We start from the raw sequence: 144,179 nt of genomic DNA on the forward strand, positions 1-144,179 counted from the left end.
TAAAAAAACACTCTCATATACTGAAGACATGTTGGTAACTACAGCTACTACCTGTTAATAATGCTACTATAATTAAATTTGGTAAAAGTATGATTAAAAAAAAAAAAAAAAAAAAAAAAATTAACACAATCACACCCCAAAATTTAATTAAAAGGGTTTTTCCTACATCTTTTATTAGTAATTAGAAATGTATTCGTCTGTCACAATAATGTAATAATCTTTTAATTTTTGCATCTTTTGTATTTAAATGTGGTTCATTTGATTAATTAATCAGCACTTCATGTAATTGATCTAATACAAAAGGGTCATTGACAAATAAGGTTTTTAAAAGTGTAAAAAAAAAACATAATGGAGATATAATTAATTTGGAAGTTGTATTAAGTGTTAACAATGAGATTATGTGGGTTTTATAATCGATTAACACTGTTTTTTTGATATTTTTTACAAGACGGACAAAATTTTTAACCAAAAAAGTCATTCGGTTTAACCAAAATTTTGGTTTTACCGAATGACAATTTTGGTTATACCAAATTATATTTTCAATATCATAGCAAAAGCTAGCTAGCAAAAGGACAATCAAGCATTTTATATTTAGTACAAGTTTTTAAAATATTACAATTTATTTAAATATTACATTATTTTCCATGTTTTATAGCGGTTGTACTGAATGACATGATATTTCGGGACATGAATTTTTTCAAATAGTTACACAACCATGTGGTCCTTTGCAGATTTCTGCATGATGTCACATCCTGTCACATGATATTGAACGCATGACTTGAACGCATTATATTGGTTACTCTGAATGACATCAATGAAATTCATTTTTCCGGACATTCTTTCTCATAACAAAGCAATGACTTCTGCACATAATTGTAATACCATTTTGTTGATATATGCAGGGGCGGAGCCAGGGGGTGGCCAGGGGTGGCCGTGGCCACCCTTGGCCTAAGCTTGGCCACCCCTTTGGCCACCCCGCTCACAACTGCTGTTTCTGTCTACTTTTTTGTTGACAAGAATTGAGTTTATTTAAACGCAGAACCGTCTCTTTAAGACCACAAAACGGGAGATTTTTCAGACGCGCACTACGCGTTTTAGCGCCAGGCGCAAGTCAAACGCGCGCGGAAATGATACAGGTGCTGAATGAGCTTCAGCAGAACAACAGTGAACGGCAATATATACTGTAGCTTACGTAAATGTTTCTCAACTGGTGGCTTGCAAGATCGCGCACTTTTCAATCACGCGCAAATACGGCGCGCTGTATATTACTCACTATAAATGAAGCGCAAAAGTAACTACAAGCATGCAACGTCATAGTTCTGTCATCTATTAAGTCATGAAATAACCAAAAAGGCGATTAAAGCTGCGTTAAAACTGTGCATGCATGTATGCAGATCTATTATATATATATATATATATATATATATATATATATATATATATATATATATATATATATATATATATATATATATACAGCTATGAAAAAAATTAAGAGACCACTTAACATTGATTTCTGAACTTGGAGTGGTCTCTTAATTTTTTCCATAGCTGTATATATATATATATATATATATATATATATATATATATATATATATATGCGACTAAAATATTCTGCTATATGTGAAATCACAATATGGCACAAGCTGATATGTATTGTTTTTTTTTTAATGCATAAATAAATGTGAGAACTGTGCATTTGTACTAGAAGATGCTAATTTTGCGTTAATTTATAAAGTACAAACAAAAATGTATCACATTTAAATGCATAATTAATTTTCCATTCTGGCATTTATGTGCTGTTTACTTCTGCTTACGCATCAGCAAATGAGATTTCAAAAGAGAACATTTTTTTTTCTTTGTACTGAGTTTAATTTACGTATGATAGATCTGTTGCAATTATTTATTTTGACAATATAGAAAGTTAAACATTAAGTGTTTACTTTTTTGGTTAATTTTTGAAACAGACAAACTCAGAATTTTTGAACTTCATTGAAATTCAGTGAAGGTTGAATAATCTTTGAACTACAGAATGTAGTTATCTGCATGTCTCAACAATGGATAACAAGCTATTGGGGGTTTTGAGAACCAGAAATGACTGAACAATTCAGCTATAGAGTGAGCCCCTTTATTAATATGCCTGCAAGTGAGGAATGATAAAAAAAAAAAAAAAAAGAAAAGAAAAAAGAAAAAAGAAGGTCAAATGCACTCAGCATTCCATGATCTAATTCACTATCTCAATTACAATTAAGTACAAATTAACTGTATTCAGTTGTGTTGTAGGCACAGTCCAGTACATTATAGTCAAACTAATTTTTATGTTGAAATAATGAATATTTCTGTGCCACCCCAGACTGGTTGCTGGCCACTGCCTGGCCACCCCTATGAAAAAATCCTTGCTCCGCCACTGGATATATGTTGTTATAAAATTATGTCTGAATAAAAAATACATACATTTATTACATTTTAAGATATTTTAATCACTAATGAAATGGCTGTATTGGCCTTTGGACGGTTGAACCAAATGACCTTTTGACTCTTCAAAATCTTTACAATACCTTTATATGTAGCAAAATATAACTAAAACTGTTTGGATTCAATAAAAGAGATCTAGTTGTACAACCTTACTTACTTTGGATGTCATATCTTAGTTTTTTATTATTATTAAAGCTTTTGGACAAAAAAATGACCCAAATACAAAAATCAATTGAAAGCTCTATTAGTTACATTACTCCATTGTCATCCATATAATTATGTAAGGAATTTCAAACATTTTACATAAGAAATTTTTACAAAAGCCAAATTCTATAAATCATCCCACATAATGAGACTCTCTTCTTGCATTATGGAATACCTTACATGTTCCTCGGAATTTCAAAACCGCACGTATTGAGTAAACATTCGGGCAGCTGGAATGGGGTGGTAGACAAAGGGACTGCACATCTCAGCAAGATAAAATACCGTCTCAGAAGACTGTCAAACTCTGCTTAAAAAAGAAATAACACAAATGTTTTTAGCCTCACCTCACCCATATAGCTAACTTCTCTTCTGACTTTTAAGATAGTTGTGTTGTGTACCTGTTTGAATTCAAGTTCTGCATGAACATTTATCTAAGGAGATCTTAAAGCATCTTAAAGACTTTGTCATAGTAATAAGATATCTCACATAGTTTCACACAGAGTTCACATATATAGGGTCACATAAAATGTACTTTTTTAAATTAATAGTTGTACATTTCATAAATTTCCCCTGGTTTCGCTGACAATAAAATTGCCATCTAATATTACACACCCCAGAAAACATCTAAAAGTGCTCATGGAGCCTTTGCAATTCAAAGTGTATGGCTCATACATTTACAAGCCACACAAGTGGATAGAACAAATTATGCATGCAAGTCATTTGTCATTATGGGAGTGTGTTAGATTTGTTTTTGTGGTAGGTTTGTAAAGTATGATGTATATGAGAAGTTGGATTTACATTTATGTAATGAATTTAATGTTTAACAAGGAGTGTAATGTGACATTTCACTCATCTGGAAGTGATCTAATGACTATGTGATACAGAAAACTGCTTTTAGTAGCTCAATAAAGACTTCTGTGTTATTTGATAGTATATAGTTTGTTTATTTATAGAGACAATAATACAAAAATAGACTTCATTGAATAAATTACATAAATAAACTGACTTTTGGATGTAAGCAATTCAAGTTTAAACATTCAAGTATCTGTGAATGACTAATTTTCTTCACAGGAAGAAAACAAGAACAGGTGCAGCATAATTAAATACATATAACAATAGTCAAAACTCGCTATATGTATAAATAATAATACACAGGTAGTCATGAATAGTTTCCATTTAATTGAAGGTATTTGAGGCAGTAATGGGAACTCTACATAGCACTAAAGTCTTTTACATAATGGACCCAGCAGACAGTAGAAGCCGGTTTGTACTTTAGGAAAACAATAACAGCATTTTTTGGCAAGCGTTGAGCTATTGAAACTTGCTGGTATCTGAACAATAAAAACACCCGACTGAAAGTATGCAATAAATACTTCCGCCTTCACTGAAGGGAAAAAAAGAGGAAAAATGGAGGGAAGGAAAAGTCGTAAAAAAGAAAAGAGATAAACATTCCTTACGACTACATCTTTTTTCTTTTCTTTTTTTTTAACATTTAGACACTTTCTTGAGCAGTTGATCATAGAAAGCATCAGACACATTCATTTCCAAATCAAATTTAAATAAATATATAAATAAATAAATATTAAAATTAAGCTCTGATACAGAGAAAAACTATCATAAATAAAGTATATTAAAATAAAACATCAATAAATATAGTCAGTGTCAAGGATAGAGATTATATCTAAAGTCTTTCAGTCTGAGGGTATAACCATAACTTCCTGCAAATCTTACTTGTATTATAAAACTATGTTTGCAGTATTTCAACATTGTTTTCAGATTTCAACTCTCTCATTTGTGAATGTCACCATGTAACTGGTGCAGAAGGTGATCTGTTTTTCTTTTCACCACATAAATCATCCTTGTACATTGGCGAACAGACGTTTCTGCTCCACCTCAACTGAAGAAACTGAGGGTTTGTGCCACAGCATTCAGTTCTGTCTTGAATTCAGAGAATCCACCATGTCTGCCCCCTTCTTCTCTCAAGGAACATCCTCTTCATCCAAGATTGGTTGTTCAAATGCTCACTCGACCGTCGTTTCATCTCTCTCTAACTGATTAAGAGATTCCTGGTTTTGGATTTCTTTTTGGGTGAAGCAGACCGTGAGGCTGTCATGAGGTTGTCTTTAACCACCTTCCTGCAGATGGAAATGACACATTGTTTAGCATCAAAGCAGGATATTTTGTGTTCATTGGAGCAAAAGCATATGCTAATAGTGCTTATGTTGATGGTGAATTTACCTGAGAGTTGACAGTAGATGATCACTGCTTTTGCCCACGTGATTTGACTGGTCACCAAGTTGGGTCACAATCTCCATATCTGGATTTTCTGAACTGCAGATCAAATTTGAGAATAAGGTTACACACAAAATTCACCAGTTAACAACTTAATCATTCAAATTTTGACTAGTAATGCTATTTTATAAAAGATTCTTTGTATTGAAAATAAAATCAAATAAATAAAGTCTGTTTTTTTATTGACTTGCTCTTGCAAACCCAGGGAAGGACAAATCCAAATGTCTCTCCCACATAAATATAGACAAAAACAGACAAGGGCTAATGCTGTCCTTGAACAACCAGAGGACTCTTCTGATAAAATTAAACTTGTCCAAAAATAGTTGTCCTTTGCATGACTCATAACTTCTTTAGTCATTAGATGGTTTCTTTTTCCCTCCCTTATTTCCTTTTATCTCAAAAAGGGATGCATATCAGAGCTTGGTAAAAAAAAAAAAAACACACACACACACAAGCTGCCCTGATCTCTACAGGTCACACACGACCGCCTACGGCATCCGCGACAGACAAAATGACACGTATCGGTCTGATTTCATCTCCAGGGTGAATCTGGAAAGTGCGGAGTCTGAGCTCACCTGGTGTGACAGAAACTGGAACAGGTACGATCAGCGGGATTCGCACATTCACAGCGGCCAGTGGAGCGGCGGCGACGGGAAAGAGGACTTCCCAGACCAAAAGGGGTGATCTTACTGTAGTGAGATGAGAGAGAATTAATTAAAATGCACAAGAAATGTGATAAATTCATGTTTTTCAGTGTCTGCAGGTGATTAAAATGACATGTTATAGACCTAATTTCACATTGGGACCATTTTACCAGTCATGTTTTTGGGTTTTACAATGAAAAGAAAAGCTTTTATAAATTTAAGGTCCCTTTAATACCTTTTGTAAATTATAAAGCACTTAATTCCCTTAATTTACGCTATATATACAAACTCACCTTGGTGTGTTGACCCAGATGATGTCCAAATGGCAGAAATAGATGCACTCGTTGTCCAACCAGTTGCTACAGGAGCAGCGCTTGGTACGAACCCGTTTGAGAGCAGGTGGATTGCTAGATGCTTCAGGCTGTTCAGATAGTGGATATCCAAACCCTAGAAAACACACAGAATCTATGAAGAAAGGTCTTCACACATGGATTCTTGGTAACCTAAAAATGTATCTCTAAATCTACTGATTTTATTGAAGTTTTACATGACTAAATCAACCTGTATACAGTAGGTACACCAACAAATGTACAGATCAGATCTGAAAGCACAAATTCCCTTTTCATAGAGATATTATTCTATATAATAAGACTAATTCCTTTTCATGTAATCTGATGAATACACAAGTACTATAGATGCAGGATAAAAGCACTACTCTATATAGATATGACACTGAGTAATAATCGCTGCACTTATCTGTAAAGATATTAAGACATAATCGTTTTCTTTGTGTGTTAAGGTTTGGCAAATGTCCACCAGTGGGATCACAAAGTACAAGAGAATACAATGTCTTTTAGGACAATTGAATCATTAGATCTGATTAGTGGAGTCTTCTCTCAGAATCTCAGATGAAAATCCCCATTTAAGCTCCATTAAAATCTCATTGCTGTCAAGCTAAAACAACTGAACTGTATAATTAATCTAACCCTTTTGAAACTGAAAGTGCACACACAAGAAGACAGAACACTTTTTTTTCTTAAAAAAGGTAGAAGTATCTTACCTTGCTGCAGCACACATAGTGCAACTGAGATAAAGAGTGCAGTCCACAGTGAGAAAGCCATTATAGTATTTCAAGAGTTTAACACGCCTGTTAAATCCAGTTGAGTGATGATGTACAGTTAGTATCTGCAGTCCACAGTGCTCAAGAGAGAGACCGACAGGTGTTTGTGTTCAACTCAACCTGCCCGCCTTCCATTTATCCTCCCGGACGCTCCGCCCATTCCATCAGCGCGTGGAGCAAACACTGTTACACAACAGTGACTATCCCACTGAGTCCTGAGTCCTTCCTCCTGATTGGTTTTTGGCTTGTGTGATGAGGGGGTGAATAAAAGAAAGGTATGGAACAAGGAGTGATGTCATTAACTCCCCCTGGATAAGTCAGAGTCACAGAAACAGGAAACCTTTTTCCGCAGGGGAGCCCACGTGCTGTCATCATCAGAGGAGATAGCATTTAATGGCATGTTTTGCATGTGTCCAGGGAGACATTCCACATAAGTGCAGAAACCCCTGGAGGAAAAAGCAGGACTGATAGTGCATGTCCAGGATATCCAGTCCGGGACCACAGATTATGGATATGGAATGGTATAATAAGATATTCCATAAGATATTTAGTGAATCACATTAGGGTTATGGGTACAATTCTTAATTCTATAACTTTAATTGTACATATAAACAGTAATATTGTTAAAGTATATTTTAAAATAATTGTTTTCTATATTTTTTAAATGTAATGTATTTAAAACAGTCATTATTCATGATCACCTTTTTTCAAGATCAGGAATTTATGACATTGACAACATCTTAAAAATCACTATAGTATACTAGTAGTATACTACCATATATGGCCCTTCCCTACACTATACCTAGACCTACTTATTGCGGGAACCTATCCCTAAACCTACCCGTCACAGGAACCTATCCCTAAACCTACACATCACAGGAACCGAACCTGTCCCTAAACCTAACTGTCACAAGAACCTATACTAAACCTACCAATCACAGGAACTTATCCCTAAATCTGCCCATCACAGGAACCTATCCATCACAAGAACCTAAACTACCCGTCACAGGAACCTATCCCAAAATCTGTTCGTCACAAGAACCAATCCTTAAACCCATCACAGAAACCTCCCTGTCACAGGAACCTATCCTTAAACTTGTCCATCACAGGAACCTATCCCTAAACCTACCCGTCATAGCAACCTATAACTAAACCTACCTATCACAGAAACCTATACCTTAACCTATACCCATCACAAGAACTTATAACTATACCCAGCACAGGAACCTAACGTAATTCAGTGTATGTATGTATGTGTATATGTAGTATAAGTTACAGCACTAGCCTCGAGTACCTTATTGTTTCTATAAAACGGCTACCACACAATACAAATATTAAAGCCAAAAATAGGCTATGTATCAGTGCATCTTTCATGAAGTAAACTTTCATTAAAGCCTTCCTTCCGCTGGAAAAAATAGTCCCTGACTGTGTGAACAGCAACAGAAGTTACATTATTACACCATTAGATGGCGGCAAAGACTTTCTTTATGAGTGTGTCAGTCCGTAGCGAAGACTTTTACTTTGAAAAGACTGAACTGTTTTGAAAACGGAACAAGACGCAACCTATGGACGCAACTGACAAATGCTTTGACTAGCGCTGTCAGTCACAGGAAAACCCCTTAACTGTTAAAAGGACAGGATAATACATCAGGTATTTAAACAGATTTTTTTTTTTTATTATGAACATAGGCCTGACCTGAAGGAAAATGCTAAATCTGAATGCAGGTAATAAACTCGCTCATTCGATCTTTTTTCTCACAATACTCTTCTACATAATACAGTAAGCTTCAATGAACAATATCAATTGAGAACATAACGTTACAGTTTATGTTGCTAAGAGTGATTGCTAAGGGTGTGTTGTAGTGATACACAAAACCGTTGGGTGTAGCGGTCATAGCTGTGTTTTATCGTGAATATCAACTATCAGAATCAAGGACAGGAACTAAAAAAAATAAATAAATATATATATGAGCAATGGCATTTTTCTTTGTGAATTTGTCTTGCAATTATCTCTTACTGTACACACATTTTATAAATCGTTTAAATGCTCACAACTCCTTATATAATGTGACTTTTTGACACTGACAGTTGACATTTTCCCTAACCTTATATATTTGACCAAATGACATCACATTCAGAAAATATGCAAATTAAACAAGAAACCCCATCAATAGAGGTCACGACAGCATCATTTGTCTGTCATTAATCCTATCTGCACACTCCTTTAACAAATGTCACTGATTCAAATATGCAAAATATTGTGCCCTGGAGGAAGACATTTTATTAAACACTGGAAATGTACTCCGTTTGATAAAGTTGGGGAAACAAATGGAAGGAAACATATTGGCTGCTGTTCCTCTTTTGCTTATATAAAATAATTAATTACTGATAATGGCAGATAGAACCTGAACATGTATTTATTTATTTATAGAGTTAGTTTGTTAGTTATGATAATTAAAATACATGGATATATGTAATGAAAATATAAAACCAATGGATATGCATTGAAAATAGCAAACTGTGACATATTGCATATTTTGTGATGCAATTGAATACATACATCTTTAAGTGTGATTTCTGGGCTAGTTTTAAATTGCATGAGAATATATACAGCAACTGCCCTACAAAACAACATTTTTCCCTCTATAAACTGGACAAATATTAAACAGTCAGGAGTCGCTGCAGGGGGTCAGGAAATGCCAGAGCGATGTCACAATCTACCAAACAATGGCACCTCACAGAATATTTGTCCTGTTGAAATGTGTGGGTCAAGAACATACAACAATAACAAAAGCAAATGTTTAAGTGTCTTATCATAGACAGATTATCAAAAGTTCTGATCATCAGTTTTGAATATTATGACCCATCTTTATCATTAAATATTGCTATTTTCCCAATAAAGTGTATTTCATACATGTGGGATTTATGAACTAAGAGATTGAAGTCATAAGATTAAGATTAATTGTGCTGTAAAGCATTAATAAAACAATTTATCCTTAGATTATTGTGCTTGATAAGTTAATGATTGCTCAATACACTCATACACCTCAGATTTCCATTCTCTATTTTTCTGTCTCAGTATCAACAGTCACAATCTTAACAATGTCGCCTTATCCATTTCCTCTTCCACTTAACGTGGTGGCTCGTTGAAGGAATGTGGTGCTGTGCTCTGACAAACACAAAACAACTGAAAGCGCCTGTGGAATTCCTTCAGAAGCTCTCAGGAATGTACTGCTCTACTGCACTTTGACACCTTATATGCTCCATTAGACTTTCCTGACCAAAACTGGGAACAGAGAGAGAGAACAACAATGATGACATGCAAAATGTGTTAAACAATGCTACAGGATTAATGATGTCATTGTTGAAACTTAGACCCATTTTAAGACATGCAACACAGTGTCAGTAACATATTAAAGGGATAGTTCACCTTTATATGAAAATCCAGTCATCGTTTTCTTCTATGGAATACAAAAGAAGATACTTTTTCTGTTCCCTCCTAAAGTTAACAGACCCCGCTGACTTAAAAAAAAAAAAAAAAAAAAAAAAAAAAAAGACAAAATTTATTATTTTGTGCTCCACAAATGAAAGGTTTGGAATGACCTGAAGGAGTAAATGAAGACAGAATATTCATTTATGGGTGAACTATCCCTTGTGAAAAAGAAGTGCTCTTAATTGTAGCCGATTGATTGTGCGCTTGTAGTGTACTTCAAATCTTAAAAGTAAGTGCACTTTCAGGATGAGCAAAGTTATATTGCTTATGGTCACATTACTAACTCTCTGTGTATGAGTAATAGTTTATCTAATGATTATGCATCAATACCATCAGCCATGACATTAGTTCAAGGTGTTTTGGAACACATGGGCACACCCTCAAAATTGCAAAATTCATCCTTATCACAGGTATAATCACTTTGATTTTTATGCCCCAAGTAACAGAGGTGTTTAAGGAATTCCAAACAATGAAACGGATTCACTTTTATGGAATGTTGGATGAGATTATTCATTATCTTTGACAATATCTATGAAGGGCAATGACGGAGACACATACACACACGTCTATTTCTGTTTCCTGTACATTCCTCCGGTGTGAGCTATGACCTGCATCACGGTCAAGAACGTAAACATTTCATGATCTGCGTCTGGGAATCAAGCACTACATGGGCTTGACTGAAAAACCCTTATTGTCTTATTGAAGCACCTACATATTATAAATAAACATCAGTAAACATATGCCAATGCAGATACCTACCCAAACTTGTAACCAGTGGTTGCTGTGCATCTATCTGTGTGTGTGTGTGTGTGTGTGTGTGTGTGTGTGTGTGCTTTTGTTTATATTACATTGTGGGGACCAAATGTCCCCATGATGTAATATAAACCTGAGTTCACCTACATCGTGGGGACCAGCCAGCGGTCCCCACAATGTAAATGGGTTTATAAATCATATAGAATGAGTTTTTGTGAAAAAGTAAAAGTTTGCACAGTTTCCTGTGAGGGTTAGGTTTAGGGGTAGGGGCAGGGTAGGGGGATAGAATGTACAGTTTGTTCAGTGTAAAATGCATTGAAGTCTATGGAAAGTCCCCACAATTCACAAAAACAAACATGTGTGTGTGTGTGTGTGTGTGTGTGTGTGTGTGTGTGTGTGTGTGTGTGTGTGTGTGTGTGTGTGTGTGTGTGTGTGTGTGTGTGTGTGTGTGTGTGTGTGTGTGTGTGTGTGTGTGTGTGTTTGTAATTTATGAAGACACAAATTTGTTTAATGACATGGTATTACACTGGTATTACGACGTAAACAAGAAATATGAGGACACTTTGTGAGTCCTCATATTTAAAATGGCTTTAAAAACGAAAATGTTTTATTAAAAATGTAAAAATGCAGACAGTTTTCTGTGATGGGTAGGTTTAGGGGTAGGGGTTGTGTAGGGGGATAGAATGTACAGTTTGTACAGTATAAAAACCATTATGTCTATGGAATGCCCTCACTAAGATAGCAAAACAAACCTGTGTCTGTGGTTGGGGGTTGTTCTGTGTATGTTATATACTTTATATAGCATTATTTTTCTAATTAATAATTAATTTGTTAGTTTATCTGGACTGTACTATGCATGTAGAGTCTAAACTAAATTGACATTGTTGACAACACTAGACGTTGACTTTCAGAATGATAACATCTCATTTAAGTTATTTCAGCGCGTTTACAGCGCCATCTAGTGACGAACTGAGAGTAGACACTCCATTTATTACATCAGCATTCTCAGTTCTTCCAAAAATAAAAATTATAAATGTGTGTGAAAAGGGTAAAGACGTGTTATTAATAAAGTAGCCTGATGTTCTAATATAAATACAGAGAGGCTGGGGTAATGGTGAGGCATGATGTCACACTTTATGGGGTAAGTTGTCACTACGAAACCCTTTTCAGCATTTTTAAATACATATTTTTAAATAATATATAAATTCTATAAAACATATGTGACAATAACATTTGACAACTTACCCCAACAAGATATTGATGAAAATATTTTTTTTCCTGCAAACAGTTCAGTCATTTGTCATTGTGTGGTTTTAATTGTGTTCACTTGTTTTACAACAGCTAGTAGTAACTATAAATATGATGATATTGTAATATAAGTTTGTTTGATTTATGATGAGAACATACTGAACATCATTCTCTTCAATCAACTATAGAGCCATTAATCAAACTATGATCACGTGCCAGTAGAGGGTGATATCAAGTTCTATGGTGTCCTCTGAGCACATTCCTAAGGCCACACACTAATATGGCCTTCAAGTGGAGTCAAAAATATTGTTACTTCAAATTAAAATGTCCTGATAATTTACTCACCCCTATGTTATCCAAGATGTTCATGTTTTTTTTTCTTCAGTTGAAAAGAAATTAAGGTTTTTGATGAAACCATTCTAGGATTTTTCTCCATATAGTGGACTTCAATGGAGCCCAAACGGTTGAAGGTAAAAATTATAGTTTCATTGCAGCTTCAAAATGTTCTACACGATCCCAGATGAGGAATAAGGGTCTTATCTAGAGAAACCATCACTCATTTTCTACAAAAAAAAAAAAAAAAAAAATTAAAAATGTTATACTTTTTATTTGAATTCTGGCAGTGTAGACACTGCTAAGTGTATCACTGCCCTCCACAGGTCAAAGTTTGAACTAAACATTATATACTTGCACTAGCATATTGTATATGACAATTTAGTTAAAACTTTAACCAGTGGAGGGCAGTAATACACCTAGCAGTGTCTACACTGTCAGAATTCAAATTCAAAGAAGAGAGCTAGTTCAAGATGAGTATTTATGGTTAAAATGTAAACATTTTTAATTTTCTTTTTTTTAGAAAAAGAGTGTTGGTTTCTCTAGATAAGACCCTTCTTTCTTGTCTGGGATCACTGTTAACTGTAATTTTGACCTTCAACCGTTTGGGCTCCATTGAAGTGCACTATATGGAGAAAAATCCTGGAATGCATTCATCGAAAACCTTAATTTCTTTTCAACTGAAGAAAGAAAGACATGAACATCTTGGATGACATGGGGGTGAGTAAATTATCAGGAAATTTTCACTTGAAAGTGAACTAATCCTTTAAGGTTAAGTGCACATTAAGGTTTTGCTGGTTAGCATGAAGCCTCTGCTGAAAAGTGCTGGTGTTATACAATAACCTATGAACCTACCTTGAACACCAAGCCATGAAACTAGTCATGAAAGTGTACTCTCTTTAATTAACTTTTAACATTTGAAGTACACTACAAGTGTACGTTTTAATACAATTAAGTGCACTTCTTTTTCACAATGGTAGTATTAAAGGTGCCCTAGAGTCAAAAATTGAATTTACCTTGGCATAGTTGAATAACGAGTTCAGTACATGGAAATGACATACAGTGAGTCTCAAACTCCATTGTTTCCTCCTTCTTATGTAAATCTCATTTGTTTAAAAGACCTCAGATAAAACAGACGAATCTCAACATAACACTGACTGTTACGTAACAGTCGGGATAATTAATATGTACGCCTCCAATATTTGAATTTTTATATTAAATTGTATATTAAAATATTGTATATTAAAATATACAATATTGTTAAATTGTATATTAAATTGTCTTTCTAAATGTTTCATTAGCATGTTGCTAATGTACTGTTAAAGTGGTTAAAGTTACCATTTTGTTTCTTACTGTATTCACAGAGACAAGAGAGCCGTTGCTATTTTCATTTTTAAACACTTGCAGTCTGTATAATGCATAAACACAACTTCATTCTTTATAAATCTCTCCAACAGTGTGTAATGTTAGCGATATTGGAGCACTATCAACCCATGGAGCACTATCAAACTCGTTCAGAACCAAATGTAAACATCCAAATAAATACTATACTCACATGATCCGACGGATGCATGCACTATGCATGACGAACATTTTGTAAAGATCCATTTGAGCGTTATATTAGCTGTGGGAACTTTGTTTATGCACTGTATTATAGTCGAGAGCTCGGGGGGCAGGGAGTGCGCAATTTAAAGGGGTCGCAGCCTGAATCGGTGCATAGTTAATGATACTCCAAAATAGGCAGTGAAAAAAAAAATAATAAAAAAAAATCTATGGGGTATTTTGAGCTGAAACTTCACAGACATTTTCAGGGGACACCTTAGACTTATATTACATCTTGTGAAAGAACGTTCTAGGGCACCTTTAATCAAATATATAATTATTGTATATGAAATGATATCAGATTATCCATCAGATTTAATATTTGAACTTAAACTTAAATGTAAAAATGCTATTAATAGCATTAATTATTAGAATCCATACATTAACAATAGCTTTGCATAGTTTAAAATACAATTATGACAGAACACAAAATCATTTTGTGCATAGTTTATCGAATAAATAACCATAACCAAAGCAACAGCAGACTCTCGTAACATCTTTTAATTTAAATTCATGTTACTCTTATATTTCTGATAATACTTTGTCCTGTCTGTAAGATTACACAAGCGATCTCTGTCTATCTGGATACATCACAACGGGAGGAACACCATACTGACATCTTCCCACATCTAATCAACACCACAAGAACAACTGAACCATCAACCAGAGCTGTTCATCTTCAAGGTTTGACCACATTCTAGACTATTTACTGGAAATGCATAAGTGTGTAAATCACTGGCCAAAAATATTCTACCGACCATCACATACAACAAAGAAAAACACATATACACTGCAATGCCATAGAATATAGTATAAATGCATATAAAAACATACATTTGTACAGTAGGATTTCTATTAAGATTTACAGTAGGATATAGATATATTTTAACGTAGTATTCATGATGAGAGGAAAAATGTTTCGTTAAATGGTTTCATGCTGTAACACAATAAAACGTGAAAATGGGAGTTGAATTTTATTGGCAACTTATATAATTTTATTAAATATATGTAATAAAATGTTTTCATTTTATCACACACACACACACACACACATATGTGTGTGTGTGTGTAAAATGTAGACTGCAGACAAGAAAATATACATAGATCAGGAACATATTGTATCTACATAACTAGGTTAAACAAAGCAAAAATTACTCCGGTTATTCAGCAAAGCTTTAGTCCCAGTGACTTGAATCTGAGACATTTTCTGTGGTACACAGAAACTGACAGACCCTTAAAAAGACAGTTCACCCAAAAATTTAAGTTCTGTCATCATTTACTCACCCTCATATCCAAATGTGTATGTTAAGCAAAATGTTCAAGCTACATAAAAACAGCATCAATACCTTAAAGTGATTCATACAAAGCATGCCTGTCTATCCCTATATTACCCTATAAGTATTCTGAAACCATGCCATTGTCATGAACTACATTTTTGAATTTTTACATCTAAAAAAATTTAGAAATATGAGGCCATTTTCTACTCTGTTTTTAGCTATATGATTGGAACGCTCTGTTTAAAGGGCATGTATCCCTTAAAACTTCAATAGAAACGGCCACTGCTGTGATTGGGTAATAACGTGCAACAAACAACAGTATCACTTTACAATAAGGTTCCATTTGTTCACTACATTAAATTGAACTTACAATGAAAAAAGAAAAAAAACAACTTCTAAAGCATTTCTTAATCTTTGTTTATGTTAATTAATATTAAATGGGGTAATGAATTGAGAAATCCTCTTTTCCTTGAGCTTTTGGTAATTAAGAGATCATCGTACTATAAGAATATCCTGTAAGTTTCAGAACAGAAAACTTCCTTGTTAGTCCAATAAAAGCTTTTATTGACACCAGGCCCACTGAACGACTGATCTTGGAACATGCCGCCTCCGCAGAAGAAATCAACGGCTACTTCATCATTGCAACTTTAGCCCCGCCCACTGGAGTGTTAATGAGAAGAGAAGAGAAGAGAAGAGAAGAGAAGAGAAGAGAAGAGAAGAGAAGAGAAGAGAAGAGAAGAGAAGAGAAGAGAAGAGAAGAGAAGAGAGATGTAGGACAAAAATAACATGACCTTTCAAAGGATCCTAATGCTGGGAATATGGTTATTTATTTTCAACAGTGTGAATGTCTCAGTTCAGCTTTATTTATTGTATTCACAATTTCACTGTGGATTCTTTGGTAAATCAATTTCATTTCAGCGCAGGCTTTGCAAACAAAGCTTGACTTTTACGATATGGACTCGACAGTAGACTGTTAGGGCTGCACAATTTGGGGGAAAATATAATTGCGATTTTTCTGATAAAATCAAAGTCCATTTAAAGGCAGGAACACACCAAGCCAACGGCGACGAACAAGTGGCGATGAAAGCAGACTGCGGGGTTGATTCACATCTGTAGCGTCTGGGTCCAAATTTGGCCTGACACACCAAACCGATGGCCAAGTAGCATGTTCGTTCTGCGCCTGCGCAAAATTAAATGCCTTTCTGTACCAGCAGGTGGCAGTAGCTGAATGATCAGAATGTTCAGATGGCCAGACGGACCTACAAGCTCCGACGCCGATTCAACATGTCAACTAGGCTAGAAAAAGTCATCGAGGACCAACTTCAGCTGACAGTGTGGAACACACTGAGAAAACTTAGTCGGCCGACGAACAAAAACTGCCTGACGGTCGACCTTCGGCTGAGTCGTGTCACTCGGCGGCCATCTTTGAAACGCCTCTCGGGCATCTAAGTGCAGCTCCTATCTCTTTGAATGGTGAAACATCAAATTCGCCAAAGCTATTTGCCAAGCTTTCGATTAAATTTCATATTTGAAACCACCAATGAAATCTGACAACAACTGTCTTATAAATTTTGTTTCTAAACACTCGAATCATGACAAACAGAATGCGCATGCGCGGTCTAAAATGCGTCTCTTGTGCTTCATTTCGGATGCGAGCGTCTGACTGTTTCTATAGGAACCGGAGCTTCTAAAGGCTGCTGCAGTGACGTGATGACTTTACCAATCAGCGATTGGCTCTTATTTTTAAGGCGGGACTTATTCCGCCATATTGCGCATTGCACTTTCTCCCATTCATAATAATATGAGTGACACGTCTTGTGTTATTTTATCTTCTTTGATAAAATGCATTTGCAATTTAAAATGCGATTTAAAAAAAAAAAGTTTGTTGAGCTGCACAATTTGGCAAAAATGTTGTGATTATATAGATACTATACTATTATTATTACTCTTACTATTATTATTATTATCACTGTGAAAAACGCAACGCATACATTTATTTAATTAAATTTGCAATTTGATAATCACACTGAGCCAAATCTTGATTTTTAGTTTAATTTTGATTAACTGTGCAGCCTTAACTTCCCTAAGGTTGCAAGACTGAGCATTGTAGACTATCACAATCATGCTTGCTGAGCAAATAATCCTGTTTTATTATTTCTCCTGCCTGCATATCAAACGCGCCAGAAGGTGGTGATAAAGATGTAGGTGTTGATTTGTGCCTATGCAGGCAGTCTTGTGCATTTTGGTGGCACTTTTGCCCCATACCCCTGTTAATTTCCGACGCTTCTGGACAATACCAAATGCGAAACTGAACATTCTGTCTAACATGCTGGTTTGGAATGACATATGTTACGTATACCTAAATGATGACAGAATTTTCATTTTTGGCTGAACTTTTTCTTTAACACTTATTGTCCATGGATGTTCTTGAGCTGTCTACTGGCTGAGCTTTCTTGGGACTTCGAGAATGCTTTCTGTTATTTTTTTGAGATATACTCTTCCAGGTTGTCATGGGAACACTGGGAACCTCCCTCTTTTTTGACACAAGCTCTGACTGAATCACTCCCCGGATTTGCTCCTTGTCTTCATCGGAGGAAGTGTTACTTTTAGAGCTCATCTCCACCGTAGGCTCAGTGAACACTATCAGCTGATTTTTACGATGAGGAATTTCAACTGTAGGACTCCTATCAGCCCCTTTCTCCTTTGTCAGCACAGTGACAGTCATCTGGGCCACACTGTGGTTCAGAGATGCACTTCGGAAGAGCATATTGGAGCGTGGCTGCACCATCTGGATCCCGCCTATAGGAATTGTGAGGGTGAGATTGGGAATCATCACCTGGGGCTGGGAGTGCAGGGGCAGGTGACTTAACACACGCTGGCCTTCCCTCGGCTGCATGTTCCTGGAGAGACGCCCATGTGGCAGAGGCCAAGACTGTGTCATGTTGGTCCTTCTCTGAGGACTGTGTGTTTTCTCCTTGAGGGGAGCCAGAAAGACATTTTTAGTGAAATCACCAAGTGGTCTGTTGGATATTGTAGAGTGACCACTAATTCAGTCATCTTTATTCTAGGCAAAGGACGTTATTTCTAAACAGTGTGGTTAAATCATTTTTTTGCGGCTACAGTCTTGACAGCTAAAGATAGTAGATGGTAAACAGATGAGTATATATTCATCATTTCATGGGGTAGTATCTAAGGTTTTGGCTTTAATTGTATGTAAATAACGGTGGCCTGACTTCTATTTGTAATAAAGGTGCGACACTAAAATAACACACGGTGCGCTTTTAGAATCGGGATATTTGTTTTTGGATGTTTATGTTGGATATATTTGGGTGTCTTGTTTTCAGACGAATTGCTTTTTTGTGCACTAATAAAAAAAATCTTTCTATAAGTGGAGTAAAACAAACTTAGACAAAGAAAGAAGCATCTACATATTTAGCTATCAAGACTAGAAACCCACAATTTACTCACTACTGAAACAAGGATGAATGGTTGTTAAAAGAAAGCATGGCTCATTAAAATTCTATGCAATTTCTGAGAAAATGTAAAAATAAAATCTAATTCAAAATAGTAGTAAATACAATAATAAATTATATGTTAAATATTATAAATGGTTATATATAAATAAATAACACTCAATGAAAAAAAAAAAGATACTTTGGACCAACTTAAAGGATTAGTCCACTTTCAAATAACATTTTCCTGATAATTTACTCCCATGTCATCCAAGATGTTCATGTTTTTCTTTCTTCGGTCGAAAAGAAATTAAGGTTTTTAATGAAAACATTCCAGGATTATTCTCCTTATAGTGGACTTCAATGGCCTCCAAATGGTTGAAGGTCAAAATTACAATTTCAGTGCAGCTTCAAAGGGCTTTAATTTTAACCTTCAACCATTTGGAGGCCATTGAAGTCCACTATAAGGAGAATAATCCTGGAATGTTTTCATCAAAAAACTTCATTTCTTTTCGATCGAAGAAAGAAAGACATGAACATCTTGGATGACATGGGGGTGAGTAAATTATCAGGAAAATTTTATTTGAAAGTGGACTAATCCTTTAAATACTCAACTTTACATTTTGATTTAATATTAATCAAAAATATTTCCTTTACCAAAGACAAAAAACATTTTTTTATTATTATTATTATTATTATTATTATAAAGGCCATACATATCAACATATTTTCTGTAGATAAAATGTTACTTAATGTAGGTCATTTTTTATTCATTTATTTATATTTATTTATTTGACACAAATTTCACCATGAAAGCTAAATTACTATGATATGAAAGTAGAATTTTCACTTAAGATAAAACAATCATTTTGTTAGCCAATGTGTAATTTAGTTTACTTACCATAAATAAAGACAGCTTTGAAAGACCTGAATGTTTATTTGGATGTCTTTTAAAATATGGAAAATTAATAAAACCCACAATGTATTCTGCAGTCAGTAAAGCTAACCAGTTCAGCACATCAACACGAAAATAATACTATTTTTTTATCTTTTATTTTTGTTCTATGGGGACTGTTATTTGCTTTTAGACAAACTGAACAAAACAGGTTTAAATGGGAAACCTTTAATTTCAATCAGACCAATATAAAAATGCACTTTAAATAAATGGCATAAATGGCAAAATAAATGGTTGTTTCACTTTTTTAACACTGGTTTAATCCAGTAAATTTCTCTTTCAGTCTTTTATCGGTATTATGGTTACTTGTTACTATTTACATTCTGTAAGAAAGTGCTACATAAAGACACTCACCGGTTTGGTCTTGAGATGTAATCTGTTGGGTGAGACTTCTGTAGAATCTCTGGGTCTGTCAGCTTGGTACTGAACAGTCACACTGGCCCCAACAGTCAATGCAATTGGACAACTGTGAGGCGAAGGTTGTATGGGGGACAGGGCTCTAATGGGGGACATGCGTCTCTCTGGGAAGGATGAGGCTGGGCAGTTAGAAGGAGACAAAGAGGACAGGCAGGACGATGGAGAGAGACTATGTCTCGGGGAGGGACAGCGTAGAGGGGACATGTCTCGTTGAGGAGACTGCGGTAAAGCAGGGGACATTTGCAGGCCAGGAGACAGGCTGCGGATGGGAGACGAGCATTTCCCTGTGGTGGGTTTGAGGTGTGGAAGGGTTACTATAGACTTTGTGGTCTTTGGAGAGGCAGCTTCTCCATAGTGGCTTGGTTTTCGGGGGCTCATACTGACAGGCGGTTTGGGATTTTGTTCCCAGCCAGGGTTTGAAAGGCCTGAGATGTCACAGGAGCCAGAATTATCTCTAGAGAGAGATGTACTCTTAGACGATGAAGAGGAACATGAAGCTTGCTCGTCACCCTCATCATTATCATCAGCCTCGTCCACATCTGTCTCCTCTGCATCTGAGAACTGGTGCTCCTCCACCAGATCCATCTCAAGGAAACGTTTATCACTGTCACCTACAGCACAAGAGAGTCACTGTATCAGCTTTCATTTGGTATGATTAATTATAAAAAAAAAAAAACCCAAACAATTAAGTAATCATACTTCACCCCATGCCACACTAATCCATGGTATATGCAATTATTTTGAATTTATCAGATTAATCCATGTATGATTTAATTTGCTTTGATCTTTTTTTAAAGCTGCAGTCCGTAAGTGTTGCCTCTTTGTCGCCATCTCGGTTTGAAACCTGCAATTGCAGTTATTTGCGGAATTATTATCTTTACGTGGGTTGTGTATCGGCACGGCTCCTCAGCGCGGATTAATTTGTTTGCTGTCAGTCACCACATCGGTGTGGATACTGTACTTCGAATCACAATGACCAAAATAAGAATTTTCACCGGAAAATGTCATCTGAACAAATAAGTGTCTACCACTTTTGTTCTGACAAACTGAATAAATTGTGCTGCCAACGGTGATTAAATCACTTCAAACCATGCAAGTTATTATTGTTATACTTTGTTCTCAAATTGTTAATGTTAACAATATCAGCATTGCGTGACTATGTGTATTCAATGTGTATTAGTGTTACCTGTAGATTTCAATTTCTGTAGCCACTCCGCAGTCTTTTGCTTTTGACTACGGGTGAATCTCCAGTTGTCTCTGATGATTGTCATTTGGACCTTTCTGGATTTACAATCCACCATCAAAATGTTAAGTTTAATTATTGCAGCTGCTGTGAGAAAAGGCTATAAATGATGCAGCATCCTCCACATGCCATGTAGCCTACTAGCTGGGACTCCTTCTTTATGTAAACAGACGTGATGTAATGACACAAAGATGAGCGGCTGCATGCTCAAATTTCCCGCGGAAACCTACCAGTACCGATTTTATTATAAAACATTATTACAAGCTTACCGTTGTGAATCGGGCTAAGGTAAGGAGATAGTTTTGAACACTGACTGGTTATGTACTTGCTCGAAAATTGAATTTAAATAATTTTTAACCAAAAAAGTTACGGACTGCAGCTTTAAAGGGATAGTTCACCCAAAAATGAAAATTTGATGTTTATCTGGTTACCCCCAGGGCATCCGAGATGTAGGTGACTTTGTTTCTTCAGTAGAAGATAGATTTTTAGTAGTAGATTTTTAACCCCAACCATTGCGATCTGTCAGCCGAATAATGTGTCTAAATGGGAACTCCATCTATAAGAGTAAAAAAAAACAAAAAACATGACAGACAAATCCAAATTAAACCCTGCGGCTCATGACGACACATTGATGTCCTAAGACACAAAATGATCGGTTTGTGCAAGAAACCGAACAGTATTTATATAATTTTTTACCTCTAAAACACCACTATGTCCAACTCCGTTCAGCATCCGGTTAGTGAGGTCAAAAAACGCGCTCTGCTGACAGAACTGATGTCTCACGCTTTGCTTCAATGGGTGCAAGACATCACTTCCGTTGTCAGAGCGCGTTCAGACCTCACTAACCGGACGTGGACGGCAGTTGGACATAGTGGTGTTTTAGAGGTAAAAAATGATATAAATACTGTTCGGTTTCTCACACAAATCAATCGTTTCGTGTCTTAGGACATCAATGTGTCGTCACGAGCGGCAGGGTTTAATTTGGATTTGTCTGTCGTGTTTTTTTTACTCTAATAGGTGGAGTTTCCATTTACACGCATTATTCGGCTGAAAGACCGCGACGGTTGGAGTTAAAAATCATCATTTGTGTTCTACTGAAGTAACAAAGTCACCTACATCTTGGATGCACTGGGGGTAAGCAGATAAACATCAAATTTTCATTTTTGGGTGAACTATCCTTTTAAGTCAAATTGACAGTCAAAGTTTTAATGTTTTCAAACAACAGAACTATAAAAAGAAGTTACTGAGTAACTGATATTTCAGACAGAACATGTCTGAAATTAAATAAAGTATACATATGTCCACGGCTGCTGAAAATTCAGCTTTGCCATAACAGAAATAAATTACATTTTAATACATATAAAAATAGAAAAGTACTGTACGAAATGTACTGTTTTACTGTAATTGTGATAAAATAGGCTAAATGTAGCCTTGTTTTGTTTCTCACCTCCCTCATCTGTCTCAAGCTCACATTGAACTGGTCCTGGAGCAGTTCCCTCTGGACACCTCTTCCCATGAGCCTTTGACTTCATATGTTTGGTTAAATTCCCTGAGGAAAGCAGTATTAGAGCTTCAACATGGGAACGAAAAAGAAAAGAAACTTATTTATATCAAGTGTGTCCTGTGAGAGTACAGGTGTAGACTTAGTTAACCATGTCCAAATAAACAACCTCTGATGTCATTGAACTAGTGATATAATAACATCTATTGTAAACCTCTATGTTTGTTGTGTTGACAATATTTCTAAGACAGGGCAGGGTGCATAATGATGTTCTTGTCCTTATAGAAAATTCATTTAAATTTGCTTCTTGCTACTGCCAGTCAGGGGCAGGTGGAATTAGGGAGAGTGACAATCTTATTCTACAGTACATTTTATTTGACCAAACATTTGCATTTGCCCTTGAGCAGGAAATGATGCCATCTATATTTTTGATGAATTTTCCTCAAAGTGAAAGACTGTAAATTTGAAATGTGTACATCTACTAAAAGTTAATTTTATCTTTTAGGTGTACACTAGCATATATAGTAAATGGGCTCAAAGTTAACATTAATATTATTATTAAATGTATTTTTCATTTTATTTATAATATTAATAAGATATAATATGGACAGACATGAACTTAAAGCCACGAATCTCAATTCATCAGTTGTGGAGCATACCTTTGGTTTTGAAGGCAAAGTTACAGTGCTGGCAGACATAAGGTCGTGCATCCGTGTGTAGTCGTATGTGTTTGCGTAGCATGCTGGGTTTCTTGCAGCGTATTCCACACTCTTCACATACATATCTTCCCCTCCCCCGGCCACGTACATACACGTATTCCTCACTTGACCTGTAGCTGGAAAACACAACATAAAAGCTGAAAGAATATATTGTGTGATCCTTCACTGGGTTTTTCCCATGATCAGGAGTCAACAAACTGACACTTATAAGATGAACAACTAAAGGGAAAGACTATAGATAACCCAAAAAGATCTTTCGTTCCTTTTTTTTTTTTCTTTTTTTTTTCTGGAACAGATGAAAAAATTGGAAAGAAATACTGCAGAATGTCGAGAGTGCTCTTTACCATAATGGGGACTGTGGCTTTCAAACTAAAAGTAACAGAACAAGCACCAGACAAATATCATTAAAAAAGTAGTTATGAGCCAAAAGTAAAACACAAATTTTGAATTACATGCATGTTTAGAATAACTGAAGTTAAAAAAATCAAATCAAATCAAAAAACGTTTTTGCATCACATAACCTGTATGGACTAATTTTGACATTTCTTGTCTCGGAGCTTGACAGTTCTCATTACCAAAAAAAAAAACAAACAAACTCTGGAACCCTTCTGAACCCTTGTAAAAAAAGTACTTCATATTTATTACGGAAATAAAATATTGTAAAATACTATACATACGTATGATCTGAATTTAATGTTTTCACTTAAATGCATGTTAATTGTAATTAAATGGAAATGTATTATAATTCAAACTTATATGTAGTTAGCAAGATTCTAGAGAGCTTTTAAGTAGGACTTAAGTACATGTTTATTTGCAATTTCATAACTATTTCAATTATATTGTTTTTGAAATGGTTAAAAGGTTGTGCTGACTGTATTGTAATGATGAAGACACAATTTTGTACAATATATATAAAGTAATATATACAATATAACAACTTTAAGTTTAATATTGAATAACATGGTACAGTTAAAATTACAATCAAGTACTGTACAGGTGCTTTAGTATTTTAGTCAACACATCAAAATAAGTGTACTTCTTTAAAGCATGACAAAAGATTAACAAAATGATTGAAAATGCCCTTTAAAGTGAAACATTTAAATTTACATGATTAAAAAGCATACTTTTAAGTGTGTTAAATACATAAGTGGGTTAAGAAACTTGTGTTAAGTCATGAAAGAGCACTTAAGTAATTATATATATATGAAGACTTCAGATGCAAAAGCCTCTATGTGCCATATGAAATTTTATTATAAAATGAGCATTTTTATCAAGCTTGTATGTTTATGTTCAGTTATTTCACTTTAATGGCAATGAAAAGGTATTATTAATTGCCATTAAAGTGTATATATATATATATATATATATATATATAATTATATATATATATATATATATATATATATATATATATATATATATATATATATATATATATATATATATAATTATATATATATATATAGTTGCACATTATTTTACTAAGCACATTTCTTTTTCACAAGGGAATACATCTCATTCGGGTTTGGAGAAACATGTGGATGATTAAATGAAGACAAAATTATCAGTGTATGCCTGAACAAACCCTTTAGCTGGCTGAAATGCATCTAACGAAAAGGTGAATCATATCAGACTAGCAATATTTTTAATAAGTTAAACAAACAGAATGGAACATAAAAGCAGCACATGTAGGTTGACATTGACACTGCAAGATCTCAACATCACCTTTAGGTAAATTAAAATACCAGCAAAGCAAAGCCTCTGGGCTGGAATGAGCACATAAAGAGGCCTATACATTGATCTCACAGGTCTGTGTGGGAGATCTGATTTTCAATCTATAGCACCTGCATGGTATGCTTTTAAAGGTGCTCTTAAACAACTTGGTATGCTTGGCACAGACCCTCTTTCAGACACCACGCATGCATATATATCCATACACACCCACTCCGCCTACCCACAGACACACACACGCGGGTAGTCTGGGTGGGTATCCACCCTGTTTGTGTCCAGAAAGTCCCAAAACGGGGCCTCCACTTGACCTCAAACAGAGCACCATTTATAATGTCAAGAACTAGGGCCCCCCTCCCTTCCGACCCCCTTCACCACCACCCCCGGCTCAAACATGGGGACCTTGCAATGCCGCTCTGTGCCCAGAGCCCGGGCTTCTGTGCCAATGCAAACAGCTGAGAGGGGGGGAACCCTGGACCCAACCAGCAGCTCATAACCAATAACATGAGTACAAATCGAGAACTGTGTGCCAGCTTTCTTAAAAATAACAGCCATAACAGAGTTCAATTTTGGGGAGAATAGTTTTTTAGATTTAGGCCGTGCACCTATTTAATTTGTGGATGTGATGCGATACATTTCCAAAGTAACACACTACTGTTCACCACACAGTAAAGACGGAATTAATATGATCCAATAACAAATGTCATTCTACCAGAATGGGTCCAAAAGGCACATTATACAATTAGGATTTATATTTTCTGAAGACAATATGTGACCCTGGACCACAAAACCAGTCATAAGTCGCACGAGTATATTTGTAGCAATAGCCAACAAAACACTGTATGGGTCAAAATTATCGATTTTTCTTTTATGCCAAAAATCATTAGGATATTAGGTAAAGATCATGTTCCATGAAGATATTTTGTAAGTTTCCTTCCGTAAATGTATCAAAAATGTATTTTTGTTAGTGGATATGCATTGCTAAGGACTTCATTTGGACAACTTTAAAGGTGATTTTCTCAATATTTAGATTTGTTTGCACCCTTAGATTCCAGATATTCAAATATTTATATTTATATACAGTACCTATCCTAACAAACCATACACCAATGGAAAGTTTATTTATTCAGCTTTCAGATGAAGATTAAAAAATTGACTATGACTGGTTTTGTGGTCCAGGGTCACATATGAGTGATGCATGGGCATGCAAAAATTGCATTCCTGAGCGGTTTTTAACATGTTGCTACATAAGCTATGTTTCAAATTTTAAAGCATTTTTGGGATATTACATAAAAAACTGCTGGATGGAAACGCCAAGCTGAGCATAAATTCTAAAAATGCACATAAAAAAACGTATGTGCTCGTTTGAGTCAGATACGTTTTTTATCCGATAAGAAAACATGAGCATAAACTAAGATGGAAACACATTTGCCTAATAAATTCCTCGATGCTCTGAATAATTACCTCCCAAAACTTACACGACTACGTTCCCAAAGAGCAGGCATTCACCTCTGAAAGCAAGTGCATTTGTTGCTTTTGGTCTGCACGCTCTATGACACAAGTAATTAATTATATATTAACATTATTATATACAATACAGTGGCTTCTCCTACTTTTCTAAGTGATATTTAGTGCCAGTTTATCAGGAAGAGACAATTTTGTTGTCTTCGACTCACTGGATGGAAACGCTGCTTTATTTGCAAATGTTTTAAGCGATATTGCAATTTTGAGTATACATTCACAACTTCAGAGGGAAACACTCTGGTTGGTTCCTAAAACATTGCAAGGAGGTTGCTCAAGCAGCCAACCCTCAAGTCTTAGGCCATTTTTACACTTAACATGCCTTTTCAATGATCCACAAGTGGTCAGTTGAGACGCATTACCGTTTACACATGGTCTTAACATGCGTTTCTAAATCTCTTGTGACCACTTGTGTTTGGACTTTGTCTAGACCAGTGGTGGGCTCTTTACTTTAAAAAAGTAATTAGTTATAGTTACTAGTTACTTCTCACAAATAGTAATGGAGTTAGTAACTGAGTTACATCATTATAAAAGTAACTAATTACCAGGGAAAGTAACTATTGCGTTACTTTAAACATTTTTTAAATATGTCAAATAACTTGAATGCCCCCAATATTAAATATGTCTAAGAATAAATTATTCTTGATCCGACTCGTGACTCATGATCCGCTCTTCCTCACAACATGAAATTTCTCTGTACTGTAGCCTACTATACGTGTTGGTAGCCATTAAAGAAAATGTAGTTTCATATTTATGTTTAAATAGTCCTATGTTACGTTTTGAATTAATTTACTTGATTATGAAAAGTGAACAGTATGAGTAATATGCATCATAAGATGTGCAATATATCGGGAGACATGGAGTGGGTCAGACACGATTTTGACCACTTCATTAAGTTTTGTTTTATAGAAAGCCTCTCTTTAAAGTGAATTTCGTTTTGTAAAAATTGTATCTTAATTTTAATCAATGTTTCATCAATCAATTGCCTGGATTTAATAAATAAGAAGCAAATATAGCAAACTCCTGGCAGGCGCCGGCGCGATCACCGGCGCGTGAACTGGACCGCGTCATACAGGCTACAAGAACCGAAACTCAGAGGCTGCTTGCCTCGCAGACATGAGAAATATATCTATAGAAAGCTTGAAATATCTAAAAACGAAAAGAAATAGGCTACTCTGATTATGTAGCCAACATTCTCTCTCTAGGCCCGTCCAGTACTTCATCTTTGCAGCCGACACTGATTCAGAAAACATTACTTTATTAATAAACAATTAAAATGTCTCTTTGCTGTTTTGGTCACATTCATAATCCTTACTTTTGCCGGTTCTTTATGGCAAGCTTTATGTATGCGCTTGAGTGCCTATTACATAAACGCTCATTATTATGGTTTATTCTCTCCAGTATTTAAAAAAAAATTAATTAATATAAATGTGATTAGTCAACTAATGGCTTAAATGAATAGCATGTTTTCGATCCAGCATGTCACAAAGGGTATTCTGGTTTGAGCTTGCGCTCAGCTCGCATGCTCATAGTCACACACACAGAGCATCGAACATTATTATCAGTTTAAAATTATATTTGAGTATAACCCCAACACACACCAGAGAAAAAAACTTTGCAGGTCCTATGGCTAAGAGAGAGCCTACTCAGATGAAAACTGCTTCAGTGAGCTCAATTATAGTAACGCGGCATTTTTTTTTTTTCCAGTAACGGTAATGGCGGGAGAAAAAGTAATTTGTTTGATTACTCGTTACTGAAAAAAAATATAACGGCGTTAGTAACGCCGTTTATTTATAACGCCGTTATTCCCATCACTGGTCTAGACCCTCCCTTCTTATTCCCTTCTACATCACTTTTGTGGGATCAAAGTATAAAGCCATTACGCTGCCATTTAAGCAGTGTAAATGAAGCCATTATGCTGCTTGCAAGCAAGCGGATTGGAAGCAAATGGAATCAATTGTTTTGGTGCACTTTCTCAAAACATGTCCTATAACGGTCACATGTTAGGTCAGTGGGCAGTGAGTAGGCAGTTGTTTTGTGGCTGTTCAAACGCATTTAACCACACAAGCATCTACACTCCTAAAACATTCGGGTCTAATACGTTTTTTACTACCTCTATCTCTGGAAGTGGTACTAAACATGCACTAAACATTTCAGACTCTGTTTATATCTGTATTTAACTTTCAAATAATATATTTTTTTTTTTTTTTTTTTTTTTTTTTTTTTGCTGCCAGATTTAAGAAAATTCATGGTTTTATTTAAAAATGGGATTTTTCAGTCTCTTGTATGTCTGTTGCATGGTGTGGGATGAGTTATGCAATAAAGTTTAATAACTAAACCTAAGTATGAGCAATAGTAATAGTGACAACTAATTATTGAGAGGTTAGAAATGGCATCATGTCACATAAACTCATATGTGAAAATTCATGACATATGCATTAAGTGAGGACGAATTGTGCCGAAACCACATAATTACCCTCACCTGAAATGCTGACTCAATCCATTTTTCAAACTTTCACGCAAAATCACTCCCCTCATACATCAACTAAAACCTCAGAGCTTCCATTTTAAGAAGCACAAACCACCTTAACCACCCTTCAGTCTTTTCATTCTGAAGAGACAGAAATTTCTCCTAAACTCTGTTTCAGAGCTCCCCAAAGACCATACTTGAATGGTGAAACCGCACAGCCAAATTATGAGTCAATTTCATGGCTGCTGTGAAGAGTATGCTGTGTGTTAAAAGTGCTATCAATCTTCAGAAGCGCCACAGATGGTTGTTTCTAGGAAGACTTGTGTCTGTAAACTGAAGTCACGACAGACTAAGTTACAGACTACATGACCTTGAAGAATTGCATTTTATCCTTGTAGTATTGTGTCTGACTTCATTTGTAGTTAACATAGGGCTTAAAGACTGATGCATAGTTTTAATTCATAACTCAAGATTTTTTAAATTACTATATAAACCTCCCTCTTTTATTAAAAATAAACACTCACTCTAATGACCGTCTCTTAGATGCCAATAGATGGCCGAGTTGGCAAGTGTTTGTGTGAGGGGTTAAGAGACACATGCAACTCTAGTTTAAATGGGTACAAAGACATGTTTAATGGTCATAACCAGACACTAAACATGCGTTCGCCTGTATGCATATGTTAAAGGGTTAGTTCACCCAAAAATGAAAATTCTGTCATTTGTGACTCGCCCTCATATCGTTCCACACCCGTAAGACCTTCATCCATCTTCAGAACACAAATTTAGATTTATAAAATTCGATGACTCAGTGAGGCCTGCATTGACAGCAAGTTACTTTGCACTTTCAATGCCCAGAAAGGTAATAAAAACATATTTAAAACAGTTCATGTGATAACAGTGGTTCAACGTTAATGTTATGAAGTGACGAGAATACGTTTTGTGCACCAAAAAAAAAACCCAAATAACGACTTTATTCAACAATATCTAGTGAAGGGCGATTTCAAAACACTGCTTCATGAAGCTTCGAAGCTTTACGAATCTTTTGTTTCGAATCAGTGGTTCGGAGCGTGTATCAAACTGTCAAAGTCATTGAAATTTTGAAACCCTTATGACATAACAAAGCCTCGTTTACTGAAATCACTTATTTTCACACTCCAAACCACTGATTCGAAGCAAAAGATTCGTAAAGCTTCGAAGCTTCATGAAGCAGTGTTTTGAAATCGCCCATCACTATATATTGTTGTTTTAAGTCGTTATTTTGTCTTTTTGGCACACAAAAAGTATTCTTATCTCTTCATAACATTAAGGTTGAACTACTGTAGTCACATTAACTGTTTTAAATATGTCTTTAGTACCTTTCTGGGCATTTGGAAGTGTAAATTAACTTGCTGTCAATGGAGGCCTCACTGAGCCATCGGATTTTATCAACAATATCTTTATTTGTGTTCCGAAGATAAACGAAGGTCTTACGGGTGTGGAACGACATGAGGATGAGTAATTAATGACAGAATTTTCATTTTTGGGTGAACTAACCCTTTAAGCGCTCGAATTAAAATGGCCTTTGGGCTTTATACTAGTGGTTTTCAACTGGTCGGTCGATACCCAAAAATTGGTCACAGGTCTGTTTTGACAGGATTGAGAAATGCAAAATGCAAATAATAAAAAATAACTACTATATAATTACTATGTGCATAGTAAAAGAGAAAATAAATAGGCTTATTAATTGGTTGGAAAAAATCCAATCATTGGTTGTTGCATCCAATCAAACTGTGCCCAAATGATACATTAAATATGGGTTCAATTGCAACAAGGCTTAAAATGATTAAAGTGCCGGCCATAAGTATGCTAACATGGGAGACTGTATACACAACCTAATGCATTTTGGGTGAACTCTGACCTGCAAATGCATATGACATGATCAAAATTTATGACATAAATTACCTATTCAGCTGTTCATGTAAATAAATGTGCATTTTCTTGGGCCTATGTAGTTTTCAATAAATATATTTTTTTACTTATATACATCAAACAATTTTGGTACTGTGTTTGGTTGCGAAATATAATTTGGATAATTTGGGTATTAAAGCAAATCCAGCTGAAAACCACTTCCTTAAATCTCCTAGATGGTGGTTTTTCATTCATCTGAAAACACCTCAAAATGTCTACTGCCTCTTGGCCATCTCCATATGCCTTCAGCTCAATGACCAAAATCATTGATGCAGTATGGTGTAAATGGGACTCTGTGGGGTTCCACAGGAAGTGACCGCCAGGCTAGGTAGTTTCCTGGCTCGGGCTGTGTAACAGACGGTCCGTGTTGGCTCTGACAGCCAACCGATCTCCTGCAGCGGGGCAAGAACAACACTGCTCAAAATACTGACAAACTAGTGACAGAAAGCCACCACACATACAGTATGAGCCGGGTGCACAGTGCAGGAACTACAAAGATTCTAGCTTTCAGATGGGTGTGGAGAAGAGGACATTCATAGCTGTTGTATATATGTCAGTATTAAAAACTGTATTTGCATTTTAAAAAAGAAAACAGAGCTTGCAAGGCAGCAAAATAAATGGTATATGTTATTTTTGGTTCTAAAAGAAATGGTATACCAGAGCCGCCCTTGATGTTTTCACGATGCTCACACACATCTGGTTTTCTTACAGCCGTAAACAAGAATCAACACCTAACGTGACAACATCTTTGGAGTGTAAAGACAGATATAGATGGCAAAATAAATGCAAGACAGAAAATGCCAAACAGAAATGTAAGAAAAAAAGACAGATTACAATTCAGTATGAAAATAAATGCAAAATAGAAGATGAGTCACAAATAAGTATGCAAATATTACCATGACATTATCACTCTGGGTTTCATTTTGAATAGCCAAATGCTAATGAGGTAAATCAATTTTTATTAACTTTTTACATTTTACAAGTATAATGCTTACAAAAGTAAAATATACAGCACATAGACAGTACACCTGAGAATAAAAGTATCTGCATAACAAAGTTAAATGAAGGTTTAAGCTGAATTGCTTGCAGAAAATTACGAAGCAACCAAAAATCTATTTCTATACAGCGCTGCCTTGCAAACAATGTAACAAAGATATACTGCAAATATACATTCAGTACACTTTTGCACTTTCTTTTTGTTGCATTTGTACAAGTGTTATGTATTATAATGACTTACCCTCCCTCACAAATCTGTACCCGTGAGCTGTACTTGGAGGTAGATAGTTGATCCTCCTTCTCCTCCTCTGTTTTCTTTTCTACCTCTGTCAACTCAGCTTGCTGGGCTTCTTTCTGTTCTGTGGGATGAGTGGCATGTACCTACACTCGAGAGAGACACGGGCAAGTTCACCAACCCTATTTCGGGTGCCCAGGGAGACAGAGATGGGGGGGAAGTCTCGTTCAACATTTTAAGTTTATTTAAAAATTTACAAGTTTACTTTAATGTTGTCTTGTGAAGATTAAGTTTAATGACTTAAAAGTGTGGGGACTGTGAAGCTAATTGTGAGATTTGTAAGTCACTTACCTTTTGTATTAATTAAACCCTCATATGCCTTTTAAAACACTGAGCAAAAAACATAATCCCCCAATTTAATAATATCAATGTCAGCTAGCATATCAGTTATTATCCCTACTGAAAAATTCAGCTTAAAGTGGTCAGTGTGTTTTGGGAACATGGTAGCTGGTTAACCAACTAATGACCAGCTTGGAGCAGCTAGAAACCAGCTACCATGTTCCAAAACACAGCTTATAAGCTTACAGTTTTTTTTTTCAACTGCTTACACACAAAATCCTTACTTGTCACACAATTTCTGAAACCTGACACTCAAACACCAGAACCACATCTTACCATTTCTGCAAAACGATACACTAATTCTTGGCCTTCGACTCAGTTTTCAATTTCATAAAACACTTTTTGCAAAACACAACACACAATTGTCTATATAACACATGAAATCTAACATGAAGTATCTAAAAGGAAGTATATTGATTTCCTTTTTTAAACACAATATTTGTTTCTGTCCAACTACACATGGTTGATGTATTTCTTTTCTTTTGTACTGTGTAATACTGTATTCACAACCACAAATGCTTACAGTAAAAATAAATAGTTTGGTTTCAATCTTGCTTTCGCGTTTACTGTGAATTTTTCAGCATCTCTCTGCCAATTACTTTCAATCTTGTACAGAAATGTACATAGAAGCTCATGAAAGATGAGCTTTAGGTTTTGAATAACTATCCAAAAATAGAATATTATGGCAAAGGTGTTTGCAACATAAGACAAATGTTTGCTTTTGAGATGTGTTTGTGATATTTTGAATGCAGTGCTTCATTTTGCAAGAGATGTGAGACATTTTGCATTTTGTGTGTGCAATTCTTGGATTTGTGTGTAAAGTTTTGAAAAACAGAGGCAATTTCTTTAAAAGTGTGTAATCAGTTGAAAAAACAAACAAACTGTGAGCTAAATTTCCAAACAGGGCAGAAATAATTGACTTGATAAATGCAAAATTTGATACATTTACCTCAGTCACGTTAGGCTTTTGGGATTCAGGCGTCTCTTGTATCCTGTCCAGAGAGGGTGAAATGGCTGCCATGGTGTAGATGAGTGGTGTTTGTCTCTGCCTGCAGTGCAACAGGGCTAGCATGTCCTTGCTTGTCAGGCCAGGAGGGTATGGATTGCGGGTACTTGTACACCATGAAGAATAGACTGAGTTTTGTTGTTCACTCTGTATGGATGGATTGGGCTTTGTGTAGTTTAGATAGCACCAGCTAAAAGTAAGGTTAGTGTTAAGAGTCAGAAATGGTGGTTCTTTGTGTTCTGTTGGGAAGATGACACTTTGCTCACCCAGTCTTTCATCCTTCTTGCATTTAATCAAAACTTCATCATTTCCCCTTTCATTTTCCTGGTTCTCCTCCTCTTTTACCCGTTTTTGCTGTTGCTCACTTTCTGGGCTGAGCTCTTCACTGCTTGTGGGGGATAGGACGCGTTTAGTTGCTCCAGCACTTACTGATTTGGATCCATCAGATATTGGTTTTTGGTCCATAATTTCAAACTTTGAGGCAACTGCAACTGAACTGACTCCAGAGCAGCAAGGTTCCTGATGCCTTGAGGCAAATGTTTGTGAAACTGTAGTATAAATAGGGCCTGCATGGTGTGGAGGGTGTGAATTTAGACGGACTGGAATTCTCTGGGCTGGTAAAGGTCTCAGTAGTTCTGTGTTTGAAGTAACGTCAAAACCGAGATTCTGATGGTAGTGATAATTAGTGAGGTATGGTTGGTTCACCCTTGTATCAGAATTCACTAAGTCATTCTCCATTGGAATTTCAAGTTTGAGTCCTGTTGACATTGAAGAATAATGAGCTCTGGCAGCACCTGATGGACAAACCAGACTTCCCATTGTTGTGGGCTGTTCAGTATGAATCAATGTGGTCAACTGCAATGCATTCTGCTGGGTATTCTCTGATAAAACATCCTGTGATTGCATGATCTGCTTCTCACTAAATGAGTGTACGGTATTGCTTAAAGACAGAAGATGGGTGGTGGTTGTACTGTAGGAGATGCCTGGGCTATGGCTAGGTGATGTGGTAGTCCTTTGAGTTGGAGAATTGGTCTTGAAGACTTTAGAAGATTGATCTTCCTCCTCAGGTTCCCTCACTGCACTATGCCTCATTAGAAGGCATTTCCGCCTTTCCCTCCATCCTGCAGGGGTCCTATCTGGAGACAAACTGCTGAAGTCAAATGACTTACTGCGAGTTTCCTTAATAAGGTTAACATGTTGAGGAACATGGGGTGCCTGCTCAGATGCAGAGCGCCTCATTTCTCGGTGAGAATTTGTGGGAATTGTCAAAGTATGAGTTGCTCTTGATCTCCTAGTTGGCATCATATCTGCATCAGCTTTGCAAGCCTCTTCAAATGAAGTTGATCGACTGGAGGTGTGAGACACACAACTGTCTTGACTTGGACTGTGAGGCAGGGACATCGATTCAAAGCTTGAGTCCCCTGATGACTGGGCAGCTTCTGCAAGGCGGAGACGTTTCTTTTTAGGTGGTAACTTTTCAATTGGAAGTTGGGCCAAAGTTGGACTTCTTTGGGGCCACTGGAACTCACTGACCTTTTCAGCATCCTTGATTTTAGGGACAGTTGGAGGGGGTGATATTGCCATGGTGTTGGTGTTTGAATCTTCAGTGACCAGAATCTCTGGCACTTGGACATTGTGTTGCCGTACAAGTTTACGGAAGTATGGTTTACTTGTCTGCTCCTTTGATTGAGAGCAAGGAGAACAATGGGATACATCATGAGAGTGAGAGACCTCATCTGGTCCAGGGGTTTTTAAAGTACTATCATGTTTCTCAAATGAACTAGTATGCTGTATGACAGATATTCCTTTCAAAGCACATTCTGAGCCATGTTCTTGACCTAATTCAATTGTCCCTTTAATAGGCTGTTCACAAGACTGTGTATATCCTTTGAGTGATATAAACGAAACCGAAGGAAAGGAAGGATCATCAAGTTCGATACTCTCTTCTTTTCTTCTTTTTCTAAATGCATAAGCACCAGAACGAGTTGTGAATGTTCTTGTGTGTTCTTCCACTTGATAGACTGGAATTTCAGTTTGTTGAGAAATATGAACCGTGCAGTAGTTTTGTTTGTGTGTTTGATATCTCTCCCAGTCATTAAAAGCTATACCACATGCATCACACTCAAGTGACTCTTGTTTCTGGCTGGGATCAGGCACTGTAGGAACTGAGGGATGAGAGGATGAGCTGGAATAGGGTTGTTCGTCTATGGTAATTTCAGCACCAATGGGCAATTCAATGGCAGGCTGTCGTCTTAGCATACCATGACGCCGATTCTGAACTGGTTGCTGGTCATCAAAGGATTGGCTAAGGCGAAGGCTACGAGAAGTTTCAGACACATCACTAACGCTTGGATCTGAGGGCATGGAGTGACTTCTCAGAAGAGGAGCAGTTGATGTTGGGTCAGCTTGTTGCATACTGAGAGAATGGTGCTGAAATTTCTCACAAGGTACACCAAGAGTAATGGAACCACTGCTCTTTGTATTCACATCTATTTCTTTTGGACTGTGAATAAAAGGCTCTTTAGAAGAGGCTGGCTTCAGTTCTGTGCTGCTTCTCCTAGAGAGTGAGAACCTTCTTGGTTTGACACTGTCAATCTTACTGGTGTCTACCACAGCCTCATTGATAGTGATGAGTTTAGTTATGTGGTCAATTACTTGCTTTTTAGGCACAGAGAATGGAATTCTTTTACTTTCTTGCCCGGAAGGATGGGCATGTTGCTGATGAGCAGTCCTTTGTAATTGACCAAGGCGACCAAACTTTCCAAGGATGACCTCTGCATAGCTTTTGGCACTTGTGTTTGGTGGACTATCTTGAGAGACTTCTGTGCTCTCAGATCGAGAGAAATATCCTGACTCTGTGCTACCTTTGCTACTTAGACCAAATGAAGAGGATGTTTCATCAGATGATCCAATGGGTGTACGTCTTCCTCTGCTAAGTCTCATTGCAAGTCTCTTTTTAACTGCATGGGAATCCTCTGTACCTTGTAACTGTCCCTCAGAGCACTTATCTGTGGTATTTTGCTTTTGAATGGATATACTTTGTTTTTCTAAAAAGGAAGATGGTTGGCTTTCTTCATCTGATTCTGTAAGTGGCTCCTCTGAACAACTTATACTTGGTCCCTCCCTGTCTGCAGTCAGACCAGCTTTCACCTTGTGAGTATGTGACTTTCTGTGTTTGTACAGGTTACTTTTAGTCTTGAAGGAGAACCCACAAGGTGCACATGGGTAAGGTCTCTCTCCAGTGTGGGAACGAATGTGTTTCTGAAGCACACTGGGCTTGGCACAAGCACGACCACAGTATGAGCAAATATACTTTCCAGGCTTTTGAGGTTTACGCTCACGTTTTTGCCGAGGTGTACCTTCCAGGGCCTCATCCATGGAACAAGATGGTATAGCTGATACTGCTGAGGATGAAGCTCCAGATGGCATTTCACTAGACTGCCTCATGTTATCATCAAGATATTCAGAACTACCAGATGCCCTCGATGGCTTTCCCTCTTCAACAGTGTCTGTCTCCTGAGCAGTTTTCTTCTGTAATCTGAGACGCTTTCTCTCAATATTAATACGTTTTTGCTGTTGTGCATGATGCTGCTGGGTGACAACCTTGTTCTGTTCATGATACTGTGGGACTGAATGTGGCTGGGGGCTGTCCACTGGAGTCTCATTCTGATTCTCTAAACCTCCAGATTGCTCCCCTGTGGTCAACTGGCTATGCAAGGCCTCCATAAAATGGGATGAAAGCCTGAAGTACTGTTTATTTCAGACTATGAATGACCAATTAATTGAATTTATTCAGAGCATCGCTTAATACTTTGTTTCATTCAACATATGCATGGATTGTGCATATTTGTCACAACTGGGACATTCTGTATACATTATTGCTTGATGTGAGAAGAGCTTCTCCAAATGAATTTTATGAAATACCACTACAACTTTTTTTCAGTTACAGATAATTCTGCCTCTTCTTTTTCTTGTCCTTTCTTGTCCTTGGAAATCCATGTCAGCTATGTTTTTCCATGAGTGCTCTGTCTGGTTCTCAAGTCTCTGTGTTCTGCAGATGCTTTATGTTCTGTCTTGTTCAGATGATGATCCACTTCAGAGATTGAAATTCTGCAAAAAAAAACAGAAGGCAACAGAATTAGTCAGACTGTCAATTCTACATTATAATGGCTGATAAAATATCATACACAACACGCTCTATATTCATGTATGTGGCAATGCTCAAATCCTCTGGTCTGTGGTCCACACAGAGCATGCACACAAAATAAATGTGAGCATTTGAAAGCGGTTGCCTGTCAGTCAGATAGATTGAAGATCTGATATCTAGACATCGAAGTTTGTACTTGGTATTTCCAATACTGCAGAAATACTTTTTTTAGTCGGCTTGGTACCAAAGTACCAAAACTTCAGACATCACTAAATCACTTAATGAACTACATCTAATGGGATCATAGCTAAGCTTCTTCCTGCTTTTAACATACACGTAAATTGGTTAAAAACAAAAAACAAACAAACAAAAAAAAACTGTCTAACTGGACTAAAAGTAACACTAAAGTGTACATGAATGTGCATATAAAAATATATATTTAAAAAAATGTCTAAGTAGTGTCCAACAAAGAGTAAAGACGTTTTTTTGGTATTCTTAACAAAAGCACAATTTAAGACTGAACTCACTGACTCTGACACTGCTTTCACTAGAACACAATAAGGAATTAGGCATCCCACTCACTGACCAGCTGGTATTGGCACCCACGCTTTGCTTTAGGGGGCGGTTAGGTGTGGAATCACAGGAGATCCTGCTGGTATATCAAAATCCCTGCCAACTATACATTCCTGCACAATGCTTGTGTGAATCCAACTCTAAGTGATCACAGACTTCTAGTTACAGTAAAAACAGAACATATTGATGAGTGTATGATTTAAGAATGCTGTATTGTGCATAAATATTGGGAGTGGAGGATCTGATGGGTGACAATCATATTCAATTATCCAAAATAATTGATTAAAGGAAAATTAACTGATAGAATTTAGATACTTAATGAATCTTTGCTTTAACAAAAGGGCTCAGTGATTTGAAGACTTTAAAAATATGAAACAATAAGATCTGAACCTCATATTTAAACAAAGTAAGATAAAACTGACTGGGTTGTATTCACATGTCATTCTGCGGCTCATGGTTTGTTAGGTTTGAAGAGTATATGTAGGTCGGACGGATAGTGTAGGAGGCCTAAAACATGGTGGTTGTCTGGACTTGGATGTGAGTCAAGCAAGCATTCATCTCTCTAGAACCACCTGTTCTGTCCTCCCACTCAAAAACACTGGCGACCTTGAATCACAGACTGCAGTGGCATATCATAATGACTCATTTTAGCTCAAACACAGTTCTATAACTGTTCTACAATTCTGTATTAATGTAAACTACAAATATTGCTTCTACAGAGAGATCTGTCTTCTCTGAGCTATTTTTCCAAACATGTTTTTGATTAAGAGACAAAATTAGAATTTAACTGGAAACACACAAGGAAGTCTTTTGGGGTGAAATCATAAAATCTCTCTAGGTAATCAATTCAAAACATAATGTTCTCCTAGACCACAGACAAAACGTATATGTAAAAGAACTGTGCCAGCAAAAGGGATGACCATGGGCAATGATTGTACTGAAATCATGAGAACATGAAAACATTCAATATGTGACAAAGAGAATCATCCAGCTGCACTGTGTATGGTCACTGGGCACCTGTGAGCATTTTAAAATATTTTATAACAAGGTCAGTGATGAGTCTTACCAAACTACAGTGTAACCCTACCAGACTCAGATGGTTAGAAACTGGAAATAAAGCTTCGTCCACTCTGTTAAAATCACAAACACACAAAACAGAAGCTTTACACTGTACTTAACCAAATCTAAAATATGTTGTTTAATACGTTTAAGAAACCTTGCCAATTTTCCCTTTCGCTCACTAATGGGCACCCATGGTGGTTCCTATAGCAACGGCCCTAAACCATGCAATGGCAGATGGAAGCAAAGCTGGAGGGCTAAATTTATCTCCCAGCATCCTCCCTGACTACAGAGTGAGCGGCTGACAAGCCAAGGTGCCCCCCTTCCCTCCAAAAATCCTCATCTCTCTAGACAGGAGGTGATGGACAAGGAAAAACAACTTCAGAACCAAGTACTTACTTTCGTTGTTTTCTTTAAAAAATTTAACAAAACAAATTTCCAATTCAATCAAGGTGAATGCGAATAAATAAATAAAAATAATTAGGTTTTTTAAAATTAAATACAAATGATCAGCCCAGGATTACCAAAGCGCTATTACCTGCACTATTGTGGCTCATAATAAATAAAGCATTAAAAAACACTCGCATACATAGTCACTATAAATTAAAAAGGTCAAGACAGATAAAAAAGCATACTGGTTAAACATTGACATCCGATTAACAATTGTTCTGTCCGCAGTTATTGCAAGCTCATTATGAAACCTCTCTGTATAACTTCACATTATATAAACATTACTCATGCAGACAGAGATAAACTACACAAAGAATCTATACTCTGCAGTTATTCTGCATCTGTTGATGCACTAAACACCTGTGTCAGGCATTCCAGATAAGCAATCTTTTGCCTTTCCTATGCATCTATTCTTCCCAGTCTCTTCCGTACACCTTACGATTATCACATTAGCAAACCATCAACCCAATCCCAGTGACCTCATCTAAACTGTTCAACGTCCATCTCCCAGGATTTAAATTTCCCCTCCCTCCAGTGAAAAAGCCCTGGGCCACCCCCGGCATCCATCCGCCCCGAGTCTCATTCATACAGCAGCAGCGTAGAGGAGGACACATACGCAGTACAGTCAGTCCATTCATTCTCTCTTTGCTTGCCTTCTGTACTGGCAGCCATTTGAAACACACACACACGCACAGTACACTACAGACAGCACACAGCCTCCCAGACTCAACGTCAGTTGGTACATACTGTACGACCAGACATATATACCTCTCACAATTCAGCATAACACATAATACGAACCATACAGATAGCCGAGAGCCCTTTAAGATAAGCAGCATCAAGATTCTGTAAATGTGAGCTCTGCAGAAATGGATGTGTGTGTAATCTAGTAATCAAGCAGATTAGACTAATTATCATCATTGTTTTTTCTTTTTATGTTTTTATTACCTGGAAGCTGCAGGTCTCCTCTTCAGCCCTGCTAATATGTGAGAGCAGTCAGGCTTTGAGTGAAGTCTGCAAGGCTGAGAGCGAGTGAGTCATAGCAAGAGAGACAGTGAGAGAGAGAGGCTGAATGTATGAATGAGCTGCCGTAGACTAGCGCGGTAACCGTAAGGCAAAGGGGAGGCGAGATTATGCTTCATGTACGGTGGATAGACAATAAAGATATTTTTATGAGTGGGGAGGCACAGATGCTGCTTAGCAATGCCAAAATGTGTCATATATTTTCAGGGACGGAGGGGTTGGGGAGGGTGTCAAAATTGACCATGTTTACTTTTTTTTTAAGACATCACCTGGTCTCGCAATCTGGACTGGCTTCATCCAAGAATGTACTTTCCCACTTTTCGCAATCCAGTCAACACCCAACAGAACATGCACGAAATCAAGTCTCAATCTACATTATTTTATCATTGAACATTTTGTTTTCACTCAGAAATACATTGCATCACACAAGTAAAAAGGATGGCAATTCAGTGTAATGAGCTGAATAGGCATAAAATGGAATGGATTAGCAAAAAGACTTTGACTAATAACACACACTGACTTAATAATTGTGTTGTTCAATTTTAAAGGCTTCCATTGCAAAAAAATACAAAGATTAAAAGGCAAGACTTTCCAATAAACAATCAGATATTTGTTGTCAATTGTTCTCATAGTCTCCCAGTGAAGCATGACATCCAGTTGGGACCCATAATGATGCTTCATCAAGAACATCAAGAAATAATTTCTTAATCAGTATGTTAATCTTGTGTAGTAAAATATCTAAATGTTTACCTTGATTACCTTGTCTCTGTTTTCATGGACTCTTATTTTGATATTCTTTTGTCTTGTTGTGTCTATTTTTAGTTCCTGTGTTTTTAGTTAGTCCTGGGGCACTTTCAAGCTCTAACCGTTGTGCAACGTTTTCCGAGTTGAACGACATGTTTCCTGGAAACGGTGTGCAACGGTGTGAGATACGTTTAATCTTGTTTGGTGGGTGTGTCAAAAATGTCAGCCCAATCAGCAGCAACATGTATATAAACCACACGGTATTAAAGAGACAGCTAGCATAATGGATCCAAGTAAAGTCGTTTACAAATGTGTCCGCTGCAGCTTGGTATACGCATCAATTGAAGATATTAGAAGACATGTTTGTCGTAAGAGTTTTATAGTAAAATATAGCATGTCAACATGATGATGTAGTTGTTTATATTTTTAGCTTAATTGCAAGGCAAGTTTATTTATATACCAAATTTCATACACAATGGTATTAAACACATATTTACACCGATTTTATGAGGCTCCGAAAATTCTTCAAAAAGAACACAAAGTGACAATAATGAAGGAGAAGTATCCAGCCCCCAAATATGTACAGGTTATGTGACTTGTAAGTTTATTCAGAGTAAATGGATAACCTCTACTTTCAGTTCCAAAAAGGGAGGGAACTTTCAGAGTATAAGTAACCATTGCAACTTACTCTCTGTACATAGCCTGCTCAGGGGAGGATATGTTCCAGAGTTAGTTTGTTTCAGAGGCCTATGAATATATAGTTATATATTTTAAGAATGTCTTTATGTGGTCACCATTAATTTTGAGTTACGTACTCCAGGTTAACTTAACTTACTCCAGACCGTAGTTTTGGAACCTGCATACCTCGAGTAAGCAAGGTTTAGGTTAAACAACCGACCCCTGGTTTCACAGACAGGGCTTAAGGTCCTAGCCCTAGATTAAAATGCATGTTTGAGATGTTTTAATAGAAAGTAACTTGCACTCTCATATCTTAAAATGTGTCAGTGCCATTGTTTTGTCTCAAGATGCACAACAGTAATGTTTTTTTTTTTTCTAGAGAATGTTTATAAAAGCTACTTAAATGCCCTAATTGAACTAAGCCCTGTCTGAGAAACTAGGCCCGAGAGTTCAGGGTATATGTGACGGTAAGTTAACCTTGCTTTCTGGAATACCCCCCTGGTCTACAGCAACCCATTAAGCAAGGGTGGTGCTACTTCAGTTGAAGGATGCTGCCTTTAGCCTCAGAAAAAAATAAAAATAATAATAATAATCTAAAAAAATTTTAGAGCTCCTTGGATTCAAGTTGTTTTCATCATCTTTTTCAAAAAATAAATTACAGATTAATAAACTGTACGTAAAGAGAGTAGATTTTCATGACTATGAGTCTTAACACGCTTAAGTACACTTTTAAAAAGTGCACTTTGTTTTAATATTAAATTAAACATTTTACTTTAAAGTACATTTCAAATCATTATGTTAATCTTTTGTCATGCTTTAAAGAAGTACACTTATCTGATGTGTTGGCTAACATACTAAAGCCCATATCATTCTAACTGTAGTTTGTTACTCAATATTACATTTAAAGGTAATAAAATTTTACATATAATAAATTACACATAATAACTTGTATGACATTAATGTATGACATGTATTTAAATACATGACAACTTTCAATAGAAATAACATTAAAGAATATTTAAGTTTACCATACTGTAAATACATTCTTTAATTCATATTGGTGGCTGTAATAATAGCATGATGAAGGAGAATACCACAGAAAATGTTTTATTTACAATTAAACTGGGAAACACGCTTAAACAAAACTAGGAAACAAATTACACTGAACACAGAACCAAGGGAACTAAGGGCTTAAATACACATGAATAGATAATTAACAGAACTAACATAATAGAGACATGTGCATAATCAACAAGCATGGAAACTAAACAGATCAAAGATACGGGAACCAAAGGAAACAGAACAAAATATCTAAATAAGAGTCCACAAAACTGAACATGACCATGACATTAGTTCCCCCTCCCAGAAGGCACATCCTCAGGGGGTTCCAGTGGAGGATGTGGCGCTGGAGAGGGACATGACCTTCTAGGGGCTGGCAGAAGGAAATGCCATGGTGGAGATTATGGTGGCAGAAACCAGGGCGACAAAGACTACGGGAGGAGCCAGGAAGGAGACGAAGGTAGGAGAAACCAGGCGGGAACACAGAGCATATCTATGACGAAGGCCTATGCTGGAGGAGCCAGGGTAGAGTCAGCAGTCCAATCATGCTAGAAACAGAAAACTGTGAGTCAGGAGAGTTGGAGGGTCCCAGGTGGATCCAAGATAGGGAGGAGCCAAGGTGGAGCCAACTGATCAACAAGCTGAGGCAGAATGATGGGCTCAGTGGCCCAGAGGCGGAGACAGGAGATTCACATGCCAAGGTGGAGCTGACAACCAGAAGTCTCAAGGCGGTTCCATGCAGCAGACTGGAGTCAACAGAGGGGGAGACATAAGAGACTTGGAACTGGACATGGGACACCACAAGGAGTATCTTCTTCCACTTCCTTGCATAATAATTATGAAGCCAGACACAGCTCACCTACATTGGCAGGAGTATGGGTGGGGTTCCACTCCATCCCTTCATACTCCACAAGGACACCCACTGGCATAGACTCTCACACTTGGTCAGACTCTATCTTGTGAGTGGGGTCTGGGACGAAAAGGGCCTTTGGCATTTGTTCAGGCTCAGGGTCTTTGGTGGGCTCAGGCAGTATGTCCATGCTGGGCAGTGTGGACCGCTGACTGGGCTCTCTATTCTGGACTGGGGCTGGTGATGTCCTCTTCAGCGGGACAGATATTGAACTTCAGATATTATTCTTCAGTCTTCTGTAACACGTGTTGCTGGCAGTAATTATAGCACGATGAATGAGAATACCACAGTAAACTTTTGTTCACAATTAAACTAGGAAAAATGCTGGAGATCGCAGAGTAATAATAATAACACAACCACACAAACATAAACGAGACTGAACACAGAACCAAGGGAAATAGATAACTAACAGAACTAGAGGCAGGTGAGTAATTAAATCAACAACCATGGGAAAAGAAACTAAACAGATCGTGGAGCCAAAAAAAAAAAAACAGAACAAATAAAACTAAACGTAAAACTGAACATGACCATGAAACATTCAGTTCGCATTACATTCAGTAGTTTATTCTTTTAAAATATATTATTTAAAATGCTCCAGGAGTGGCAATTATTATAGATTATTTTTAGTCATTGCTGTATTTTTGATGAAATTATAGGAGAAGCTGTATTTCCCATGAAGTCTTCAACAGCACTGGCTCAAAGGTAACATAGTATAATGCAAATCTAGTGTCTGTTGGCACACAGAATCTTTTATAAGGATTCCCTCATTCATTCCAGACAGAACTGGACATTTTTGGTTATTTTTGAAATGCTGCTTTGTGTTTTCTTTTTCTAGTGTGAAGAGAGTGAGGTGACACACTTCAAGCACACTTTCCCATTTAGCTTTCAGCTGCTCCCATCAGCCCTGAATCTGCACAAGATGGAAAGAATCAGGCCGCAGGTGGAAAAAAGGGGGTCCAGTTAGAGTGGCTCTGGAGAATGTCCTCTGCTCCAGCTGAAATAGGACCAGGAAATCTGACATCACCACCGTTTTCTGTTTCTTTCCATTCAAATGCTTTGAAGCAATCTGAAGCTCAGTGTGCAGTACTTTGTGCAGTACTGAAGGTAATAAACTGCTGGAAGAGAAAGGGCAAACTTGAAACATATCCCTGCTAAAAAAGACCAGTATATAAACCATAATGAGTTTCCATGCTGGTTCAGGGTGTTTTAGTCCTTTTCTATATGTCTCTTATTATTATTTTTGTATCTCTGAATATTTTGCATATATTTTGATGTTGATTTGAGTAGGTAACAGCTACAATTTTTCATATTGAGAATTTCAATGAATAGGACAAGTGACAAATTAAGTGATATAAATGGACAACACACTTTCATGCGCTTTCACATTTTCATAAGGTTAGAAATTATGACCTCACAAAAGGTAAAAATACCCCCTAATATCATCAGAAAAAGTAAATATCATTTAAAATATTTAGCCTATGTACAGAATACGAACAAGGAACCAATCAGAAAATGATGATTACAATTAGTGTGATACATGTATGATGATGGATGATCTTCTAGAATCAAGTGTTTTCAAAGCCAAAGTGACAAACTCTTGATGGCCGCCCAGCCAGTGGTCTTTGGTGACACATAAATTGCCTCAAGATGATTTCTAGCATTGAAACACTTCCTTCCACACCTGAGGGGCTATCATGTGTTACTCTGCACAGACAACACATCTGTAGTCTCTTACATAAATCGCCAGGCTGCATTCAAGGCCCCTTTTTAGGCGGGCACAGCAGATCCTGCTCTGAGGACACAGAAGCTGTCTTTGAAAGCAGTTTATATTCCAGGACAGAGGGGGCAGATATCTTGTCAAGGCAGGGGTGGAGGCCCATGAAAAGGGTGACTCTATCCACAAGTAGTGGAATTGATATGGCAGGTATTGTCGACCAGAAGTGGACCGGTTTGACTCAGAGGAAACGTTCCACTGTCCTTTCTGGTTCACCCTCACACCTCCAGCTCCTCTAGGGGCTGGATGCCATGGTACAGATGTGGCCTAGGCTGTGTCTGTATGCCTTTCCTATGATAGCTCTTCTCCCAGGGGTACTAGCAAGGGTTCACCTAATGGTATGGTTCTCAGACCTAGTATCTCTCCTCGACGGCATTCCATGAGAGATCCCAGTTCAGAGAGATCTTCCATCTCAAGTGCAGGGGACAATTTACCACCCCAAGCTGGAGATCTGGAAACTTCGGGTCTGGCCCCTGAGGGGTACCAGCTCATAGAATTGTTGAGACAATTCTGAGTTCTAGAGCCCCTTCCACCAGGAAACTGTATGCCCTAAAATGGCGACTCATTGTATCATGGTACGAGCAGCTCAATCTGAACCCAGTCAAGTGCCCTGTTAATTAAGTGCTGTAATTGCTTCAAGAATGGCTTTCAATGAGTTTGACCCCTGCTACACTAAAGGTCTATGTGACCACCATTTCAGCTAGCCACATACCTTTAGAGAGAGCTTCTGTTGGAAGGCATCCTCTGCTGTCTCAGTTCTTGTGCAATGCCAGACGGCTGAGGCCTATCTGCCAGTCGTGAGTTCTCTCCTGGGACCTAGCATTGGTCCTGGGAGCCTTAGCAGAAGCCCCATTTGAGCCCTTGGAGTCAGTCTCTGAAAAAAATTCTGAAACTTAAAGTGGATCTGTTATTAACATTGACTTTACTTAAGAGAGTAGGAAACTTGCAGGCCCTGTCAGTAGCATCTTCCTGCTTAGACTTTGCTATTCCCCAGACCAGACTATATTCCAAAAATTCCTTCAAAGTCTGTACCTGCTATGTATAGTCCATGCTCTGAGGATCTATGGCCCCCATTTAGGCCAGTGGTGTAAATCCTCTCAGCCTCTGGTCTGCTTTGGTGGCTGCAATAAAGGGAACGCAGTAACCAGGCAATCACTGAGATGATCACCCTCTCCTCTGAGGTGCACAGAATGGCTTCACTTTCTATGGGTTCCACTAGGAGTGTTGCATCTTCCAAAGCTCTCGCTAGTAGTGAATTCTTACAAGATGTATGTTCTGTGGCAGGATGGTCCTTTCCATGCAGATTCATCAGGTTTTATAGTCTGGATTCAGATTCAACCCCAGGGTCTCAAGTCCTTGGAAGGATGATCTGGGACTCAGCCTGCGCTCAAAAACTGTCTGTGCAAATACACATGTTGGGCAGGCACGATCCCGAGGCACTATCACTGAGACATTTCGTTTGCCATTTGGGGCAACCACACCAGCAGCAGCACACTATTGGTGGAAAGAAGACATGGGGTACCTCAGGAATCTGTCCTGGGTCCCTTTCTTTTCTGTCCTGGGTCCTAATGCTATTTCATGCATCCTGACTTATTTACACTGTTTACCCTTAAATGCATACCTCGGGTCTTTATCAACCCGGGATGTCATTCACTAACCTCCCCCTCATTCATTTTTTAAAGTTACAAAACAAACTTCTAACTATTCCTCAATCAATTCATTATAAACAATATAACAAGAAAAAAAAATCATAAAATTATAAAAGAATGTCTGTTTTCCCATTCATTTTTTGTAGAAATTGTATAGGGTCGCTAACGACCCGAGGTGTGTATCAGTGTACGTATATTTCTTTTTGTGCACAACAATAATTGAATCTTTGATGACAAAATAAGTGCAATTCACTTATTCCATCATCAAAGATTCAATTATTTGTTGACAGCTTCACCAGATCCAAGTGACAGTGACAGTCATATTTGATGTCACTTGTCACTTGATGGATGTGGTGAAGCTGTCAGCGATATATTGAAAATGATATAGTTTTTTGAGATCATGAATTGGCTCATATTCCCAGCCTCAAACATATTTTCATATAACATATATTCATTAGCTGAATGTACTGGGAAATGAGCTCTGACGAGGACAGTGATGATGGCATAAAACATCTGCTCAAACTGAGCCCTTCCAAGCTCCAAAAAGGTAACAAAATATGCTTTGTTTTATTCTTCTATAATTGTTACTCTAATATCAGAGGAGTTTTATATTATCTCAGGTAGAGATCCATCAGTGTTAGGTAGCGGGTCGCTAAAGACCCGAATATGTAAGAATGATTGGCGAAACATTAATGCATTTAAGAGTTAAAGACTTGCATTCTCATGCTAAGCATAGCCAAAGTTTCAAGACACAGGTTGGACGTATGACAGAGTATTTCTGTGCCAAATACACTCCTTCTGGATTCGGATAAGTTTCGGAAAGTTTTTTTTTCGAGTATGTCCCTGTATTACATAATAAAGGGTGGAATTCCTTGTATGGGCACTTCTCCCTGATAAGCGTGTGCACACATCACCCAGAGCGAAAGCAAGAGCATGCCCATCAACATGCTTCTTTTGGGTTATGGAAGCCGAGAGATTTTTCAACAACATCACCAAAGAATTGTGTTTTTGGTTGTGAGGGATGTGTATTTTGTTTTTCAGCTCCCCAAAGAACCCAGCGTTAGGGGAACAGTGGATGTAGTTTGTTTTTCTGGGGCAGCAATGGAGTTGTGCACAAATGTTTGTTTGTTCCCAGAATTTCGGTGACGAATGTTTTGTAAACAAGTTCCAGTTCAATGATGGATTTGCAGATCGCAGGCAGTGAGTAAAACTGCATCAAATGTCAGGGTTTTGGCAATCGGCACACAAGTGCATATAATGTAAACAACACAAACATTTTTGTTCACTTTTTATTTATAATGATGTCGCAGCTTGAAGACGCGCATGCTCGTGACTCTTTAGCTCTGCCCACGGCAGATATCTTGTCGAGGCAGGGGATTTGGCGGAAACTGTGTATTATGTACCCTTTCAAATTCCCTGATTCCAGTAAATACACCATATGCACTGTTTCCACAAGCATTGGCTGTGAAAATACCATTCACAAATCAGCATCAAACAAACAAACAAACAAAAAACTGTAAACTTTGTAGTTTCTGTCTAATCTGACAATATCAATTATAACTTACAAGTAGCAGGGATAAGGAGCTGTTTGCACAGAACAGAGCCTTTAAAAATACAAAATGTAGAGCAACTGTATCTTTATTAAAGCAGGATCTCAAGACGTGTAATTAAAAATGTGCGCTAATCCACGGGAGGTTGTGAAACGGTTAAATTTACTATTTTCCAGAAACAACAGTATATTTGAAAAGCCATTATGTAAAACCATAGTCCCTGCACATTACTAAAAAAAATATGAGATGTGTTATCATTGCTTTGGAGAGAGCTGGTACACCACAGCAGATAATTATAGACAGAATACATGTACCCTGAGTTATTCAATAGCCCCACACATCCCCTAGATGTCCTTGTCATAGATCACATTCAACCCATCCTCGCCTGTCACGTCACATTAGACTAGATCATCAGACATTAGGTGAGTCTCTGTCTTACCAGTGTACTCTAGGTGGGTCTGTCTGAAAATCCTGTTCTTTGCACCAAAGGAGAAAACTCTGGGCTCAATGTCACCTGCAAAAATAGAAACAATTACTCACATACAGTGTAAACCAGGGGTTTCCAATTTTTAGATGTCACAGACAATATGAATCCTTGTAGGACCCCCAATTTATAAAGGGTTTAAACATTAAAATTTAATAAATGTAATCTATTTTAATCTATATTTTGATTGACATTAATCAATTCTTATTTTAATCATATTTTATATATTAAATCTATTTAATAGATTAGTAACATAATATTTATTTAATCACATTTTTATTAATTAATTTATTTATTTATAACCTATTTTATTATTTACTTACTTATTTATTGTATTATTATTATTATTTTATATTTATTTATTTTACATTTTTAAACAGTTTTTCTCTAGACTTCATGAAACTCCAGTCACTCCCTTGTGGCCTTCAAGGAATCCCAAGACTCCAGTTTGAAATCCCTGGTCTAAACGAAAGGCTAAATACACAATAAATATGATAAAATGTCTATTGATGGAGAGTTTGATAAATTATGTATATCACAATATTTTAAATACATCCACACAGTTCAGGACTGCTTAAACTTTTTAACATATTAGAGCGAAAAGAAACATAAATGAATGAGAAAATGTTAAGAGTGGTTAAGTTTAATAATGACTGTCATCTAACAAAAGAACTGATATTGATATTGTTGCATATTGATTTAACAGCTATTCATCTGCTCATTGCTTACTTGGGAGGAGCAATTCCTTGAGGATCACATCAAAGAGTTTTTCAATTTAGCTTTTCATACTCACTACCCTGACAGTGCACTCATCTCATTCTATTGGACTGGACTCAATAAGGAGGTAAAAGCCAAAATCCCATGATTTCTAAATGATGGTTGAAGCCAGATCAAACACCAGAGGCTATCTTCGTCCTGGAGACCGAGCCCATCTTGGAGATTGACCAGGTGTGAAAGCCAGCACAAGCATCCATCACTGAGGGTGTGTTAGTGGAGTTTGGAGGCATGGAGTGGAGTCCCGCCCATCCTCCTGCCACTGAAGTAAGTATGCTGAGCTTGGTCCCATTGACATATTTGACAAAATTGGAAAATGTCTGCTCCCAGAGTCTCCAATCACTTCTGATCCCATCCAGTCTCCTGTCTCCTTCGTAGCTGCTCCCTTGGCCCCATCACCGCCTGCTCCCTTCAGCCCTTCAACTCCATCAGTGGCTCCGCCCAGCTGCTCAGATCCATCTGAGCTTCCAGGTCTCCAGTGCTGCTCTGCTGTTTTGATCCCCTGGCTTCACCTCAAGCCTTCAAGCCCTGAACTCCACCTCAGCCCTCCGACCCATCGGCTCCACCTTGGCTCCACGCTCACACAGTTACAGGTCCATCATCCTTTGGGCTTCGCCAGACTCCCTCTTTCTTATGGCATCACCTTGGTCCATTGTTGCTCTGGCTTCGCCTTGGACTTCTGGTTGTCCGGCTACACCTCGTCTCTCCACCCCTCTGGCTCCGCAAGGCTCCTCCTTCCCTCCACAATGGTTCTGCCATTGTCCTCACTACTCTTTGATCAATTGGTTATGTTCACCTATTCCTTATCTAGTTCCCTTTGTTTGTATACTGTATATATTAGGGCTGGGACGATACACCTATCTCCGGATTCGATACTATAACGATACTTGGGTGCCAATAGGATATGTATTGCGATTCAATATTGCAATGTATTGCGATTTTGCTTTGTTTTTTTAACACTAGACCATAGGTAAAGTTGATTCATACACTTATAAAGACTGTACATGATGTATTATGAGTCATATTTACAAAAACAATTCATCACATATTTCTGAGTTTTATTTCAGAAGCATCATATGTGATGCGATCTGGGAAAACCCGTCGGATGTCGCGATGGAACATTTTCAGTAAAGTCAAAAAATAGGTTGAATGTCATTTTTTTTTGTCAATTGGTTTTTCATTAAATTATCATTCTATAACATCTTGTCTATCATCTCTGAAAATATCTTGGTAAAATTTGGGTGTCACAGTTATTTAAACCTGTTTTTCTCAGAATTCCAATCCTGAAAATCAGAGCGATCAGCCGACTTCAGATAACCATAACTTTTTGCTATAGACAAGCTATGAAAGAAGGAAAAACAGATTTGGAAAGGGCTCGAATCCAACTTTGATAAAAAAAAAACTGTGATAGGTAAAATTTCACCATGTGATGGGTTTTTGCAGATCACAAATAATTCAATGACTAACACATTTTTAACAGCCATTTGTCGCCACCTAGTGTCAAACAATGTAAACAATACAGTTGTTATTTGAAGTGCCGTTTTCAAAAGGTAATAAATTGATCACTACCGTAGACATCAGTGATTATATTTGAAATATACACTTTTATCCCAGTATTTCTATGATAATTTGAACTATTGTATCAGAGAAATAATGATACTATGAGGTTGAAATAGTAACTGCTCTCTCTGGATCAGCGGCAGTGCCAACACAGATTTGAATTTTGCGCTATGATTTTGTCAAAGGTTTAATAGACAAATTGTTGTCATTTAGGAATAAGATCACGTGGGTGTTTGATTTGAGATCACAGTTTTTTAAAGATGAATCATGCGGCTCTACTGTCTTATACTTTCTCTCTCAGCATTGATATCTGACGCAAAGCGTAGTCTATATGAGTAGTGCAAAGGCTTTTCAGTGCATTCTTTACTATATAATAATCATGAAGTGAGACATTGCTATTAAAGGATACAGCTTTTCTCCCACACATCCCACCAGAACCGTTTTCGGAACAGTTTAAATCTATTTGTGGCAGTCAGTGCATTTTGATGTTGATGTTGGAACAAAAGTGGGTAACTTCTGTCCACCTTGTCTACAAGCAAGGACTAAAATAAAGCAATTTAATTTTAATTAATATCGATTCTGGAATAAAAAAATAAATAAAAATAAAATCATAAACAAAAAAAAAAATGCGATAGGTGAATCGATTTGTTCTCCCAGCCCTAAAACTCCTGTGTTTTTGTCATTCCTTGTCGGTTCTCATCTATGTATAGTGCGGTGTATGCCCGTGTGTTAATTGTAGTGTTGTTCTGAGTGTTTAAGTTTAATAAAGACTGTTATGTATATCTTTATCTTCTTTGTGCACTGCAACCACCGCACATCTAACATAAAGTAACAGCAGCCTAATATACCTGCTGCTGTCTTTGTCATTAATGTTAATCAATCAGCAAAAGACAACTGCTCTTGACTGAATAACTTTTGTATATTTAATTCAGTGAAGACAATGCAGTGTTATTTTTACATTTAATTATTCAGTTTCTTACTTGAACAACTAAAAAACATAAAGCACTGTTTAATTCATTTGTAACTTTTTTTATATTCTATTTGTTCTGTTGTTTGTCATTTGCATCTTTGAGTTTTCATGTATGCTTTACACTTGTTGTCAAAAATTACATACATTGTCTTTTCCAAGATCTTGAGAAACACATATCCAGGTAAATATGTTAGACATCTTTACTGGTAGGTGTACTGTAGTTTATAGCAGCTGAACATTTTAAAGTATACGTGTGTTTGTTTAACAGAGAACGTGTATGTGAATGTGCCATGTATTCACAAAAAATGAGGGTCTTTCATTTCCTTGTAAGCATCCACAGGGGCACCTGTGAGGGGTTAAAAAAAGACCTCGTCTGGGGTGGGAGCCAGTCACACCCCTTGTCCATAAACCCACATACACACATACACTAATACATAAAATATGTACCAACACGCATAAAAACAGCCTTAAACCTGGGGCTATGATGGCTTTCCCAGCTAATGTAACAAGAAAACCAGACTGGACCACTCCTTCAAAAAAAACTGTGATCTGGAAAAAGAAAAAAAAACAGAAGTACACACAGGGACCCCTGCACTTCAAACATATATTTGTAGCCACAACGTATGGTGGGGCTTTTTGAAAAGATGTGTTATTAACTGTTGTAGCGTATGCACACGTATCAGGATAATCAATAAACTTTGGAATGTCCAGAACGCTTTTAGCATGCTGGACTGGGTTGTAAAACCCCCCCAGAGACTGACCAGATCCACATTCCAACACCCCACACACACAGGGACACACAAAAACACACACACAGACAGACACAGAAACACACAATCATACATTTTCAACTGTATTTGTAAACTACCACTATGCTGAAATATATATTTCATATATTTTTAGGGCCTATGCATGTTTCCTAGTGTTTTAAATGAGTGTATTTGTGCTAGTGTGCATTTTAACGATATAATTTTGTCTGTAAACCATAACTTCTCTCCTATGCCTTTCTGACCTATCGAGTTTGGTCTCGCCGTAAAGCTCCGGACACGAGCTATTTACTGAGATATGTCACACCGCTGACAAATGCATTTTTCTATGTGTTTAATGATACTGTGAAGAACACACTCCATTTGGAGATCTGAATTGATAGTCATAACTCATGCAGATTAAGTCGTGAGGCCAAGCAAAGGAAAAGCTTTCCCGCCAACTTTGCACCCATGTTATTGGCTACCCCACCTCAAGGAGGTGTGTCGGCTTATCTGTCATAAAAGCAAAGACGCACAATTCCAGACGCTCTCTCTCCCGTGTTCTCTCCCGATTGTCTCACGAGCATCTCGTGCACGTTTTTCCCGGACCCCTCCGGTGACCACGCGCTGCCACCGCGCTCAGCTTCGGGATCGCCATCTTCCAGCGAAACTCACTCTCGTCCTCAGTTCAAACCTTCCCGCTGAACGGAGGAAGCCAACGAACTGCACCAGCGCTAACCTGAAATTCGACACACGCAACCAATGCAAGTATACTGCCGTTTCTCAATCTTAGATGATGAAACTGATTTCCGTGCTGGCTTAGGACTGGTTGTGAGTTTGCTACTTGCCTTCTCTCTCTTTCCTTCTCTACTTCTATTCTTGTACATAGGTGTGTATTTTCTTGTATATATATTTAGAACCTCTGTATTCGTAGTTTGCATATATTAAAACGTTATTCATGCTCGATTGTTCTGTTTGTTCTTTCAGCGGAAAACCCAAGTCACTTTAACGTTTTTCGATCGCTTTATGCTTTAGTTATTTTCATGGCCAGAGAATAACTCCGTTTATAATATTCTGTGAGGGACTTAGTTTGCTGGACAAACGAGCAGTTTCTCTAAATAATTATTAAACCAGAACTAATCATATATGTAATTGATTATAATTCGTTGTAATTGATTCACAATATATGTTTAATTCCCCATTGGGTCGATATATGAATATAATTATTCATAACCTTATGAATTGTTATATTCATATTTCATCCATAAATTGATTAATAACCGCTACATTTCGTTACACTGTAAAAACAGCACTGTTTACACAGTATGTAACACTGCCAATATTTGTTCAATAGTAATATAGTCTGTCTTGGAAAAGGTGGGCTCAGCATATTATTGTCACTGCTGTCACAGCACAGGATCACACGTTTGGACCTTGGCGGATTAAACCAAGACGGATAAAACCACTGTGTCCAACCAGAAGCATAGGAGAGCTCAAAGAAAATTCATCACATATGAGTCACCTTACTTCCAGTAAAGAGTCTCTGAGCACCCTAACAGTCTCATTCCTGACTTACCACTCGCTATTACTGTTTCTTGTGTTGCTTACTGGAAATGCCCTCATTATTTTACCAAAAGATGCTCAGTATCTTTACAGCATATAAAGGTAAAGTGCAGTGACTTGTAGGATGGAAATCATTAAAATGTTTTTGGAACAAGTTGTAAAACATTTTAAAATGGTAGTTCACTGACTGAGACTAAGGTTTTGAACGAAAAAGGGCAATCACTTTATATCATTAAAAAAAAGTGGGTGAGAATTAGAATGGAGCTTTTCCAACTGATTATAAATACAGATAAATACAGTATACAGAGGGTAGTTCTCATTTCAACCCCATCAAAGTACATTTGGAAATTATACTGTATAATTAATATATAATATATACTAACTAAATATACTAATATATAACTAAATAATATAAATACATCTAAATGATAACAGAGTTAATTCTGGCAATTTTACACAGTTTTGGGTTGCCAAATAAATAAATAAATACATCAAAACATTTCTCGTATGTCATGTGCTTGTGTTCATACTAAAAAATCCAATACGAAAAAGTGAACTTAACCCTTTATGGTATGCATTATGTTCTAACCATGATTTTTTTTATTTATTTTTTTATTACATGAAATAGCTTCAATCATGCAAATCAAAAAAGGGGGGGTACTTAGGGAATGCTGTACCACAATGGAAAATGGTCAAAAAATAGTTTTCTTTTCTATTTAAATGCACTATTTATTTTATTTTTTTTTTTAGAAATTGATATATTTATATACTTAGAACTCATGCAAACCAAAAATAAGTAAACTCCTATCATTTAACCCCTAACATTCCCTATCATTTGGCTAACTCATCCTCACTCCCATCACATGGAAGAGCTAAATCTGCACTCTTCCTGTTGCCCTTTCTGTAAAATATTTCTGTATTTATTTTCTGAAAAGAATAAATAATTTTAAGAAATAATACATAAATACAACTATACTACAATAAACACTTAAAATAAATAAATAACTGCAATCATATTGTTGATGCTATATGGAGACATCGATATTTTCTCAATTTACAGTAAACCTATGTTAGACAAAGTTTTTTTTTAAATTAAAATATCTAATTTACTTATCAAAGATGCTGCAATTTCTGGAGCACTTCAACATGTGTCTTCCGTGTTAGGGTGACAGTGGGAAAGAGAGTTTTGGAGGGACATTCAAATGTCATTTGACTTAAAGGTGCTAAAGAGGATCTTTTCGTCGACTGAGAAACCAAAGACTGTTAGTGAGTTTTTGAAATGAGCGCATGCATAAGAACAACCCCCCTCCTCACAGCTCATTTCGAGGGACCGCCTCCCAAAACTCGTGCACGAGTATTGGAACACGAGTGTTTACCACCGGCATTCGCTGTGTCGTGTTAGTGGATTCATTATGTCGGACTCACCGCAGGTAACTCATAATCTGCAGTTGTTACTCCTGTCTCCTGACAAAAACATTGCATGCGGCGCCTGTGGAGTGTGGAAAGTTACTGGAGCGCGCTGCCGCGCACATCTAGCACAAGGAACGTCATGGCAGTTATTGACAAGCCAGAGGGCCAATCCGCGCACGTCTCTCACAAGGAACGTAATGGCAGTGATTGACAAGCCAGAGGGCCAATCGTTTACGCGATGATCGCGTAAATGATTGGCTGATGTTTTTAAGGCCCTACCTTGTGCACAGATGATGTATATTAATATTGTTCCTTTCAGTGCACCTAATAAATAGTCTTTTATCAGTTAGTAAAGACAGTTTCAAGTAATATTGCAAAAATATATAAAACAAAACATCCTCTTTAGCACCTTTAAAAACCTCACTGAATAAACCTCATTGGTTACTCAGCACATTTGTGCTTCCAGAAGAGGTTTGTTTTCTCGCGTCATTTAGGTTTGGTCCGAAGACAAACTAAAGTCTTACAGGTTTGGAACAACATGAGGGTGAGTATTTAATGCCAGAATTTTCATTTTTGGGTGAACTAACCCTTTAACCGAAAATGCAAAGTGTGGAATGTTGAACACTAAACGCACTCAACTGTTGCAGTTTCCTTACAAAGGGGAGGTGCTATCAAACTCTGATGTTTAATGACAAAATAACCTTCATACACTACACGGTTAAGTGGTGCATACTGCATACATAGTATTAGTATAGTGCGCCATTTGGGACATATTATTTATGAAAAATGACTGAGTTTGACAAGGCAGTAAATGTAAACTTGATAAAATACTAATAAAGTACTTCTGATAAAATATTATTACTGAGAAATGTACTTGTGTTTGTACCTTGTGGTTCAATGTTGTCAACCCATTAAATAGGGTAAACGGTCATAGTATAACAGAGTTGAACAGAAAGAAAAGGAAAAGGAAGGGAAATTCTGCATTTTCTTATAAAATGCATAAAGCATCTTAGGTGTGTTCACACTTGTAGTTCGGTTCTCTTGGTTCTTTTGGTCCGGACCAAAAAAAGAACCCTTTTTCAGGGGTCTCAGTCCATTTGTTTGGCACACACCAGGGTTTGGATGGCAGCGTTCACACTTATTCTAATGAACAGCACTAACAGAGCAATCACAAGCCTGCCAAGTGTGAACACACCCTTAGGAAATAAGCACACAGTGAACGCATGAGGTTTTCATTTCAATCAAAACAACAAAGTTTAGGTAGAACTAGCACTGGCATCTCTGCTCTTGGTTTCTAGTAAGGTAAAATCAAAAACATGCCCTGCACAACATAAGGGAACATACAAACATCCCTATTTTCATATCAAGCAAAAATACACTGAAACCTTCCACACCAATTGGCCTTATTATCTCAAACAACAAAAGTGAACTAAAAGTATAACAAATCTACTGTGATTAATGTGATTTAAAAGTGCAACACATTTGCAATATAGTTTTCAGGACAAAGTGCAGCTCTCTTTGCCAAGCTTTCCAAATCTACATCTATCTTAAAATCACAAGCTTATTGCTTCACACATCATATCAGGCCTGCACACACTTTTAGTACACATAGAGAAATGATGGACATGTGCAGATCACCTACATACAGTGTAGTAGAAGTGTTGTCTTTAGAGAAACTACTGAGTAACTGGTTTGGATGAGATGAAAGCATGATGCAATTCATAAATGTGAAAAAAGTAGGAAACTGTTAATGCGCTAGTTAACCACCACAAGGTAGTCATTTAAAACTGTCTGAACTTGCTTAGTGTATGTTGCTTTAGATGAGCCGTTGAATGGATCAATGCTAATGGTGTCAGGCACAATGCATTAACACTCAGCTAATGTTAAACAGGATGCAAAGCTTTGTGTCATATAGACCCCACCTAAAACTTGACATTCACTGCTTAATGTCCAACCCAGGCACATTGGAAAAATGTGCCTGAGGCAACATTTCATCATTTCAAAATGATATTACATAACTTCTTGTACGTTTTGCAACACTTTCAAAGACAAATGTCCAGTGAGTGGTCCTAAAATGAAAAGTCACCCAAAAATGAAATTACTCACCCTTGTGTCGTTCCATATCCGTAAGACCTTCGACCATCTTCGGAACACAAATTAAGATCTTTTTGATGAAGTCTGAGAGGTTTCTGTCTCTCTAAAGAGATCCAATGCAACTACCACTTCAAAGTCAAGAAAGGTAGGAAAAAGACTTCATTAAAGTAATCCACATTGTTGGTGCCGATGGCCTAGTGGTTAGTGCGCCGACATATGGCGTAAATGCGTTAACGGCGAACCGACTTTGATTCCCGTATCGAGGTCCTTTTGCCAAATCCTGCCCCCCTTTCTCTGCCCAATGCTTTCCTATCTGCTCTCTACTGTCCTCTCCAAATAAAGGCACAACAATCCCATAAATATAACTTAAAAACAAACAAAAAAAGTAATCCACGTGACTCCAGTGGCTTAAACTCAATTTTATGAAGTTATGCGAGTGCTTTGTTTGCGCAAAAAAACATAATTTACCACTTTACTTACAAAAATATTGATCTGCAACACATATGCACAAGTGTTTATGAGAGCTTAACAGGGCATGCGTATTGTGTTCAGACTTGTAGGTCAACTCAACGCACATGCGAGAGTGTTTATGAGAGCATCATGACGCATGCATTTTTGTAAATAAAGTGGTAAATTATGATTTTTTGGGGGTTTTTTTTTTTTTTTTGGTTGCACAAAGCACTCACATCACTTCATAAAATTGTGTTTAAGCCACTGGAGTACATTAATGATGTCTTTCCTACCTTTAGACCTTGGAGTGGTAGTTGTGTTTGATCTCTATGGAGAGACAGAAACCTCTCAGACTTCATCAAAAAGATCTTAATTTGTGTTCCGAAGATGAATGAAGGTCTTATGGATGTGGAACGATATAAGGGTGAGTAATAAATGACAGAATTTTCATTTTTGGGTGAACTAACCCTTTAAGTTTTATCCAAAACAAATAAAAATTAACCTGGCAGCGTTGTATTATGTTTGTTGTTGTACATGTTGCAGCAGTTCAGAAATGAAATGTCCGGAAAGTGGCAATGAAAGGTTAATTCTCATATGAAAATAACGTACCACCTACACTAAACACATCCTAAACCTAAACGGTTGTATTAACAAAACAACAAAACATGAAATAATAATGCATTTTCTGACCTAACCATGCCATTTTAGCTTGCTTCTACAAGCTTTTGCACTTGCGATAAAAGAGCTCAATGCTGTACCAGATGAGCTACCGAGCAAGTTTACTACATCAGAAAAGCCATACATGAGCTGGTTATATTTTATGCAAATGTGAAAATGTATTAGTTTATAAAGCATGCACTATGTTAAAAGTATTTTGAGGTCATAACATAGTATTGTGCAAGGAATAATCGATAATCTGCCCATGTAATTATGATGTGTGTAAAAAGTTGTTAGGGTTTTACTGCCACTAGTGTTAATTTCAGCTGGAACCTGCAGTGAAATGTATGCATATGTACGATTTTGCAAAAACATTTTCCAATGAACCTAGGTTGTTAATGCCACAACTGGTGTTATCAGTTCTAAAATGAAACAAAGCAGCTAAAAAAAACAAAACAATTGATTTTGACTATCCTGGTTTTTGACAGCAAAGAAAATAGTGAGGGAGGGCAGGGTTTTATTATGAAAGGGACCACGGCTCCACCCCATGAGAGCAGCGCAGACAAACAGATCAGTTCTGATAGCAAGGTGATGTCATGCGGAGAGGGACCAGACATATGTTCTCTCATTTCACCCACATTGAATCAAGAGACAGGCTATGGCACACTTCCAAATCCCTCCTGCCCTGAAATCTATAGCATTCATAGTACAAGCGATAGATAGATAGAGCGATTAGGGTGGGTGATGGAGGTTTGATAAGTAGTCATGAATACTGTAATTGTTTGTTTTAATACTGTAATCTTTTTGTTTTAGAAATAGCACACTACTGACAATCTAACAGGCATGAGTTTTTGTTTTTTTTTGATTAACTTATTTTGAAGCAACCATAAGACCATGAAGAAAATTCATTTTGGTATTTATAAATCCAGTGTGCTTTTTTTCTTTTGCATTTCCTTCTGCCTACCGGTCTGTTCTGTCCAAAGCAGAGAGAAATACAGAAGAAAAGGGAAGATAAATATGCTGTGAATGCTTGACGATTACATATTGTCAGGTCAAGCCCCCTGTATAATTGTCAGCATTGTTCCGGGTTTCAAACAGGATGTGCTTCAGCACCGTGGACAGGGGCAAAGCGTGCGGGCCAAGGACACAACATGCACATTAAACCACTCATCTCTAATCACAACATGAAGTCAATGAGCACCAGGCATCCCACTTGAGTTTGAATTAAGTTGAGGGCATTTTGAATGAGATCCTCAGACCCTTATGATTCATCTTGCTTTAATCTTATACACAAAACTTCACCGACCACAACAATGCAGCAATAAGACAGATGGAGGGAGGGATCCAGCAGCAGATTTCCATGTATCTGGCTTACAATCTGGACGAATAATCTGCATTAAATGCCTCTTAACTTAAGGCAAAAGCAAGAAGATAAAGAGATATGCTTAGGGGTAAAAAAAAGTTTGAAATATCCAAGCAGAGGTATACTGTTCACAAACGTCCTGAATAATTAAATTCAATAAGAAGTACAGCTTCAGTTTCTAATGTTCATGTTTTTACTCGCATCTGACCTCGAAAAGAACCAGGGAATATTTCCACATCAAAAAAAAAAAAAAGAAAAAGAAAAAGCTAAGCCGCAGAGCACACCTACCTATTACGTAATCACCATGAACCAATGGTAGTTTGAAAGTGTTTACCAGCCAAAGCAAACTTTTTCTTAGTCTTTGAAATATATGTATCACATGTTAAGACTTAGTTATTGGGTACAATGTTTTAAGAATGATTATTTTTCAATTACCTATCAGAACTACAGTTTCCTTCTCCTATATACCGAATTCTAGCCCATCCATTTTGAAACTCTCAAATCTCTGATTCCAGTTGAGGGGTTAAAGGCTGACAATGCATCTGCTCAGTTGGGCTGGACTCCAGTCTAAGTCCCAGCTCGTTAAAGGGTCCCCCTGACAGATAGCTACTCAAAGTGTCTACATGTGACTAAAACAAGAATATCAATATAAACTGGGATTTTCCATTGACTGTACACTAAAACCTTTAAAATCATAGACAGCCTGTAGTGTTTCCATAATTCAGTGGCTTAGAATTGCTTTGATTTGAGGGGTAGTTGTGGGGAATTTTACTGTACAGAGAAATGAATGCAACTAGGAATGCAAGAGCCAGTACTTCAGTACCAACATGATGCTAAAATCATTGGTAGCATCGGTAGTACTGACACAGCCAAACCTAAAATGTCCTTCTCATGCTTTCAATCTTTGTTCTGCTGTTTATATTAGATCCAATATAATCCAATAATTATTTTGCTTAATAAAATAATGATTTAAAGGAAATGGTGTGCTAGATTCAGCTGTTTTAATTAATTTTTTTAATATTTACACTACAGTTCAATAGTGTTTTTGTTTTGTTTGGTATCAAAATTAGTACCAGGAAGAGTGAAATTTCACTGGTATCAGTGTTGACTGCTGACATTTTGGTATCATACTAACCCTAAATTCAACATATTTGGCCAACTTGGATTTACTGTAATCTCCTCAAGTTTTAAACTTTGGCAGAGTCAATAACAAAGCCAGAGCTTCAGCATGGTGCACACCACTAAATATGAGTCATGTTGTCATCCCTCTCATAACAGCTCAAGCACTAAAGCAGATTTGGCCCTTGCTTGGCTCTTGTCTGGATAGTATGGGTTTAATTCCTTCTGAACTGTGCCTGTATCAGGTATCAAGAAATCAAACTCCGTATTGGCTCTGATGACACACCTTCAGAGTGCCATTTGGGCTCTGGGCCTATCAGTTTCACAATCGAGGCTTTATTCCTCTGGACTATAACGGCTGAGACTTTAAGTATGATTACAGAGGGATTGTCTTAAATAACCTCAAAGAGAAAAGGCACTGTGAGCTAAACCTTATGCTGGCAGAACACATTTAGCAAAGAGGAGAGCTGAGTTACGGGAGTTACGGGAAGGACAGTTAAGCATCAGGTTTGAGTTTAAGGGAATACTTGGGATTATTTGAGGTAGCCATTGAGCAATGTAAGAAGTATCTTTATATTTGGTTACATAACCAGATACCATTCACTTTACACAATATAAGGCTGTCATTACGAAACCAGTCTCCTTTCCACATCGTCCTCTATTACTTTAATGCTGGACATTTAAAGTTTACCAGTCATTTATACACTTCGGCCATGACTCGGCTGGCATATGGCATGTGGATTTGAGCTTAGAACTGCAGGCCAACTGCACAAAAAGGAGCAGCTCAGTGCCGTAGACAGAAAGTAAGCTGTGTGCGGCAAGATCTCGGCCGTTCTTGAGCAACATTGCGCTTATGCACTCTTGGGATGTCTCTTAGAAAAAGAAGTGAGAGATATATATGGGTACAGGCTTTCCTGGGAGCCACTGGGGAGATTCCTTGAGAAGGTATGGCCGATGCAGTGCAACCTGAAAAATCCCCCTTTTCTTCATGAAAAGTCATTCAGACTGCCTTATCAGTATGTCAGCATGCCAGGCCATCTGAAACACAAGGAAAGGTGCCTTTGTGGGCCCTGCAGGGAAGAACTGATTCCATCACACCACATTCCTGGCTAGTGGCTCATATGTTTGTACTGGGTTAATAACTGGGATTTATTGGATGGTCCATGAATGATTATTATTATTTATTTAAATAATTATTATATGCTATTCACTATTCATATATGAATTCCTAATTAATTGGCCAATTAAAGGTGCCCTAGAATTAAAAATTGAATTTATCTTGGCATAGTTAAATAACAAGAGTTCAGTACATGGAAATGACATACAGTGAGTCACAAACTCCATTGTTTCCTCCTTCTTATATAAATCTCATTTGTTTGAAAGACCTCTGAAGAACAGGCGAATCTCAACATAACACTGACTGTTATGTAACTGAATGTTAAAGCTGTTTAAGGCAGGGAGAGTGAGCATTTAAAGGGGCATTTTAATCAGCGCATTTCTAATTATGCCCCAAAATAGGCAGAAAAAAAATCTATGGGGTATTTTGAGCTGAAACCTCACAGACGCATTCAGGGGACACCTTAGACTTATATTACATCTTGTAAAAAAAACGTTTGATGGCACCTTTAAGCCTTTATCTGTAGTGACAATAGCCAATGGCGTGTCTCATACATACAAATTTACTTTAAAGGAACAGTTCGAAAAAAAGAAAAGAAAATTTACTACTCACATCCATGTCACTCTGCACCTGTATGACATTAAGGGTGCCCGAGTGCCCAAAGCCCAGTTCGTTTGACTAGTGTGATCACTCCATACCATGTCTGGGCACGGTTCGTTTAGCTGTCCCTGGCCCGCTTGGAAAAGGAGGGCCAAAGCACAGTTCAGTTGGGCTCGAGCGCAGTATGCATGCAGTGTGATAGCCCTGGGTTTACTTAGTTTTTTACACTTAGGCTAGTGGACACGCACAGTTGAGTGCCTTGGAAAGTATGCTTCTTTTGACTCGTACACATACACAGGTGTTCGTCGCATGCATAGTTTTGGGCACAGTTGCCACCTTGTGGATAAATTAATTACAGCCAAAAAAAAATTAAATGTGCATGTGTGACCTGCCCATACAGGTAAGCACGGTTACAAAAATCCAGCGGTGCGCGTACAGTATGCGCGTACTCTTCTGATTACAAAATCTGCACCACACGCACTGTACGCTGACCCTTGCGTACATGTAAAAAGTGACCTATACTTTGGGCATAACCGTGCTGGAGCATGGAACAGCTACTACTTTTTTGTGCGCTACTGTCATCATTACAACGGCAAACTTCTTTATTACTTGGATGGTACACTTTTCAATTAATGTAATTAATTCGAGTGTATTTGGGATTATAACGGGTCTGGTTCTCACCTTATTGATGAACAAGAACTGTAGTTTGCGAGTAAAGCTAAAAATTCCTCCAATAACGTCAACTGTCAGATCCTCCAATAACGTCAGATCGGAATCACTAATTCAAAACAAAAGATTCATAAAGCTCAGAAGCTTCATGAAGCAGTGTTTTGAAATCGGCCCATATATTGTTGAAAAGTTGTTATATATCGTTGTTTTTTTGGCGCACAAAAAGTATTCTTATCGCTTTATAATATTAAGATAGAACCACTGAAGTCACATGAACTGTTTTAAATATGTTTTTAGTACCGTTATGGATCTTGAGAGGTGCAGTAACATTGCTGGCAATAGAGGCCTCACTGAGCCTTTGGATTTCATCAACAATATCTTAATTTGTGTTCCGAAGATGAACAAAGGTCTTACGGGTGTAGAACAACATGAGGGTGAGTAAGAAATCACATTATTTTCATTTTTGGGTGAACTAACCCTTTAGGTACGAATTTATATGTAATTGTATAATTAATTCTATTGTACTTGAAATATAGTTAAAGTGTACTGCTGGTAAACTAAAATAATACTTTGATGTAATTCCTGTTGAAACTTGTATATCATGTATTTAAATATATTTATAATTACACATTCGTAATGATGAAGTTGATATTTAGTACATTTAAAATATATTAACTTTAAATGTAATATTGAATAAAACAGTAAAAATTATAATAAAGTGGCTTACATTTGGTTTAGTATGTTAGTCAACACATATAACTGTACTTTTTTAAAGCACAATACAAGATTATTAAAACAAATATTTAAAAATGTACTTAACGTAAAACTTTTAATTTGACATTATTTGGAATTTTAAAAAGTGCACTTTATTGTGTTAAGAAACATTAAATATAAACTAAGTATAAACTAAACTTTATATATTAAGTATAAACTCTTTTTAAACAAAGTAAATAAACTCTTTTGAAGTACGCATGTGGCATTTTTCGTTAATATTATATTATCTGCAAGTATTATAATATTATTTAATATATAATAATAAGTTTTATATAGTATTTTATAATAGGCTAGTACATTTTAAATATTTACTTTTAAGATTTGAAATGAACTACAAATGCACATTCAATACAATTAAGCACACTTCTTCTTTCACAAGAGACTAATCCATCTGTGAAGAGTATGCTAAATTTGTTCTAATAAAGGCTACAAAAAATGTAACAACAACGATTATGTGGCATGGTACATCATATTACTTATGTTTAGTTTGTTGTATGCTTTGGTCACATTTTAAATTACAGAAATATTTGTCTGTGTAAACTCATATTACATTATATTATAATGTGTAAATTAAATTGTAAAATGTATCCAATTCCCTTTCAATTACTTACTAGTGAATGGTTTGAGACTACATGTGTTCTTGTGATATCATCAGCCAATCATGCTTTCATGACATAATTTTTCTAGACTGTAGAGTTATTACTCACATGACACTTTATTAAAGCACAACATACATTTTTTTAAATCTGATTTGTGTCTCTGAATATTTAAACATCTCTCAAACACAAAAATACTCCTGTACACTGTAGAGCATGGAAATGTCAACTAAGAGCCCATATTTAACAATTAGGTCAAAACCTCTAGATACAATATGGAGAAATACAGTGTATTTGTCCTGAAATGCTCTCTGCCTGACAGCCCAGACGTCTAGGTTTCTGGGTGATGTGTGGAATATCAGTTTTACAATAGGTAAATTCCAAACCCTTGGTTTCATTTTTCCATAATCTCCCATTTGCTCATATTGTATTTTATAATGCGCCTTTGGCTTTTTCAGGCAGAATATGGCTGGAAATGACAAAAGGTGTACTATAATTAGGCCACATTAACATAAATCACATGAGCTACAAGCTAGCGTCATCCCATCCACAGCGCGAGCGACGCGACAAAACGACAACGCTCCCTTAAAAGCAGCAAAGCGTGGACTATACTATTAGAGAGCTTTCACACAGAACGTTCCATTCAGAACAACTAGACAGAGCGCTGGGTTTTAAAATGTGAAATGTTAACACTACACCTCGTCTAAAACGTCACAAAACGCGACGCAACGGTGAAGGATATCCGTGCGCCTGAGTACAGAGACCACTAGCGATGTGTGAACACCAACACTCCTTTAGCATCGACGCTTTTGACGCGTAGCGATTGTAGGCTACTGTTAGGGCGCTCGCCTCGAATTCTCGTGCAATAAAGAAAAGCAGAAACACTCTAGGCTAATGTAGACTAATGTGTGCTGCACTACTGCGCGTATGTCGATGTAACAAAGGCGACGAACAAACGACGCGATGGACTGCTTGACTGATAGAATATTAGTCATTATGAGGTGACATTTCGCATCTTTCTTGGATCGACAGGCACGCAATGACCCCCGTTTAACCCAATCCCGCATTCTGCGATTATGTAACATTATTGATGATTTCATCGCGCTCTGGACAATGCCGGGAATTCTGTGTGTGCCTTCAATACTCCCAATAGTTCAGTCCGGCGTTGCGTTTTAACAACAAAACGACATGCGCTATATTAATTCTATATATTACATTTGCTATAATCTGTATTTGCCCTTTATTATATATTTAATGCTTCTCAGTACTGGATTTCCCGATGACGCTATAAGCTGCACTTGAAATCATAAACGGTAAGAAAAGAGCGATGATGTCATTTTACTTCAGTTCCGCTATATTAACGTTTACTCCCGCTAACAAAGAGCTTGCATGTTAAAATGGCTATCAACAAGAGGGCAGCTGGGAAACACATGACTGTAATCTTAGCGAAGCCACTGAACATGTTTAGTGACCCCCTTTACAACACTGACAATGCAACATATACCCACCCTGTGCCTTGGCACCTAGAGTGATGTACCCTACCTAATGAGCCCTACACGGCTCATGTGACTTCACTGCAAAGACGTTGGAATATAAATAATTGACGCACTGAACGTTTGCATTTGGCGTCGTTGTAAAATAAAGAATATTTACAGACCGCATGGGGCAGACTTTGGTTCTTGAGATGTAATGTTCTGTTACTGTACCCTGCAGGACAGATGTGTGTACACAATAAAGCAATGTCAGAAAAGACGTTTACCTGACAGCGTGGCCGTTGCTTCTCCATCTATTATTCCACGATGACTCGGTCAACCGATTGCCTTGTAGCATTTAGGTCCAGAGAGCCAGGTCTTTTAGATGTTGGCACATGTCTTTCCTCTCGTCCAGGCTGGCACAAGCAGAACTGCAATCTCGCGCAGAACACGCTGCTTCGATGAGCGCAAGCGCCGCGCGCCACACTATCCCGCACGAGACCATTGAACGGCTCGCGCCACGCCCCCTTCAGTGAGCTGTCAGTGGCAGTGCAGCCGCACGCTTGTTTCGAATACAGTGAGTTTGTTTTTCATGCAGACCTACTGTTGCCCCAAAACGCGTTTGAATACTTAGAGCTCACTTAAAATGTCTGAATGTTAGACTGTTTTCAATTCATTAGATGATAAAATATAAAAGCAAGTCACATACAAACAACTGCTGCTAGAGCTTTAATCAGAACTAACTTCACTTTTCTGAGCCAAATTGACTTTCGGTTAGGGTTAGGTTTTAGTGTCCTGTCAGAGCAACCATAGAACCACATTATTATAATTCAGACAAAAAAAAAAAAAAAAAGTATTTTTATGAGTTCAGGTTTAATTAAGTCCTACTGAAGATAACTTCTGAAGGTTCAAGGATTCTTATTTTCTCTAAAAAGTGGAAAATGTGATTACCATCATTACTGACACATTATATCAAAGGTGTGTGTGTGTGTGCGTGAGTCTTGTGATTTATGAGGACACAAATTTGTATAATGACATGGGTATTACACTGGTATTACGACATAAACATGAAATATGAGGACATTTCATGTGTCCTCAAAATAGCTTTAAAAACATACTAAACAATGTGTTATTAAAAATGTCAATGCAGAATGTATGGGTAGGTTTAGGAGTAGGGGTAGTGTAGGGGGATAGAATGTACAGTTTGTGCAGTAAACACCATTACACCTATGGAATGTCCTTACTTTGATAGCAAAACAAACCTGTGTGTGTGTGTGTGCGTGTGTGTGCATGCACGTGTGTGTTTTTGTGACATATCAGGACACAAATTTGTATAATGACATGGGTATGACGTAGGTGTAATGTAGGGCGATACGGTTTTTGTACAGTATAAAAACCATTATGCCTATGGAATGTCCCCACAATTCACAAAAACAAACGTGTGTGTGTGGTTGTGTGTGTTTTTCTCTCTCTTGCCCTCTATATATACGATATTTGGGCCAAATTAAAGGGTACTGGGTTGGCATCTCAGGTCTAGACCATCAAACATTATTCTGAAATCTCCTACCCTGAAGTCTGTTCTGCAGAGATGGACTAAAAATGAAAACTCAAAACTTACTGCCAGATTCTGGAAGATAGATTCTTCAAACAGCGGTACAAGAGAACGTGGTGCTGGTCCTTTAAGAGTCACTCTCAATATGTCTGTCTACAAAGCCTATTAAAAAAACAGTCTTCAATCATGTATTTTACAACACTTCAGCTTGTGATTCTTATTAAGTCGGGGTCATTTTTTTAGGATTCTAAGTCTCTGAGATCCTGACACCTTGCACTTCAGGAGACTCCAGTTGGGTTGCAGTTTTGGAAAATGGTGGCACTGGAGACTAAAGGGTTCCTGATGGTTTCACACTCAATTCTTCACCTTTATTCTTAATTCTTTTGCAGTTAACATGTGTCTTTTCTTCTCCATCTGTTTTTATCTGACTCTGCTGACCTAATGAGCATTTTTTTGTCCATTGCCCATGCCTTATCTTTGCAATTTCTAATATTGCATCTTTTGCATTTAATAATTTAATAATAATAATTAATAATAAATTAATAATAATTTTTGACTTTTCAGTCTGAATTATTTATTTATTTTATTATTATTATTATTTATTTTATTTATTTTATTTTTTTATTTTTTTTTTTGCTTGTTTTGCCTGTAAAAGAAAACTTGCCTAATAATTATGTAAACCTCAATATAAAGCATGTTTCATTCCCAGCCTTCAGGAACAACTATATATCACTTATAAATTAAATACAAAATTAATAGTAGTTATTAAGATTGATGTGGTTTGGAATTGGTAAAATGTGCCTGGAAAAAAAAATATGATCAGAAAATCAACTTGCATAATAATTATGCACGGAGTTTATGTAACATCCTCATCCTGTAAAATGTAACATTTTCTAAGATTATGTCATGTGTGTTTTCAGAGGCTAATGAAAGACTAATAAAGTAATACATATAGCATCATGTAAGCTCCACTGCACACTATTGTCTCTATCTGGTGCCGCAAACTGCCCCATGTTTCTATTGTTCTCACTTGACAAACCTTCCACACCTCTGCCTAATCTTCATTATTCTTTTATCATTATTCTTTTTTATTCAGCCATTATCAGCCTTTATTCTATCATTACATGGCTTGCCCATCCACATCGCTTTGATCCCAATATACATTAATTCACATAAAAAGTTTGGTCCCACTTTATATTTAGTGGCCTTAACTACTACTTACATCAAAAAATAAGTACAATGTACTTATTGTGTTCATATTGAATTGCAAAACACTTTTTCTGCTATTGAGGTGGGGTACGGGTAAGGTTAAGGAAAGCTTTGGTGGTATGGGTAGGTTTAAGGGTATGGGTAAGGTGTAAGGGATGGGTCAACAGTGTCATTATAAATGTAAGTACAGAAATTAATTAAAGATGTAATTACATGCAGGTGTTTTTAAAATATAAGTACAATGTAAAAACATGTATGTACACAATAAGTGCATTGTATCAAATCATTAATTTAAATGTAAGTACATAGTAGTTAAGGCCACTTAATATAAAGTGGGACCAAAAGTTTTTTTCTAGAAAACAAAACAAAACACTTTCTTATGAACTTACGTGAATTCCTTTGACAAAATATGTCATGATGAAATATAACTGCACCTGTGCAGCAGGTGCATTAGAGCTACAATTTCCATTAAGCTACATAATGTATACAATCAATACTACGCTTTTACTCAAAACTCACTTTAAACCACCACAGCAATAACTTCCAATTGCGATCTAATGTGGGTTTTGGTCATATGTTGTTGAAATATGTTATTTATATCCTTTTATATGCAGCTAATCGCTGCACCTGCTTAGCATTTCCTACACATTCTTCTGAAAATAACCAAAATCTTAATCATGTGTTTATTAGCTTCATGTTTCATGAAACATTTCTCTTGTTGTGAAATGAAACACACAGCGGAAGTGTAACGAGTTCATCATCGGAAGAGCATTTCATACTGACTTTAAAAGAGAGCCAGCCACTAAATGGCATTTCTAAAACATTTTTCATAATGTTTTTTTTTTTTTTTTTTGCCTTTCCCCTTGTGTAGTAACCACACTGTAGGTCCTAAAATGAGCTCCAATGGCCAACACAATGAACACCATTAGGAGCAATTACTGTTGTTATGGAGCAGGTGTAAACGGTTGCTGTTTTTCCAGCTACATAACCATGGCAGCCTCCCTACACACCACACTTGAGTCTCAGCGGCAGGGCAGCTGAACCTTTAATTACCCTGACAGCTAACACACAGATCAAGGCAGTTCAACAGGGTCCCTAGCCAGTGCATCATCCTCTATTTGAGTCAGTCCCTTAAGAGGGAGTTTGATATTGTGAAAAGCCTGTTTTGGGCCTTTAGCTTCCCATGCCGACATCATGGCAGCCACCTTACTCAAGCAGACAGACAGTCCCACTTTAGATTTTGTTGTGGTGTAGTTGCTAGTTATATAACAGAATTAGATTTGCCTACTGCTCCCTGGAGTGTGTGTATGTGTGTGTGTGTGCACTGCTGTGCTGACATAAAACCATCAGGAATAACGACAAGATAGACAGGGATATACCCGCAGTGGGACAGCCGGCGGGTGGAAAGTGAGAGAGAGCACAATTAGTGAGGTCACCGCAAAGTGATGCGTAAAGGGAAAAGGATTCCTTGGTGTAGCGCCCTCAGCCACGTCACACAATCCAGCGGTACACTTTAGGATTTCACTGTTACATCACTGGCAAATGACATTCTTCAAGGATAATGACATATTGCAACTTTGAATAGATGCAAGTTAAAATTATGTTTTAATTCCTTTTTTTCTTTTCTTAATTTTAAATCTAAAATAATAATAATAAAAACACAAGTAACCATATGCCTATATTCAAAGAGGCAATAAATGTCATATGGTATATACAAATATGCATAACAATGACTGTCCAGTATAAATACTCAGTTCGTGACCATGGACCACAAAACCACTCATATGGGTCAAATTTTTGAAACTGAGATTTATACATCATCTGAAAGCTGAATAGATTGCTTTCCATTGATGTAGGGTTTGTTAGGATAGGACGATATTTTTTTGAGATACAAGTATTTGAAAATCTGGAATCTGAGGGGGCAAAAAAATCAAAATATTGAGAAAAATCGCCTTTAAAGTTGTCCAAATGAAGTCCTTAGCAATGCATATCCACTCACAAAAATAAATTTATGATATATTTATGGTAGGAAATTTACAAAATATCTACATGGAACATGATCTTTAATTAATATCCTAATGATTTTTGGCATAAAAGAAAAATCGATAATTTTGACCCATACAATGTTTTGTTGGCTATTGTTACAAATATACCTGTGCGACTTATGACTGGTTTAGTGGTCCAGGGTCACATATATGCAGCAAATGGTAATTCATATATGCAGCAATTCAGTGTCCAAATGAAGAGTTTCGTTGCAAAACGAGATAACTGTAAAAATACAGCTAAGTAGCACATAAAACAAAATAATAACATGATAACATAATAATAAACATGTTTTGACAAAAATCTCGTTTTGCAACAAAACTCTTCAAATACTTCCGACCCACTAATTTTATTGCCAGGTATTTTATTTTAATGTGTTATTGGTTGAGGTTTTATTAATTGGTGCGATAATATTGTAGAGTTTTAACTTGTGGCAAATAAATCTTTTATCTGTGCACTTAAAGATATACAACTTGGTTCTCATTAGCAGGGCCGTGTACCATATTCATAATTTCATTTTAGGTCACACTTTATTTTACAGTGTCCTTGTTACACATTACATGTGTTTACCATTGTATTAACAGTAATACATGCAACTAACCCTAATCCTAAACCCTACTGTGAGTACATTTAATTAATATTACTCAGTACTTAAACATATAAATCACACTGTAATAAGGACACCTTACAGTAAAGTGTAACATACTTTTATATTCTAATTTCTGAATGTGAATTGCAGTAGCAAAAGCTGCAAACAGCAATGAAAGGGCCCTCGCACCGGTGGGCAATTTTCATTTAAGTACATAAATATGGGAGGACTACATCAGTCATTTGTATTTTCCACACTACCAGCTGGTGACGCTATGACTATCTAAATTTTGTCTCAATTGGGTCCCACCTTTCACTAGGCTCCAGCACCACCGCCTCGGGCAGCCTCTCGTGGTCTTCACTCCCGCGCTGCCCGAACTCCACAGCACCGCGATCCCCCTCAGCAGCGAGGGCTCTCCGACAGTATGTCCCTCCTCCCTCCTGGGTTTCAGCACCAATGTAACACTGTTTGTAAGTATGGGAAGAAGGAGGCGGGAACCGGCGAACGTTCAACAAAACTTTAATTCAAAATAAACAAATACAAAACGAAAGTAATGCCGGCAGACCCTCGCGGACGTCTGCCGGCCACACAAACGTAATAAAACATAAAATAAAGCCCAGGCCTGGTCCTCTCTCGTCCTTCACTGTCGTCGTTCCTCCTTTTAAGCTCCTCCGTGAGAGACTCAAGGCCGGTGCGCCTCACAGGTGGAGCTCGTTAACTCTCGCGCCGTTCCCTCACGGCTCTCGCCCGCAATGCTCGCCGCAGTGGTGTTGTTCTGGATAAACCTCTAGGAGGAGTTCATTAAAGTACGTCTGGAAATGGCAAAAACGGCAAAAATTTCCTGTTCCTGTTGGGTTTTCAGATTTTGCTCACAGGGAATTTTTTTTGTAGGTATTGGGCTGTTACATGTCAAATTTCATACTTCTACGTGAAACGTAGTGTCAGGGGCGCTTAATTGAAATAATTTTGCCACACTTAATTCTGAAACCCATATCAGACGTAAATTTTCACCACTTCGGACGCATGCAAAGTTTCATGGGTTTTCGAGCATGTTTAGGCCCTCAAAAATGCAATTCATTTCAGAGAAGAATTCACTAAGCAATTACAATAGGGTTCTAATAAACTGAAATTCAAATATATTTTTGCAAACATGATTTTTAAACAAGTAAAAAATAGTCAAGAATTTTAGTTTTGAAAAAATGTTAAAATGCCTTTTAAGTCTGAAGGTTTATAGGCCTTATGGACAGAGAGAATATCAGTACAATAGATGTAGTCTATAAAATTATTTTACTATTCACTATAAGAATTCACCCTTGAATCTATATGATATTCTGATCTCTAGACATCAGTGATGTTTTGTTCTTTTGATTTTGCCCATTTTATCATTTGCTAGATTAAAATTGCAAGTCTGATTGAAAAGTCATTGCAAAGCTCTCTTCATGATATGAAGTATCATTTATGGCTATAGCACAAACATTCTAGCTCTCTCCATAAGCTGAGTCTCATAGTCCTTATTATTATACAGGTTTGCCAAAGTCCGTAACTAGTTAGTGCCACTTGTTCAATAAAGAACCATTCAATAAACACTTTCTTCAGGTAAGGGAAGCGTACTTTTATAAGAACAACAGTTCCATCTAGAGGAAACAAGTTCCTGTATTACAGTAGCAGGCTAAGAATAACTGGATTGAAGAACCATAACTTCTTTTGTACATTTTTAATAATCAGTTGTATAAGAAAGAATAAAAGTACAAAACAGAAATAAGAACTTTTTGGTCAGGAGGAGTGTCATCATAAAGCTCATAAAATAAAGCTTTAAAACTGTAAATGGATTCAGTTCTTTAGAACATGTATTATCAAAATGCTATGTATAAGGCAATCTTCATTTTCCACTGAATATTCATCTTTGATTTGATCAAACGTAGTGCAATTTGTAACAAAGTTGGACCCAAAACAGATATAAAGGACAATAAAATAAATGTGTGATGTCAGAATATGTGAATTGAAGTATACATAAAAACTATACATAAAGAATTCTAGATCATTTTTTAAAACAGAAAGTGTTATACATAAAAGCACCCTATTTAACCATTACCTAGATCGAAGAATCATCTATGACAGGCTTTGAGGTGTATTGTGGGTACATTTGTAGAGGTTTGGTAAGGGTTTATGATTATGTAACAACAAAAATGTAAATTAAAAGTGTCTTGTGAAAGTTTACAAGTGTGCATAGTTCAAGAGCTCAGATTTTTTATTTTTTTTTTTAACTGTAATTTTCTGTATAAGTGATCTTAACATATAGTACATTGCTTCTTTATAAGGCCACTTGTAGAATCTTATGGGCGTTTAGCTGAAGTCTCGGTCGGCCAGGATTAGAGGAGCCACAAGGGTCCAGAGGTACAGTGCCAGTCCCAGCCAGCTCGAAGAAATCTTCACCCACACAGATGGCATAGTGGTTTTCATGGCTGCATAGTCTGTTTCAGGCCTGAGAAGGAAAGAGAAAAAGTAAAAATGTAAAGGAATAATTATCGCTCAATCCCCATTTTTTTTTTTTTTCATATTAACACTCAAGTCAAAAATACCATGGCAATGTAGAGTGAAACAGTTGGTTTTAAAAAGTAAAAACCCAATTTAATTTCTACAGAGGATTGTTTTGAAAGCCTATGGACAAAAACGAAAGAATAAAATACTGGGCAGTCACAGTTGTGCTGTTATAGGATAATCTAGACACTCACTGATACCAGTTGGTCAAGGTCATCATGATGTAGAGTGAGGCAAGGAAAAGAGAGAAATGGAAGAAGGAGTAGCTGTATGTGACGCCGTCTTCTTCGTTATCCACAGCTCGTCTCACGCCATCCTCAGAGACGCCCTCGCTGGTATCAGTGCTCGCAAGCCTCTGAACCTCCTCTGTCTGCATTAGCTTATTTACCTGGCTGTTGTTTGAGGAACGAATGCTAGAAAAAGAGAGGAAATGTGTAAAATGTGGCATAGTTATACATTTTACCTAAAAAAAAAAAAAAAAAAAAAAAAAAAAATCAAAATAAACCCAACTTAAATTTTAAATATGGCTGGCCGATATACTGAACATTTACAATATACTGAATATGATTTAATGCTGATATACACTGAAATTCAAAAGTTTGGATCTGACATTTATTTAAAAAAAATTTTTTTTAAGAAATTAAGACTTCTATTCAGCAAGGATGCATTAAATTGATCAAAAGTAGTAAAGATAGTAAAGATATTTATACCGTTACAAAAGATTTCTATTTCAAATAAATACTGTTCTTTTCAACTTTCTATTCATTAAAGAATCTTTTAAAAAAAAGTTTCAGTTTCCACAGAAATATTAAGCAGCACATCAGTTTTCAACATTGGTTAAAAAAAAAAAAAAAAGGAATGTTGCTTTTGTACCAACTCAGCTTATTTAAATGATTTCTGAAGGATCATGTGACATCTAAGACTGGAGTAATGGCTGCTGAAAATTCAGGCATAAACTACATTTTAAATTATATTAAAACAGAAAACAGTTACAGTAAATTAAATAATATTTCACAATATTACTGTAATTTTGGCCAAATAAATGCAGCCTTGGTGAGCATAAGCTTCTTTCAAACACATAAAAAATCGTAACGACCCCCAACTTTAAGCAGTAATGTAAAATAAACAAACAGCACGAATATAGCAATGATTTTAATGTGCCTTTTATTTGGTCATTGTGTTTCCTACAAATCCTGTCAGTAGACATGTAATGACCATGAGGGCTTTAAGATGAAGATGTTTTTATTTCATGTTATAATTTATTTGTAATCATTTATAAGCCATTTAAAAGCAAATACATCAGTACAGATATTTATTTGAATATAATAAAAAGATTAAAAATATTGAAATATTTTATATTAGATGTACTGCTCAGCGTTACTGGTATTCATTTAATTAATGGTATTAAATAGACCTTGCTAGCAGTGGTAAGGAAGATGGTTATAAGCTCACCTGGCATACAGTGTGCACAGGAGGAAGATGACCAAACCCACAATGCTCTGTGCATCCCACCACTGTGTATGGATACCGGGGGCACTGGTCGGAGTGGGTGCTGTCGGCCCGCCATTGACTAGACTCAACAGACTAGGGTTGCACTTACGATCTGTGCACAGAGAGAAAAAGAGATGAGTCATACGGGATTATTTATATTCATGAGGAAACAATAGCATACAGTAATACACTCATATTCAGTTATTAGTTCTACACATGCTAACTAGGCTATAACGCAATGATTTAGAGTTAATGATAGAGGGCCAAATAAATTGACATTTATGGGAATTTTTATACTGTGCTCCACAGTAAAAATGCTCCTTTAAAGTTTAATTGCATTAAACCCTATTACATTTGGCCTGGAGGTTGCTGAGGGATGTCATTTTTTCCATTCAAGCAGCTCCATGTGTTTGTGTATGTCTTATTTCCCAGCATTCACTTATGTAAACAAACAACTGGTGTCTGGAATTTTCAGATGTCTTTCCGAGAATTTCTTTGTTCTGGTATAGCTTAATCAAGCATGCAAATTCTTTCTTTGGTAATGGAAACATGTAGTGTGAGACAATTTTCATTGTAAACCAGCCAGTGACTTTTTTTTTTTTTTTTTTTATTATTATTGCTTGAAATTATTTCTTTCATTCAACAAGTAAGCATTTAGTTGATCAAAACCATTTTAATGATATAATAGATTACTATTTCAAATAAATGCAGTTCTCTTGAACTTTAAGAATCAAATAATCCTGAAAAAAATAATGAATTACAGCTGCCACAAACATTAAGCAGAACAACTATTTTTAAGATTGATAATAAGTAATGTTTCTTGAGCAGCAAAGCAGCATATCATAATGATTTCTGAAGGACCATGTGACACTGAAGACAGAAAATCTTTTTGAAATTGTAATAGTATTTCACAATATTAGTCTTTATTGTATTTCTGATCAAACAAATGCAGCTTTGACAACTAAGAGACTTTTCAAAAAACAAAAAAAAATTCTTACCAACCCCAACCTTTTGAATGGAAAGTCTATAAAATGAGTTTCTGCAAACCATCACTGAAATAGGTGTCTCTGAGATGGCCTACTAGACTTTGCTTGTCATTCATTTTGCACATTTTGGAAGGTAATGTTTTAAAGAGAGCAGTGGAAATTGACAGAACAGCAGAAATATATTACGAAAATATACAAAATATATAAGACAGGTCAGTTGTCTGCTTTTCTCTCCCCCACATTGCTTCTTGTTCACTCTATCTGTTTAAAAGTCATGGACTGATTACAATTTCTGGGCCAAAGCCTCCACTAGTCATTCTGATTGCACATTTAAGGTAAGCTTTTATAAACTCACGGTGCACAATACAATCTCTGGACACCAGTATTTTAACAATTCATAAAATATGAATCACTGTCTGGCCATCTGTTATTTCGGAATGGAGATAAAGTTTAGGAACATGATTTTTCAGTAGTTTCACAGCACAGCATAAGTGTATATTAGTATGTTTTTTTTTATTGGTTTAGGCATCTGATGAGAAACCGGAAACATTGACAAGTGACATCAGGCTTAACAAGCGGATAAAACAAACAAACAAAAATTGATAGATGCTGAATGTCACAACTATTTAAACATGATTTACTTTAATTTATGTAACCACCATAGATCGTTGTTCTGTTAAATGTTTATACAAAACCTGATCAATTAAATCTAAATATCTGCATCTGATTTACTCTGATTTCACTTTTTTTTTTATGTAAATCACATCAAATTTATCAGCTTTTTATCGTACATGTAAACACCTGATAGTGTTTTTTTCTGATACTTTATTTCAAAAAGAATGGTCAACATTCAGTAGGAACTAAGTTAATAATTCAGTCCAAACATCTATTAAAGTCAACAAAAGTGAAAGAGCATTAAAGAGGTTACTCTCGGTATGGACATTTGATCTGGTTGTGACACTTACTGGGGTTGTTACTCATAGCAGACCATGTGAGATACATGGTGTAGAGAGAGATGAGAGATGGTTGGAGCAGACCAGAGCTCGGCTGAACTTCCTGTAACACACACAATGCAAAATGTTCACTTTTTGACATACTAATCTAGCAGCACATTTTACTTTGTTTAAAACCCATTCAGACAATGTTTTGTTGCTTGCATGTAAAAACATGTGTCCACTGACGTGGATAGAGCGCAGCAGAGTGTTTTCAATTAATTCCTATAGAAGCCAAGCTTTATGTTCGATCACAGTGGATTGAGAAATTAACAGCGGACTGGAGAAAGTGTTGAGAGTGGTTGAGAGAGGGCGAGAACAACGAAAAGTTGAGAAATACTCTCAACTTGATGCAAAATGCCAGGTGGCAGCAAATATCTTTGAGGTTCAGGAAGTGATGTCTGTTTCAAACATTTAAAAATATGCAGACTGTGCTGGAGTTGATGCTGTATTTAGTACATAAAACACATTTTTTTTTTACACGTTGTATGCTTTGCAGTTGTTATATATAAGTTAAATATTGCAGTTTGGATGCTTTTTTGTGATTAAAATTACACGGTATATTAACTTTGGGCATTCAAAAAAAAAATTGCATCTAGCTATCAGTTATCAAGTGTATGAGTGATCATTATATTGTCTGTGTGTTAGGAAAAACAGGTTTAACGTTTTGAACGTAGTCTTGATGCTGCAGCTGATACGCACCTTTAGAGTGATAAAGAAATAGATAAAAGCAAGAAAAACAAGTGAGCACAAATGGATAAAATGAGCGTGGGAATGACCTGTACTTTTGGAAGAATGGCCACCACAGATACAACGATACAAAAGATGAGGTTGAGGCTGATGAAGACTTTGTGTTCTGTGCAGTCATCTGGCTGTGTGTAGAATACATAGAACAAAACCACAGCAGCAAAGGCACAGATATACTGCACCAATGTGAAAGAGAGCAGGGCTGTGGAAAAAAACACACATATTGTCAATATTTTTTTCTCAATATTCAGACTTCCCGGGTTCACTGAAGCAGAAGTCGTCATAGTTTGGTAAACTTCAATAGTGGTGAACTTAAATTACAACAAATATAATATCTGCATTCTCATTTGCTCCAATTGTAAAAGACATAAATGATGGTAGCATTTATATGACTTTACAAAAGAGATAAATAAAAAGTGAGATTGATTATGCTGGTTAGAATAAAGAGGTCAAATTTCCTGTCATTCCCTCAGCTGTTGTATTAGAAACACTCATGCTGCAGCGTTAACTAATGTTGTATTATTTAATGACAAAATAATATAACACAAAGTATAGTGCTAAAAATCACACTAATTAAAAAAAAAAAGAAAATATAAAATATAAAATCCTAGATTTATGATGTTGATGACTGTTGAAATGTGTCATTGGTCATTAAAAAAGTCCATTGCTTCTCATTGCTTTAGCTGGTTAGGACACAAGCTTAGATTAAATGCTTGTAACTATCATTTCACCTGCTGTCAGGTTTTACCTTTGTCATTTTTAATGCTTAGTCATGCAGAAACAATGTTGCTGAACATACCTGCATACCAGCATTTACTGTTCCCATTCTCTGCGTTCTCCACCCACTTTTGGTTCCAGGTGTGAGCAAAATCCACCAGCAGAATAAGCTGAATCAGAATGAAGATGAAGGACCCAATCACACCAAAGTAGTACCACACTGCAATAGACAAAATTTTGGTTTTACATCCATTCCTTTTAACCAACTGAACTGGCATGACTTTACCAGCCGTTCACAACAACTGAAAGTGACTTATCATTTTATGAAGATTGCACTCACAAAGAGCAATTTTTATTTAAAGAGATATTTTACAGCTAAGCATAACTAGAAGATTTTTTAAAAAGGTAATGAATTGAGAAAATTTTCCTTTTGACAAATAAGAGGTCATTGTACTATAAATACATCCTGTAAGTTTCAGAACTTCCTTGTTAGTCCAAAAAAACAAGTATTGAAACCTAGCTGCCAAAACGACCTGTTTTGGATTTTGTCACGTACTAGTGTGACGAAATACCGCCTCTGCAGAAGATCAAAGCCTATGTAACGACTGGATCGATCAAACACACAATTGTAAAAGTTAATCTTCACAACTCCTGACCCATGCAGACTCCTTGATGTCTGAGTTCCCCACTGAGAACTATCACCATTTGCTCCCCTCATACATTTCAAAGACGCTTGGGAGATAGTGCCTGCTCATGAAAGTACAGGCCACAGAAATCAGAAATGCAGTTCATAGAAATGGAATCCTTTCCACTAATTCATTGACAAATTTACTTAAAGGGGCGCTATGTAAGATTTTTACTTTAATAAAGTATAAAAATACCCCAATATGTTTGCAGATATTTAGGAAACATGCTAAGTTCACCTACTTGTTTCTCAGAAAAACAATGCTACAGCCAGATATTCTTTGAAATGTGTGTTCCATGTCAGAATGTCTGTCTTTGTTTTTGGTCTATGCGAAACCGCGTGCTGCCAGTTTATCCAATAGTATTTCGACATCACAGGTTGCCAGTTGGTGGAAAACACAGCGTATTGCAGTCATGGAAACCAGCAAACAAACTGGGTCAGAGATTCGCAGATTCTACCTGACCTAAAAAGCCTCTGCATCCACCTAAAAATCTCTATGAATGACAGCATATTAAAGCACAGATAAATCAACTCATCAGCTTACAGTGTGTAAGTCTCCTCAGCTTTCATTGTCAATTGCGCTCCCTCTTGTTGAGTGCCAAGCTGGCCACCCGCGTCTTTGAAAGAGGGGGCGGGGCAAACAATATTTTGAATTTGAAGTGCAGTACCTATTTCGACCACTGGGTGTCATTCCTACATAGAGCCCCTTTAATGAACATGCATTTTCCCAATACATTTTGTGTATTATTATTGTCTGTATAATGCTCTTGTATATATTGTATAGTGTTATGCAGGCCTGATGATAGAAATACTAGATAATGTAGCCAAGGTGTGACCTCTGTGGAACTTAAAAACCAACACAAAGTTCCCTCCTAGTTCTTGCTGCTTCTACTGATTGCCGTTCATGTGAGACCTCAACTGGCCCCAAAGCCGGCGCAGCCGCGCTGGCAGTCCTCATTCACTTCAAGCCATGCGCAACTTTCTTGACCACAGAGTCAAATTAACAACACAAGTTCATCGTCATTTCTTCATTCAATGCGGAAGATATTAATAACAACTTCAACACACTTGGACTGGACCATCAAAAATTTCACCCAAGACTGCATATCCGGATGCACTTCAACAGCTAAGGTATTTGCAAGTATCATACATTTGACCACTAAACGGCGATTTAGTATTAAGCCGTGAACCCTTTTGTTAACAAATGTGCTTTATAGTGAAAAACTGATGGTTCTTCCAGCTCGTTAAATGACTCTTTTCATAGCTCCATTCCTCTGTTATGCTATGGTTTAATTCACTCCCACTTTCTCATTTCCTATGTATGTGTGATTTGTGTGTATGCATGTTTAGTTATGTGTTTGTGATTTATTTAAAACTTTTGTGCACATTCTCGCAAGTTGATTCTGATCTGCTTATCAACCAATGTCAATTTAACTGATCACAGCTACATGCTAAGAAAGCATTATATATCTGTGGCCACAGAAAATATCCTTTCTGAAGAGTTGATAGACGATCAATACTGAGTGTTCACTGGCTGAACAGATTAATTGATTGTAATATCAATTCAGCTACATGAAGTTAATCTGATTAACTGATCCAAATATTTAGAATTAATTATAATGAGTTATGATTATTCACATTTCCCTTTTGAGCATATTTTCTATACCTACTTCTACGTCATTGCCTCTTTAGCCCCACCCACCAATTTGCACGTCAATGTAGGATTACTCCAGCAACAAAATTATAGAGATGCCTCTGAGGATTACAAGATGCTTTGAAGTGCCAAGTTGTGGAAAAACACAGTATTTGCATTGCCATTCTTGTGATCTTAACATTAAGAAAGCATGAATGAACTTTATTTTTAACAAAGTTCCAGGTCATGTAAGTAAGACACTGTTCATCTGTTTATTTTGCTTCATTTTTTGGGAGATTTGTTTTTAAATAATGACAAACTCTGGTACATTCGTTCATAATTCCGTTAACACATAATACTGCAAGTTATCCCATCAGCTATAACTGTGGTAACTCCAATTACACCAGGACTTATAGAGGAAAAATAAATGTAATATACATACAGTGTTTAAACTATGTAATAAGATATTTTCAACATCTGAAGTTCCACAAGTTTAATGGCAGGAACGTTGAAAATTATTTTAATGTACAAAACAGTTACCCAATCATAGCAGTGGCTGTTTTCTTTAAAGTCTATCGGCACTCCTATCAAAACGGAGTGTTTGAAATAGAGGATCAAAAAAAGCATAAAAACTTTTAAATTAGGAAGCTTTTTTAAGTAAAAATCTTGATAACATTAAAGTGGACATTATACATTTTTTAAAAAATAATGCAGTTCATGACCCCTTTAAGATTTTTAATCATAAAGATTTATGATTATGATTACTACACTGACTTTTTTGGAGTATGGAAATAAAGGTTATAATATTACAAAAAAATCATTATAAAATTTACTTGTATATGTATGGGATTCTACAAATATTTTAAATGTTCACGTAAACAAAAGTGCAACATTAGATACAAAGGTGGTCATTCACTGTAGTCTGTGACCAGGAAGCATTAGTGTTTACTCTGTAAATGTGATGTGGTCACATGGGTATCTATCAGGCATAAATACTGAATGCTTAGATTCCCATCTGTTTTATATGAGACACTGTTATTCCCCCTGGAAACTATGGAGCGCTGAAAAAACCTAGGTAGCTATGAATATCAATAAAGAGTGATTGATCCTTAATAGAATTACACCGGCCATTTGCCATAACTTGTAATGAGTGGGAAAATGTTTGTGAAAATTACCATAACACAAACAGAAAAAACTTTTTTCATGTAATTAATGTAATTAATTATTTTCATATTTATTAGCTTACATACCCGTGTTGAATGCCCCATCTGGAATGAAGAAAGCTCCCACAGTAAGAGCAACCAAAATCAAGAACTTGAAGAACCAGAAACTGGAGAAAACAGTCACATTGTAATGGGACATTATGCAAGACTTCCTAGACAAAGTAAAACTATTGTGCAAAAAAGGAATTTTCCATATATCAAAGAAACCCAGCTTTCAACAGCAGAGGGCAACACTTGTAAGAAAGATTTTATGAGAATGCCAGCTGGAACAGCAAATAATAAAAATATACCCGTTTTGAATTGCAGCTCGTGGATCCTTGCTGCTTCTCACACGGATCATGATGATGGAGAAGAGGAAGAAGAAACAGGCCATGGCAAAGCACATCCTGTAGACTGACTTGTAGCCAACAATGACCTCACAGTTCACTTTCCCTTCAATTCCGGGTATAGAAGAGCCTCCTTCACAAAAACCAGGAATCTGTTGATAAATTCATACCACAATGTCTGCAGTTTTACACAGGGATCAAAGAACATAATATTTGAAATGCCTTTTTAACATCTTACTAACATACTGTGGGTGTTTATACATTCTCAAAAAAAAAAAAAAAGTTAATGAACAGCACAAATATTTCACATTTAAGATAATGAATAATGTATAACCCACATACTGCCAACAGAATGTCTCAGCTGCCTCTCATAAGCTTGGTGTGTTTTTATAAGGCTACTAAAGTAAAGTAAACTAGTGTTACCATATATATATATATATATATATATATATATATATATATATATATATATATATATATATATATATATATATATATATATGTGTAATATTAGAGATAGATAGATAGATAGATAGATAGATAGATAGATAGATAGATAGATCTATCTCTAATATTATATACATATACATACATACACACACTGCCCTATAAAAGTTTGGAAACACCCCAGCAATAATTTTCATTTTGATTACATAATAATGGCAATATATACATGTCAAAGTCAGACATGCCCCTTTGCCAGCTGTGATGTCTGGTTACTGGTTTAAACTTGGCCCAGGTTTGTAAAAGATTTTTGGGTCAGCACTCCTTAATAGCTTCAACAATTGATTGCCAATTAAGTTTAGAATACAATGAACCAATTAGAACCCAGTTTAGGTCAGAAATTTTAAGTTTTTGTTAACAAATACAAAAATGTGATTTTTATGTATTTGTAAATGATAAAATTAACATTAACAAAGTATTGTTCATTCCTAGTTCATGTTAACAAAAAAGTTAACTAATGTTTACCTTACCTTACCTAAGTGTATAATTATAATTATATATATATATTATATATATATATATTATATATATATATATATAAAATTTTACATCATAGATTTGTGTTTATTTTATTTTATAAAACATACTCAATGTGGTCTTAGATTAAAATGCCCCCAAATTTTAACTTCATGGGGCAAATATTGCCCTTTACTAAAACAATTTCTGACACTGGTCTATATCTTTTCATTGTTTTTAAAGAGTGGAATGCAGAGAGAGGAAATTGGGTCAGAACACGACACAGGCCAGATTCAAACTGGCATCCTCATGAGCTCACCAGCTATGCTGTGAGCCCATGCACTACCTGTACAACGACACCAGCGGTCTGTGTACCTTCTTTAGCTGTGTCTCCATGCCTGGCAGGATCATGATGATGGACACTATTGTGCCCAGCAGCAGGAAAAAGGAGAAGGCCAGGCGGGTCACAGTGGAGTTGTATGTAGAAGGGCAACATCCTGATAAAAGACATGGCGCAGAGCCGCAAAGACAGGACGCCTACAGGACAAGAAAACCCACTTAACACAGCAAATACACGCAATTTCCAGTCATTCAGGGGGGACAACGTAATATGTCAACTATATGAGTAGCATTGGCCTGTATGGATACATTTTTTTCAGTTGTACTGGTAAAATGGAAATGTGTGATCTGAAAAGGAACGAGTAAAATCAAACGCGCGTGAAAAGCTCGTGACGAAAAGTTAAACATGGTTTTTAAAGTTTTGAGAAAATAAATAGAAACGGCTGGATAGCTAGATGTCGTTAGTGATATCCACCTATCCAGCCATTTCTTTATGTTTTCTCAAAACCTAATAGGTTATATATGTAAACAAAACAAGGAAATAGCCTCCAACACCCCTCTATGAATAAGACGTTTTTTGTAAAATGCGTTGCTGTCTTTACCCGTCGACGTTTGACAACATAAAGTGAGAAAAATACTCCAGTTTAAAACATTTTTTTGGACTTACGCAGCTCGCCAGCGAACACAAGGCCATACACGCACCCATGATGACGGAGAAAAAAACGAAACTAAAGCAAAAACACGGAAGTCAATCTTTCCTCCTCATTCTGGTTACTTATAAATAACTCTAAAAAGTGAGCAGTGATTGGCTGGGAGACACATCGCAAAACTATTGGACCAATCAGACGACAGTACAGAATAATCGCTGATGTAACAAATCAGATGTAACTAAGCGTAGTAACTGTGCGATGCGGTTGGGTTTGAAAAGACTCCGACTCAGCTCAGTTTATAGAATTGCATTATATTCATATGACGTATTTATTAAAGCAACCTATGATATTAGTACAGCTCTCTGACTTATGATGCACTCTAGATGGCGCAAAATCCCATAATATGTATTGTGATGCAAAGGTTTTGTAATTGCAATACTATTCAAACTAAACACAAACCTTCACAATGCATAGGGGGAAATTTGGGGAGGATCCCCTTAAGAACAGCGTATTTACTGTTAAATTGTAACATATAGCCTACGTTTACTGGATGTAACATTTATTGTTTATAGAGCACAAGATTTTAAAAAAATCTACGTAAAGGGATAGTTCACCCAAAAATGAAAATTCTGTCATAATTTACTCACCCTCAGGTTGTTCCAAACCTGTATACATTTCTTTGTTCCGTTGAACATAAAAAAAAAAAAAAAAAAAAAAAAAAAGATATTATGAAGAACGTGGGGAACTGAACAGTTCTGGGACACCATTGACTTCCGTAGTTTTTTTTTTTTTTTTTTCTACTATGGAATCAATGGTGCCCCAAAACGGCCTACTTACAAACGTTCTTCAAAATATTTTCCTTTGTGTTCAGCAGAACAAAGAAATGTATACAGATCTGGAACTTTAGTATGAGTAAATGATGGCAGAATTTTCATTTTTGGGTGAACTATCCCTTTAAAATACGAAACTTAAACTTATCTGAATAATAATGCCTCTGATATCAATGTACAATGCTAAATTAAATATTCAGATATATAGGCCTACATTTGTATTGAATAATACAGCTGAATAATTTAATAAAGACATGCAAATCAAAGTATTTTTTCATTTATTATTATTGAAGGGATGTCATAATATCAATAGATTATGAATTCAAGTGTTTCTGGATGATTCTGCTCAATTAACCTATAGGTTATAAATAATGTTGAATATGAAATGAATATGCCTGCAGCAAAAATAGAAGATATCAAAACTTAGCCAGTTCCCTTTCGATACTTCACTCGTACTGCGTATGGGGAAAGGTCTCCCTTTTTCCCCGCTGCTGAAGCCTTTTTCAATAACGCAGTGTAACTGCACCGTCATTGGTTCACTCATAGACAAGTTGTTGAACCAATGGCGGCGCGGCATAGCTGCGCGGCCTATGGCGACAAAGCGCGCGAATATTCCCGCCGAAATGGGCGGGGTATAGGGCTATATAAGCAGGCGTTTCGCCATAGGATTTCAGTGTTTTCTCCTTCAGCGACGACATCTACTTCTCTTCGCTGATCTCCGCCTGAAGCCGAAGAAGCTCGCCGCCTTCTGCTCTCGCCGCCGTCTGAAGAGGCTCCCGCAGCGGACTCGCCTGGACTCGCCGGTGGAAGAAAGCGCCGGCGCCCTCGCGGACTGCAGCTTCTAGCGCCGTCGCCGAGCCGCCGCCTCCCGCTTCCCGCTTCCGGCCGCTTCCTGTGCGTCCCCTGCCGCCATCCGGCGCGCCGCCCTGAGAGCTTCATCCGCGGCTTAAACGCCGCTCTAAAGAGCGATTTCCAGCGGTTTTCACCGCTCTAAGAGCTTCCGCGGCCCTCGCCGCTCTAAAAGAGCCACCCAATTGCCGTTTTCACGGCAGCGGCGTCTCACGATGCCCCGCCACTCATGTGGTACTTGCAGGGCCCCCCTGCACGACGACGATGGACACAGCGAGTGTGTCGCTTGCCTGGGCAAGCCCCACGCAGACGGCGCGCTCGCTGGAGACTCATGCCCGCACTGCGAGTGTATGAGTCTCGCTTCCCTGCGCTCGCGGGTCGCCTTCTTCACTGAAGGCGATCTCGCCGCTCGCGCCCTCCGTCTCCTTCCTCCCGCGAGCCGGCGAGGAAAGACAGCGGGGTAGAGCGACTCAGCGCCAGGAGTTGAGCGAGCTCACGCCGGCCCAGCCCCCGCGTGCCTCGCCCTCTCCTCCCAGGGAACTCTCTCCCGTTCTGTTCTCTCGCCCTGAGCAGCGTCCCTCCGCAGAAGCGAGTGACCTCGTCTCATTCGGGGGAACAGACGACGAACAAGACGACTCCATGTCTCTTGCGGCTTCCGAAGCGGAAGGATGGGCTGGCGAGCCGGAAGACCCCGCTCCACCGCCTCCCTTGGAACCCATCGAGCATGGCCAGGGCATGGATGCCGAGCTCTTCCGCATCCTGTCTAGAGCCGTTGAAGAGCTGGACCTCGAGTGGGCCCCTCCAGAGGAGCCGTCTCGCAGCCGCCTGGACGAATGGTTTCTGCCAGGCCGCCGCCAAGCACCTCGCCAGCGTTCAGCGCCCTTCTTTCCCTGAGGTCCACGAAGAGCTGACGAAGTCGTGGCGCGCTCCTTACTCTGCCCGCCTCCACACTACGCACCGCTCCGCCCTCACCGCCGTCGACAGCGCCGAGGAGAAGGGATACGAGCGCTTGCCACCCCTAGATGAAGCGGTGGCTGCTCACCTCTGTCCTCCCGCGGCTGTGGGTTGGAAGACGAAGAGGGCCCTTCCTTCCAAGCCCTGTCGGACCACCTCTACTCTGGCTGGACGGGCTTACACCTCGGCGGGCCAAGCTGCCTCTGCGCTCCACACCATGGCCATATTTCAAGCATTCCAGGCCAAACTCCTCCGCTCTCTGGATGAGTCTGGAATCGACGCGCCAGCCTTCAAAGATCTCCGCAGCGCCACGGATCTTGCCCTGCGAGCTACGAAGGCTACGGCCCAGGCCATCGGTCGTTCCATGGCCAGCCTGGTCGTGTTGGAGCGCCACCTGTGGCTCAACCTAACGGAGATCAAAGACCTAGACAAGACGGCCTTCTTAGACGCCCCGGTCTCGCCTTCTGGTCTCTTCGGGCCTGCAGTGGATGGCTTCACTGAGCGCTTTACTGCCGCGCAGAAATCGTCTCAGGCTATGAGGCATTTCTTGCCTAAGCGCTCCAGCTCCGCTTCTGCGTCTAGCCGCCCCCAGGACTGCGCCGGCTCAGCAGAACAAACCAGCCCCACCTGCAACACAGGCAGCGCCGCCCCAGGAGCATCGCCAGCGCTCGCGCCCTGCGAAGCGCCCTCCCTTCCCGAGGCGCCAGGGACCCCGGCCCAGGATTGTGCTGGACCCGGTGCCTCCGAAGTCGTCCTGATTCGTCGGACAGGAAGAGGATGGGGGACCGTCCCCGTTACGACCGGACCACCCCAAAAGCTCCCACGAGTAATTTCCCCTCCGCCTCGTTTATTTCCGGGCGTGGGAAACATACTCCAAGTGACAGCTGGGCCCACACCTGTTGCGCCCACTCCAAACGCCGTTTTCACGGCGGACAAATTTTTACCTCATCACAAAAAGAGCAAATTTCCTCTTCCACCCCTCGCGGTGTACGACCCTCTCAACGGCGGTCTGTCACCCAACATTATTCAACCCCTAGCCACTCGGGCCGAGGCCTGGCAGGCCATCCCCGATGTGTCAGAATGGGTCATGGGGATCGTAAACCAGGGCTACTCGCTCCAGTTTGCACGACGGCCCCCCGCTTCGCCGGGGTGCTTCAAACATCGGTCAATCCGGACGACGCTCATGTCCTCCGGGCCGAAGTCATGTCGTTGCTGGAAAAAGGAGCTGTGGAAATGGTTCCTCCGTCAGAGAGCGAGACAGGCTTTTACAGCCGCTACTTTCTGGTCCCCAAAAAGGATGGCGGTCTCAGACCCATCCTAGACCTCAGGCTTTTGAATCACTCCCTCATGAGACGGAAGTTCAAAATGCTGACGCTGAAGCAGATCCTCGCGCACATTTGCCCCGAGGACTGGTTCTGCTCGCTGGACCTGAAGGATGCGTATTTTCACATCCAGATAGCCCCCCGTCACAGACGATTCTCGAGATTCGCATACGAAGGGGTGGCATACCAATATACGGTCCTGCCCTTCGGGCTGTCTCTGGCTCCCCGCACTTTCACCAAGTGCATGGACGCGGCGCTTTCCCCTCTGAGACAGATGGGAATCCGGGTTCTGAATTATCTCGACGACTGGCTCATCTTAGCCCGTTCGCGAGACGAGCTGGAACGCCACAGATCCGTGCTCCTCAGCCATCTACAATGCCTGGGTCTCAGGGTCAACTTAGCCAAGAGCTCGCTATGCCCCACTCAACGAATTTCGTTTCTGGGAGCAGTTTTCGACTCGGTCCGTATGACGGCAGTAGTCTCGCCAGAGCGCGCCCTGGCAATTCAGCAGCTCACGGCATCTGTCACGAACAAAGCCTATCTCCCTCTGAAGTTTTTCCAGAGGCTGCTAGGGCTGATGGCTTCCGCCTCCCCGGTGCTGCAGCTAGGCCTTCTTCGGATGCGGCCTCTTCAGTACTGGTTGAAGTTCCGGGTTCCTCCCAGCGCATGGCGGCACGGCCGCCTATGTCTCAAGGTCAATCGGGCCTGTCTTCTAGCCCTGAAACCTTGGATGGATCCAGTATGGTTCCAACGCGGAGTCCCTTTACAGGCGGTCTCACGGAGGACGGTGCTCTCAACAGACGCCTCCAACTTGGGCTGGGCGCTGTGTGCGAGGGCAGACCGGCCTTCGGCTCGTGGAGCCACGAGGAAAGCCATCTACACATCAACTGTCTAGAGATGCTAGCAGTGATGAAAGCCCTTCAGTTCTTTCAGGCTTACTTGACGGGACGTCATGTTCTAGTTCGGTCAGACAGTATGACGGTGGTGTCATACCTGAACCACCAAGGCGGTCTTTCGTCCAGCCGCTTATGCGCTCTGGCGAAACGTCTGCTGGAATGGGCTCTTCCGAGGCTTCAGTCGCTCAGAGCGACTCATGTTCCTGGCAGGAACAATCTGGGTGCGGACATGTTGTCACGGAGCAACATCCCCTCCGACGAGTGGATGCTCCACCCCCAAGTGGTCCTCACGATCTGGGAGTTCTTCGGGAAGGCAGAGGTAGACCTCTTCGCCTCAGAAGACAACTCTCATTGCCCAACATTTTTCTCGAAGGAAGTAGATGCTCTGGCCCACACATGGCCCAGCACGCTCCTTTATGCTTTCCCTCCGATCGCACTGATCCCCCAGGTCATCAGGCGTATCAGAGAAGACCAGCACAGAGTCCTTCTGGTGGCCCCGCTCTGGAGGAACCAGGTTTGGTCCTCAGAGCTATTCAGGCTCTCTCTAAGAGCCCCGTGGCCGATTCCCCTGAGACGGGACCTCCTCTCTCAGGCAAACAGAACAATCTGGCACTGGGCTCTGCACCTCTGGTCCCTCGATGGGAGCCGACTAGCCTCCCCGAGGACGTCCTAAATACCATTTCTCAGGCTAGAGCCCCATCTACGAGGCGCCTCTACGACCAGAAGTGGTCAGTCTTTGTTGATTGGTGTTCAACACGCAACATAGACCCTGTGGAGAGTGACGTATCTTCCATACTGTCTTTCCTCCAAGAACGCTTGGAAATGGGGCGCTCCCCTTCCACGCTTAAGGTTTACGTAGCAGCCATTGCAGCGTTCCACGCTCCTATTGCTGGCCAATCGGTGGGACGAAACGGGCTCGTGATCCGTTTTTTGAGAGGTGCTAGGCGTTTGAATCCTCCTCGCCCTCTCACTATTCCCTCCTGGGACCTCTCGTTGGTCCTCAGGGCCTTGAAAGGAGCCCCATTTGAACCAATGGGTTCAGCCGACCTCAGGCCCCTAACACAAAACACCGCTCTGCTACTAGCACTAGCATCGGTAAAGCGTGTTGGCGATTTGCAGGCCCTCTCTGTGAACCCTGCATGCCTCGAATTCGGGCCTGGTGACTCTAAGGTCGTTCTGAAACCTAGGCATGGCTACGTCCCTAAAGTGCTCTCAACTCCGTTTAGAGCTCAGGTCATCTCGCTCTCTGCTCTTCCTCCCTCGGCGGACGAACCAGAGCTGCAGCTACTCTGCCCAGTCAGGGCATTGAGGACCTACATAGACCGATCACAGTCTTTCAGACTGTCGGATCAGCTCTTTGTTTGTTTTGGCGGCCGCACCAAAGGGTCTCCGGTCTCGAAACAACGCATTTCCCGTTGGATAGTGGATGCTATTAACCTGTGCTACTCCTCACTGGGCACTAATTGCCCCATAGGAGTCAGGGCCCACTCCACTAGAGGAATGGCTTCCTCGTGGGCTTGGTCCAACGGAGTTTCCATCCAAGACATCTGTGAGGCGGCCGGCTGGTCTTCGCCGTCCACCTTTGTCAGGTTCTATCACCTCGATGTCCCGACCTTACAAGCTCGGGTCCTGTCGGTGTGATTAGCGGCTTCCAACAGGTCCCGCTTCACGCCACCATAGGAAGTATCTTCCTTCAGTGTAACCATGGGTTCGGTTAGGCTTTGCCTCCGCTTGTCCTTTTTGCCCCCCTCTGGGTGGCCAAATGCAAGCTATATCGTTCCCAGCCGTGGCACGGCGTGGTTGAATTCGTTCCCCATACGCAGTACGAGTGAAGTATCGAAAGGGAACGTACTCGGTTACTAACGTAACCTCGGTTCCCTGAGATACGGAACGAGTACTGCGTCACTTGCCGTGCCACGAGGCTGCGGCTCAGGGTCGTCGCTTCAGTCGATTGACACTGAAATCCTATGGCGAAACGCCTGCTTATATAGCCCTATACCCCGCCCATTTCGGCGGGAATATTCGCGCGCTTTGTCGCCATAGGCCGCGCAGCTATGCCGCGCCGCCATTGGTTCAACAACTTGTCTATGAGTGAACCAATGACGGTGCAGTTACACTGCGTTATTGAAAAAGGCTTCAGCAGCGGGGAAAAAGGGAGACCTTTCCCCATACGCAGTACTCGTTCCGTATCTCAGGGAACCGAGGTTACGTTAGTAACCGAGTACGATTTGTAAGATAAACCATAAGATAACTTATGGTTTAAAAATAAATAAATAAAAATCTTAAAAGTTTAATTCTTTTGCTTCACCACTTAAAATTTAAAGTCAAATTTTACAGGCCCTTTATTATTATTATTAATATTATTATTATTAAAATGCATGTACATGTTCCAGTATGTTTAGATACAAAAGAACCAAACTATACAGTTAGGTCATTTACGAAACGTACATTGGTAGGGGGGTTTACATTCGTCTGAATAAGTTTAAAAATGAAAGCGATGTCTGCCGCCCTCATGTGGCTCTGAAAGGAAACCCACCAGCCACTTCATGTGAATGAAATTACCATCTAATGGCAGTGAGCAAAGTTTCAATCAGCCAAAAAAAAAAAAAAAAAACCGAGAGAATAATGAATAGGGAAATTTAAAGCTGAAATATGATCACATACTTCTGAAGATTGTTAGAAACATGAAATTTGTATTATTATCAAGTCTAGATGTGTTAATTTGTGAAGTTTTCACAAATTCTTGTTTTCTTTAATGGAGGGTAATTCTTTATATGTTGGTTTCAGACACTTAAATTAGATGATTTTTTGATTCTGACCTCCAAACAAATATCCCAAATATAATCATATATATTTTTAATAGCTGTTGAGTAAATAAGTGATTGTGATAAAATCAATAAAAAAAGCCATAAAGCTCCACTTTTAACCAACTTGAATGTGTAAGGTTAAGATCACACATGTGTCCTAGCACATTACATCAGATTTATAATATTTTGGGGGTCACTGCATGAATTAAACATCCATCTTTATGCTTTCTTGATGAAAAAAAAAAAAGGAAAAAAAAGTAATAGTAATACGTAGTAATAATAATAATAATTAAATATTATACATTTTGAGCCACACAAAAAAAGTAATAAATACAATAGGTGGGAAAAAAAAAAAAAAAAAAAAAAAAATATAACTATATATATATCTATATATATATATATATATATATATATATATATATATACACACACACATATATATATATATATATATATATATATATATATATATATATATATATATATATATATATATATATTATTATTATTATTATTATACATAATAAAATAGTGATATAACATTTTAATATCGAAATATTTTACACACACACCCACATGAATGAGATAACCCTTATTTTAATGTTTAATGTTTGTGAGAACATCCTTCTCTCTAGGCTTAGCTGCATGTGCTCTTGTGACGTAACAGATGAATTCCAAAAGTTTCAGAACGTGTCGCGTCACTTTATAAATTCGTGAAACTCACCTGCTCACTCTGTGGCGAGTAGGAGTAACGTTATCAACAGTGCAGTTTGTTATGGCATTTTATCGTGTGTATATTATGGGACAGCGACTATCTCCTAGCGAGAAAATGAGATGAGGAAGTGAGTGTGTGCACGGGGTCAATATCCGTACACCACTAATGCCCATCGACCACAAGGCGGAGATCCATCCTTGTCCTGACGCCTGTGAGAATTCGGTGAGAGAAAAAAGCAGAGAGTGGGAGAGAAAACGTTTATGGTTTATCATGTAACGCTGGTTCCCTGAGATAATGGGAACGAACATTGCGTCAGTTTTGCTGGCGCTTATGAGAAAACTCTCCAAATCCTTGTTTTTCTCCAAATCCTGAAGCCTAATTGGTTCACGTCTGAGCACCTGCACAGACAAATAGAGTACTTCAGGGATGACATGTTTTTGTATGCAAAACCCGGAAGCGAGTTAGCATTTTAGGACTTCCGGTTCCATCGCCCAAAAGTCTATGGGTTTTTTGAATGGGTTTTTGCTAAATCACCTGAAATAAGGTCTGTGGTTAACAAAGCCTCTAAATATTTTCACATTTTAATCTATGACATAAAACACACCAGTTATAACCTGCTTGTGATTTTACTGTGTCTTAAAAATGGCGGTTGCTAACAAATTGCTAAAAGGGACTTTAGACGTCATCATGACAAACAGGACATTTGGACAGCATTTCTCATGAAAAAGTGAATATTCATACACAGCGCAGATCATAATCAGTGAGCATGTTTTTTAAATAAAGTTTGAGGAAGCTTGGTGGTGGTGACGTTGATCCGCGACCATGGTGTGCTGTAGTCCATTTATAGCCTACTGTTAGCTTTTTATATCTGACGACTTTATTTAGGCTTCAATATGTATAAATGTTGTGTTAAGTTGTAAAGATTATCTTGATAGACAAAACGTGTTAATGTCATAACCCTTTGTTAAACACAGAGTTAATTTTTTGCGATTTTCCAAAAGTCTACGGGAAAAATGTAGTCTGGGTGCCAGCCCAAACCCCGCCCACAACATTTTTTGGTTGGGAAGTTCGGTCTGGACTCGATCCATTGTGGAGTAATTATGCTCGGCTCCCAGAAGGCCGAGCCAATCAAATTGCCAGGGCGGGCTTTAATCGATGATGGACAGGCTATCTGCGGTTACGTAACCACCCACGTCATCAAAGAGTGCTTGGGTTGAATTGGTTTTCACCAACGATGACTGCAGCTGGAGAAGTAAGATGTTTAGATTCCACTATCACGTCTGTAATAAAAGAAATTGACAGCGCATTCATTTTAAAAGACGAACAAAGAACCGCAATCAAGGCATTTGTCGATGGGAAAGATGTGTTTGCCATCCTTCCAACGGGATTCGGCAAAAGTTTAAGTACAAGTTCAACATACGTCACTTACTGCGTTGCTCTGATTGGTTGTAGGTCTATCCAATTGAGTGCAGAGTTGTTGTTTTTTTACTGGTTCGGTTAAGACACGCCCCATAATTCAAGTGCAATGGAGCAGTATCAGACTCACATTCTGCCTAGAATATGAGTATGACGAAGTCAGGCTAGGAAAAATGCATAGGCTTTCGATCCCGTGCGCTGCTAACTTCCGGGTTGGCCTACAAAAACACGTCATCCCTGAGGTACTCTATGGCATTTCAGCCCTTTCAAAAAGGGCGGGGTTAATCAGAATCTTGTGACTGAGGATCAGTCAAATCTAACGTATCCAGATAGAAATTTGTTGCCCATTCTCAATGGGAAAGTGCCCAAACAACATCAGGGATGGAGACAAACTCTGCAGGACACTGGCCCTCCAGGACCGGAGTTGCCCATCCCTGCCATAAACGTTCCCTTTCGATACAGTTCACTCACATTGCGTCAGTTTTGATGACGCTTATGGGGAACTGAATGGGTTAGTTCACCCAAAAATGAAATTTCTGTAAAGTACTCATTCTCATTTTGTTTCAAATCCATAAGACCTTCGTTCATCTTCAGAACACAAATTAAGATATTTTTGATGAAATCCAGTGCCTGAAGTGAGCTGGTACACTTCTCTAATTTTACCTTCAGTGTACCGCCAGTTTTCCTTGCATACTGGCACTTCCAACATGTTGGACATACGGAAGACTGACGTACTCTCCCTTCTCCAGTAGCGCGTTATGAACCGAGCATAGGGAGTCGTTCCGGCACTTTTATTTTTCTACTTCAAGCTCTGATGAAATCTGAGAGGTTTCTGAACCACTCATAGGCAGCTATGTCATTGCACCTTCAAGGCCCAGAAAGGTAGTAAAGACATTGTTAAATGTGACAACAATGGTTCAACTTATTGCTTATAGCTTTGTTCATCTTTGGAACCTGACAACACGTCTACAGCGTAGGAGACTGAAAGGGAAGAGAATAAATTGTTAAATAAAGTCGTTATTTTTGTTTTGTTTTTGCACACAAAAAGGATTCTTGTTGCTTCATAACATTAAAGGATTCATTTACTTACGAATGAAAACTACCCCAAGCTTTACTCACCCTCAAGCCATCCTAGGTGTATATGACTTTCTTCTTTCTGATGAACACAATCAGAGAAATATTAATAAATATCCTGATGCATTCAAGCTTTATAATGGCAGTGAGCGAGACCAATGAGTATGAAGCTGGAGAAAATGCGTCCATTCACATCCATCCATCATAAACGTACTCCGCGCAGCTCCGGGGGGTTAATAAAGGCCTTTGGAAGTAAAAAAAAAAAAAAAATCCATATTTAACAAGTTATGAAGTAAAATATCTAGGAAACAGGGAAGGCATGAGAACGTAGCGTAAGCTTTTTGAACTGCAAGAGTTTTACACTTTCTTTGTAAGGTGAATACGAAACGCTTGAGGGTGAGTAAAGCTTGGGGTAACTTTCATTTGAAAGTGAACTAATACTTTAATGTTATGGCACGAGAAGAATACTTTTTGTGTGCAAAAACAAAACAAAAATAACAACTTTATTCAACAATTTCTCAGTCTCCTGTGCTGTAGACGTGTTTTCATGTTCCAAAGATGAACAAAGCGATAAGCTCCACCCCAACACTGTTCTGGTACTGCAGTTCTGAAGTTGGCTATTATTGGAATAAATACGGAGCAAACAAGGCAAGTAACAAGGGAGGACAGGTGGGGCAAATTAACCAATAATCAGATAACAAAAAGGGCGGGGTTAGACAATAGATATGAGAGCACATGGTACAAAGATACAAACATGACAAGCCAGCTAACTGATCACAAGCTATGTGTTGAAACAAAACAAGACACAAACATGCAGCCAATGTGTGACTGCGTGTCCACACAAAACATGACAACATGAAAGCATGTGGCCAAAGAAAAACTTGAGCTGCATGCTACAAAACAAAAGACAACAAGAAAGCAAACGGCTGAAGTAAACATGAACTGCGTGCTACACAGAACACAACAGCAAACGAGGACAGAATGGACAGCGTATGGCGAAAGCGAATTTGAAACCGCACACACACACAACAAGACCGGAGGAGAGCTCTGAGAACAAACAAATGCTCATCCCGTGTGCTCACAACAAGACAAACACCGAGCATGAATGTCCGAACCACGACACAGAACCAAGACCAAACTAGACTGCAGTTCCGTGATCCAAACATCACACTCCACACACAAAACAACTCAGACAGCATGAATAGTACAGCCCAAACAAACTCGGAACCACACTCTCACCATGAAAAGACAAGACAATAGGAGTGTCAGAGCTCTGTCACCAAACCAAGAATAAACAGACCGAAGTGACAGAAGCCTGACATAAAGGGCCTGTTTACACCTGGTCACTTCATATGTTTTATCTGATCGGATCGCTATCAGTCGTGAAAAGACCAGTGGGCTGTTGAGAGATACAGGGGGAGGTGCTTTATTACATCAGATACATGTCACTCACAGCTGATTGGTCCAGTTTGGGTTTGCGATCTCTAACCCAGAATAAAACCTGCTCCAATGCAGGTTAGCCATGTAGCATACATTATCATGGCAATGAACACAGCTAAAAACCAATCCACCTTCTTGAGCCTGAAAAACCAGAGTTTTCTCAAACTAATCTCAAACTTACCAGGCTAGAAACCAGGCCACAGGTATAAATGTAGGGTGACCATATGTGCCATTTTCCCAGGACGCGTCCTGTCCAGGATTTCTAAGTTGCATAAAATGTCCCCGTTTTGGTTTTGTTTTCATATTTGCGGAAGGTAACGACTGAAAAATAATTTGACCAAGCTTGTGAGAAGGCTGGATCTACAGAGAATGGTCAAAACATTGCAAATACGACAACATTTTAATGCATTGCATGAAGACTGTCAATAAGAACAGTGGCTTGCACAGAGCTCTATGTAGAAATTGCATTCCTAAACCGCGTTCCGGGGGCACATCGATATGACCACTTTCACAATTAAAGAGGCAAGGGCTCAAGCCATTTTAGGCAATTTAGAAATCCTGGACAGGACGCGTCCTGGGAAAATGGCACATATGGTCACCCTAATAAATGCCCTCCAGAATGCTTATGAGACAAACTCCAATCCAATCGCTCAAACAACTTCTGAAGGTGGTCTGGTATGCATTCCAGACGAAGCTGGACAAATGTAGGCCTAAATGCATCTGGTTGTTGAAACCACATATGCAATTTTTACTTAAATTTGTGAGAGCGTGTTATAGGCTATAACTTTGTATACACAACATGCATCACCATAGATGAGTAGCTGAGTATCTCTTCAGCAAGCTGGTATGCAAACTACTGCAAAAGGAACTGAAAGTAAGTCGCAGAAGCTCAACACACAATAATCTTCATTAAAAGGAGTGAAACTAAATTATCATGCAGTGCTAATGGTGATGTCTCTCTCCTATTGTGGTCTTTGATCTTAAAAAATTAATGATAAATAAAATGCAGCTCTTATCTGTTGCTTTTTTTATGTTAAATTTGCATATAGCAGAGGAATTGAAGATCGGATTTATATTTGTTTTGCAGAGTCACATTTATGTGGCCATGTCGACATATGGCTTTTCTTATAGTGAACTTGCTTGGTAGCTCACCTGGTACAGAATTGCACTTGCAATAATAAGTCGCGACTCAAAAAATAAAAGAGCTCAAAAACGTGTTGAAACAAAGTAAAATAGAATGTATTTTTATCTCATTTTCTTTTGATAATGATAATGTTTACTGATAATGATAACTGATCATGTTGAACCTAACATTATCAGCTAGGTTCAAAGTAGAGTTTAGTGTAGTTGGTAGGTTATTTTAAACACGAAATGGCATCAGAGTCAGGAAGCTCAAGAATGACCTCAGTGGTCATATCCGGACAGACAGGAAACTCAGGGATGACCTTAGTGGTCACATCAGGGCAGACAGGAAACTCAGGAATGACCTCTGTGGTCATGTCAGGACAGGCAGAGGGTTCTAGGGCAACCACTGTGGTCGTATCAAGACAGACAGGTAGTTCACAGGCTGGAACCGAGCAGGAGCTCTGGGGCAGGAGTGGGCTCTGAAGCGGACTCATGGGCTAAAGCGGGCTCTGGAGTAGACTCATGGACTGGAGTGAGCTCTGGAGTGGACTCATGGGCTGGAGATCAATGTGCGGCCCGAACACACAGAATGGCCACGACTATAACAAGCAGCACTGAGGATAATGGTATAGCCTCCGAAACAGGCAATGCTGTGGTAGACAGGTTTAAGGGTGCATGCCTTGGAATGCCAGCTGCTCCTGCCAAAATCAGCTGTGGGTCCGGCAAGTTGGAGATCAGCCTCTGATAGCTTTGAAATGCCTGGATGTCTTCAAATGCAATATTTATGGGAACACTGGTGTGGCAACCATGTTAGCTGAAGACTCTGGCGTGGCGGCCATGACGGCTGGAAACTCTGGCGTGGTGGGCATAATGGGATGAGGCTCTGGAGTTAGGGCTACTGCAGGAGTGTAGCGTTCCTCCTATGTAACTCCCACAGTAAATGCAGCCGCTCAACTGCAGTGGAAGATCGATGTAATATTCCAGCAACCAGTCAGGGTGCCACAATGGCATACACGAACTGAGCGGCTCTGATAATCTGATAAAGGTGTATGTAATCACACAATACTGAGTCCAGGCAAAGGTTGAAACGTAGTTCTTGATGCAAGGTTAAAGGACTAGGGAGAAGTGCTCTTTGGTGGAGATGAAGGGCACTCTAGCAAGTGGATGTGACAAATATGAAGACATCAACACACTGAAAAAAGGCTAGATATACACAAGGAAAACATGGAAACTAAAGAAGACACAAGAGTTTCAGCCCATGTAAATATATTCTTTCATTGTCTTCAAACAATCTGTCGTCTATATAGGCCTCCATTGTCACTGTAGCTTGCATGCGTTCTGGTCTGTTCTGTTTATGCAGTTTTCCTTTGACAGTAAATTTTATTAAGTTTACTTTTTCTAAATGAGACCGACTCCATGACGGATGCAGCCTTTAAATGCAACCTCCAGAGGATGCACCCTATGAATTGGAACACAGCTGGTGGCTTCACCTTTCAGGACTTGATAAGTTACTCTGGTCTTTGGCATTTTCTGATCATCTTCACATAGCTTCCACCAGAGGGCAGTCAAGCCAGTCACCTGCACTTGTGGAATGAACTGGGACAAATACTCTTACACTTGATATAAGAAGAACAGATGTACAATTCTAAGTTAAAATGCTAAAAACAAATCTCATCGCCCATTTCTCAGATGGAATTTAACTCTGTATGTTTTATTAAACCCAGTTCCCCCAAGAAATGCTGATCTTTCTTATCCTGATTAATACAGTTATGAATTCATTGTCATTACACTATTATTTGACTTTTTAAATATATACCTAAAGAATAAATTTAACTCTTTGTAACCCAGCCTGGCATTTTTGGCCTTGATAATTTTATCAGAATGTTCTAGAATAGTTGAAGAACCATGTCTAATCTTCATGCATCAACATTTTCATTGGTTCACTTAGCAGAAACTTTTATCCAAAGCGACTTACAAGAGAAAAGTACTACAGCACAATCCCTGATTAAATCCTTGTGTAAGTAGGCTAGTATAGTGCTCATATTGAATCTAGGATTGTATAAGTCAATTTGGATAAAAGTTACTGCTAAGTGAACCAAAAACATATCAGAAGTGGAGTTGTGCATTTTATTGCCATAAATATACTCTCAGGTTAAAGAATTATTGCATCTACAATCCCAATCTTGTCCAGTCTGGTGGTTGGTGCTTTAGAGATTTTAGCTGTAATACACAAGACATTTACAAACGTACAGTAAGTTTCAGAAAAGCATAATATAGAGCTGTCCAGGGTGCTGAAACTGGAAACCACTGTACTTCATGTTTTGTCTCTGATATATAGCTAATATTTAGTCTGCACACACTAACAAAATGTTTTCACTAAGACATGTTCTGCTAATGCAAAAGAAAGAGGCGAGAATGACAGATACAATAATGAGAAATAGGTTGGAATGATAGAGGAAAGAAAAAAACAATCAACCGTTGAACTGCATTGCTTAGTTCTCCAGTTTCTGATGTTGAGTCAGAGGATAAGTCTCATTCTTCACTGTCATGACTCATAGCCCGAGAAGATCACTGAAATCAGATCCTAGATGTGACTGGCCATTCCACTGTTTCACACTTGTTTTGCGGATATTGATTATCTACCGATTCCCTAAGGTCTTTGAGAAAGAACTGAACTGACATCCTTCCCATTGGGATATGACCCTGTTTCTCAATAGTGTGGCCCAAGCTTTCCATGCATATAATTGCAAATGTGGCAACATTAGACAAATGATCTGTTTTTAAAAATGCATGTAATCTCTTTAAATTTCTCAAATATTCCAAAAAGGTCATTATGGTATGGTATAGTGCATCATGTCTAATTAGGCAAACACATTGCTGAGGATCTTCAAATAAAACATCTGCAAATAAACATCTAGATATATAATGTACTGAATTCATCTTTCATTGTGTGTTGAGGAGAGAGAAAGAGGGGTAGTTTGAGGGGTGTTACAAGCACGTGCCAGATCCATTGTCCTCAGTCCGCTCTGCTTGACTTGGGTCACCTCCAGGATACCCCTCTGGTGCAGAGACTGAGTCAAGGCAATTGGTTACTAAGGAGGTCTCCATAGTAATCCTTTAGTCTTCATTATCTTGCTAAGGGAGGAATAAATGCAGCTAGCTGCTTTATCGTGATATTTTATGTTGCATTTAGGAAAATGCAACAATGTTATAACACAATGACTTTGACTGCAGTCAATCTCAAAACAAGACAGTGTGGGTATTTGAATGCCTTGTGTTTAATACATTTTAAAGTTTGATGAGGAGAAAGGCTTTCTACCATACAATATCCTGACATACGTCATTTTAGGCTTTACTATTTTGCATTTTGAATCCAAATTTGTTTGAAAACATCTTATATGATCATTCTGGGTATTTTAGTTTCATACATCACACTGGAAATCACTCATGTTAACTCTTTGCATTTTGGGACAGTACTGACAATTTGCTAATATATTAAAGCATTCAGTAGCTATTTAAACTGTTCATATTAGCCTATATGAATTATTTGCCAAAACAATCGAAGCACACAGGAGTATTGTATCCGATAATGCAATGTGCTTGACCTTCAAAAATATTTGAAGAGTTTCGTTGCAAAACGAGATAACTTTTTTTAATTTTTCAAAAATCTTGTTTTTTGGTTGTGCATTCCAATTAATATCAATTCAACTGCAGTTGGTTTGTTTTGATTTAAACCTTCATAACTTAAAAAATACAGCTAAGTAGCACCATAAAACAAAATAATAACATGATAACATAATAATAAACATGTTTTGACAAAAAGGTTAAAAACGGAGTTATGTCGTTTTGCAACAAAACTCTTCATTTGTTTGTTGGTTTCTTATTTTTTCTATTTTTCCTTGTGGTTTGAAGTATTTTTCTTAAAGGTGCAGTGTGTAAATTTTAGTGGCATCTAGCAGTGAGGTTGCAAATTGTAATATAGAGAAGCTACAGTGGCCAACACATGACGAAGTTGCCATCGTCTGAGACAACAGAGAGTAGCCAGTCAAGCAAATGCACTCTGTAGAGTGTTTGTCCATTTTGGGCTACTGTAGAAACATGTCGGCGCAAAATAGTGACTTAACGTGTAAGGGGACCTGCAGTCTGTGTACATAGAAATAGCTCATTCTAAGGTAATAAAAACATAACAGTTCATTATGTAAGGTCTTTACACGCCACTGAAAACATAGTTATGTATATTATATTGCATTTCTGTCAATAGATCCTCCTAAAATTTACACATTGCACCTTTGAAGGCACAAAATGTAAATTTCCGCTGCTAGAGGTTGCCTATTCGAAACAAAGGCGTATCTTGATGACGCAGAGATTTAGGAATCATGGGAGATGTGATCTTCACCTCACAGCCAGGGGAAAAGAATCCGAGACTCACTCAGGCAGAAATCATGTTCATGGTTTAATGTTACCATAGTATGAAGCAGAACAAGGCTGAGTGCTGTGGGAGCTGAATCGCTGGAGCGATTGCTAATGAGAGACGTTTACAGAACGTTTATAGCTTTAAATTCTTCTTCCAGTCAAGCGGATGTGTGGTAATGCAGCTCTGTTTTATCATATTAGATACATTTGAGTGTGTTGAAAATGACACTTCAGTAAGCTAGACTGATATTAGAATATCATATTAATATAATCAAGAAAATGAGATTCAGACAATTCGACTAAACGTGTTGAGCTATATAACAATGATTAGTTTTCTGTCTATAAATGTATCCAAACAGTTGTTCTCTTGTCCGATAAAAGATATAATAAAGTATCTTTGGTGTTTCCATGGTTTCTACAAAATAAGGGTACATTTACACAACAACATGTTTAAAACTGAGAAGTTTTTCCTTTGAGTTTTCCGCGTACAGATGACAACATTGTCAAAACAATCATTCACACAAATTTGTGAAAACGACTAAAAACGCTGTATTCTGCTGGCAGGCCATTAGATGGTGATGAAATACTATAGACTGAACATACGCATCATCGTTTTCATAGATTCGCGTTTTTGTTGTTTACACGGAGACATTTTCAAAACCTTGCAATTTGAAACCCGTTTTCAAAAGTTTGCATTTCCAGGACACAAAAACGCGGTTGTCGTGTAAATGAACGGACAAAACGCATAAAAAGTTTTACGTTTTTAGTTGAAAATGGTGTTGTGTAACCAGACCCTAACCAGAAATCGAGGGTAACACAGGTATGATGTCATTGTGACGCACAAACATGGTTAAAATTTCCCTGGATTTAAACATTCTTGGAAACATCTGGGATAATAAGCACACAAGTCAACAAAACACTCTTCTAGAGGTTTTTGGATATTTTATTCCAATAATCCTACGTATTGTGCCTTTTAATGGATATCTAACGCAGTTTTTACAAAAAGTGAATACGTGAAAAAATTAGACAACCAGACACCATTTACTGACTGAAACATGTGACTTAATAAGGTCATGAGGCTGTTTGATACGCATGCTGCATCCTTTTTTCACTCATATTTTGTTGCTTTTAATAATGCGTGGTAAGCAGTTTGCTAGAAGGCTATTACATTTCGTACAGAGATCCAGCTGCACGTTTGAATGACATTTAATGAGTGCGTCATGTGACCCACAGAAGCATATGCCAATTATCACATGAAGAGCGTCCTGGTTCTGTTCGGAATGTTTCATTGGGTAAAGCTTCATGACTAACGCATCTAACAGGTGCGGCACTGTTTCCTTTGACATGAGTCAGCAACCTGTGCTCATGTTGAGAGTGCGTTTTGGGAAGCTGGTGAACGGCATCCAAGAATCCTGCATGAATATTTAATTTGAAAGTGGATGCGGCTTTAATTGTGTTTGTGGGTGACGGGCCGCATGACAATCCAAACACAGTCATCAGAGCGAACCACAGCAGGAGCCTTGACTGACTCACTGCTCTTCATTCATTCACACACACTCGGCCTAGTATAAAATGCCTTCGAGGAGGGGGATAGTTGGACTGAGGCTTTTAGGTTTTCGCAAGGCTGGAGTCCAATCCACATTAGTTGATTAAGTAACAGAGGGAAAATTAACGATTTAAAAAAAAAAAAAAAAAAAAAAAAGTATTTCTATCAAGATGCCCCCGGCGAATCTGCATCTGAATAACACAGGTGAGGAATTTATGTTATCAGTCAGAGCATAAAATAACTGATATAAGAACTAATATATATATAAAATATATATATAAAATCAGACCATATATGCTTAATATTGTATGCAATATAATTTAGTGTATATGGAGCATATATTTGTAATTTACGCATTTTGTCATGTTGTGATGATATAAAATGTGCTAGGCCTATATGAAAAAGAAAACTTTTAATCTTATAAAATATATTTCCCTCAATGCTTAAGGAATTATGCAGATGCGTGCATGTAAATTGCTGTGTGTGAATGCTGTTTAAAACGCTTGATGCAATTCACATTCATTATGCGCTGGCGTCAGAGATCAATTAAATGTCATTTACACGGCTCGGAGTCTCATTGTTCTCTTTTGTGGTCTGCTTGAGGTGTGAGAACAATAAGACACTGCGGACATGTGCGCTTCATGAAGCTCAAACTAGAACTTCTGTCATCTTTGAACATAGTCTGTCAACATCATTAGCTATAGAGACATATTCATTGATGAGTTTATTTCTGGCATGTTAATACAAAAAAAAAAGTGTTTAATTGAAAATTTGCACAGATTGCACATATGCATTTTGATTTTGATTTTTTTTATCAAAAGAAATGCATTTTAAAAAGTGTATTTAAAGAAAAACACACTTTGTTATTTGAGAAGAACCCGCTTTTGCTGCACACAAACGCCTGATGTATTTTGGAAATAAAGCAGATTATGGCGTTTCTGAATAAAAGAGATTCAGATTTCCCTCCACACATTGATTCTTGCATTTAATAACTGGCCTCTTGGAGAATTTTGTTTTGTAATTATTATAACATAGTTTGCTATATATAAAAATAACACCATATTATTAATGTTTTCGTAGAGCACGATGGATGTGATAATAAAATGCCTTAAGATGCAACAAATAAGTGCTGGCCAAGCTTTATTGCTGTCCCAATGTCTATCCACTATGTGGTGTGTGTCAGCATGCTGAGGGTCATATAGATTTAAGAGGGGAGGCCACTTCCTATTCCCCAAGCTTACTTGTTCTCAATCTGTGATTGGCCCATTGGCGAATTCGGACCCTCGCTGCAGAAATGTGCAATTCATCAGCTCAAGTTGAGCATCACGTAGACTTGACCTAAACCTGATGGAGGTAGCCTAATAGAGGAGATGCTACAGTGACCCGTGTCCTATGATTCACCCAGGAATAAACACTGACCACTGTTTTATTATCTTTTTTCGTGTTGTGAACCAAGAAGAGGTTGAAGACATCCTGGAAACATGGCTGAAGGTGAGGTCGTGGGTGATCTTCTAGTGGGGGGTCAGTGAAGAGAGAGAGAGGAATAAAGAAGAGGGGGTGGGACGGATCTCCTGCATTGTCTTTCAGATTTGGGGATCTTTACAAAGGGCTCTTCCCAGAAGCCCTGGAATTTTCGCGTCGTTACCGCTAAAATGTACCCCAAATCTTTTGTTTTTTCGTTTCTTCTGGCGTCGGTAAAGTAGTGTTATTTGTTTTAGCTGGAGTTTTGAAATGTGGAGGAAAGTCTGAAGCTTTTTTCAGTACGCGGGATTTATTTGGAAATTGATGGGCGAGATGGGTGAAATGGGCTCGGTTTATGAGCAATATTATACAGGTGAGCGGGTGCACATTTGTGCTTATGATTAATTAGCTACTGAGAGTGCACGAGAACGCGCATTGAATTAACTTTCAATTTTTGTATAGTATATAATTATATAAAGATGAAATAGAGTTGCCTACTTTAAGGGAGCTTGATGAAAAAAAAAATATATTTTTTTTTAATGGATAGCCTATCATTTAATAATCTTTGTCGATGTGTGACGAGTTTATACGGCTAAATATGACACACACAGTGGGGAAAAATAGGCCTATTCAGGTTCCTGACTAATATTCCCTATTTTGGAATTTGCATTTCCCAGCTATAAATGATTGTACTAAATGTATAGCCTATATTTCTTGAGGGAAAGTGAATGAATTTTTGCGTTTTCGCTTTCAATGCTTTTAACAAAATCTGTAAAGAAATAAACTAAGAAAATTGTTGAAGTTACCTGTTGAAATATTGATATAGGCTACCCTCGTTACAACATAAGGAATGCTATTTATTTGCCTTACAAACAAACATTTTATATTAGTTTTAAAGCATGGTTTTAAATAGTGTAAAATAGGTACTGAAATAGAAAGTAGTTATATATTCGCAAGGAAAATAAATTTCGAGACGCATTTCATTCAATAGCGTTACGCACGTGTATTCTGGCATTTTCACGCCAAGCGTGATGAATTCACTACATGTCGAAACAGCAACGTAAGAGCTCACTGACTTATTTTATTTATTTATGACTGTTTTATATTTTTGTCCACTTTCGATAGCGAGATGTTTGTTTTTGTAAAGTTATATGCCTATACTTGTTTTTGTGCTTTTATTAAGGGGGCTGTGCGAAGACAGAGGAGGAGGAAGCCGCGAGCTCCGAGGAAGACTCGGGCTCGTTCCGTGGCACTGGGGTCTGCAAATGGTTTAACGTGCGGATGGGCTTCGGCTTCCTGTCCATGACCCATCGGGAGGAAATCTGTCTGGACTCACCCGTGGATGTGTTCGTCCATCAGGTGAGAGCAAATGAATCCTGCCGTTTTTAATGGACCGGACCTGTATAAGGCCTTCCTCTGTCCCTTGTCTTTTCATAGCTTTATTTTCTCATGGTTTAAACGACACAAACACTGGTTATTATGATAAACTAAATATTTTCAGTAATAGTTATCTTGTACCATTTATAAAGCTATAATTTACTATTGTTTGGTGTTAATGCACACGAACGAACATTAACGCCCAAATTTTCGATAGGCTTTCAAAACCTGCATTCTTAAAAAAAAAAAAAAAGGTTCTTCATTCGTTCAGCAAAAAAAAAACCTCTTTATCAGCAACCATTTTTCGCTTAATAGGGATGTTCAGCTGGCTGTATGGTGATTTGTTACGTATTAGATTGTGTTCGTTTCTGGTCTGTTTTGTGTGTGGACAGTTGTTATTAGAGTTTAAAATTAATGTTTTATTTGACAAAGGACTTTAAAGCTTTAGTTTCTTAATTGGGACTTTTATTTTTAGCATATAAAGATGTTGTAGTTTTTATTTTGAACAATTGCATTCGAATATTTCATTTATTTGGATAGGGTATCTGGTGGCACAAGTTTAGACTGTGATGTGTAACATTTTTTTAATTGAGAATTGAAGGGGTCAGATTGCGTTTTCTGATTTTTTTTTTTTTTTTTTTTTTTTTTTTATAGCATGCCAAATTAAGCCGATATTTTTAAATGGCTAAAAATCTCTTCACTATACAGATATATAATGTATTAACATATTATATAAATAAGTGCATTTTAGTACAAAATAAGTGCAAACTTTACGAGTGGGCCCATTAGATATCCTTGGATTTAATTTCACATGCAGGCCTGTGCTTTTACATTTCTTCCAAAGATTGGGCTGAAATGTTTGGCAAAACTAAAGTGATTGTTTTAGCTCTGGTAGAGTTGGGTGAATTCCTGTTGATCAAATTGGCAAAAATATGCTATGTCTTGTCATTCATGTCTGAGCTGTCACTCATGCTCACAGGGACACAGGTTCAAGTCCGGTCTGCAGCATGTCCTTGTTCCATGTCTTCTCACTTATTCCAACTTTCCTTCCATACCATCTTATAAATAGACAAACAGCCCAAAAATAAAACCACAACGAATATCTTAAATCTAAAATAACCCAGATTGGCTATACAGTGATTCACACAAAGTGCTATATTTAAAAAATCCTGTTGAGTTTATTGTCTCCAGCCCTGAACACTTACCTTCTCACTCAGCAATAATTTAACAAGCTATTGCCACAGAACAACCATCAAGTCGGCAAACAGTGGATCACCTATCACCCCGAGCCAAATGAGCTGCTGCCTCATGACTTGAGGTCATTGTGTAAAATTACCCAGAGATTAGAGCATCTTATGGGCAAGCAGCCCTACACATAGTGTCAAGTGATCTCTCTGTCTCTCTGGTCTTCGGTTACCTCCAGATTGGCTGTCTGGGAGGCTGAACAGAGGGTGTTAGGGCTTAGCATACATCACCTGTAAGTCTGATTGACTGCACATTATGATGTAAAACTGAGATGGGAACATCAGAGTAGCAGGGTGTGTTATAGTTCCTTTCATCAACACCCTGAACTGATGACTCACTGCAGTATAAGTTCAACAACAAAATAAAAATTGTCATCATTTACTCACCCACATGTCATTCCAAACCTGTATGACTTTCAGGTGAATTATCCCTTTGGAAAAAAAAAAAAAAAAGCCTAACTATAAATGCATTAATTTATGCTGATTTAATGAAGTGATTTGAATGCAGGGAACATTTAAGACATCATACTGGAAAAAAAAAAGTGTGCTAGATTTACATGATTTAATCATGTACATCAGTTCGACATGAATCAGTTAACACAAAAAAATTATTTGTACATGTAAAACATGCTGTTTCAGTTACATCAACACACACAAAAAAAATCATTTTTGAGCACTTGATTGGTTCACATTCGGCTTACCTCGAATGTTAAAAAAAAAAAAAAAAAATCATGTGCTACCTTGTGAATAAAATGTTACCTTGCACATTTTAGAGAATTACGTTAATTATAGGCAAATAAATACTTTTGTTGTGTAGATCATAAATAATGGATAAATCAGACTTTTTTGTGGTTATAAACCTCACATCAAGGTTTTGTGTTTATAAACCAGCCAAATGGGCATAGTTATCACTTGTTGCTTATTTAAAAAAATTGCCAGATATCAGCCAATGAACCGGCTGATAAATCAATATGCATTTAGCAATACTTAAAATATACTTAAAGAAAGTAAGTGCAGTTAAAGAACTCAATAGTTCTCCCAAATAATGTCATAATTTAATTATCCTCATTTCATTCAGTAAATGTAAAACTTCCTTTCTTCTGCAGAACACAGAAAAAAGTGATACTTTTGAGAATCTTTTAAATGTTTTATTTATAATGAAAGTCAGGTGGTTCAATAGTTAACTGTGGCCAACCTTTCGGAACAACATTTATAGCAACGCAGTGGGAATTTGACCTTGGTTGTTTGGAGAAAGATTTCTGGACATTCTTAGATGGTTTGGTTTTGATAATCTGGAGGAAATCAGCACTCAAACCTACCTGTGTCTCTTTCTGTGGATATATTGATAAAACTCAGAGTAGAGAGACTGCCACGGGACCTGCCAGGTTAAAAAGACAATGGCTGTCATTGTCAAACCCACAGATGGAAATCCTGCCTTCTTTAAATATCCGAATCACTGAATGAATGGTGTTTGTGTGTGAGGATGACCAAAAAGAGGGGTCAGTGGAGAGAGATTTCATAATTAATGGTGAAAAATAGTTGAAAGACATGCTGAAAGAGAGAATGTTGGGAGTGGAGATCAAGAAGATTGAAAAAAAGGGGGAAGGGAGGGAGTATTTTAAGGGAGGGGGGTTGTTAGCTGAATTCATTGATAAAAAAAAAACTAGCAAAAGAGGAGGGTGAGTGGTAGAGGTCAAAGGATGGAGCCGTGGATGGCTTCAGGAAGCTTTGGCGGGGGTTGGGAGGCACTTGGGCCTGATTCCTGTCCCAGCGACCCCCCCCCCCTCCTCTGTGAGATGGGTGTCAGAGTCAAGACTGACATCATGTGAGAGCCAAAGTGTGGAGCACTGCAGACGTCTTACCTGGTGTAGCTAGCAGTGTTGGGAATTGCTACTTTGATATGATCAGCCTTTTAATAAACTACAGTTTAAAGAAGTTAAACAGTCCAGCTGCCCCCAACCTAAGCTCATTGGAAAGATGTGCCTCTCCTAATTTTTTTGCAAAACTCCAAAAACACACCGGTACAAACAATTCACTGAAGTTTTCAGTTAAAGTAGTCACTGTAAAAATGGTAAAAACTTTTATTCCTTTTCACACAAATTGCTGAGGCAGATTATCAATTAATAAAGACTTATTTTCACTTGGTTCCTTGCACAATACTATGTTGTGATCTCAAAACGCTTATGATTTGTAGACTAATCACATAACCGTCTCCAATGTACAGCTTTTCTGACATTGTAAACTTGCTCAGTAGCTCACCAGTCCCATGAGACACAAGTCATGACACGATAAAAGAGCTCAAAGACTTGTAGAATCCAGCATGGTTACTTCATCAAGTGTGTTTTGAAAGGCTCGTTTGACTTCCTGCTTCTATGAAGCCACTCCCTCCGAAATACGCAATGTGCTCAGATTGGTTAGCTGGCTCAGTGTATCCAGAGCCATCGTGATTTGCTGAAGCGTCCGGAAACGCCACGCCCCTTACCATTTGTTACTGGTTACGTGTGCTTCGTTTATATTGTATGCTCAATTTGATAATATTGCTGTATCAAAGTGAGCCCGAATCAGACCCAGATGAACAGCAATCGCAGCTTTTAAAGGACGTTTATGAATGGTATTTCATTTAGTATTTGTGTCAAAGTGTTTAGATATGCTGTCACTGCTGTATGTTAGCTTTCAATATAGTTTTATCCTGATTAAAGCTTTACTGTAGCCGAATACATGACTGAGTAGTAGCATTTTTGTAAAGGTAGCGTTTAATTTACAGCATGAACAACTGTTTTTCTATGAACATAGACGTTTGTTGGTGTTTGTTGGAGAAGTATGCACTATAATGGCTAGCGAAGCAAAAACGAGTTGCTCTTTGTATATGTCCTTGATGCATCCAAAAATAGCAACAGAACTATACGTTTAAAAGACATGTACAAACAATAAAACCTACTTACAGTTTGGGGCGATAAACAGCAGCATCTGCTTTTAAAGTGGGAACTGCTTCTTTCAGTAATAGCCTTTGTGCATTCAGTAACAGCCATCCAGCATTGAACTCGTGTAGATTCTGGAAGCTGTCTTCAGCGCCACATCCAGTGTAGAAAATATCACAGATTATAATGGGTTCTATTATCTATTGACGCGTCGAGCCGCTCGCGTCCGGTGTACACAACTCTTCCGCTTTCATTATGCTGCGCCACATGGCCACGCCCACTATGTTGCATGTTCCCGGGGGGCGTGTTTTGCAGGGTTTATGATGTCACCAACCCGGGAAGAAGCTCGTTGTAGTCCAAACTGGTCGTTTTTGTAACTGCCATAACTTTAAAAGACAATATCTCCATTTTCATTGAACTTTCAGCACTGTAACTTCGCAGATACTGTTTATGCTCAAGCAGCAACATTACACACTAACTAAAGTTAAAAAAAGTGAAATCACATTGAACCACCCCTTTAACACTATTGGTTAGGTTTAGGTTGGGTTTAGTGTAGGTGGTACCTTATTTATAAATGCGATAGAGAATTAATCTCTTAGTGCCATTCACCGGACATTTCATTTCCGAACTGCTGCTATGCAACAACTAACAAAATAAAAAGTTTCCAAATTAAACGTAAAATAAACAAGAAGAGCAGCCTGGTGTTTTGCTCTTAGAAAGAATGTGTGGAATTTATTACAGACCATTAAGAGTTTAATGTGTAAAAGACTAAAAGCATTCTTCTAAAGCATGTCCTCGTGAGAAGATAAGCAATTTTACTACAAAGGCACCAACAAAGTAAATTATTTGGTACTTTTTTTGTCTTTAACTACTATGTACTAACATTTAAATTAATCATTTGATATACAATATTCTTACATACATGTATTTACATTGTACTTATATTAAAAAAATACCTGTATTTAATTACATCTGTAATTAATTTCTGTATTTACATCTATAATTACACTGTTGAGCCTTCCCCTACCTCTTAACCCACCCTTAAACCTATCGATACCACCAAACCTGTCCCTAAATGTACCCGTATCCCACTTCAGCATCAAAAGTGATTTGCAATACCACATGAACACAATATGTACACTGTACTTATTTTTTGATGTAAGTATATAGTAGAAAAAGACACCTAATATAAAGTGTGACCATTTATTCTCTACTCCATGGCTGGAGTCAACTTCATACTATGCTCTCACACATACATCAACTAGTCTGATATTTGGTCTCCAAGTTGTTGTTTGTTAAGAGTACAAGCAGAAGGTTGTTTTTAAAGGTAGATCCTTTCTCAAGCCCCATTTCCATGCGTCTATAGAGCAAGTATCTCAGGAATGTGAGCTTCCCCCCACTTTTTCCCACAACAAACCCAGTGCTTGATGGCCAGGGTGAGATTTAACCAGATGCCGTTATTTTGGGGAAGTTCATCTGCCCATCCCAGTCTTAATCCGCACTTTCATTGCATTTTCTTGAGAAACAATAAAGGTACATATATGTGATGTTTAAGTAACATCCAGTCTGCTAAAATGCCACTGTCTTGTTGAATTTTGAAAGAATAGATACATCCTTTGCTGCCTATGATATCTTAAAATATTCTGCATGTAGGCTGATGGTTTGAGCCTTCAGTTTTGGATACAGCCATTGAGGGACACAGATCTTCAGTTAATTGGTGGAGGGACCAGATGAGGAAGCTGTTTTGATTTGAGTGTTATGTGAAGAGGTGGGTGTGATGGTGGCAGAGTGAAAGGGATGTAGCAACATTGTTGGGGGCAGGGAGGTTGGTGTTTTTACTGGTTCTTACAGAATTGCGCAGCTCTGAGAGAAAGGTTAATGCTGAAATGTATTGACGATTCAGTGTAGTGCTTAATTAAAATTATTTTGTGGAGATGGCATGCAGAAAGTGGGAATTTTGCTAAAATGTGCAGTATATAACAGAGAAGAATGCTCTAGTAGATAATGTATCCCACTGCAGTAAGCTACAATGTGACAAATCAGAAGTAATTAACTTTTGGAAGTGCATTCAAATAATAAATTGAAAGATAAAGACTTTTAACACAAAATTAAATTAATAAATGCTAAATAATCTTTTTTATTGCTCAGAACTGGATGGCACTCAAATGCAACAACAAAGTAATATACTGCATTTAGCAGATTAGAGCTGGGTGATAGTTTACATTTTGCAAAGATACAAGCAATCAAGCAGTTGAGATTTGCTATATAGTATATCACCCTGAAAGTTCATAATAAATGATTTATTACATGGCATAAAAATGATCTTTAACAGCTGCATATTTGCATGAATATATTTTATTTTGTATTACATTTTTATTTATTTATTTATTTTTTATTTATTTTTTTGGCAAGAGGAATGGGATGGTAATTATAAAAATGTGTATATTGTGTAAATAAATTGTATTTCTGTCATGACAACTCTCAGAATGTTTGGTATGGTAATGGATATAGATACAATAGATCTGCTACGCTGTTGCTGCTTAATTGCTGCTGCTGCTGCTGTTGATTATTGCTGCTGCTGCTGCAGAGCAAGTACGGGACTTGCTACTGCCAATACATACACGACCCGCTGCTGTGAGCAAGCAAGACATGCTGCTGTTGTACAATATAGCGTACATGAATATCCCGTAGCAGATCTATACAGGTGGAGCTGGGGAAGCTGGAGGGTTTCTGAAGCACGCTGCGCTACTAAGCAATGCTAACTCATGTATTTAAAGATTAAGCACGCAGCTCATTGGCTACTAATACAGCAGGAACCAATCATCTGTGACCTATAGATAATGATGTGATAATTAGCAGGTTTGCCTGCGCCATCTAGAGTTTCATGCCAGAACTTTGTATGTGTGTATGTTTATAAATACAGTGCACAGCATAAATGAGTACACCCCCTCTGAACAAATACAAAATATGTATTTTCTTAATGATCACTAATACAATTCATGGAAAGATGGCAAAACTCAAATGTCTTAAACATATACTTGATAAAAACTGAAAAATATACATGTCCACAGAAGGTTTTTCACCTTGGGAGATTGCATATCATCATTTTCATGTTGGAAAAAATGCCCAACAATGCAGGGAATGAGGAGATGGTAGCATCTTCTGTTTCAAGTTTCTGTATTGCATCACACAGTGGTGTGTGAATTCATGACAGCATTGATAAAGCACAACTCCCTCACACCTTCAGCACTCATACATCCCTATATAAGGGAATCCCTACCACTGAACTTCACTGTGGGAACCAGGTACTTCTCACTGTACTCCTCCTCTAGCAACACCATAATATTCTGGATGCTGTTAGATCCAAAATGATTGACTTGCTCTCATGAGACCAGAGTATGGCTTCCCAGAAGTCTACATTTTGTAAATATGGACCTTGGAAAAGGCTAATTGACTTTATTGTGCTTTAGCTACAGTAGGTAGTTCCAGTGAGAACAACAACCATGCATGTCATTTCTGCAAGCTGCATCTTACTCTGTGAGAGAACAGTCACACTTTTCATAGCTTTTGCTGGCTCTCAGACACCCGTTTGGTGTTACTCCTGCTCTTTGTCTAGCAAAAAATCACTCATCACTAAATGAAAGCTTAAAATGAAGGCCTGGTTATTTCAGGGGCCTTATCACAAGTCCATTGTTTTTGAACTTCTGTTACTTTTGCTATATTTTCACACTTAAAACAATGATTGGTAATCCTCTTGTGCCACTGTCCTCTTTTGTGCTAAGAAATAAGTCCTCTCCCAAGTGGTTCCATTGTTGTCCGCATTAAGTCTCAGAATGATTCAGTGGGCTATATAACACTTTTAATTGTCAAGAAATTACTACTCTTTAAATATTTTGGTTCAACATGCATACATGCAGATAAAATAATCGCCTTAAGTTTTATTTAGTAACTTTCAGGAGGGTATACTCGTTTTTGCAACAACATTTTATCACTTTGATAAGAATCTTATTTTCTTAAATAATTTTGACATGTTTCTTTGGTAATTGGTCAAGCAGACATTATATCTCTAAAGAACCCTAATATGTCTTTAAGCAATTGAGTAATTGCTGACTTTAAGTTTCAGAGGGCACTCATTTATGCTGTCACACATATGATTAACAACCCTTTTAAAATATAAGTATTTACATTTTTAATAAATGTTAAATATTTATTTAAGCATTCGTTTAAAAAAAAAAAAAAAAAAGAACAAATCGGCATCAAAATGTATATGAGCAAGCATCTACAGCAGTGTTTCTACCATATCTCTGCAGAGCAAGCTTCATATGGAAGGCTTCCGCAGTCTGAAGGAAGGAGAAGCTGTGGAGTTCACCTTCAAAAGATCCTCTAAGGGTCTGGAGTCCTTATGGGTGACGGGCCCAGGTGGGGCACCATGTGTAGGCAGCGAGAAAAAACCCAAGGGTGCCCAAAAGCGGCGTTCAAAAGGAGATCGGTGAGTGCTATTCTGTACTACATTTTCACTTACACTATATGATGAATGTTTTATGAAGTTATACAGATTTCATCAATCTGATAATTGAGGAGTTTTTTTTACATTCATGCTTTTACCCATCCTTCTCCTACAGTAGGTAATATATGGTCATATCTCAATTTGATATAATTAAAGGGTTAGTTCACCCAAAAATGAAAATTCTGTCATTAATTACTCACCCTCGTGACGTTCCACACCTGTAAGACCTTCGTTCATCTTCAGAATACAAATTAAGAGATTTTTGAAGAAATCTGAGAGGTATATAACTCGTCCATAGACAGCAATTTAACCGACACTTTCATGGTCCAGAAAGGTACCAAAGACATTGACAGTCGACAAAAACAGTCAAAGTGACTGCAGTGGTTCAACCTTAATTTTAAGAAGTGACGAGAATACTTTTTGTGCACAAATTCAAAATAAAAATAGCAACTTTATTCAATAATCTCTTCTCTTCCCTGTCATTATCCTTACGTAGTTGCCGCAGTAAGCACATTGAAGGCTTCTGTGTTTACGTCCGAATGCGTGCATAGCATGACGTATGTGTGTGATGATAATGCAGAAGCTGGCCAATAAGGTGTCGGCGTTCTGACATAGAACCTGGAAGTGATGGACGTAAACAATGTATGAGAATGACACAGAATAGAAGATATTGTTAAATAAAGACGTTATACAAATCTGACGTTTGTCAGATCAAGCCGTTCACAGATTCTTGGCAAAGTGACGTAAATTTGCACAGGCCCCTCCCATGACTGTTGACGGACACTGCCATTTTAGCATAGACCCTCCCTGAGTGAGCCATGACGATGAGGCAAGCCCCTTGCTAAGACAGCTGTTTGATCGAGCCGGCGCCTCGCACACACACAACAAAGCACCAATTGTTCATTATCAAAATAATACAGTCGAGCAAACATGTCGTCATTTCTATTTAGAACCTTCTCACTGTAATTCATAACTGCATGTTTATAATGAACAATGCATTAAGGTGCGTACATTTTATGTAAAGATAACATTGTAACACTAACATAAGGTTTATAAAGGTGTTAGTTAATGACTAACAAGTAATTTTCAAATGTATTTTGATAGTTTTTGAACATTTATAAGTGCATAAATAAGAATTGCAATACCTGCCAAATATTGTTTACAGCCCACCCATGGAAGATAGGGGTGGGGTAAACAGTAGCTCATTATAATTTAAAGGGACATGAACCGAAACGGCTTGCTGTGAACAGAGCTGTTTTTGACAAGGTAAACAGGTTTTTGTTTTTTTGTTTTTTACACAACCATTCAGAAATTTTAATCAAAGTATGTTATAGATTTTCATGAAGTCCCTAAAGAGAATTTTTTTTTATTTATATTGGCATAGTTGAATAACAAGTGTTCAGTACATGGAAAAGACATACAGTGAGTCTCAAACTCCATTGTTTCCTCCTTCTTATATAAATCTCATTTGTTTAAAAGACTTCCGGAAAACACTCGGATCTCAACATAACACAGACTGTTACGTAACAGTCGGGATCCTTAATATGTATGACCCCAATATTTGCATAATGCCAGCCCATTTGATGCATTAGACAAGGAAAGGCAGTATTAACAGCTGGATCTGTGCACAGACAAGGTAAGCCAGCAAGAACAACAGCGAAAAATGGCAGATGGAGCAATAATAACTGACATGATCCATGATATCATGATATTTTTAGTGATATTTGTAAATTGTCTTTCTAAATGTTTCATTAGCATGTTCTAATATACTGTTAAATGTGGTTAAGGTTACCATCGTTTCTTACTGTATTCACGGAGACAAGAGAGTCGTTGCTATTTTCATTTTTAAACACTTGCAGTCTGTATAATGCATAAACACAACTTCATTCTTTATAAATCTCTCCAACAGTGTAGCATTAGCCGTTAGCCACAGAGCACAGCCTCAAACTCACACAAATCAAACATAACCATCTAAATAAATACTTTACTCACATAATTTGAAGCATGCATACAGCATGCATGACGAACATCTTGTAAAGATCCATTTGAGGGTTTTATTAGCTGTGTGAACTTTGTTTATGCGATGTATATAGTCGAGAGCTGGTGGGGCAGAGGGAACGCATCTCTTAAAGGGGCCGTGCTGAAAAAATCAGTGCATAGTTAATGATGCCCCAAAATAGGCAGCTAAAAAAATTAATCAAAAAATAATCTATGGGGTATTTTGAGCTGAAACTTCACAGACACATTCAGGGGACACCTAGGACTTTTATTACATCTTGTAAAAAAACAATCTAGGGCACCTTTAAATTGCTGTCTATGGATGAGAATATACCTCTCGGATTTCATCATAAATATCTTAATTTGTGTTCTGAAGATGAATGAGGGTCTTACAGGTGTGGAACGACATGAAGGTGAGTATTCAATGACTATGAATTTTCAATTTTGGGAGAACTAACACTTTAAGTACATTACCCTCGCTTAAAAAAAAAAATAGGGTAAAATATGTCCTGATCAGGTTCTTGACAGGTGAGATTCACCGATTCACCTGTTAGGATGTTGGTTCTGCTTTCTTTGAGGTTAAACTACCCTCACTCTTACTAGCTACTGATATTTTTGGGTATAAATGTTCAGGATGTTGCTTTTGAATTGCTTTGACACAGTATCTCGAAGAGCATTTCCTTCCCCCACCCTGTGCATTGGTGACTTGACCTGCTGAATCAATAGGTTGTTTAAAATCTCATAGCTCAGAAATTAGGCACACAGTCACCCACCCCCCACAGTAGAACTGCAGGTTATTGATAAGCACCTCCCACAATCCTCAGCTGTATCTAATCACAGTGGTTGGTTGAGTGTGGATTTAAACAGATCAAAAAGATTGCAGTCATTTGTGCACAAATGACTGTGTTATAAGCACAGATACGCAGCAGTGTGTTGTTGCAGTAGTGACAGTCCTGTAATGTCTGTGAGAGCAGCTGCCATAATCAGCGAACGCAACTTGTTCAACATGACAATTTTCCATTTAGTAAAATGTACTTTCTCCTGCTGCTTATCATTGCTACTCCATCTTTCTCTCTGTCTGTACCTCTTGATGGAGGATCAGATCCTGTCCATTTAATTAATAACAGATGTAGGTGCCTGAGAAAGGTCAGAGGTGAATGCTGCCATAGCAACCCTGAGGTGTGATGTATGTGAACTGGATGGGGGTGGGCAGGAAAGAGCAGGGATCAAAGTGCAAAGGTCATGCTGCATATTGAAACAAAGGGCCAAAGAGATGCCCCACCTCCTCCAAAGCACACCTCCTTCCTCTGGCCGATCAATAACTCCCCCCTCAGTTCTGCTGCAGGGAGACAATGTAGTAGAGAGCTCATGGGCTTAAATGCACAGGAAGTTTTCATTTAAATGAATAGCCTGGCAAAAAAAAAAAATTTGATTTTTTTTTTTTTTTTTAAGTGACACTGAAGTATAGTACTAAATCTGAATCGTAAATAAGTTGTGAATAAGTTATCATACTAAACTCATATTTTATTTATTTATTTATTAAATCAGTTGTGAATAAGTTACCATACTAAACTCATATTTATTTACATATTTACATTCAAATAAATAAATAAATAAATATGAGTTTAGTATGATAACTTAATCATAACTAATTTACGTTTCAAATAAGTTGTGAATAAGTTACCATACTAAACTCATATTTATTTACACATTTACATTCACATAAATAAATAAATAAATAAATAAATAAATAAATAAAGAAATATGAGTTTAGTATGATAACATATTCACCAATTTATTTGAAACGTAAATAAGTCATGAATAAGTTACCATACTAAACTCATATTTATTTATTTATTATTTATTTGTGAATGTAACTATGTAAATAAATATGAGTTTAGTATGGTAACTTATTCACAACTTATTTAAAGATTTGCATAAATAAATAAATAAATATGTAAATAAATATGAGTTTAGTATGATAACTTATTCACAACTTATTTATTTGAAACGTAAAGTCATGATTAAGTTATACAAAATTCATATTTATTCACATTTATTTATTTATTTGAATAGTAAATAAGTTGTAAACATACTAAACATTTATTTATTTATTTGTTTGTGTTTGTTTGTTTATTAATTTATTAAGTCACTGCTAAATAAGTCATCATACTAAAGTTATTTGTTTGGATGTTTGTTTGAGTCATGAACAAGTAATCAATCTAAACATTTGTTTGTTTGTTTGTTTATTAGTTCATTAAGTCACTTGTAAATAAGTCGTAAATAAGTCATAAATAACCTATCATACTAAACTCTCTCTCTCTCTCTCTCTCTCTCTCTCTCTCTCTCTCTCTCTCTCTCTCTCTCTCTCTCTCTCTCTCTCATATATATATATATATATAATATATATATATATATATATATATATATTATATATATAGTGTGTGTAAATCATGAATAAGTTATACTAAAGTTATTTATTTATTTATTATTGTCCATATTAATTAATTAATTAATTAATTAATTAATTAATTAAATACAACATAATCTTTTTTGGAGCTCAGTTGTTTCAATCCTCATTCAATGTCACTGTTCACCCTGCTCTTTTTTTGTTTGTTTGTTTGTTTGTCAGTTCTGCTGAACATTATAAGGGTTAATACATTTGTCTTGGATTCTGTGGTGCTGTAGATGTACACAAAACATTATCATTCTCCTTTTAAATCATTATCTAAATAAAGACAGGATAATAATGCCATGTAAAACATCTCACATATTAGTATCTCAAACTTTTTTTTTTTTTTTTTTTTTTTTAATATGTTTTAAGAAAGCTGTGCATACTAGTCATATTGTAGTTCCATTTGGTTAAACAACACAATGTCTGCCTCATAAACATAAACACTTCACATGCTAAATTGGCTAATTGGCTCTCATTTTTCTTTTCCAACCCAGGAATGATAATTCATCCACAGTGGCCCTTGATTTCAAACGTTTGACCGCCCCCTAGTGGCCTTTCTTGCAAATAACACATTTGTTTTCCAACAGATGCTTCAACTGTGGAGGGCCAAATCATCATGCTAAAGAATGCCAACTGCCACCTCAGCCAAAAAAGTGCCATTTTTGCCAAAGCATCTCGCACATGGTGGCCAACTGTCCAATCAAAGCACAGCAGTTGTCACCAGGATCTCAGGGAAAATCAACAACCTCAACAGGAGAAGAAGAGGACATGAGCCACACCCCCTTACCTCCAGAGAGCTCCGATTAGTTTGGAGATATTGTCAGGGAAACACAAGCACCAATCAGAAAATGTCAGTGGAAAGCTGCTTTTGGAACTAACTCAGGTTTTTCTTTTTCAAACAGCAGAAATGAATGTTCCCTCTTACTTTTGTACTTTAGTCAGGAAATTAAAACCCAGATTAAATTAATATAGAAAGTTATACTAAGAAAATACGATCACCTTCCTATCCATCTTTATTGTTAGCCATCATGTTCATAAAAATATCTGTAACTCAGCTTTGTTATAGGACTTTGTCTATTCACAGAATTTATTTGGGAGATTCCAGATATTTCACAGGGATGATGATGAAATGCATGTATTCAGAGGACAAATCTCACAAAAACATGTCCAAGTCAGAAGCTTATTTTGAATTTTAGAAACATTTAAGATTTTTTTTTTTTCGTGACAATTAATCATGTTTACTTCCCATATTCTAAATATTATACAAAATTAATCCATATGTATATGTTGCAATATTATTTTATTGTATTCATATTTTAAAGTAATGCATTTTTTTAAATCAGTTGTTGCTTTGCAAAAAAATAAATGCATTATAAATTATTTCTTAATCAATAATCCCATTTTTTTCTTTTGATTATAGGGTAAAATATTGTATGTAGTACAGAACTACTTGACAAGTTTTGTGAGATCTGCCCTAAAAGTGTGAAGCAAGTGTGAGAGAAATATTTTTATTTTCTGCCTTAGCTAGCAAAGTGTCTTAGATTTGTACTGAAACAATCAAAATGCATCATATTGACAAATTGCAAAAAGCCTGGATATTACACTGGTGAAATGCATATCTGTCTTTGTGCTTAGGTACAAATGATCTCTTGCTTTCTGATAACAAAATTAGCAATCATAGAAATCATAAATTTTTTCTTGTCTGAGACGCTTTGATTGTTCTAATCCACAGGCCAAATGAATGTTAAAAGTTTGTATTCGTGCAGATTATACATCAGTCTCTTTGTATCACCAGTGGAAATATTTTGACTGCACTGTCACTAGTTAGTTACTATGCGAAAGACACTGTGACTTTCTTAGATTATTAATGCTATATAAATGGCTCACTCTCATCTAAAAATCTGGAAAATTATAGGAAATGTCCTGAAGACATTTGAAAACAAGAGCCAAGACAATAGCACATTTTTTTTTAATTATAATCTTTTTCTTTCTAAGCGTTAAATGAGACTCAAAAGATGTGCCGGGTTTGTCAAAGCTTATTCCAAGAAGAGATCCTGACTTGATCTCACTTTATTGTAAATATCAATTGTAAACTTTTTTTTAAAACCACTGTTATTTATTTGTAGCAACACAAACTGACCTCAAACTCTGTGATGTTGCGATGGACTCAGTTTGCTCTCAGTCACAACAAGAGCTACTTTTTTTCTAGTTATTTCATAGTCTAATAATGTTTTTTTAACTGTAGTAATGAGTTGATTGACAAGTATTCACAGTGTTTAAAATGTGCTGTGATTTTTATTTATGGCCTTTCTTAAAAACAAAACAAACAACAACAAAAAAAAAAAAACTCTTTTTATGATAAACTTATGATTTATCCCCATAACTGCATGAAGTTCATGTTTGTTCTCTTTTTGACAGGGAGCAACTGAGATATCAAGCTTCACTGTTTTTGAGGAAAGCATGTAGTCTTTGCCAAATGAAAGCATTATGAATTGTGTATTCTTTTAGCCTTTTTGTATATTTGATAGTCCTCATACTTTCAAAAACTCAGTGGGGGGAAAGAAAAAAAAAACTAAAAAAAAAAAAAAACTAAACACTTGTAATAGTACTACCATTACTTTAAAGGGATAGTTCACCCAAAAATGAAAATTTGCTGTTTATCTGCTTACCCCCAGGGCATCCAAGATGTAGGTGACTTTGTTTCTTCAGTAGAACACAAATTATGATTTTTAACTCCAACCGTTGCAGTCTGTCAGTCATATAATGCATGGCAATGGGAACTTGGTCTATAAGAGTAAAAAAAAACATGCACAGACAAATCCAAATTAAACCCTGCGGCTTGTGCCGACACATTGAAGTCCTAAGACACAAAACGATCGGTTTATGCAAGAAACAGAAAAGTATTTATATTGTTTTTTACCTCTAATACACCACTATGTCCAACTGCCTTGAGCATCCGGTGTGTGAGGTCTGAAAACGCGCTCTGATGACGGAAGTGATCTCTCGCGCTTATACTTCAATGAGTGCGAGAGTGGACTTCCGTCATCAGGAAGTGTTCAGACCTCACACACCGGATGTGCAGGGCAGTTGGACATTGTGGTGTATTAGAGGTAAAAAAAAAAAATTCTTGCACAAACCGATCGTTTTGTGTCTTAGGACGTCAGTGTGCCGTCAAGAGCCGCAGGGTTTAATGACAGACCGAACAGTTGGAGTTAAAAATCATAATTTGTGTTCTACTGAAGAAACAAAGTCACCTACATCTTGGATGCCCTGTGGGTAAGCAGATAAACTTCAAATTTTCATTTTTGGGTGACCTATCCCTTTAATAATGCTTGCAGCAAAGCACAAACCAGTTTGGTTTCAACTTATGCAAACTGACTTGGGAAAATGTTCAATCTCAAACAAGACAGGAATGGTCATTTAAAATAATCACTGCATGTGTTGAACACGGGTAAGGGTTAATAACCTCAAAACTAACAGCACATCTCCAAAAGTTATCGCTTTTAGTATATTATTGCATGGAAGTAGGTGTTAGAGTAGTTTAATATAGGGTTGGGTGGAGGGGTCTTGCCTCGATCAACCTGTTGAAAACTTGAAGTTTTCAGTTCAAGGGATATAAAGGTTTCTTTCTGATTGTATCTTAGTTCATGCCATTATTGTATATTACATTATCATTTCAATATTTTTATTGTATTGTTTTTTTAATCTTTATTTAAAGTGAGAACAAGATACTTAACTTGTTTTGAATCTATACAAATCTACCTCAGGGTGTGTTGAAATGTATTAAATGGACGTTGTTACCAGAACACTGTCCATTTAAGTGTGTATGTGGTGTGTGTGTGTGTGTGATTTTTAGTTTTATTTTTCTAGGTTTAATGTATTTAATTTGGGAGTTGTGATCATTTGAAATGTAGCTGCACTGTTTAAACTCAAAAAGGTTGAATTTTTGGTTTACATTTAGACCAACTCACAAGTGCAAATTGCTCCAGTTGTCTTTTTTTAAAAATCTTTTTTACTGTAATGTACTCTGAGATTGTCAACTCAGGAATATGTGTTAATTATTTCTTGTTTGTTTCTAATGAAGAGGATAATCAGTGTTGGTGACCTTGATTGTTTTATTGTTATTAGAATTATACTTATATATACTTATATATATTGCTCACTGATGCTCAGGGTTCCAAATGCTGCACAAATATGAAGCCCTGCTCATGTTTAGTTAGTATTTCCTTTAGTCTTCTTGCATTCTTATTGCAGGTTGTAGACTGTGGTCAAGACTGTGTGTTTCATGTGTGTTTGAATTATTTTTTGTGTTCCAGTGACCAAAGAATGTAGCCACATTGAATATGGCAAACAAATAGCGTGGAGCTTGGTTTATGGAGTGTCTTCTGCATTGATCCATGTTAATTGGTTTCAGAGAGAACTATTTCATTTTCAGTTTATCGTGACAAAGCATGCAAGGAATGTTGTACCCAAAAATGTGCTTTAGTGTTGACAACTTCTAGTGCATAAATATCTTTTTATGATTATGCTGGCATTTTATTACTTTTTCAAGTGGTGTTGGGTGTGTGTGGTGTGGCATTGGTTAACAGAGGGAGGTGATTCTTTTAAAAGAGTTTTGTTGGTTTATAGCAAGTATTGGACACTTGCCTCTTCGCTTTTATTTTCTTTCTTTTTCTTTTAATTCTCAATATCTGTTATATTCCTGCTATGAACTTCATTTTCTTCAGCAAAACTAAAAAGGCACAATAAAAATATTGTGTTGACAAGTGGTGTCATCTTGGTTTTTCATGTACACATGATATTTCATCTTATTTTTCACTGACAATGAACATAAATATATACAGATAATATGTAATGTAAGATTTGAAATCGGTAGATAAAGCTTTAAAAATTAGTGCATGTGAGCTTACGAGCCCAATCACACGAAAATGCGTGTAAATAGTACGAGTGTAATCTCGTAGAATATATACGCCAAAATGAGTTTTGGCATGCTTATGGTACGCAGTTTTTCGCGTGCATATGATACGCACTTTATGGTGTATTATACGTACGAACCCCCTACCCCCCACCCCCAACCTACCCAAGAGTGTATCATATACACGCCATAAAGTGCGTATCATATGCACGCGAAAAATCCGCATACCATAAGCACGCCAAAATATATTCTACGAGATTACAAACTCGTACTATTGATACGCATTCTCATGTATTGTGTTGGAGCTTACGAGTCTCTGTATACCTATTTCTAGGTATACTATATAACCTAACTTCACCACTTTCATATCTGCATGGAGTAAACGCCAGAGCCCGCTGCAGACAGTGAGCCTGAGCCTGCCACAATGCACGAGCCAATAAAGAGGACTTAGCATACCATCGCCCTGGAGCCAGAGCTCCACATAGAGTCTGACTTGGGGCCTGTACTATGAAGCAAGATTAGTTGGTTAGCCAGGTAAGTTTCAGATTAGTTTGCACCAATCCTGGGTTTTAGGTTCTATGAAAGTGATTGGACTTTAAGCTGTGTTCATCACCATAATAACTTTACCCAGAACAAACTCTGCCCAGGAGCAGGTTAGCCATGGAGTGTGAGATCTCAAACCAAAATTGGACCAATCAGATGTGAGTAAAGTGACACTCACATATCCAAAGCAATAAAGTCCCCCAGTTTCTCATCCTCCAAATTAAAGATCGCTGTATAGTAAAAAAAAAAAAAAAAATTAACAAGAAATTAACTGTCTTTGATGATAATTAGAATATGATTTTTATAAATATTATATGATCTAGCTATATTATTAATCCATTACACACAAGCAATTTTAGTTTAACAGTTATTATAAAGCATTTAGTTTAAATGAAAATATATACAGATCATATGTAATTTAAATGAGCTCAATAAGCTGGAATCAATAGATAACTCTTTAAAAATGACTACGCTACCTTACATGTTTGAGTCTCTATCGCTATATTATCCACTATATAAATTAACTTCACAAGTTTTACTTGCACTGATAGAGCAAGATAATTTCTTTTATTTGTCCTCTTTCATGGACAAGTATTTTCGTCAGTGTAAATGCGTTTAAATTCTTCACATTATTCAATCTCTTAACCTTCAGCAAAAGAGTTCTGAATTGCGTTGACTCTCTCATGAGAAGTGAATCACAATTTCACTCTGTTGCAAGGCATGTGATTGGCTGCTTGCCACTGATGTCATGCATTCATGTACACGCGCTCCACAAACTCATGATCAAAGCCTGAGATGACAGAGAAAGTTGATGATCAGCATCATGGTACCAACAAAGCCGGATTGGATTGATTTGGTTTGATTTTGTCAACTCGAAATTAATCCCATAAACCTGAGCTTGTTCAATTACAATCATGGTACAGGCCCCAGGTGCCTGAGCCAGCAACAGTGTGCATTGCTGTGGGACTGCTCGTGGAGTACAAGTGGGAAAGCCACGCCCATACTCCCACAGCTGAGAGTGAACTGCAGATGGCCTCTGCATTGTTTGCGGAAATGGAAGAGGATGTATCCCTGGTTTTCGCATCCCCGCTGGTCCCACTCAGGTCTAATAGCGCTTTTCCACTGCATGGTATGGTTCAGTGCGGTTTGGTACGGATCACTTTTTTGGTGCTTTTGCACTGCATGAGATGGCTCGGTACGTAACGGCATGGCTCGCTTAAATAGTACCACCTCGGTTGAGATTCCAAGCGTGCTGAACCAATACTAATTGTGACGTGTATACACTGCAGATCACTGATTGGTCAGAGAGATTCGTAACTACCAGCGTCATTGGATTTGAAACACGAGACACCAAACCCGCTAGATTTAAATAGTCAGTAACAGCCACCACAGTATCATTTGTTCACACAACTTTTTTTAAACAACCGTCGCACAAACTTGAAAAAAGAAATGGCTGTATCGTGGTCAGTAGATGAGGTGCAGACTCATTGGTAGCCGAGGAGCGGATCCACGGCAGTAAAGGCGGCGCAACTATAACAATCAGTCTACAATCTCACCCACTTTGAAGCGCTACTAAACTGCAGTGGAAAAGCAAACCGAAATAAGCGAGCCGAGCCATGCCGAACCGAGCCAAGCCGTGTTGTTCCACGCAGTGGAAAAGTAACATAAGTCTTCTGTATCTCTGCTGGTCCCACCAAACTCTAACTCTCCTCCTGTGTCTCCAGAGTTACTACCCAGCCTTCCTCTCCCACATCCTCTTCAAAGTCAGCCAGTCCTTCGACCCTGCTTCCACTGGTTCCCTTCAGCTCCTCAGTTCCTCCAATATTAACTCCACTATGTTCTATGGATGCACCTCCTTCTTGGAAAGAGGATCCCCTGGCTCCGCCTCCAGACATTGAGTCCATTGCTCCATCTCGGCTTGTCGACCTGTCAGCTCCACCTTGGCTCCTCCCTACCTTGGCTCCACCTGGGACCATCGTCCTTATGGCTCTCTAGTCCCTCAGGCTCTGCCTTGGTCAGCCGTCGCTCTGCTTGTGCCACAGACTTACAGGCCTTCAGCAGCACTTCGTCCTTCCACCCCCTTTGGCTGTATTCCTTCTGGCTCCTCCTTGGTCCTCAGTCACACCGGTTCAGCCTCAGTCCTCTAACACCCTGACTCTACCTCGGATGATCATCACTGTGGCTCCACATCGGTATCCAGAGCCATCAATGTTGCATGGGCTCATCAGCTCTTCAGCTGTACCTCAGTCTCCACCTCCATTGGCTTTGTCTCCATCAGTCATCCCCTTAGTGTCGTCAGCCAAGACTCCACCATGGCTCCTCCCTCCCTCGAGTCCTCTGTGGGCCATCATCCTGGCTGTGGTCTGGGTCCCCACCTTGCTCCTCCTGCTCCTGGCTCCTCCCACCGTCATCAGAACCCTGGTCTCTCCCACTGCCTACGCCTCTCAGTTCCTGCTTTTCACATGCTGCACGCCCTCCTCCAGAGCCCCCACCCTCCCTCCTCAGTTGGACTGTTACGGCGTAAGGACACGCCTTCCCGGGGGGAGGGGAATTGTAACATATATATATATATTATTATGTTCTGTTTTGTTTTTGTTTTCTCTGTGTTTCCTGTGTTTTGATTGAGTTCCCAGTTATTGTTAGTTTCCCTGTTTGTTAGCCAACTGGGGAACTAATTCTCTATTTTGTCCCAGAATTGTACACAGACAACAATGCGGTACATGGATACGAATGATTTTTTTTTTTTTTTTTGAAGAAAAACAAAACAAAACAAAAACGTAATAGTCAGCATACATAACACTTGTTGCTGGAAAGATTGAACACATTTGTAGACAAGAACCGGTCAATTCAAGCAGAGGAGCAGGAGGTTGATAATTGGACTCTAAAGGAGGCTGCACATTCGATTAGAGGCTGTATGCACATACGCTTTACTTCAACCACTGGAGGCTGAACTGAGCAGGGATGATGATTTCCATAAAATGCCAAGCAATAGCCTACTACAGAGACATTGCTATATTTAAAGGTGCAATATGTAAATTTTTCTGTCCGCTACAGGTCGCTAGAGGCCTATTCAAAACAAAGGCGTAGCTTGATGACGCCAAGTTTGAGCGCGGAATCTTGGGACATGTGGTCTTCACCTCACAGCCGGTGGAAAATAATTGGGATAGGACTCGGGCAGAAATCATGTTCATGGATGCGATTATTAACGTTACTGTAGTGTGAAGCAGAGCAGGGCTGAGTGTTGTGGGAACTGAACGAGGCCGCTGGAGTGATTGCGCAACACATGCCGCGAGCAGTGGAACTTTTATGCTACAGTTGCCGGCACCGCTGCCGCTTTTCCGGTCATGAGTATGAGGTAACGCAGCTCTGTTTATATTTGAGTGTTTTGAAAATTATGTTATAACGTTACAATGTGTGTTCACTCTGTGGTTTCTGTGAGACACTTGTTGCACACTGCAGTAAGATAGATCGATTTTAGAATATCATATTAAATGCTGGATGGCTTGAGTTGATAAATGGCATGGAATTAATTTTAAAACAAATGATGGAGAAAATGCTGTATTACTGTTACTAAAAATAAAGCTGCATCTGATTATGCTATGTATATATTTTCACAAAATTGTGTTTTTGAGATTAAATGTGTTGAGCTATATAACAATAATTAGTTTCCTGTCTATAAATATATCAAAACAGTTAATCCCTTGTCTATCTAAACATGTAATATATTAAAGCTTCTTTGGTGTTTCCATGATATTTACAAAATAAATCCGGAAACCGAGGATAACACGGGTATGACGCAACTGACAGGCGACTCCTCGCATGTCCCAGAGTCTTGGTTAAAATTGCAATTTTCTCAAGATTTACAAATAGTTGGAAACATTTGGGATATTGTTAGTATTCAAGTGAACAAAATATAACACTGGCCTAGTGGTTTTTAGATATTTTACTGCAAAATTCTTACATATTGCACCTTTTATCAAGGTTGTACAATGTACGCAGGACTGTAAGCCACAAATAGACTGATTGAAGCCTATTTTTTGGATCTCAATTTTTAATAAACCTCTCTGAAAAATCCAGCATTGCTGGTCAGCTGCCTAAGTTATGTTTTGTTTTGCATGGGAATGGACGCTGATTGCTGGTCACCAGCTTATGAAGCAGGAGTGCTAGTGAACCAGCTACACCAGTTCACATTTAATAATTCTTTAAAGGTTGGATTTTTGGATCATATTTAGCCTATCAAGGGTGCCAAATTAGTTAAATGAGCTGTGTATGTTTTTATGTTGTTGTATATCAAATTTGTCTGATGTTTTCTCCCTTGTTCTAGGCCATCACAGAATATTCTTAATATTATTAGCCTAATAGATAGGCCTATTATGCAGTAAATATTGTATTGCTGCTGTAAAACCACAAAACATATTATCTTAAGTCTTATAAAAAACTTTCAGATTTTTTTCTTTGGACGACAGTGACGAATCATATGCTAATAATCCTGTTAGCCTAAAATAAATGTAAGGCTATCTTTTGGCGGAAAATACCGTATGGTAAATTTTGTTTGGGGTATGATGTGTATGGCAGAACACGGCTAGTGTGTTATTAGAGACAGAGAGAGAGGGCGTTGTTTCTCACTTTCGCTACACTTTATAAGACAGGCAAAGGGTACGCGCATGAGAAATATTCGACGCGGACGCGACATTGAGCGCGAGTGCGCACACGGGCACGCGCTCACGGACATACACAGAAAAAGAGAAAGCGAGAGAGGCGAGGAGTGTGTGCGGCGGCCTCGCGCTTATAATGGCTGCCAAGAAAAGCAGAGCTGAGGAAAATCAGTTACATTGGGAATAAAATCGTGCACAGGTAAATGTTTCTTGTATTCGTGTGTGTGCGCGTGCAGCGGGACTCTTTGTCTGAGCATGTGTGGTGGGCTGCTACGCAGGTGCATGTGTTGCTACATGAAGGGTTTTGCATTGAAATACACCTTTACTCTTACTGTCACAACAACATACGAGCATTGTGCTTATGTTCTCTCGTGTGGTGGGCAGCTGCATTGTGTAATATTATGCTTAGACAGTAATATACAGCTGGAGAGGTGAAGAAAGCGGCGCTGTGGCCGAAAGAGACAAAACCGACAGGGCCTTTTACACAACAAGCACATGACTGCATTACAAACACAACTTCGATTGTAATCTTGCGATTTCTGCTCATGTGCTTCACTGTCCTTAGTCACATAGTTAAACAGTGAGTGTGTAATGTTAGCTTTGCCCTTTGATCGCTGTTTCCTCATGTCAAGCTGCTTCCGCACACACACACACACACACACTCACGCGCGCGCACACACGTGTTGGCAGTGCTGTCGAGTCTGTTTACCATTTGCACTAATGGCGTGTTTTTAAAATGTTTCTGGTCACTCCGATACAAAAGCGAGAGATTTGTTTAAAGAAACCGTTCGTGACTCGAAACTCTTCTAGAGAAACCCTCATGGTATAGATTAAATATATGAGCAATGGCTAAATTTGTGGAACTTGCATGTCCCTTAATGATTGTCAAGAAAGATGCTTTTTTTTTATAGAACTGATGAAATCAAAATATTGTAAAGGGTTAGTTCACCCAAAAATTAAAATTCTGTCATTTATTACTCACGCTCATGCCGTTCCACACCCGTAAGACCTCCGTTAATCTTCGGAACACAAATTTAGATATTTTTGTTAAAAATCCGATGGCTCCGTGAGGCCTGCATAGGGAGCAATGACATTTCCTCTTTCAAGATCCATAAAGGTACTAAAAACATATTTAAATCAGTTCATGTGAGTACAGTGGTTCAATATTAATATTATAGAGCGACGAGAATATTGGTGGGCCAAAAAAACTAAATAACGAATTATTTAGTGATGGCCGATTTCAAAACATTGCTTCAGGAAGCTTCGGAGCGTTATGAATCAGCGTATCGAATTACGATTCGGATCACTTGTCAAACCGCCAAACTCCCAAAATCACGTGACTTTGGCGCTTTGAACCGCTGATTCGACACACTGATTCATTAAGCTCTGAATCTTCATGAAGGAGTGTTTTGAACTCGGCCATCACTAAATAAGTGTTTTTTTTTTTTTTTTTTTTTTTTTGGTGCACCAAAAAATATTCTTGTCGCTTTATTGAACCACTGTACTAACATGAACTGATTTAAATATGTTTTTAGTACATTAATTGATCTTGAGAGAGGAAATGCCATTGCTGCTTATGGAAGCCTCACTGAGCCATCAGTTTTCAACCAAAATATCTTAATTTGTGTTCCGGAGATCACCAAAGGTCTTACGGGTGTAAAACGGCATGAGGGTGCGTAATAAATGACAGAATTTTTGGGTGAGCTAACACTTTAAGTGGCATCATCATGCACTCTGATGTTTTTTTTTTTTTTTTGTCCAATCAAATGCCTTCTGGAATGAAAATATCCCTCCTCCTAATACCATCTTTCTTCCACATAAAAAGGTAACTCAAGTAACAAATAATGGTTGATGGTAACTTGTGACATTATTCACTAACCGCCGTACTCGGATTTCAGTAGAAAACAAGTCAACACAGGAAAGAAATTTGCTTATTCATTATATACAAGGAAGGACTGTACTAACAAATGTTTGTATTTTGTTTTTGTGAATGAAATGGTCTCTCTATTCAAACAGTGTTAACTCCCCAACTTCTGAATATCACTACATCAACATGTCTTTTATTTTTACATTTTTCGAATGTGGTATCAGTTCATATTTTATATATTGAACCTGTTCTTCATTTATATAATTTTATGTTAATGAATGTTTATTTACATTGTTACATTTTCCTGGCAATAAAACACGTATTCATGTATTCATGTATTCATGTTATATAGCAACTTCTTGTAAAAAAAATGTCTGCCTTTATAAACTATTTTAGAGAAACCGTAATGTAGCTAATAAGTTTTGGTTCTTTCAATGTGAGATAAAGCCTACTGTTGTATTATCTTGAAGAGCCAGACTATTAAGTCTTTAATTATGTAGCTTCTGGCCAAACACAACCACTAGACAGAAAGTAGCTGACATCTGACCAACTATAGTTTACTAGGTTTTTAAATAAAATCTGAAAATTGATACTATTGCATTGCACTATTATTTTAGCTCTTTCACATAATAGCATAACAGTGTCTGTGAAAAGTTTGTACATTCAACAATAAAGAAATTAGTGGAAAATTGCTTACAGCTATGATCCAGAGACATGTTGGCTATAAACTGAATATCTTTCAAAGATTCTTGGCTGTGAACCCTTACCCCACAAATGTTGACAAATGATGACTTTTTCATCTAACTTCCTCGACTCCCACAAGTTGCATAGCTGTCAGCAAATGAGAGTGGAATTGGCAATTATTGGCAATGTAGAGTACAGTATTTATCAGACAGTTTGTCTGAGTCTTAGACTAATTGTTGTAAAATAAAGGATGTTAAGAGAAACCTAATACAAAAGCTTGCTGCTTTGCTGGGCTATAGACGATGAGAAAGTCTACCCTTTCCTAGTCTATAGTTAAAATTAACATTGCAGATAATATTGGTATAGAAGTTCCATGCCAGATGGAATTGCAATAATGATGGAACGGCATTGTGTGCTTAAAATTGGCAGGCTCATCCCTGCTTTGGAATAGGGATGCACTAATTATTTTCAAATAATGGCCAAAGTGGCCAGAATTTCTATGCTATTTTTGTACTACAAATAATATAAATATATTATAGAAATATAATATCTATACTATTAATTAAAACAAACAAAATACTGAATGTCATACTGCATGTGAACATTATAATGTACATAAATGGATATTCATGTTCAGAATTTCTAATTACATCTAAAATTACATTTGATAGTGTAATTTAAATTTCACTGTTATCACATAGGGATGAGCATATACCAGTATTTATCCAATATACACCAGGGATATTATTGTTAAAAAAAAAAAAAAAAATCCATTACTTGAAATAAAATAAAAATGATCTGAAGTTAAATGTATTATATAATTTTATTATTATTCTTGTTTATTATTTGAGCTAGTTTAGCATAATTTGTAATTTAATTTGAAGAAACTTTTTAAATTTTACACTTATTTTTCAAAAGTCATAAAAATGACAAGCACACTACCAAATTACTAAAACTTTAAAATTAAATTGAAAACAGAAAATTTAAAAATCTAATTCCAAATTCCAAACAACAAACTATAATAGTTTATCTATGCTATTAAATTAACACTGTTATCTACCAATAAATTAAGAAAAATATATTTTTGGTCAATATGGTATCCTACAAGTATATTATGAATACTTTTACTTTTAGTTCAAACTTTATAGGTAATTGTTGTCTGTACTTGCTTGAAAATTATTGTTGTTTTTGCAGTTCTACCACAAAATGACTCTAATTGTCATTAGAGTTCCTTGCAAATAGTGACTCAGTTCGTTCACGGTATATTGTCTGTTGTGGCTTTCTTCCACACAATACAGGTGAGGAAGAAGAGGATGGTGAGCAGTCAAGCCAAGTACGAGCTTATCCAGGAGGTGGGCAGGGGCAGTTACGGTGTGGTATACGAGGCAGCTGTACGGCAGACTGGTGCTCGTGTGGCTGTGAAGAAGATCCGCTGTCACTCCCCGGAGAATGTTGAGCTGGCCTTGAGGGAATTCTGGGCCCTGAGCAGTATCCAGAGCCAGCATCCCAACGTCATCCACCTGGAGGAATGCGTTCTCCAGAGAGACGGTCTCGCCCAGAGAATGAGCCATGGCTCCAGTTCCTCGCTCTATCTGGAGGTGCGTTTTCAACCTGCAAGCACAGTGAACATGAAGTGCAACAATTTTATTTTCATATTGTACTAGAGTCAAATCAAATCAAACATTGTCATCAAACTTGATGACAATGAAATGGAAATGCAAATCACTACATTCGTGCAGTTATTGGTAACTAATTGTAATTGTTCATACCCATAGAAAGTACTGAATAGGACATGTTTGCCATTTCTGGACGCTTTGGGAACAATTGCTGAATTAAATTTTGATTGGACGTAAATCATTTATTATCTGCGTATTAGTGCTCAGTGCTATGACTTTAGTATCCTGCCAGGAAACAGGAAATGGCTAAAGGAGGAAATGTAGCGGACAGTAGTTTTTGGTTTATGAATGGGTATACTAAATGCATTGGTGCATTGCCTGAACAATGCTGCCTTCATAATGGGGTAGTCGTGTTTAGGAGATAAGTGGGAATGAACAGCACAACATTGTTTTGACAATGTTTCATTACCCCCTTCTTTAACATTTGGGAATGTTTTCGCTGTACTGTTTTTGTAAGCATTCGGGCTGAACTATTATGGGCAATATTTTGTTTCTTTTTCCATTAATACTTTCAAAACACCGTTTTTAACTAAAAATGGAAAACTTTATGCGTTTTGGCCATTCAGTTTTTTACACCACAACACGTTTTGGGGGACTGAAAACGCAAACATTTTAAAACGATACGTTATCAGTTTCTGTGTAAACTACAAAAACGCAAATTTGTGAAAACGGTGATGTCATGTCCATATGTATCACGTGTTCACTAGGCGTGTAGTTTTTCTTTACAAAGTGACAGCACCAACTACTGACCTGGCATGCATAATACAGCATTTTTAACCGCTTTCGCGGATCCATGTGAATGGGGATCATTTTGACAACATTGTCATCTGTATGTGAAAAACGCAAGACAAAAAAAAAATCCGATTTTAGTACATCATTGTCATGTAAACATACCCTTATTCAGTGGCGGAGGCAGAAAGTGGATGGTGGGTGGGCCTCTAAAAGTGTGGGTGGGCCAGAATAATTTGCATCATCCCATGTTTTTTCAACTGGCTTAATTTGGGAGGGAAATAATATGATGGGCCGTCCCAGAACTTGCCAAGGTATGGCAAGTTCAAATTATGTTATAACACTATTACATGACAATATCAATTCAAGTAAATCTAGAACGAGATAAGAACAAGACAAAACTGCAGTTACAACATTAACCACAGCACCAACCGATTACAAAAAATAAACTTAAAATAATAATAATAATAATAATCACATATTTGGAAATATCTCAATGCGCCTGGAAAACGCACTGCATGCGCGTCGCTTCCATTATGAGCGCAGCTGCCTTAATTTAGGCCAACTAAAATATATTGTTAGACCAACAATATCTTACCAATTAAGTAATAAAGACATGTATTTAAGAAATTCAATAAAAACAGAATTTTGCTTCAGCCTTATTCAAAGGCCGCAGAAACATTGGTTTCATTTGTTACGCACTTCAATCCATTCAACACCCGACGTTCTTGCTTTCTTCCTATTTATTAAATAGACTATAGGCAATTGGTTGATGAAACACTGATTGCAATTAAGATAGGCCTAAAATTTCTACAAAACGAAATTCACTTTAAAGAGAGGCTTACTATAAAACAAAACTTAACCTAATGAAGTGGTCAAACTACAAACTACCACAAGCGTCTATTCTCTTCAGAAAGTTCCTTTTAAAACTGCTCTCAAAACTCATTTATTCAATCTCAATTTTCAAGCTCTATGCTTGTTTTTGTAAATTTAATGTAGATTAACTTTCTTTGTCTGTTCCATCGGGTCGATCACGTGTTGTAAACTGACTGTAGGCCTACTTAACCCTCTGGCCGACGAATGCGCCGGCGCGTTCTCATGGATTTTTTTCCTCATGACAGCTTAAACAACTTAGAACAGGCCTTCCATCATTTTTGGTGATAGTCTGATTAGTGCAAGACTACAAATGGTCTACTTTTATTTGTGCACGCTCACAATAACAACAACCTTATACTTTTGTAAAATAAATAAAAAACAGGGTGCGCTTTCAGCTCTCTCTGTGAGAATCTTCCTTAAATGTCAAAAAAATGAACTTAAACACATCGAATAATTGTACCTAAAAGAAAGAGACATCTCCATTCGATAAGAAATGTGTAGGTCTGTGTTAAATGAGGCGATCTATCCGCTGGAATGTGTTGTTTCTGAAATCATGGCCTAGTGCTCGTTGCGGCTGTTATCAGTTCTCTTGGCGCTCATGCACATGCGCAGTCTTCACACAGACAATCGAGCGTTTCGTTCTGGTAAAAGCACAAAACAAAATGCACACAACGTGCCCTTGCTCTTGATGTAGCTACAATCACTGATGAACACCTTTTGGTTTCAATGAGAGAAAAAAAAAAAAGATGAGGGCGGATTAGAACCTCAGAAACGCTTGCCAAAAATTCTACCACAAGACCATTACAATACACGATCTGATTCGGTGATTTTATGTATTTATTCGCTGATGTGAAGAATCTTGGCAATACTTAAATTCTATTATTAATATTTATATTTATCTTAATATTTATATTAATATAGTCACTTCGTCGCCAGGGCCACTTGCGATGTGGCAGGGCACGCTAAGTTCGTTGCGGGCCTCCCTGCAACATGGGTCCCAGTGCGGCTACACTGTCTGTATTTATGCCACTGACATGTACATTTCAGAAAGCCCCTTGCTCACAAATATTACATGCAAAAAATATTGCATTACATTGTATGGCTGATGTCTGTTCTAAACAAGTCAGAGTTGGATTGGTTTTGAATTGAAGATGTTGATATCGTCATAAAGTCATTTAGTCTATCTGTTAGTTCTCGTTCAAATGATAAAAGTTGTTACGGCGTCCTGTCATCTTTGTCAAGACATTTTTCTTTATTAAATGCATCATAGATGGTGGGTTAGCCTTTTTTTTTTTTTTTTTTACATAAAATGGGCACTGCTGGTTGAAATCCAGATATTTGCGCGAAGAACAACAAGCTACTGGCGTGTGACGTAACTTGATAAGAATGCTAATTAGTCTACTTCTAATTAGGGTTTTAATCATTTTAATGCATGACAACAAATCAAATTTAAAAAAGTTATTGAATTGTTAAACGTTAGAAAATTGTTTTTATTAAAAAAAAATTATGTATTTCCCTGGATCTGACTGGGTGGGCAAGCTGTCAATGTGGCCCACCTGTAGCTCCGCCCCTGCCCTTATTCATACATTCCCGCTGTTTGTTACCCATTCAGTATGACTATAAAATAATGATTTTTAGTGGTTATTAAATAAAAATAAGAAATATTCTAATATTGTCAAATAAAAACACCAAATATTTCATTTAAAAATGTATATTTTGTTGTACAACTGTAAAATTCGAATATTTGTTAACATCTTAATTTAATTTCCAAAAGTTAATCCATCAGTATTTTATTTTGTCAATTTCCCAGCAAATAAATGGATATCATGAGCAGAGCACACAGTGCAGCTTCACTCTGAAACCTGCAGCGCAAATAGTTATTTAAATAAATCACAGCCTTTGCGTTTTGATGATCACTCTAAGCTAAATAACAATATCGATTTTATGATATCATGCAGCCCAGTTTTCTAGCTATAAACCTTACCTCAATTATCATTGATTTATCATAGTGCTTTTTCCGTGTTACTACTACATTAACCATCATTCTTTCTGACATTGTTATAAAATAAAGCTTAACATGCATTGTTTGCTCTTTACCATGTTATTTTAGTGCTAAGCTTCCTGTCTTTGTCAGTAATTGAAAATAAGAAAACAGAAAATTAAATTGCCCCTTGCATCCACTTTATCCTGAAAATCCAACATTACATTCATTGTAATTACTACTCCCGTAAGTAGGAACTTCCCAGGAGGACTTGAAGGCCGCATATTCCCTCTATAATTTGGGGTTTAGGATCTTGTCCCACAGACACTGACCAGACATGTTTCTTATGAATATATGGACTGTAAGCGAACAGTTGACAGATTCGACAAATAAATAGCTTTCAACTGCATAATATTATCATAGCCTTCACAAACAATGCAGATTTACAGATTGTACTGTTCTGACAGTCTAATAGTGACTCTTGGCAAGTTGAAAACGTTGTCTCCATCCTGCAAAAAAATATATAATATAATATAATATAATATTATATTATATTATATTATATTATATTATATTATATTATATTATATTATATTATATTATATTATATTATATTATATTATATTATATTATATTATATTATATTATATTATATTATATTATATTATATTATATTATATTATATTATATTATATTATATTATATTCAACATTTGAAGTGGATCAAAAAAGTTGTCTTAAAAAGGTTTTAGGACAGCTTTGATGAAAGGTTTTGATCCACTTCAAATGTTGACTACTGTATAAAAATATGTAATATAATAGGAATACAGACTACTTGGACTACTCTACAAAGGAGACAGCACTCTATAATACAAGTGGAGGATTATAGTATTCTATGCCATTTTGTGTTGGGTCAAGTTGCATAAAGACATGAGGATGTTGTGACTGGATGAAAACAAGCCAGTGCGCAGCACAGTAATAGGTTGTTATTCCTGGCCTTTTGAGATATGGTTGATTAGCACTCTTGCTGCTATAATTATGAGCCTGCAGAGGGCCATTTGTCTGCTGACCTCTGTCTGTGCAAAGCCTTCAGCATCTTCTGTCAAAAGGCAGCTGATGAAGGGAAACGTGCTTCAGATAGACACACAAATCTCAAATACTTGTAAAGGTTCTTAACTGTCTTTAACTTTTTAGAACGGGTCAATATCTATTTAATATCACCACTTTTAGGTAAAGCAATATATTCAAAACATAATTTTGAGGTTAACACCATTTTGAACCTCTAGAGCCAGTTGAATTGAATGCTGTGGTTTAGGAACAGACAACTAATCATAAACCACACAAGGTTTACTTCATTAAATATTAATGCTAATAGACTTTCACACAGTATAGGATCAGAATCTTAGGGAAATTTGTTTTGAGCTCAAAAAGCAGAGCTAATCTGAAAACACAAATCCATGTGGAGGTTATCGAGGGAAGGATGTGGTTAAATGTGCCAACACATGACGTGCAACAGTGTTTGTCTGTAACACGCATCTCCTCTGTGGACAGTGCTGTTGTTTTTGTGCTTCACATTCAAGATGTGCTCTGATTGGTTCCCTGTGCAGACAGATGGTGCAGCGTTTATAGGTTGGTGCTGTTTTGCAATACCCTGCAAGATGGTGAAGAAAACATAGCTGCCAAAGCTGGTTGTGTAATTGCATAACTTGATTGATGCAGTGTGGACTAGGCCATCATCCAGTCAATATTGAAACTTATACAAAGGAGTGACATCACTTTTTTTTTTTTTTTTTTAAGACACTTCTGTTTTAAGCTACTGTTAATATCTCATACAGCATATATTCCCTCTTGTTTTTGTTTAAGGTAACAGACTAAGTGGAGAGAAGTTATTAATAAACTTGCACAATTTAGTTCTGCAAAGTAAAATTACTCCATCTAATTCAGATATTATTTATGTGCTATGTATTTTTTTTTTGTGCTTATTATGCGTTCCATTCAGTCACAATTTCCATCTTCCTCCTAAAATCTAAAACTTTAATTTTTACAAAGGTGCAACATATGATGTCGGGTTGAAAATGGTGACACCTGGGAAAATGTACATGGACCATAATAAACGTTAGCAAATAAATTTGCATCAATGTTTCAAAGTTCTTAAATGACCTATTTAATAACTGTTAGCAGAGACAAATCACAGTAAACTATTTTATTTGTTGATAATACCTGTGCAATAAATGCTAGTGTTGCATAGCATCAATTGTCTTCCGCAACTTGCCAGGAGGCTGTCAAACATTAACCATAACAATGTTGCTTTGCAGATACTCATAATTTGATGTATGAAGAATAACAAAACAGTAGCACTGGCTTCTTTTTGAGTTGGATATGTATCAGATAGGAATATCCTACATCTAATTTTGGATGGAACACATCATTAGTATAACATCAAACTCAATCGCAGCTCACTATTTATTTATTTATTTATTTTTTAACAGAGCATTTGCCTCTCTAAGTGATTGTTTTAATGGATGTTGATGTGGATGGATGGGATTTAAAGTCTCTTGATGGAGTCAGTTTAAGATTTCAGCTATGAAGTTTGGCTTCTATCCTGGAACATCTTTAGTTTTATCCTACTAAACTTCCCCTAGAGTATCCTTAGAAAGCAAATAATATTGGAACAGGATGAAATGGCTGGAAGGTTTTTTTTTTTTTTTTTTTTTTTTTTTTTAATTTTCCCACAACTTTTGTTAGACATGAATGATTCCTCAAATTGTGCGGCTAGTTTTTGAGAGGTGTGCTATTACCTGTCTAATCAATCTAAATTATGATTTTTCCCCGGTGGGAAAAAAAAAAAAAAGGTGGCGCAAAAAAAAATCCAATGGACTTGAATTGAAGGAGGGATTCAATCTTTTGACTAGGGTTCCGGATGGTTGATTATTTGTCCAAAATGCTTGTCCAAATTCTATGCGCTCAAAAAAAGACAAAATAACTAGTCCATTCTCAGGTGTGAAAAACAAAGTTATGTCAACCAAATAGCCAAACTTGTCCGAACACTGAAAAACATACAGTTAGACCAAAGCAAGAGTATATTAAAAATGTCTTTAATTTAACATTTGCAAAGTGAAAAAAGTGCAAAAATGTGAAATGTCTAAAAACCAGACCAAAGAGCAGACGTTTCAGCCCCTGCTTTCTTCAATGCTCATGTAACAAACAGAAACAACACTTTTATAGGCGCAATTGCAAACTGATATCAGCTGAGCTTAATCAGTAAGTGGTGGGTGATTATCAAAACCAATTTAAAAAAAAAAAAAGAAAAGAAAAATTACAAGGGGGAAAAAAATAAAAAAAATATGCAAGATCCATCTCTTTATTCAATCCAATTGACCATTAAAAATTCAACCACAAGTGTCATTGCATAAATCTATACAAAATGTGAGCCTTTACACCCTTCAACTCCAACCCTGGAGGGCAAGTGTCCTGCTGAGTTTAGTTTCAACTCTAACCAAGCACAGGAGTTGTCAAAAGTACCGACTTCAATACCAAGTCAGTACTGAAATTTTAAAAATGTGATGCTTTGACAGACAGGTGGGTTCACTTGGGATTGGTACTAAAGTCTGCAGTACACTGCCCTCCAGGAATAGAGTTGAAGAGCCCTGTTTTACACGATTGGTTTTAACTTTTGTATTTATTTATATCCACTCAGTTGGTGGAGACATCCTTGAAAGGTGAGATCACGTTTGACCCCCGCTGCGCCTACTACCTGTGGTTCGTCATGGACTTCTGCGATGGTGGAGACATGAATGCCTATCTACTGTCCCGCAAACCCAGCCGCAAGACCAACACCAGCTTCATGCTGCAACTGGGCAGCGCTCTTGCCTTCCTGCATCGCAACCAGATCATCCACCGGGACCTCAAACCCGACAATATTCTCATCTCGCAGGGCCGCACCCCAGCCGGGTCCCCCGAACCCACCCTGAAAGTGGCTGACTTTGGCCTCAGCAAGGTCTGCTCCTGTTCGGGCCTGAACCCTGAAGAACCAGCCAGCGTCAACAAGTGTTTCTTGTCCACAGCTTGTGGAACGGACTTCTACATGGCCCCTGAAGTCTGGGAGGGCCACTACACTGCCAAGGCTGACATTTTTGCTTTGGGGGTGATCATATGGGCCA

General features: G+C 37.7%; 5 protein-coding genes across 8 annotated transcripts in view; 2 read left to right on the forward strand and 3 right to left on the reverse strand.

The window, feature by feature from the left end:
* Positions 1-3,623: 3,623 nt before the first annotated feature.
* edn2 (endothelin 2) lies at positions 3,624-6,831 on the reverse strand. The gene is made up of 5 exons (XM_067412056.1): positions 6,679-6,831; positions 5,912-6,065; positions 5,550-5,663; positions 4,921-5,013; positions 3,624-4,817 (listed from the first exon to the last, which is right to left on the reverse strand). Exons 1-5 carry the CDS (start codon positions 6,737-6,739, stop codon positions 4,730-4,732), a joined length of 510 nt encoding a protein of 169 aa, XP_067268157.1. The 5' UTR covers positions 6,740-6,831; the 3' UTR covers positions 3,624-4,729.
* A 7,783-nt stretch (positions 6,832-14,614) lies between these two features.
* hivep3a (HIVEP zinc finger 3a) lies at positions 14,615-68,487 on the reverse strand. Of its 4 annotated transcripts, none has more exons than XM_067411673.1 (8): positions 68,355-68,487; positions 50,089-50,163; positions 33,977-38,143; positions 32,635-32,774; positions 23,672-23,847; positions 22,983-23,060; positions 20,206-20,879; positions 14,615-18,418 (listed from the first exon to the last, which is right to left on the reverse strand). In XM_067411673.1, the coding sequence occupies exons 3-8, from the start codon at positions 37,757-37,759 to the stop codon at positions 17,846-17,848; spliced, it is 5,424 nt and encodes a 1,807-aa protein (XP_067267774.1). In that variant the 5' UTR covers positions 37,760-38,143; positions 50,089-50,163; positions 68,355-68,487; the 3' UTR covers positions 14,615-17,845. The 4 variants fall into 4 exon arrangements, with proteins under 4 accessions (XP_067267774.1, XP_067267771.1, XP_067267773.1 ...); XM_067411670.1 differs by having other exon boundaries at positions 22,959-23,060; XM_067411672.1 differs by lacking the exons at positions 50,089-50,163; positions 68,355-68,487 and adding an exon at positions 47,163-47,271 and having other exon boundaries at positions 22,959-23,060.
* Positions 68,488-75,145: 6,658 nt separating this feature from the next.
* On the reverse strand, positions 75,146-86,882 carry serinc2 (serine incorporator 2). The gene is made up of 10 exons (XM_067411389.1): positions 86,765-86,882; positions 86,134-86,295; positions 84,763-84,950; positions 84,500-84,579; positions 81,014-81,151; positions 80,247-80,416; positions 79,441-79,531; positions 77,451-77,601; positions 76,193-76,411; positions 75,146-75,942 (listed from the first exon to the last, which is right to left on the reverse strand). Exons 1-10 carry the CDS (start codon positions 86,801-86,803, stop codon positions 75,804-75,806), a joined length of 1,377 nt encoding a protein of 458 aa, XP_067267490.1. The 5' UTR covers positions 86,804-86,882; the 3' UTR covers positions 75,146-75,803.
* Positions 86,883-106,304: 19,422 nt separating this feature from the next.
* On the forward strand, positions 106,305-122,901 carry lin28ab (lin-28 homolog Ab). Its single transcript, XM_067361394.1, has 4 exons — positions 106,305-106,338; positions 108,779-108,954; positions 117,445-117,623; positions 122,682-122,901. The coding sequence occupies exons 1-4, from the start codon at positions 106,305-106,307 to the stop codon at positions 122,899-122,901; spliced, it is 609 nt and encodes a 202-aa protein (XP_067217495.1).
* A 9,398-nt stretch (positions 122,902-132,299) lies between these two features.
* pdik1l (PDLIM1 interacting kinase 1 like) overlaps positions 132,300-144,179 on the forward strand; it is an 18,115-nt gene continuing 6,235 nt past the window's right edge. Inside the window, exons 1-3 of the mRNA XM_067361599.1 lie at positions 132,300-132,406; positions 136,057-136,356; positions 143,717-144,179. The exon at positions 143,717-144,179 is cut by the window's right edge and continues 6,235 nt beyond it. Of these exons, the coding sequence (XP_067217700.1) occupies positions 136,072-136,356; positions 143,717-144,179 (748 nt within the window). The 5' untranslated portion in view covers positions 132,300-132,406; positions 136,057-136,071. The remainder of the gene's footprint in view (positions 132,407-136,056; positions 136,357-143,716) is intronic.

Source organism: Chanodichthys erythropterus, chromosome 15 (genome assembly GCF_024489055.1).
Source record: "Chanodichthys erythropterus isolate Z2021 chromosome 15, ASM2448905v1, whole genome shotgun sequence".
Taxonomy (NCBI): Eukaryota; Metazoa; Chordata; class Actinopteri; order Cypriniformes; family Xenocyprididae; genus Chanodichthys; species Chanodichthys erythropterus.

What these genes read in the sequence shown, in the direction of transcription:
- serinc2 (XM_067411389.1), bottom strand. Translation starts at nt 86,803, where the DNA reads ATGGGTGCGTGTATGGCCTTGTGTTCGCTGGCGAGCTGC. An exon ending in CTGTGCACACTGTATGCCAG is followed by an intron (nt 76,412 to 77,450) that starts GTGAGCTTATAA and finishes CTCTTTTTCTAG; the next exon opens with CATTCGTTCCTCAAACAACA. An exon ending in ACCTTGACCAACTGGTATCA is followed by an intron (nt 75,943 to 76,192) that starts GTGAGTGTCTAG and finishes TTTCCTTCTCAG; the next exon opens with GCCTGAAACAGACTATGCAG.
- lin28ab (XM_067361394.1), top strand. Translation starts at nt 106,305, where the DNA reads ATGCCCCCGGCGAATCTGCATCTGAATAACACAG. An exon ending in TCTGCATCTGAATAACACAG is followed by an intron (nt 106,339 to 108,778) that starts GTGAGGAATTTA and finishes GCTTTTATTAAG; the next exon opens with GGGGCTGTGCGAAGACAGAG. An exon ending in TGGATGTGTTCGTCCATCAG is followed by an intron (nt 108,955 to 117,444) that starts GTGAGAGCAAAT and finishes ATATCTCTGCAG; the next exon opens with AGCAAGCTTCATATGGAAGG.
- edn2 (XM_067412056.1), bottom strand. Translation starts at nt 6,739, where the DNA reads ATGGCTTTCTCACTGTGGACTGCACTCTTTATCTCAGTTGCACTATGT. An exon ending in ACTATGTGTGCTGCAGCAAG is followed by an intron (nt 6,066 to 6,678) that starts GTAAGATACTTC and finishes TGTGTTTTCTAG; the next exon opens with GGTTTGGATATCCACTATCT. An exon ending in TCCAGTTTCTGTCACACCAG is followed by an intron (nt 5,014 to 5,549) that starts GTGAGCTCAGAC and finishes TTTGATCTGCAG; the next exon opens with TTCAGAAAATCCAGATATGG.
- hivep3a (XM_067411670.1), bottom strand. Translation starts at nt 37,759, where the DNA reads ATGGAGGCCTTGCATAGCCAGTTGACCACAGGGGAGCAATCTGGAGGT. An exon ending in CTTTGCCTTCAAAACCAAAG is followed by an intron (nt 23,061 to 23,671) that starts GTATGCTCCACA and finishes TGCTTTCCTCAG; the next exon opens with GGAATTTAACCAAACATATG. An exon ending in TACATCTCAAGACCAAACCG is followed by an intron (nt 18,419 to 20,205) that starts GTGAGTGTCTTT and finishes GCTCCCCTCAAG; the next exon opens with GAGAAAACACACAGTCCTCA.